Source organism: Pecten maximus, chromosome 16 (assembly GCF_902652985.1).
Source record: "Pecten maximus chromosome 16, xPecMax1.1, whole genome shotgun sequence".
In the NCBI taxonomy this organism is placed as follows: Eukaryota; Metazoa; Mollusca; class Bivalvia; order Pectinida; family Pectinidae; genus Pecten; species Pecten maximus.
Genome location: NC_047030.1, coordinates 22,850,397 through 22,984,136, shown reverse-complemented (window position 1 = coordinate 22,984,136; position 133,740 = coordinate 22,850,397). Strand labels below are relative to the sequence as shown.

General features: G+C 34.2%; 3 protein-coding genes across 13 annotated transcripts; 1 reads left to right on the top strand and 2 right to left on the bottom strand.

The window, feature by feature from the left end:
- Nucleotides 1-10,661: 10,661 nt before the first annotated feature.
- On the bottom strand, nt 10,662-12,643 carry LOC117344575 (interleukin-17D-like). Its single transcript, XM_033907366.1, has 2 exons — nt 12,583-12,643; nt 10,662-11,376 (listed from the first exon to the last, which is right to left on the bottom strand). Exons 1-2 carry the CDS (start codon nt 12,583-12,585, stop codon nt 10,831-10,833), a joined length of 549 nt encoding a protein of 182 aa, XP_033763257.1. The 5' UTR covers nt 12,586-12,643; the 3' UTR covers nt 10,662-10,830.
- A 9,466-nt stretch (nt 12,644-22,109) lies between these two features.
- Nucleotides 22,110-25,363, top strand: LOC117345355. The gene is made up of 2 exons (XM_033908427.1): nt 22,110-22,358; nt 23,918-25,363. The coding sequence occupies exons 1-2, from the start codon at nt 22,350-22,352 to the stop codon at nt 24,470-24,472; spliced, it is 564 nt and encodes a 187-aa protein (XP_033764318.1). The 5' UTR covers nt 22,110-22,349; the 3' UTR covers nt 24,473-25,363.
- A 24,653-nt stretch (nt 25,364-50,016) lies between these two features.
- On the bottom strand, nt 50,017-118,510 carry LOC117344559 (myosin-2 heavy chain-like). 11 transcript variants are annotated; one of them, XM_033907342.1, is made up of 33 exons: nt 118,307-118,510; nt 104,976-105,104; nt 104,128-104,320; nt 103,243-103,625; nt 97,605-97,671; nt 95,689-95,703; nt 92,160-92,332; nt 91,815-91,934; nt 91,079-91,192; nt 87,005-87,397; nt 86,096-86,104; nt 83,864-83,977; nt 82,469-82,506; nt 81,466-81,937; nt 80,526-80,618; nt 80,088-80,210; nt 79,054-79,371; nt 78,617-78,686; nt 78,243-78,388; nt 77,434-77,586; nt 75,476-75,613; nt 72,636-72,653; nt 68,984-69,067; nt 68,659-68,766; nt 68,403-68,438; nt 65,289-65,446; nt 64,897-65,062; nt 63,834-63,872; nt 62,326-62,501; nt 61,082-61,120; nt 59,504-59,668; nt 55,430-55,610; nt 50,017-55,030 (listed from the first exon to the last, which is right to left on the bottom strand). In XM_033907342.1, exons 1-33 carry the CDS (start codon nt 118,334-118,336, stop codon nt 54,779-54,781), a joined length of 4,713 nt encoding a protein of 1,570 aa, XP_033763233.1. In that variant the 5' UTR covers nt 118,337-118,510; the 3' UTR covers nt 50,017-54,778. The 11 variants fall into 11 exon arrangements, with proteins under 11 accessions (XP_033763233.1, XP_033763235.1, XP_033763240.1 ...); XM_033907344.1 differs by lacking the exon at nt 68,403-68,438 and adding an exon at nt 66,612-66,635; XM_033907351.1 differs by having other exon boundaries at nt 54,919-55,030; nt 55,430-55,629.
- Between the last annotated feature and the right edge of the window lie 15,230 nt (nt 118,511-133,740).

The following is a 133,740-nucleotide window of genomic DNA, read 5'->3' as shown; positions in this document are numbered from 1 at the left end:
GACTTGTGATTTCCGCTCTTATACTATACTCCACGATAGAGAAAATTAGACTTGTGATTTCTGCTCCTCTATGAAATATGCTGAAATACAGCGTATCGTTGAATATGGTCGTGTATCGAAGAGAAGCGGAGATTACAAGTGAATTTTACCTTTCACCTAGGCGGCCGGGGTTCGATTCCCCGATCGGACTTTAAATGGTAAACCACTCCAAGAACCCCCGCGCGCTTCCATCCGGAACAAGCGTGATTAATATAAGTTGATATAACTTGTTTCGCAATTGTTGTAAAATAGATTAAGTTAACATTTAAATTACAAGCTGTCTCAGGCATTTTCACAAACATTATTGATTTCAAAATGAGAATGTTTCAATCTGCATCTAATGCCAGGACTTTGATGAAAAATACGGGACTTTAGATTAAGATATTTGCTGGAAGTCAGACAAAAATAAGATATTTGAACCAAAGTGTAAAAATATTTATCTTAAACTATATATCAATATTTACTTTGTGAAGGAATTCCCCTTACGTGGAAAATAATTCCCCTTCCTACTGTAAGCCGTTCCCCTGTAGTACTGTGTTATTAAACACAGAGGTAAAACGATTTAAAAAATAAAACAAAAACAAAAACATAAAACAAAAACGAAAAACAAAAAGAGGATAAACCCCCCCCCCCCCCAAAAAAAAAGGAAAAAGAAAACAAGCAAAAAAAAAAAAAACCCAAAACAAAACAAAACAAAGTAAAAACAAAACAACAAACAAACGACACCCTTGTCAATTCTATTGCTAATCGGTTACATGTCAGAAATCACAGCACATTAAACAAATATTATACAAATAAAAAGAAATCTTAAAATATACAGGCACATATATACACTCGTGTTGCACAAACAAACTGTAGATAAATTGATAAACATTACCCTCCAAGAGTTATATATGAGTTTTTATCGTTTTTTTACCCGTTTTGTCAATGCTTATAATGACTGAGAATTGTCGACTACTTCACCACATTTCACAATAAACTTGATATGTGTTAACAAAGAATGAGTGTCCCTCTTGCTCTTGTTTGTCTTTTTCAACCACACATGTTATACACATCCCCGATTGACTATCTAGTTTTGTTAACGTAGTTTATTTTTTCCTGTTCTCGTTACCTAGATTATCTAATTCTGATGTTTCATTATACTTTAAGAGCTATTGTTTGTAAGCAGTAACACCACATTTACCACAAAGCACTTTACACTTGACATTATTTTGCGATTGGGAGATAGTTTATACACCTACGATTTGTGTCACAACAGGATTAGAAACTGAGTCGGTAGACGATTTCCACTGTTAGGTACATTGACACATAGCTGACTGCATTGCCCACATTTTTTCATTGTCAAAGCAATTTATAGTTTCACTGACCAATGTCTTCACAATGAGAAGATTTTTTGCTGATTTCTCCGGTATTCCGACATTTGAGAGATATTACGAGATTTTTTTTTCGTAAACAACAATCACGTCACCACGGGGTTTTATTACTTGTATAAGGTGATGTAATCTCCGAAAAAATAAAGTCCGAAAGTTACTAAAATAAGGGTTCTTCAATATAAATACCTACCCAAGTTCTATAGTTGTGATTTTGATTCATTCCCGCACCTATAAATACCTTCAAGTGAACGACATCGCTCCCCTCCCCACACAGGAGGTTATCGATAACATGCGCCAAGTGAATTTAGATTAAAAGTCCAATATTAAATGCACTTTCTCAAGATGAGAACCGAGTAGCTTTATTAAAAGGTGTCTGAAAGACATGATACGATCGTATCGGAATTTCCCGATTTTTCTTTTAACCAACATGCACATTTCGAATTCTTGTTTGTACGGAGTTGGCCGTCCTCGCACCAGCCGGGTTGATATGGTGACGGATGTCAAAGAGACACCAACAGCCAGGGTAATTGGAAACTGGTGTCCAGGGGAGACCAACAGCCAAGGTCAAATGGGACGGGCGAAAGGAGACACCAACAGCCAGGGTCAATGGGAACGGGTGTCAAGGAGACACCAACAGCCAGGGTAATATGCGGACGGGTGCCAAGGAGGCGCCAACAGCCAGGGTCATATGCGGACGGATGTAAATAGACACCAACAATCAGGGTTATATTTGGACGGGTGTCCAGGAGGCACCAACAGCCAGGGTAATATGCGGACGGGTGCCAAGGAGGCGCCAACAGCCAGGGTCATATGCGGACGGATGTAAATAGACACCAACAATCAGGGTTATATTTGGACAGGTGTCAAGGAGGCAAAAACAACCAGGGTCATATCGAGATGGGTGTCAACAGTGAGCAGACAGAGGAAGAAACAGACAAGAAAAAAAGGAATAAATACTATAGATAAACTGTAATGGCCAGAAGAACAATGTCTGTTTCCTCAAAGACCCTTAAGCAGAAAACATGAAAAGGAAATCCTCGATTCTGTCAGCATCACACTTAAATCGCCTGCTAATCAGTAAGTGCAGGGGTAGAACAAGCTATTTCCTGTGGCGTTACAAAACTGAATGACGGCAGAAAGTCGACATCAACATGATGGTTTATGACCACCTTTTATCAAACCAGCTAACACCATCAGATTCTGACGATATTTTTATCATCCAGATTTTGTCGAAAACGGTGACTAGGTTTAGCAATTCATTTATTTCATTTAATCTATTCCTCACAGTTAAACAATTAAACAGTGTTATTACTTATTTTGAAAACAAAGAATTAGAGGGGGGGGGGGGGGGGGGGGGGGGGGGAATCGACTGTATTTGGCCGAAGGATACTACAGCATCCGTTTTTTTCACATAATTGTTTTTTCTGTGTATGGGTTATTGTGTAACTGTGTATTTGTTTTGTGCCCTGATAAGAAAATACATTTTGTTCTCTATTTGAAACAATTGTATATTGTAACGCGCGGATAGCCTCTGCGGTGTTCATTATAGTGCTATCATAATGATATTCTTTGTATGCATAACTGCCTTTTTTGTTTGAACTAGTATAATGTATTACCTCCCTTGCGATTATAGGGTAGCGCATAGCAATTATCTCTTCCCTACAACAATAGGGCGTGATACAATAGACATTTGTTTTAGAGTGATTTGAATTTTTTTTTTATTTAGATACAAGTATGACTACTGTGGGGGAAATCCAGATATGTTAAATGAATACATCAACTTTAAGGAATGTTTGGGCGTACTTTTACAATATAATTTTTGTTCATCATTCCTGAAGATAACAAACTCTTGTAAGTTCAATCATATTTAAATCAAATAAATGTCTTAGAATTAAAAATGGCTCGAACTGAGCACAGATTTCTGATTATTTAAAATCCATAGGGACATTTCGGACCATGGGGCTATTCTATACTTATATATGTCTAATATTGTTTCCCTAATAAGTACGTTACAATTACGCCTAACGACGACAGATAAGGATTAGAAAAAGATTGCATTAAAATCTTAAACGATTTTTTTCTGTTGAAAATTTAGATAAATTCAAAAAAGCAAAGAAATCATGTTCATAATATAAAACGTAGGACAAAGGAACATTTTTATGCTAATATTAATTGATTAATAGATATTATTCAATAGATAGTCAAACGAACTTTTGGGAACTAATTCGTGTATTAATGCAAAGTGCAGATTTTACTAACATGATACCTCCACTATTGGACCCAATATGTAATACGATTGCAGTAGATAAAGAACGTAAGTTTAACATTTTAAAATTTTATTTGTAACTATTTCTGCTATCGCCGACTCTTATCTTAACCACATCTTGATATGAGAACCCCCCCCCCCCCCCCCCCCCCCCCCTGTTTCTCATATAAGAAAATTATCTTGATCAAGGAATCTTTCAACATTCCTGGAAAGAGTAGTAAGTCTTACAAATTTTTAAGAAAGTTGATAAACATTGTCGAAGTAAGAGTTTTGAAAAAAATGTCACAAATATTCTTCTATTATCTATGTACAATGTACATAATCATCATTGACAAGTCTTTATTCATGATGTCAATTCTCATACTAAAACTACTAATGCTGGTGTGCCACTGGGCTCTATCTTAGGCCCCCGTCTCTTTCCCTTGTACAGAAATGATATACCTGATAACCTCAACAGTTGTACCCACCTTTGCTGATAATACTTCCTTATCCGTCTCCTCTCCTTCCGCAGTTGAAGCTCTTACTAACAGAGTAAGTATAGATACCGGTCTGCCATCTTATACAAGAAGGGCGTCTCTTTATTTTGGCTGTGAAGTCCTGTCTCAAAGGCGCACCCGTCGCAAATTCATCGTTTCTATTAATTTCATTTAAGGATTGATTGATTGATTCACTTCCCTTCATCAGTCCATGCAAGCAACAAAATTGACAATCAATCCTTATATTTACGTTAACCAAATTAAAAACTATTAAAGATTGCAAAATTCGGTCACAACGGTGTAACGTAAGTATGTCATTTTGTAACATTGTTATACTTATCGTACATGTGTGCACAGTAGTGGAACAGCAGATAGTCAGCTATTCTCGTCGCCAAGGCAACACAAAATATAGTCCCATACACGTTTTGGTTATTACAATATTGATACACATAAATACGATATTTTCAAGGTAAAATATTTATATATTTATGATATTGTATAATAAAAACTTAGCAATACCCATATAAATACGAATTTAAAGTGCAGTGTTGACAGTATAGTATGTGTGTGATTTGGGCACTCGAGACAAAGGGACTCGGTTAAAAAAAATTAACACAAGGTTAACGTGACGACAGCTGTTCAGTGAAATATCACAACATTAAGAAACAGAGTTTATATACTCTCTAAAGCCTTGGAAAAAATGGATTTTGTAAGGTTTTATAATTTGAATGAATGTTGGATTTTGAGTCTTTTGATTATTTATAGATGTCATATGTTACTCAAAATGTAACGCCGAACCCCTGCGACCGTATGTGATGCAGTCTAATAGCCGGGATATTCAGAGCTCCAGAAACAGTGTAATAATGTGGATTTTAGTCGCAGGTTAGCTTATGATGTACATTGTGCTCTTGAAATATTGGATTTCATTGTCGTACTTGCGTTTTGGGATGTAAGTTCTGAAAATAGTAAGTAAAGAAACATTAATTTGAAATTTGACGGCCGGAAACTTGTGTCCTCCATATGCTTAGATTGAGTCAAATTACGACAATAATGTGTCCCTGTTCTCGATATAGCATACTGCTGCTACAGTCTGTTTTGTGTTGTTAAATAGTGTTAAAATTGAGGTTGATTTTCTGTGACCACTAAAATGGTATCAAGCATGGCATTCGAGATACAGCTAACGTTAAACCTACTGCGCTACGTAGGTCATGAGCTCGGTGCTATCGGGAGTGTCAGTGTTCTGTCAGTTTTCTTAACTGTCTGCATTATACTGGCATTTTTATAAGCACATAAAGCGGCTATTCCACTTGTGTTAATATACGTTTATAACAATGTTACACAATTCACAAAATGAAAGTACATTCAAGTCTGAGGCGGTACAGAACTCGATCGCCATTGTAAACTCAGTAAATGTATTCACACGCCGGCAAGAAAGTGATTCGTCTCTCAGAACAGATGCACGCGACCCAAAATCTTCAACGGGAAATGAAGTGATCTGAGTTTACTATGTTCATTGAGGCGGAGCGAAGTGAAAATGTAAATATAATGACATGGCTGCCTCTTACTGCACAGATTGTCCTCCCTTACTGGTACCTTCTATATAACTCCTTATAACTTAAGGAACTCGGAGAACTAAACCATTCCTAGTTTTCGATGATAATCTACACTTCACTCTTTTATAGCTTCTATTTTAAGATTATGGGATGAAATCTTTTCAGAACTTTAAAGACTGGCTTAAATAATAAACTGAATCTCTAAAGGTAACAAAATTCTATTTAGTCGGTGATCGTAAGCTGAACATTCTAAACCAAACACCGTCAACAAAGTAGTTCTTTAAACGATGATCTCGTTAAAGCTAATCTAATTAACTCCCTTGTTTGTGCTTGTGGATATCCACGTGAAAATGCCCACCATTTCTTCCTTTCACGTAATAAATATACTGGCCAACGTTTTCGATTGTTCAGAAACCTACGTAGCTATTTTGCTCTAACCCTAGATAAAATACTTTAAGTTCATACAATGAAAACAAAGATTTATTTGTAAACATCCAGCACTACAACTCGAGTACTCACATGTTTTAATGTGGTTAAGCTCATATGTTTCTTTATCATTCGTCATGATCTTTCCTTTTTTACTATTTGGTGTTGCTTTTCTTAAACGCCTGCTATATATATACATCTATCAGTACATTTCAAGTACTCACGGGGTTAAATAAGGTGAACCTCTTATGGTATTTTATCAGTCTTAATGCACTCTTTTCTTTTCATTAATTGGTTGCTAATCTGAAAACGCTTCAAAACAATTATGCTCAGCAACAATGACTTGCCAATGTGAGTGTGTAAGTGTGGACGCAGTGTATAGTGATAACAGTTGAATGTGAGTGTGTATTTAGGTGTATTCGATCTTTGTACGTAGTTCCGCTGTTAGCAAAATTTAAAGTAATCATTTAGAGATCTTGCAGTAAAGGTCGGGGCGGTGGAAACGGGTATTCAAGAAAGAAAGGGAGGAACCGAAAGCAGACAGCCACTTAGCACTAGATGTAATTGAACATTTGAACAACAGACATTTTGGAAAAGCGATAAGATACCATTGGTCTGCCTGTACTGTATGGCTCCATTTACGTGACGTTCTATATTTTACTATTATATATATTATTTAGATATATATCTCGAACGAACCTGTATGAATATTCAGGATTATGTTATAGATGGCTTCCCCCATTTTTGTGCTCAATTTTGTTCCCAGTAGATTTTTTTGTGTGTGTTTTTCCTTGATTGTCTAAGTTACGGGCTTTTTGATAGTACTAAATTTGTAAAGATGTCACACGAATAACATCCACGTAAGTTGGACTTAAGGGTTTTGACGTCCTTTCAACAACCAGGGTCATGGAAGGACGGGAATGAAGTATAGACACAGTGTTACTACGTGTGTTCTATACACTAACAAGTACTTCATGCAATTCAGAGAGCATGCAGTTTTAATTTAGAGATGAGCTATTGAAATTGACATCTGTGTAGGTACAAGCAATGTACTATCGAAGATTTTATAATATTTGTATTTCAAATGTTCTAATTGCTCAAGTACGTAGTGTACTACTATAGTTGAGGCCAGAGCCATAGCATGTGTGTACCTGCAGACATACACACGTACGAAATATTTGCGAACCCATATGCACATCTTGCACGTACCCTATGTTACAACCCTACATAGTACAAAAGGAAATACAATTTTCAGTTGTACAATTTCCTGATATTTTGGACAGTTTATCAGTAAGTCTCAGACGGAAACGTCATTTTACTGAATCATGCATTATGATACCCTTTGGAGGCATATTGATAAAAACAACTTAATCATTTTTAACAAAGGGACCTATAAAATATAATGTTATTTTGAAACTTACCCAAAATTGAGTCAGAAACAATCAGAGTCAAAACAATCTTGTTACACAAGAGTGTATTTTGACTACAGACGAGTACATGTTTACTTGTCGGATTTGATCCCATATTTACATTGCTATATCATTGATTCTTTTATTGCATTTTTGTAGAATTTATCAAACTAATAAAACTTATATTTTCACTGCAGTGAAAATATAAGTTTTGCAGTGTTTCGTTTATGACCAGTCAGAGTGAACCTTTGTATTCATCTCATTGAAACTTGCCGATTTTTCCAACCGAAGTGAAGATATATAAATTAGTTACTTTCCTGTATTTCTGAAATATGCAGATTAGCGTTTGGTTTTAACGGGAAACCATTCAATATCCTCTATATATTCTGGATAAACAGAAATATTCTTTCTGGATATATGACAAACTGTCACACGTAACATAGTAATGAATCACTCACTTACTGTATATACATACATATATAGTAATAATAATAAAAAACACAAACCAGAAATTCACACTAGCGCTTTCAACAATGTATATATATAGGCTTTGGTCTGCACATAAAAACACAGAGGCAGAGACTTATAGAAATCACATGCGTCTGATACTCATTAGATCCCAGCATCAACATGTACTTATATACATGTACACATCATGTATATATTATAAATAGATATGAAGGAGCCGACAGCGCCATCGCTGTTTAATCACCTAACAATGAAACAACGTAAACATTATGATATAATACGTCATACCACTTGAGGTTTAAGCGGGACCTTTGAGTCGTGACTACAAACCTCCACGCACTCTTAAAGACAAATTTAGTCCCTACTGTTTATGTACAAACTATCGATAACCCAGTGATCATCTTTCCCAAGACCTAGAACCAAAAATAATAGTTATACGTACGGTGAATGATTATGTTGCATTATTGCATGGTGACCTCATGTTCCACTCTTCTCTACGATACTTAAGGATACACTTCAGTCTAAGACTTGACGTCAACAGACGTTGGCTTTTGATTGAGAAATAAGCAGCATAGGGTATCGAGATATGAAGGCTGAAGAATACGATGGCCGATGTGAGCCATGTACTTACAACAACAGCAATAGGGGGAATTCTGACGGTTTTCTTCGATGTCTCTGTAAATTGGTGTTAAAAGTGGGATTAGCCATGATATCCATTCTTTTCTTTTTACATGAACTTAACTATTTAGTCTATCGGCATGTTACAACACCATGTGACTTACAAACTAACTACTGATTTACCAGTGTTTGCGACCTTCACACCGAAAAGTGCGTGATGCCATTAATGAGATATATACCGGTTCTTGGATAACAGAAAAAAAGTAAAAAAGTAGAAAACAAGAAATATATTATAGGACGAAGGACATTGATAATATTGTACTGGAGTTTTTTCTAAATGTAATTGTTCCAACTAGACAAGAATTTCATGATTGCGTAATCATATCCCAAAATGGCGACAGTAGCAGACATGTTGGTATATGGGTCAGTTTTAAAAGTAACCACACTTGATTGATCAGGACCAACTCAGGATACTGACAAGTTTCAACTTAATCCTACGAGTAGAACTGGGAAAGACGCTTAACATGTGCTTTTTAAGATAGCTGTCATGGCTGTCATCTCGGATTTCTCGGACTTATCATTCAAGGCAAGTTTAAGCTATGTAGTTGAAGAAGTCTATGGTGTGAAAAATACGTACGACGCACGACAGCGGATGGAATACGATGATATCAGATCGAAATAATTAAATAACATGTTGATATCGCAAAACTAAATTGCATCAGCGTCTTATGTATAGGGAATCATACGGAATGCATTTCAGAGCTACATCTTTTCTTCGCTTGGACAAACAGGACATAATGTGACTTTGCAAGACATCATCCATAAAGAATATATATGAGTTATACGTTTAATAATTTCAACCGTTTTACTGCTGTATTTGTTCGATACTGTAAACGTTTTAATTTTGGCTTACTCAAATTTTCGCGCATTTCCAAATAATAGGGAAATAGCGCAATGGAGAATTAGCGCATTATCATAATTTCTGCAGTAAAAAATCGCATATATGATGTAGTTCATACTAAAGCGCAATGCTTCAAGAGCAAAATGCGATAAAAATGATTACCGCTTGAATACGTTCGTTTACAGTATTCAGAAAAATACTTGTTTTGCCCTAATCGTGCAAAAGCCAGATAGCGATATCCGACATCGAGCAATCTACACGTACATTTGTCGATGTTGAAGATCAGCGATATGCCAAAGCAGATTTCTCCGTAGAAAGCAACAATTGCAAATAGTGCAATCAAAATTTAGCTGAATGCTTTCAATATCGCTTAAGAAATATGATCGATACAATATGTACGTTAAGACATTTTTTACGTTGTTTCGTTATCGAAGCCATTGGCGTTTCATCCTATTAATCTATGATTTGGCAGCTATACCGTACTAGATATACTGAGTATTGTCATTTTACTATCTCTTTACTGTGGTAAATACAATGTAGATACTCGTCAACAACAATAGGTTATATTTACCTATTCGAAATATATATAAACATTTTTCGAATGATTTATAATGGTATCGTCTTGTGTCGTTTGCTTGTTTCGATACGGCAGAAAACACTTGCACTTCTTAAACGCATGGTCTGATCATCTCTTCTTTTTCATTGCAGTTGCAAATCCATATTTTTGTTTCTATTTTGGTCTTGTGTTGTCGATTTTTAGTTAGAAACACGGTTTAGGTTTTATGTTAGTATTCTCTGTTACTTTTGTTCAAACACGTGCATTGTGTGCGATAGCATATTTTTGATAAAGCATATTCAACACAGATATGTTTCACAACTCTATTAACATTAAGGTAATAATAACATACATAATAGCATTTATTTTATAACTATAGGTTTGTAATACAGATGTGGGTTATCCTGTTTCAAAGACAACAAGGCCACGCAGTAAGATTCAAAGTTTATTTCCATGATATGGACAAAATGCAAATATTAAAAGGGTAATATAAATATATAAATACACTGTCAAGTAACCATACACTCACAACTTACACGCGAAAGGAAACTACGTCTTACAGCTACAACAAAGCGATACAATGCATTACACTTTGATCTTATACTTGAAATATATATCTTTAAGTGATGTGATCAAGGATTTTACTTACACAATATTGTCTAACGTTATCAGGTAGTTTGTCTTTTCATATACTTCGGTCCGACTGCAATTCGCGGAATCATATAAATTTCGAATCTGAACACGTCTATACTGTCACTATTTTTTTCACACATGTCGATCCGACGGCAATACGCTGAACCTTTTCTATAAAGCGTAGGGTATCGTTCTGGTTGTCCCTCACTAGAACTGTTACGTTATTGTAGACGTACTCACATGTAAAATCGTCTACGATCTCATCAGGTAGTCCAAGGCACTGACTTCTACATTTACTGACGGCCTGCGGAAGTGACGCAGGAAATCTGTCAGGGTCATAGTGGAGCTCGTAATACCAAGGACAATTTGATCTAGCATAAACTGGTCCATTCACTGGAAGGTCCTCTTTACTTCCTGGACACTCTGTTCCGTATAATTTAATGCTTTCAATTATTAATTCCATCTGGTCAATCGGTACGATTTCGCTCAGTCTTCTTATCATTGTCATTGACTTTGGTAATTCGGCCCTGACGAGACGCTCAAAACCGCTTCTACGGCGACGTAGGATGTCTGAACGACTTGTTGATATGGATCTTCCAAAGGAAGCTGCCAATACACTTGTTGCAATAGAAAACCACAAAAGAACATCCATTGGGTCCTAGAATTATAAAAAAGAAATTGATGACAAGAATGCTCAACTCATTATAAAACTAACGCGCATTACCATTATATTGAATCTGTCGGTTGAATAGCATTGGGTAATCAACTAACGTAACTACATGTTTGATTAGTGGATGAACGACGCCCATGGGTGAGTAGCAATTCTAATAACATTAACTAAACAGTTATTCTCTCAAAAATATTTTGTTCAGAGGTTATTATTACAATAAGTTTATTATTTGATGTACATAATATACATGTATAAATGTACAAAACGACCAAAAACAACGAAAGCACTGCAAATTAATTGAAACAACGTAAATATTGCAGTGTGAATAAAAAAAATGTAAAAAAATGAATCGTTGATACCTAGATATTCATCAATCACGTGCAAATCCCTATTTAGTTTAATTTTGTAGAAGCTAATATAATAAACCAGATTGTTTTGGAATGAGAAAACATCGCTTTGATATATTATACTTTTAGAATTGCAGTACTACACATATTTATCATACCTTAAACGATTTTTATACTTTTTAATTCAAACAATTTATACAATTTATGAAGTTTTTATTTCTAAATAACGATAAAAAGTATTAAACAATGTCATGTACAGCTATCATTGATCATTTGGTCTCATACTTTAAAAAAAAAAAAGGCTTATCTAGCCATTTTATATTTAAATCTTCGGACGAACAAGTTCTAAAGCAACGTAAATGATATAGAAGCAGGTGTTTGTTTTTAAAGGTAAATTGTTAATAACATCTGTACTTTACTGTGATATGAGCGTTTTTTTCAGAAGATTGAAAAATGAACATTCCATCAAACATTGCAAATATGGTCATATGTTGTGCTTGTATAAACAAAGGAATAATTAAGTAAAAGAACAATTTGATAACAGAATTGATTTTAAAAGGGGATTATCATAATTACGGGGTTATGAAAATCTGTGTATGTATTTTTCTAAAAATCGGCAGGTAGGAAAAGGCTGATGAACTTTCCTAAAATTTTGTTATGTTAGCTTTACCAGAAATAATTTTTCAGGATTTTAAGATTGTTTTGATATGTGATAAGCTTAATCACCTTTTGGACACCTGGCCCAGATAATTCAGGGTCACGTTTCAGCGTAAAAAGAAAATAGATACAAATATAGACGAATGAAATATATATCAACATCCACACAGTGAAATATTGTTTAACTTACCATTCTTCTCCACGTGTCCTTCGATGGATCGGTAGAGTCACTGACCTACAGTAGATCTTTTCCTCTATTTATATCCTAGCATTACCCTTGGATAACACGAATTTCTAGAAAATTTTATTTTTACTGATCAGAAGAAGAGCAATTTAAATAAGTGCATCCTGATGTATCAAGTGGCGTTACCACGGACCGCCCAAACATATTTAGGTGTACACCTACTATAGGAAGTAAAACGACTACAGTCACTGAATTAGTGTCATTTTCACGGTTATCAAGCACATAGTGTGTAGGTACTGATCAGTGACGGATCTTTAGTACAAGTTAAGACGCGTCAGAAGTATCCGGAATAATTTCCAAGATATAAAATTGTGAACAGGAATCCCGTGTTTCCCACGTTATGTATCCGTTTCTGTCGTATAACAGGTTTCATATATGTGGTTTAATGTCAATATATGTATATTCACGGCACACTGAAATCGTCATATTTCTATTGTTATTTTTGTTAGTATATTAAACATTATCTATCGAGTATTGGACAGTTTATCGTATTGTTCTGTTCGCATATGTAATTAGTGACCATTAACATGCGAGATATTGATAATCAGCCCTTAACTATCCATCTCGAATATCACCACTATGATATTATTTACACAAGACAGAGAGTTAGTATTTCTACGTTACCGAAATGTTTCCAATGGATAACGCAGACGCAGAAGGACATTTTCCTTTAGTTTAGTATTTCCTGTTGTTGTAAATGACCTTAAACAGAAACGATAACACAGCAGTTTAAATATGATAGAGCCAAAACTTCTGCTAGTATATGTCTATTGATGAAATCATTCAGAACTTTATTTTCTATATTTGCTAAAATGGTACAATATGTACGTCACACCGAAATGTTGAATAAATAATAATGAAAAGAGCATATGAGATTAGATAAACATTGAACAATTCGAAATAACAAACAATCAAAACAAAACTATATATCAACAAATTGTTTCAACTTTATTCCTTAATTGAAGAACGGATTTACTGAAACAAAACCTACAGAGAAAGTCACCATTAAAACGAAGTCGCATTTGCTACCATTGAAAACGTAGATGACTAGACCAATGTAAGTACGGGTAGAAGGGAGTCTATCAAAAATGAATAACTTCAAGTGATTTTGTTTTTGTTTTGATTTTGTTTTGCTGTGTTAGTCTGTCCTGGTTATCAATCTTAATTCCAATGTATATTATATAATATTTGCCTAGAGGTATACGAAAGCCTATACATTGACATTTTAAGGGTGATGCCTTCTAGAGTGACGAATCGCTTTAAAGTGAGGTACTATCGCAGACCCATTCGCATTACATTGTTCATGGTCCATTCTGTTTTATTCTTTTTATTTTCTGGAACTGCGAGTTTAACTTTAACAACTTTTCTATAACAGGATCTGGGGAGAGAACCGATAGCTTGATTCACAATGGCGGACAAGTCCAGTATTAAAGGTGAGGCAGAGTCAATGGAAACATACGGAGTAAACATATTAAGAGATAATACCAAATTAGCTGCCCCTTCGATTGGAGACAACTCATTGGAATCATAAGTATGTTGCCAGTTTAGTTTCAATATCGTTTTGTGTTTGTGTGCTTGTAAAGATGTATTCATAATACATATTTTTTTTTTATCTTTAGAGGTTAAACGATATTGTTGTAAATGTATGTTATTGTCAGGAAAGCCGAGTAAATGTATCAATATTAATATACATTACATGCAATTGTATCAAATTATTTTATCTAATTATCTGTTTAATGCATTACATATTTGTTAGATATATTCTATATGTGTTTAAAACATTATTTATCAGTTTAATACTATATTTATCTGTTTAATACATTAAAGATCTGTTTAATACATCATATATTTGTTTAATACATTATATATCTGTTTGATACATCATAACTATATCTGTTTAATACATCATATATCTATTTGATGCATTTTATATCTGTTTGATACGTTATAGATATGTTTAATACATTATATATCTGTTTGATACATTATAGATCTGTTTAATGCATTATAGATATGTTTAATATATTATACATCTGTTTGATAAATTTCATGTCTGTTTAATACATTATATATCTGTTTAAAACATAATATGTTTGTTAAATACATTATGTATCTATTTAGTAACAGATGTAGAGTATATAGAGTATCTTTCTGTGAGACCTATTTGACTACTTACCTGTTCTGATATTGCTACATATTTGGTTAGTTTATGCTATTGTATTCTTACTTTGTAGGTTGCATACTGTAAAAGTGGAAATATTCGCGGTGTGGAAATTTTCGCTAATTTCGCTATCAGTAAATCTCCGTGAAAATTTCCACCGGCGAATATATTAACACATAAAAATACTAAATATAAAAGATACAAGTTAGCGCAAAAATATCTTGACGGCGCGAAAATATCCACACCGCGAACACTTTGGAAGCTGGCTAAGCGAACATTTCCACACGCGAAAATATCCACTTTTTTACAGTACTTGAATTGTTTAACTTCAATAGTATATATCTAGGAATTGCTATTGAATCATATACATTTGATTGGATATCAATTCTGATATCAATTCCAAATGTTCAATATAATATCATTGGACTACCACACGAATGTTTAGTATGGCTGTGGTCAAATCAAGTTCACCACTGGTCTCTCATAATGATAATGCATTGTTGATAAGAATACAAACTTAGATTGTTTTAGAAGAACATGCAAGCTGACGTGGAACTTGTGTATGGTTGGATGACACCGATCGGATGTGAAAGAGCTATAGCTATAAATCCACGTGGATAAAACTTGTTTAGCTATTGTGATATAATGGTAGAGCCAGAAAGACTTTTCAGCTAAAGATAGATTTATTTCTAACAATGGCAAAATGGACGAGTTCAATCACTTGATATGCCACGAGCCTTTAGGCGAGTTACATATCAATATATTGAAAGACATTAATATATTTCATATGACATAGCCACGAGTGCAATATTCTATTTATCACATTACTACTATTTATGAGAATATAAGACAAAAAATTCAATTTTCGTTTCTTTATAAGACAGGCGAAATCCGGCTTGGATGGGGCGTTTCCATCTACCCAGACAATCATGCGGCGTCATACGTATATTTACTATGACGTCACAATAGTGTTATTACACATATGTATTACGATATTAATTGACACTTGATTCCCGATAAAACGTCATATTGACCGACCGTAAAAAAAGCTGGTAAACAATACTGGTTAACTGGATGTTTCTAAAAAAATTGATTACGTCTCCTTGGTATTGTTCAACCGTGTAGAATATCTTGCACGCTTTTGAAACATGACATGCAAAAACATTGACTGTAAGAATATTAACTTATCGTGTTGAATAAATTTTAATGTATTAGTTAATCTTTGATTGTGTAGTGTTCAAAGATATAATTCAATATGTACAAATGCTTCAAAATTCACTTTCTATCATTAAATGTACAATTGTTACTTTCATTCATTGAGTGACTATTAAAAATGAGAGCCATGATTTTAAAACTATTATAGTCTTTTGGTTTCGGTTAACACATGGTTTTATTAACCAGTAAAAATACCAACCTCGAACTTAGTCCTCGGTCGATATCTTTTCAGATTAATAAAACCACGTGTTGACCTTATCTAAAGGCTATGATTGTGTTTTAACAAACAAGCAGAATCATAATCATTTTAGTTTAGATTTAATTTATCAAAGGATAGCTTGATCGCGATCTTAATTTCATTAAGTGAGTTTAAGCAATCATATAGGCTATTTTGATGTGATAGCGTCGTGTGTCCCCATTTTCTGCTGATGTTAGCACAAAACATGCTGATGTTTGTTAATTTTGTACATCATACCACCGGTCTGTGTCACTTTGGTCAAGGTTAATGACGTAAGTACAATGACCTTTAAAACTCGTTTCTATTCTTTCCCACTAATTGACGTCATTACAAAACGCCATCCGGTCTACATATGCAAATGAGAATTAGCAATCTATGTATATTCTATCAACGAAATGCCGTATTACATCTTGGACTAATTTGAATTTATCAATATGTTTCGTGCCCAATTGTCAACAAAAGTACATGTAATACACGTGCATCCTGGTGCTATAAGTGGCAGCACGCTATACGCATGTTGGTTAATGTCCCATTTCGTTGCTCATTAGTGTATCCATGTAACATATACATTGTTGTACATTGTTGCAACTTGTACATTCCGATGACGTCACATTGTTTACAGATCCCGCGTTGTGTCTGCACTGCCTGACACGAAAGCTTCATTGTGTGTTTTTTTAGTGTTTTTGTTAGTTTTCTTTTATTTCATTTGATCAGGTATGGTAAAACAACCTCAATCAATATGAGTTGTGATTGTAGTTTTAAGAAAAAACGGCATGTTGCGCAAAAGACTTCAACTTTCACTTTGTCAGTGCATTCGTGATCGCGGCTTAGATCGGCTGTCATGGCAACGACGAGGACGGTGGTTTTACCACAGTGTCGAATCTACAAACTTGTGTGTACAACCGAAAACTTCTAACTATACAGTATGTCTTTGGAAATCATCTGTAAATAATTAATTGAATTAATTACGATCCATTGCATTCGTTTATATGCCGATTTCGATACTTAAAACAGTGAAGAGTTCCAATATTGAAGCGTGAACATTAACACTTGCTCTATAAATCGTCCTAGAGCACCCTATAACGCCGTTATGTAACCGTACGTGAATAAATAGAAGAATGTACAGCACTTTTCCTCGGTTTCTTAATACGATGAACGAGTGTATCAGGTTTGTTTGTACGGCAAACTACGTTAGTTGGGTGCTCTGGCCATATTTACCGACCAAGTGTTAATGTAGTCCTTCGTGCCGGTCACGTGACCACGCGACAATACGAGTATCGACGAAAACATCCCGATAAGGACGTTGGACACCTAACATTAAAATCCGGTCAAGGAAACAAACAGAACTGACGGGGAAATTGTTAAATAATGCATTGATTTAAAAACATCACGATTTTAGTTCTTTTTAATTATATATGCAACATTAACCCACATGCGTAACGATTATAATCTTCCGACAGTAATTTCATGACGGAGAAGGGATGGCGGAACTAGCCTTGAATAGGAAGTTTGTCGTGAGTGGCTTTACCAGGTAAATTTGGTCCCGTTCTTCAATCCTTAAGATATTATAATGTTTGTGAAATTTTATATCAATGATTGTTAGGATTATACAGATGGGGATTCTCAATATATGATTGATATTAAAGCTGAATTAAGTAGGTCACTCAATACATCCGGTATACGCCTTTCAATCAATCACAACACTGGCATATTTGTAAATATAAATGTGTTATTCACCAAAAGAACCTAATACATTTTTTGGAATAATTAACAACGACGAAATTGTAACACCGTTATTAGCATTTTCCCAAATATCACATTCTAATAAAGTAACTTTGACAAGGCTGTGTGTCATTTGAAATTAAATACGCAAACCTGCCGTTTTCTGCAAACATAAAAATGAACCATACAGTTGGTTGTTCCATCAATGACTCGTAAGTGTGAGTAGGGACACCATACAGCTGCTTGGTCGTTCTAGAACCCGGCAATGAGGGTAGGGACACCATACAACTGCTTGGTCGTTCTGGGACCCGGCAATGAGGGTAGGGACATCATACAGCTGCTTGAACGTTCTAGGACACGGTAATAAGGGTAGGGACACCATATAGCTGGTCGATCCTTATATGACATGTGACGGTAGGAGCACCATATAGCTGGTCGATCCTTCTATGACATGTGACGGTCACCATATACAGCTGGTCGATCCTTCTAGGACATGTGAGGGTAGGGACAGCATACAGCTGCTTGGTCGTTCTAGGACTTTTGAAGGTAGGGACACCATACAGCTGGTTGGTCGTTCTGGGACCCATTGGTGAGGGTAGAGGCACCATACAGCTGGCTGGTCCTTCAAGAACCCGTTAATGTGGGTAGGGACTTCATACAGTTGGTTGGTCGTTCTAGGACTCGTTAGTGAGGTACGGATATCTTACATCTGGTTGGCCATTCTAGGACTCGTTAGTGATGATAGGGACACCTTACAGCTTGCCGACCCTTCTAGGACTCGGTATTAAGGGTAGAGACAACGTACATTGTACTGCTTGTTGGTCCTTTTATGACCCGTAAATGAGGGCAGGGACATCTTACAGCTGGTTGGTCATTCTAGGTCCCGTTCGTGATGAACTTTTAGGGCTCGGTAGTGAGGGTATGGACATTTTATAGCTGGTTGGTCCTTTTAGGACCTTTTAGCGAGGAAAGGGACATCTTTTAGCTGGTTGGTCTCTCTAGGACTTGTAACTGGGGGTAGAGGCGCCGTATCGCTGGTTGGTCCTTTTAGGACTCGCTAGTGAGAGTAGAGACATTTTACAGCTGGGTCCTTCTGGGACCCTTTACTGAAGCTAAGGACATTTTGCAGCCGGCTGGTCTTTCTAGGACCAGTTTGTGAGGGAAGGGAAAACTCACAGCTGTTCGGTCCTTCTAAGGCCGCTTTGTGAGGATACGGAAACCATACGGCTGTTCGGTCCTTTTAGTACTCGTTAGTTAGGTTAGGGGTTTGACATCTTACATCTGGTTTGTCCTGTTAGGACTCCTGGATGTGTCTGTTTTTTCTCTTGCTTTTGTTTGTTTTCTCAACTCTTTCGCTTTTTTGTTGTTTTCTTTTGTATTGATTGTTTTTTTTTTTTTCGTTGTTTGTTTTTGTTTGTTTTTATGTATTGTTTGAAATGCAAGATATCCGCAATCCGTATGGTCCATCAGCAGACCATCCCAACGAGTATTCTCAAGTTGTAAATGACAATACATGATGCCAGCAAATCTGCAGAATACACCTGTTTCATCCTGTCTTGCCTAGAAGAGGAGGAAAAACAGAAGGGAACCAGGGGGAATCAGAAAGGGCCTAAATCAATGTTAGCTATTCAACGTAAAGCACGCCAGGTGAATTTACCTATTATTATTTCTGAGTGTTGACCAAACTTTTCAAAATAACAAGAAATAGGTGTGTGTATTTTAAACCGGTGCCATCATTTCTAAGAATAAAAACGTGATATGCAGCATAACGACAGCTACGCAAAACGGAAGAATATGTGGATATTTTATGAACAATACTCCATTTCTTTGTTTGATAAGATTGAAGAGATGTCAGGTGTTCAATGATATGCCTGATGGTACTATTGCCACTGTTTGTCATTTTAAGAACGTGCAATTATCCGGTTTAGAGTATGGATGTACAGAGTGGATGCCAGAGATGAAACAAAAATCGCTTAATATTTTTGAACACCTGGATCAATTACTCTTCTAGTTGTTTTCTATTATTCTTTAATTATTTAATTGTTATATTAACTGTTATATTTTGTTTGTGTTTTCTCTCGCTTTGTCGATTTTCATGATATTGATGGTTTCGATAGCATATCGGTATTTCTTATTTTTTTCTCATATTAATCCTTGCTTTATCGATTTTGCATTAGACTTCTGCTTCCTTGACACGTAGGTATCATCTTGATGCTTTTCCTAGTGCATAAGTCCACTTAAATTTTGTTCAGAATACATCATTATGATTTTGAATCAGCTCTTAAAACGAGAAATACACTCGAAACTCGTTATCTCAAAGTCAAACGGGCCATGAAATAATTTTTTGGCGTCGAAAGTAGAGATTTTCTTCGAGCTAAGAAGGGCATTAGAACTATCAAAGATTTGAATAACTGGGATTGATCATAACATGATTGTACTAATAATGAAACCCATCGGTCATACGACACAAATATAATTTAGTATCATGCTATTTTAAGCTTCAAACGTGATTGTTAGATAACTCTCGTTGAGCAATCTGGTGATATTCATTTCCTATGTCTGCCGAGGTCCACTTGTGTTTATAACTAGTGTATCATTGTTCATTCAAGCCTTTGTTTTGCTACCTTTGTCGTCATAAATACTACGGAATGCACAGTTATGTAAGTAGCTACGAGGCGTGGGAGTAAAAGTGCGTGAACCTCCTTACACAACACTCGGTGAAGTTGTTTTCCGACAGACGGAATGAAATGATGAAATGATATATTGTTTCCGGAAAAGATTACAAGGCCGAACTATGTAAAAGACCACTGATTAGCAAAATGTTTATGCATAGCTGTATCAGTAGTGGACATATCATTCAATACCCAATGGTACAGTTAACAAGTGTCATATGTACAGCATTCAATGAAGGATTACATTTTTTTCATGATAACATTGGCTTCTGAACATATTCCATGATTAGCGAACGGTAAATATGTCCAGAAAGCCAATTTTGTTATGACTTATGAATGTTAAACAAATTAATTTCATTTTCTATACTTGCACTATGATTATTTTTTATTTTATCTGATAAGGCACAAAATAAGAAAACTTTTTTTTCACGTTCTACCTGGGAGTAACGTCGGATAGAGAACAGCCGTTTACGACAGTGTCAGACAGTTCTTGGCACGGTCTTAGCAACTGTCATAACAACAACAAAAATAAATTGTAGTTCCATCTACAACACTTATTCCATGAAAGTTTTGGAGTGATTTTTATATTCTGAACATATAAGAGACGGTAACAATATAGGTTTTATGTAATTATTACATTGTTCGCAATTATTTGAAAGAATACGAAAGGAAGAAATGTGGTCGTGATGAGGCTAACATTGTTATGAACACGAACAAAAAAACATAGTCAATGATTTCAGGTATACTTATTTTTTCAGCATTCATGAGGTCATTACAACATTGGTACTTGGACATATTCCATGAATCGCGTGTGATGAGGCTGATGTTGTTATGAAAAATGAATATAATTTTCGCCAATGCTTTTAAGCATACTGAATGTAAATATGACTAAATGGTACCATTAAAACATATCATATGCACAGCATTCCACACCCAATGAAACAGTTAACAAATGCCATATACATATAGCATTCAATACCCAATAAAACAGTTAACAAATGCCATATACATATAGCATTTAATACCCAATAAAACAGTTAACAAATGTCACATGTACAACATTCCATACTAAATGGAATAATCAACAAATGTCATATGTATAGCATTCCAAACCCAATGAAACAGTTGACTAATACGTTGTATCAGATTGACAGCATTCAATACCTAATGGAGTAGTTAACAAATATCATCTGTACAGCATTCAATATCGAACGTTTTATATCTATTACACATACAAGTTCCATGCACGTTTAAAGCTATGCTTTAAAACTGAATATGTTTATCACTAAAAATCATATGCAATAATAAATAAAGTGAATATACTTTGTTTTCTTTAATGATGATAGACTGTCTTCTACACTTTTATTAATGTGACGCCCTATATGTTAAGCATTGGGTAAGATACGGATGCGTCTCACTTCCTGTAACAGTTTCCCCACATGTTTGTGTAAATTGATGACGTTAATACTCCTCTGTAATCAAAATGTCGGCACGATTGATAATGAGCAGAGAAAAGAAAATATTTTCTTAGAAACTTGACACCTTCCGGGTGAAACAAGGACATTAGAGCCGCACAATAATCTATAAATACTTTATAGGTCAGTAACTCTGGATATTTATACAGCATTCCAACAGATCTGTGGCACAACATCAGTAAGACGACGAGACGACCTACAAAACTTCACAGTCACAGAGAAACACCTTGATGATCATGGTAAGCTACAGCTATACCACATTGTTCGCAAGATTTTGCGTGAAATATACTGATCACAATTTCTTTTCAGATTTGTTTTCCTCTTCTATGTATCAATTAATCAGGCCATAAGCATCACTGTCGAGTCCTAGAAGGACGAAACAGCGGTATGATGTCCCTAGCATCACTGACGCGTCATAGAAGGACGAAACAGCGGTATGGTGTTCCTAACATCATTGAGGAGTCCAAGAAGGACTAAACACCTGTATGATGTCCCAAACATCACTGACGGGTCCCAGAAGGACAAAACAGCTGTATGATACAGATTAATTTATGTCAGCTTTACTGATGTAACCCTGAATTTGTTTTGAAATGTGCTAAAATCTTGTATGTCTTTACATAATCACTTTATTTATTTAGTTATGCTTTTTAATGTCACATGCGGAATCAACGTATTCACTGATAAAACATTTTACCATTTATATAATAAATGGTATGGGCTTCTTATTGTTAAACTCCGTTTGAAATATGGCATTTATATTAGTTCTGTAACATTTATGGTGTATCAAAATTCTATATAAAAACAGCAGGAAAATACCCCAACTTTTTTTAAAGAGCAGTATTTAGAATGTACGTTCTGCAAGAGTAGCTCGCATTCTGTTCCGTTGATTACGATTTCTTTGGAATTATTGTGGCATTTAACTGCCTTCTTTGAAAATATAATTTCTTATAATTATCTCAACATTGCAGCCAAATTGAACAACGTGCGTTAGTAATGCCTTGTCCTATTATTTTCTATTTAGTTTGGTAAGATTGTATAGTGACAGCACAGAGCAAATAGAAATATACTAAAATAGATCATTTTTATGCTTAACCAAACTAAAAAAAAACAACTAAATTTGACATCGTTGTCACCAAAAATGATTTAAATTCTTATAAAATAATCTATAAATATTAGACTTAATCAAGCATCTCAATAATATTTTCATATTTCATGTTTTTTTTTTTTGATAATCTAACTTTCGCCATTTTACGACCATTGAGTAAATTGTACCTCGGATTATAAGTTCCGACATTGCATGGGATTTTAACCATATTTGAATTTGAAACAATTTGGATGCAATGCTGTTCTTGTCATTTGATACGTTCGAGCAAAGTTTATATACTATAGTTAAGGTAGGACCTCCCAGGAATGTTGTTTATATCGTATAAAAGATGCATTTTGTCATTTACTAAATGGTGAGTTTTTGTACAGAGTAGCTTTGTCTCTCTTTAATTCAAAGTAATTTGTAAAAATCATAACTTTAATTGTTTCTAGATATAATTAAATAAGAAAATGAAAATAAATAGATAAATAAATAATACAGATATGATAATCTTGTAAGCTTCAATTTAGCATCAAAGATAATAGTCCTGTTATAGTAAATTCATAAAACAATAACCTTAACCTAAATCCCTATACGGCAACGAACTATTTGGGATTTATTTGTACACCTTCAAATATACTTCGTTATGTTTGGTACTATCATGGAGTCGATTTTCTTTGAAATGTTCTAAAGTTTTATATATTTCTTTGTCAGGACAAGATGGCATTTCTTTGGTTTTGGAGTTCCCTTTCAACATCTGCTTTCGTATTTTCCGACGGAAGAACAATACCTTTTGGATCATCGGTATTTTTAGACAAATTTCGTTCCCGACGCAGCTTACTAGGCAGTGTAGAACCAGTATTGTTACCACTATCAATGATTGATAATGGTTTAGTGATATACCAAACTGATGAAATTGAAAAGCTTGTCAGCAACAGTAGATCATATGGAACAGAATGCCCAGGAAGTTATGAACAACTTCCAGAGAACGCACCGCTTTATGCTAGGTCAAATTGTCCTTGGTTTTATGTGCGCAGCAAACATGATCCTAACAGATTCCCTGCGTCACTTCCGGAGGCCGTCAGTAAATGTAGAAGTCAATGTCTGGGACTACCTAACGATATCGTAGACGATTTTGCTTGTGACTACGTCTTCAGTAACGTGACAGTGTTAGTCAGAGAATACCACAACAATATCCCACGCTATATCGAAACTATTCAACATATTCCCGTTGGATCAACATGCGTGAGAAGAACAGAGACGACATGAGAACATGTTCAGAAATTCAGGAAATTGATATGACAAATAAATTTGCATGTTTTCATTAACTTAAGTAACGATATTCATATTATTGACTTAGTTTCGGTGAATACAAGAAATTGTTAGCCTTCGAAAGGTGAAATATTTAAAGTTATGAGAAATTTACCCATAATCACATAACAGCAATGAAAAAATGTATCAGGAAGGCAAGTAGTATGTCTCCAGCGTGGCATTTTTCGTAATATAATCCCAGAATACCTATTAATATTGGTGTGTTTCGATGTATGTTTACTATAAAAGTTTGCAAATCGGTATTCGATATAATGTCAAAATATTTGTTATCAAGCCCAACAGTAGTTTTGTCTGCCATTTCGTTTACAATGCATGTTACAGCGTTTGTCCGATGATCGACGATCCTCTCTCTTAAGACTGGTCAAACATACTAAAGATAGAAAACGTCAAAAATCAGTCATATAACAAAATTTGTCATTGACCAATCAGAGCAGTATTCAACTTATCCACAGAATGAAGCGAAAGTAGAATTTATTTGGTACATGTCGGCTGTCTTACATTCATGTCATTAAGTTAATTTGGCTTTTAACTATATATGCAAACACATGTCACATTTGACAACATATCTATCCCGGGGTATGACACATATAAAGTAATGTTAAGGTATATCCAGTGACCTATGACCCTTAGGATAATGCAATTTATTCCATTTGTTACTACTGCATCTTACTCCGATTTTCTTTTTAAAGGTATTTCCTTAAAGGGGCATTCCTTCGTTCGGAAATCAGAAACGTCCACAATTTCTATTGATGAAATCTATGTCCGAACGATGATCATATGAGTGTTTGTGCCTACAAGTAATGAAATAAATACCAAAATGTTCAAGAAAAAAAACATGTCGTATACAAATACCGTATGTCTTAGCGGTAATTAGTGATACTTTGGGTCGAATTAAGAATTCTCATAACTTAATACTTTGGTAGAATTTTGGTTTATCTTGAGAGTAAAACTGCCGTATTAATGAAAAGATTACAACATTTACTACTTGGAAAAACTACATCTTTTCCAGAAAGTTTTAATTTTGACGACTTAACTTTATTCAAACAAAGGAATGTCCCTTTAAAGCAACCAACTGGAAACGCCACAACGAAACAAGCTTAAAAGAGGTCTTCCACTCTCCAACACTGCGACAACGTCTAAATAGTCTGTCCATATGTGTGTGCATTAAGTGCAGTTCCTATCAACTGTCCGCACTACTAACAAATCAGACATGTTATATTACTTACTTTTAGTCAGCAATTTATGGAATTTGAGATCAAATGCATACTGCATTTGAATGACAACTCTGTATATAAAAATAGTTTAGCTGCGGATTTAAATCATATGTATCGCAGGCACCTATGCTCTAAAGTCATATCATTATTTTAACGTGTAACAATTATTTCTAGCGTCTCATAAGCCAAATTTGGATTGGTGTCAGTAACTGAATGTTTAAATTTGAGATAGTACTTTTTTACTTTTTTTTTGTAAAATTTGTTATTTGAAGATGATATTGATATATAACAAATAAAATGATATTTACTGTACAAATAAAACAGGTCTTAGATCAGACATGTCTATACAGGCAACTACCGCCTGTTTAGACTGACTACACATATATCCGGGATACTAGCCCACTTGACAGTACTACATTTGATAACTTCAGACAAACAAGTCTAAGTGTCTGAATGAATGAATTTTTTTTTATTACATCCTACTTTACCCGTTCTACTTTTAAATTGGTTTGTCCCGGGATCACATGAGGTTAACCATTTCCTCCCAAGCTGTTCATTCAGAAATTAGAGACATACACACATGTGTCTGTAGATCGTGTTGACAAAATACCCAAACGATTTTCAAAACTGACGGCATTCTCTGAACTATTTGTTTTATTATATCTAGTGAGTTGCAATTTATAGAAATATCTAGTGAGTCGTAATGTTAGGGATATCTAGCGGATCATATATTCATAAGTATATCTAAAGAGTCGTAATTTATAGAAATATCTTGTGAGTCATAATTTATAGGGATATTTGGCGGATCAGATGTTCATTAGAATATCTTTCTAGTGAGTCGTAATTTATAGCGATAGCTAGTGGATCATATATTCATAAGGATATCTAGTGAGTTGTAATTTATAGCGATATCTAGTGGATCATATATCCATACGGATATCTAGTGAGTCGTAATTTATAGCGATATCTAGTGGATCATATAATCATAAGGACAGCTAGTGAGTTGTAATTTATAGGGATATCTAGTGGATCATATAATCATAAGGACATCTAGTGAGTTATAATTTATAGCGATATCTAGTGGATCATATAATCATAAGGACATCTAGTGAGTTGTAATTTATAGGGATATCTAGTGAATCATAAGGACATCTAGTGAGTTATAATTTATAGGGATATCTAGTGGATCATATAATCATAAGGACATCTAGTGAGTTGTAATTTATAGGGATATCTAGTGGATCATATAATCATAAGGACATCTAGTGAGTTATAATTTATAGGGATATCTAGTGGATCATATAATCATAAGGACATCTAGTGAGTTGTAATTTATAGGGATATCTAGTGGATCATATAACCATAAGGACATCTAGTGAGTTGTAATTTATAGGGATATCTAGTGGATCATATAATCATAAGGACATCTAGTGAGTTGTAATTTACAGGGATATCTAGTGGATCATATAATCATAAGAACATCTAGTGAGTTGTAATTTATAGGGATATCTAGTGGATCATATAATCATAAGAACATCTAGTGAGTTGTAATTTATAGGGATATCTAGTGGATCATATAATCATAAGGACATCTAGTGAGTTGTAATTTATAGGGATATCTAGTGAATCATAAGGACATCTAGTGAGTTATAATTTATAGGGATATCTAGTGGATCATATAACCATAAGGACATCTAGTGAGTTGTAATTTATAAGGATATCTAGTGGATCATATAATCATAAGGACATCTAGTGAGTTATAATTTATAGGGATATCTAGTGGATCATATAATCATAAGGACATCTAGTGAGTTGTAATTTATAGGGATATCTAGTGAATCATATAACCATAAGGACATCTAGTGAGTTGTAATTTATAGGGATATCTAGTGGATCATATAATCATAAGGACATCTAGTGAGTTATAATTTATAGGGATATCTAGTGGATCATATAATCATAAGGACATCTAGTGAGTTGTAATTTATAGGGATATCTAGTGGATCATATAATCATAAAGACATCTAGTGAGTTGTAATTTATAGGATATCTAGTGGATCATATAATCATAAGGACATCTAGTGAGTTGTAATGTATAGGGATATCTAGTGGATCATATAATCATAAGGACATCTAGTGAGTTGTAATTTATAGGGATATCTAGTGGATCATATGATCATAAGGACATCTAGTGAGTTGTAATTTATAGGGATATCTAGTGGATCATATAATCATAAGGACATCTAGTGAGAGGTAACTTTATGGATATCTGGTGGATCATAATGTTTATAAGGATGTATATTGAGTCGTTCTTTCTAGGGATATCTGTGGAACATATATTCATAAGGATATCTAATAAGTCGTAATCAAAGGGATATCTGGTGGATCGTATGCCTTAAGGGAGATACTTGATGTATTAGTTATTTCCTATGGCCTCTAAACGTTTATGACGTTAATTGTTTACCCTCTGGACTAGCTATTTATATATCGTTATGTATATCCTGTTTTCCCCAGAAACACTATGTCGTGTCCCAATATCAATTTATCGAGGCCACGTGTGTATTCGCGTGTCTTGGTTCCCAACAATTGTCCGCCAACCCAAAAATCACGAATTCTGATTAATTCGAAACTGTTTTTGTTCAACTTATTAGACATTACAACGGACACAGAATTGAATAGTGTCGTAAATAACTATAATGTACTATAGTAGATCAATGTACATCCAATGTTAAATATAAAACTGTATCATACAGCTGATCCATCCTTCCTGAAATTGTCAGTGATGCTGCTGGCTAAAATGTTAATTATGTAATCAGCATTCACCAGAATTACTATTTTTGTTTTACAATGGCGCATGTCAATTTAGTCAGCACTTTTCATGGTGATTCGTAATTCCTTAATACAATCGCTAAAAAAGAAGGAGAAAAATACGTGGGGTTTTGAAAGAGTAAGCCCTATTTTAGATATTTTCTATAAGCGCTTTTAGGTAAAGCATCGTGATGAAAAAACGGTCCTTTTAGGTAACGTGTTAACACTAACTCAAACATAAATTATTACAAATCATAACAATTTTATTGTAACTAACGATTTTATAGTCCTCAAAGCATTATCTTGATAGAAATCTATATGAAAAATAATTGTCAGAAAAACAAGTGCGAACTACTTTCTGTGTGCTATCATTTCGGCCACGGCGTGAAACGGCCATCCCATAACAGCTAATCAACACGCCATGAATCATGTGATTAAAACGTAGCCCGATCAAAGTTTACAGTGACAGCCAATCAAAATGCATTTACAGTTTACTCAACGTGTGGTATAAACTAAACGTTAATCAACAGTTGTAATGATTAATTATGTCTTGGTATCCCCGACGTTGAATAACATCCACCAAATTGTGGTTGACAACTTTTTAAATCACTAAACAATAGCGAAACTGTTGATAATGGGACTACATTCTTCTCTCTCTCTCCTCCTGTTAATATAGCATCTTTACTTATGTGAGGTTACTGAAATTGCTCAACTTAAGATTTTGAAGACAAATTCCTACAATGTCAAACTAGAAATCTGCAACATTCTTAAAACAGCAGTGTTAGTAAAATTAAATTGACTTGCTTAGGGTTTGTCTTGAGTATGTTTTTCTCCTAACATAAAATCTGCAACAATAAATTTTATCATAAAAAAGTCTAAGTGAGGACTGCAATTTAAAAGAATAATAATAAACATTTATCGGGAGCATTTTATACAGTGAACACACATCATAACACGAAATATCTTCAGAAAAGATAAACGGCATAGTTTTAATGCTAGGGGTTATAATGTAAAACTGCTGGTGAAATAAATTAACGATATAATGCGTTTCAGCACGGATAACAGAATTATATCAGTTTGAATCATTTTTTAATCAGGAATTTAATTCTATCAACGTATTATTTGAAAAGATTCATCCACTTATTCAGCTTGCATTCAATCTTGCTTTGTTTCGTTTTTAACTGCATATCTGCAATTTGCATTTACCGCTACATTGACCAATCACATACTTCATCTTGACCAGTAACGCCACCTGTCGCGTCATATCCGGGGCAAAAAGAAAATTATACGGCTATGCCGAAAAACATAGATATATATTTGGCTGAAAAAGGCAAATGTATATGCGGCCAGCAAAAGGCTAATGTTTTCTAATGCGCACAGATGTTTAACTGTTAATTGGTATTATATAAGTCAATCTAATTAGGAAGTTCTTTACATCAAATGTATCACTAAAAATAGTAAAATTAGTTTAAAGAGTATTTCTATTTAACGATATATATATATAGCATATAATGTATACAAATAGGAATCAGAAAAAAGTGTCAAGACACTTATATAAATCAGACATCTATATATACACATTGACATTGCATACTAACATAGACGTGATAACACAAGACATACATGTATCATACTATCTATATTGTATTTTATTGTATTTCCAGTACTTCTTATGTATATTATGTGATTGTATTTGTAATTTTTTGTGTTTTGATAAAGGGGCGGATTGCCTCGAAAATTTAACAAACCTTATTGTTTACACTGTTTGAATTACTTATCCGAAGGCGGATACTAGCGTGACTGCATCATGTTCAAACACTAGAACGCTATGCGACCAACGGCAGAGATATTTTGAATTCCCCCGCACGTGAAAGTATTCCGAAGAGTTCAAAGACGATTCGTCCCTAAACACTGCTAGTGGACGACATTGCATTTATATAAAAAATGTTGCATTATCGTCTCTACAGTGATTGATTAAATATCGTGTACAAAGTCTGAAAAACTTTAGAAAAATATGTGTTAGATCATAAGAATTATAGAGCACACGTGTGAAAAAACTGCTACAAATATTTATCAAGACTGAAAATATAAGAAATACGAATGCCGAAGTGTCCCTACAGGACGCTACGGGAAACAGACGATTCGGACCAACTCGGACCAAGATGCTGCTGCATGATGGCGGGAGGCGACTAAATGTGAGTCTCAAAGAGCAATGTTCAATGAATAGATGCCCCAAAAAGTACAGCAATTATGAAAAATTTAACAAATTGAATAATTAACTACATGAATTGTCAGATATAATGGTCAGTTGGAGAGTATATCCAGAAGACGTCTTTAACGTTCGTTCATACCCCGAGGGTAGCAGGTTTGGAGATTGGTGATCCAGTATCTTTCTCTGGAACGACGTTTAGTTTCATTCCAGGTAGGACAGTGATCAATGGCGACCACCTGCATATCCTTCCAACTGTGACTAGGTAAATTGAAATGCCTTGCCACAGGAAAGTCTGGTCTGTTTTGCTTGATGGAGCAACGGTGATTGTTGATTCTGATGTTGAGCTTTGTGCTGGTTTCTCCAACATACTGCATTTTGCATTTTTTTGCAGGAGAGGAGATATACAACATTGGCTGATGTGCATGTCAGTGTTTGTAAAATGTGATAAACACGGTTGTTTATTTCACATTTAAACGTGTCTGTGGACTCAGTGTATGGGCACAATTTGCACGTTATATATATATGGGGCAAAGAAGTAATTCAAACAGTGTGGACAATGAGGCTTGTTAAATTTTCGAGGCAATCCGCCCCTTTATCAAAACACAAAAAAATACTAATACAATCACATATTATTTATTTATACATTTATGTGAGGGTCCAGTGTTATCTGGATTATACTGTTTATATTACTTCTTTGACCCATATATATAATACACTTTGTATATGGGGCAAAGAAGTAATTCAAACAGTGTAAATAATAAGGTTTGTTAAATTTTCGAGGCAATCCGCCCCTTTATCAAAACACAAAAAATCACAAATACAATCACATAATATCACAGATACAATCACATAATATATATAAGAAGTACTGGAAATACAATAAAATACAATAAGAATAATGTTTTAGTAACTGGAGAAACCACAATGAACCCTTCGGCAAACGTGGGCCGAAGGCGGATACTAGCGTGACTGCATCATGTTCAAACACTGTGGTTGGTCGCATAGCGTTCTTGTGTTTGAACATGATGCAGTCACGCTAGTATCCGCCTTCGGCCCACGTTTGCCCTTGTTTAAAAAAGGGGCGGATTGCCTCGAAAATTTAACAAACCTTATTGTTTACACTGTTTGAATTACTTCTTTGCCCCATATAATAATTACAAGTAATTCGTATCCTCCATACATTTATGTGAGGATCCAGTGTTATCTGGATTATACTGTTCATATTACTTCTTTGACCCTTATATATATATATACAGTTGGGAGCAAACTAAACTTGGTAGTCTAGTGCACTTCAGTGCACTACAAAAGTTAACTCCAGTTAACATCGTAGTGCACCTGAGTTAACATCGTAGTGCACTGGAGTTAACATCGTAGTGCACTAGAGTTAACACTGTTGTGCACTGGAGTGAACATCGTAGTGCACTCGAGTTCACATCGTAGTGCACTAGAGTCAATACATACAAAGTATTTGATATACATTATATACAATGCATAATCTCTTGAACATATAAATGTTTCATTAAAACAAAATTTCAAAAATATATATACAGGGACTAGTCCGTGTATATTGTGTGTGTTCATGATGGTGTGTACATTTTACTTTTATTTCAGATATGTTTATTACATGTATATACATTCATGTCACGTATTGGTAAATAGAATATACCCAAAAACTGACAAAATACAGGTATCATATTACATTAATTCCACCCATTACATCCATCCATTACATCCATGCATTTACACTAAATTAAGATTAGTTATAATTATAAGGAAGCATGGAAAATACCAGTTTTGAAATTAAAATTAAATCGATCAGCATCAAGCAATATTGATTCTGCCTTCATTGAAACAGATATTGTACATGCAACATAAATGTTATAGTTTGTATACCGTCAGGTATATAGTCTTTCCAGACCAGGTAAATCACTCAAAATGGGATTATGATTGTAATTTTGTTGAAAGGTGTGAAAACACAGCCGAGGAATCTGGCACAAGGAGTCCAGCTGTTCTGGGCATGGCCAAAGGGCATTAAGCTTAATTAAGGGTTTACCTGTACAGGTACTGTACTAGTCATGCATGGTTACCCCTTCCCTAAACTCTCATGTAATTATATATAATCAGTCCTCTATCTAATTTTTATGGTATGTACCTAATAAGTGTATAAATTAGTTTCCCCGTTAAAATTATTGATTTTTATTGGGAAATAAAAAGTACTGATTTGCAAGCTTTCGAGATGATATTATAACGGTTTTTAAAATCCAAACAAAAACTTGTGAGTTTACCTGTCGTTTTGATAAGTGTCACCAAGCTGTGTGTATTAGAGTATGGGTCAAATCCAAGTGTCAAAAATTATAGTTACAGTCATGCTAGATCAAATGTCTGCATCGACTACTTATCTTAAAGATAATAGGTAAAACAAATATGTTTATAATTTGATTACTTTTTTCATTACTTATTACATTATTATATTTATAAGATTATAAACGAATGATTTTTTTTCAAATGTCTATAGGGAGGTTAATTACTTATCATTATTATTTTGCTGAAATGATTGATTACAAAATGATGCATTTGACTGACCACTTTTACATGGAATTTACCTGGTGGTCACTCAGGTATGACCATACAAGACCAAGGTGTGAAAATTGATCTGTTGGTTAGACCTTACCTGTAATTATCCCCTATTGTTCTACTCTCACACCTGTAGTCTCACCTGACCAAGCAAATACTTTACCTGTATCATAGTTCAGAATGTCTTACCTGGTAAACGCTGGGTGTCGTATATTGATCAATAAGAATGCAAATTTATTAATGCTTACATTTAAAGTTGGATTATTCACTTTGACTCTCTTTTTTGGTGGGGGAGATCGATGGGCACAAGATACAACCGAGAAGCCACAGGGAAATTAACTTGTTCCTCAGTTTGAACTGTTTTCATAATTATATAACGCGACTCAATCTAATACAGTTCTGTGAACAGTATACAACAGTAAACAGTGCTTGCATGGTCAATTGTTTAATATTTTGTATCTGCAGTAAACAAAATTGTTTTTGTTTTCACTGAATTTTCAGTTTCAATATTTAAATGACAATCAAAATGCAGTATTGCTAATTAGTATATGGATGAAATCTAAAATGATTAAAAAATTAATTTGTTTGTTTATCTAATATCAAACAAGTAATTAATGGCTTTCAATGGAGATTACTTAATATGTATACATAATTATAGGTATACTCCCTAATCAATTAATCATTTATATATCATGAATAATAATTATAACATTGTATGTGAAGCTTTCAGGAAAATAAATAAATTTGTTTGCTTATTCAATATAAAACAAATAATTAAGTTGAGGGGAAGCTACATACTTTTACACACAATGAATTTTATAGTGCCACTAAATCCTAATAAAATCTTAACTGCAAGAAACTGATACCAGTCGAGTGCCCTTGGGGCCCCTAGACCACTGCCATTCATGCCTGTTACATATTAATTACCCTGTGTGGTGTGGGTCATACCTGATCAGGCTGGTTTCCCCAATTAACTCCAAGGGGGTCCATTTATAGCAGGCATTATACTGATACCTTATCTAACTATAGGTATCCTCTCATAATATGTAGTTTAATAATTGACAAGATGAATGTACCTGTAGTCAGGTTTCCTTAATACATCATTTACAAACATGAAATAAATATAAAACCAAACCACTAGAATGTCTGAAGATGGAATTTAATATTTCATATTGTTTTAGCATAGTATTAAAAATACACATTTCCTGCATCTAGCATGGATCGAATTCATCTGGCCTTTATACGTTAAGACTGACATTTTGACAGAATATACATGTATTATATTTAAGTCTAAATAAGAAATCTCTGTCAGCAAGTCTAAATTAGTACTGAGTCAGGTTTAATTGTGCTACATACACGAACATGGGTAGCTATACCTTCAAAACTTGACTTGCACACATAATATACAACACATCAAATCATATAGCTCATAACAACATTTACCCAAGAACTGAAGTGCACATCATAGTGCACATGGGTTAACATTGTAGTGCACTGGAGTTAACATTGTAGTGCACTGGAGTTAACATCGTAGTGAACTCAAGTGCACTACGATGTTTAGTCTAGTGCACTACGTTGTTCACTACATGTGCACTACGAAGTGCACTTGGTACCAAGTTAAGTTTGCTCCCAACTGTATATATATATATATATAGAATAAAGTTGAAATGTCCATGTGACGGTAAATAATAATAAAATAAAAAGTCAAACACAGATCTGCTGTCTCCCTAGTACTTCGCGGCTACATTGTGCCGCTCTGCAGGGGATTATATAGATATATTTTAAGATGGTATTAAGCAAAAGTGATAGAAGTACAAAACATATACATGCTACGCTAGCATGGTAAATCTGTTAGATAGGAAAGGAGGGGTACCAATTTGGGCCTTCTGTTGGCTATCACCGATACATTATATTTTTAATATAGAGTTAGATGGTCATGATATGACATTGAATTAAGGTCAGGTCAGAGGCCATTTCGATTTATGAGGGGGTAAAGTACTAGTTAATGTTAAATTTTACGATTGGCCCCATTTTGACGAAACTTAATAATTTAAAAATCTTTATTCATAATTCTGTTACAAAGATATGTTAAAACAAATTGAAAAAAATTAACCCACAGCAAACAATATCCTCGTGTTATCGTCGATGAAAAAATAAGCATCTCCAGACTAGTCTTTCCTCACGCTTCATATCATACGTTTCTTTGTTACAGTATCCATACTTCTACATATACGAAATATAAATAAAATTAAAATGTTAGATAGGCCTAATAATACAGATTTCAGTGTCAAGATATGGTCACCTTTCGAACACATTGGGCACCGATTCTAACCTTTCGGATGAATTCACAGCTTCGTTGTTCGCATGTCTCATTGACCATTCGGATATCCCGACGGATGTATACACATGTGTAGTCACGTGGGTTCAACCTATAACATGGACTTTCACTTTTAGCACAGCGTTGCTTGGCCCTGACTACATGGGAAGGAAAAAAACCTGGCTGGTGTAAAAGTTCGTAATACCAGGGACACAGCGATGCCGCGTATATCGGTAGGTGGGCTCTACGATTACTTGCTACACTGTGAAAATAAAACAGGAAAATATTATAAGATAAGCGCCTGATATTACAGAGAAACTGTCTATAAATAGATGCACTCTCGATATCAATGTAATGTCAACTTTTACTAAAACAACGGAAAATATGGACATATTAAAGAAACCGCAATTCTAACACAAATTTCATGAAAAAACTGGAGCAAAAGTTGAGTATAAAAGTACATTTACATGGGTACCGTTGGAAAGGTAGACGAGGAATAGGACCATGCGTTCTGTAAGGGTAAGCATTTTCTTAGACGGTATCCAATGGCGTTATAATAATGTTTGGTTTATTTATTTAAATATAAAATGTTAGATGCAAATATATGACTAAGCTTCTAATAATAAAAAGAACTGTTAACAAAATAGCTTGGATTCATCGGCATATCAATGGAACGCTCACTGTATGTACATCTCTACGTGGTATTTGGTGTAATTTCAGAAAATGTTATATTATAGTTTCAGCCAAGTTTGAACTAAATACAATTTATAGAAATAAACAAGTCTTTTTTTTTTTTTGAGATATTTTAAGAACGAATGCAATTCCATTCTGAAGTATTTCTCTAAAGAACTTGTTCACAACTTAGTAGATATTAATTTGTTTGAGAAAACGATTTTTTTACCTGTCACAGTCGGTGCCGTACAATTGTGTCTCATTCACCAAAGCCTCTGCCTCCTCCGTTGTGAATACAATACTTTCTGAGTGTAACATATTTAGTAAACGTTGCTGATGGAATGGGTACGCCTGAATGGTTATTACGGTCAATGTGACCATTAATGTCAACACACTGTACATGCTGAAACAGAAAGGTTCAATCGACATCAGGGCACAAAATATTTACTTTGACAGTTTGCAGTATATAACAATACTTATTGGTTGGTGAATACTTCGCATATACAATAAATAACAATAATTTTGGTTGGTGAATATTTCACATGTACAATATATAACAATAGTTTTGGTTGGTTGAGTAGATGCTCTACTGTGAGATGGCAGGCCGTTTAAAAACCGCTGAATAATCTGTGTCTAACATGAGTTCTACGGACCACATCGCCACCATGGTAATCGTCATCAAGCAGTCCCTTGAGTGGCAGACCCCCTTGTACACTGTCTTTGTAAACTTCCGAAAAAGGGTTGAGAGCGTGGACAGGGAGGTCATCTTGAAACTGCCAATTCATACATAAGAAAAAACTGACAAATCCCTTCCAGACCTGCGAACGTCAGCGATGCCTACTGTCGCCGGCAATTTTTCTGAAAGTGGTAGACTGGATTATGAGGCAGTCCACACCAGACCGTAGACTAGTATCTAGTGGACATTACAAAACAGCTAGAATACTTCGACTTTGCGGGCGACAGCTGTCTCCTCTCTGACAGACGACAACATGCACAAGAAAAGCTAGAGCGAGTCTCAGAGGAAGCCAAGAAGACCGGCCTCAGAATCAACACTGGAAAGACAGAGATCCTTCGCATTAACAACCAGCATTGAGACCCAGTCTGACTTCAGCAGGAGGATATTAAAGAAGTAGAGAAATTCGCCTACCTGGGCAACATAGTGAGCAAGGACGGCTGAGCAGATGAGGCCATTAAAAGCCGTATCAGCAAAGCGAGACACGCCTCCAAAACCCTACAGCCCATCTTGTGATCTTCGGCCCTCTCACTTCACAACGAGATTAGAATTTTCAACACCAATGTCAAATAAGTCCTTCTTTGCGACTCCGGAACATAGTGTACAACCAAAACCAACAGGAGCAAACTACAAACATTCGTAAGTAGATGTCTGCGAAATATCTTAAACATAAGGGGGGCAGGGGCCATCTCTAATGAGGACTTTTTGAATAGAACTAAACAAACTCCGGTCGGAGAAGACAACAAGAAGAGAAAACGGGGGTAGCTTGGCCGCACTATGCGCACATTACCAAAAACATCACCAGAAGGCATTGGACTGGAACCCCCAAGGAAAATGAAAAGTTGGCATACCCAGGCAGACTTGGCGAAAAAGCACCAACGCTAAAATAAAGGCAGTCGGTATGACACGACCCGAGCTAAAGAGGGTCTATCAAAACCGTGTCCTTTGGAGGAGTGTTGTTGAGGTCCTTTGTTCCCGAGCTGAACCAGAAGCATAATTCGAAGTAAGTCATTAGTTGATAGAGTAAATTCTTTGTTCATTATACTGACGATTTGACCAAACTGATCCCAAATTAACTAAGTTGCGGAAGCCTATATACCATATTCGCAAATTATACTTTTCCTTAAAACAAAGTAGATTTTTGTTTACGTTTGCAGAAGAAAAAGCTTGATCGCAATTTTGGTTAGTTTTTAAACTAGATGATCTAAACAGTGGATGATAAGAGTGGATTTGTTTACATCAATGTTAAATTAGTCTAGTTTTGACATACTTTAATGACACGTAAAGACAAAAAGATAAGTCAGTTTTACTAAATTATTAATGACTTCCCCCGTAATAATGCCAAAATGATGTATGAATGTATACATATACCATAATGTTAAAGATGCTACAGCTCGACTTAGCGGGACAATAATCGATTATAAAGATATTTTTTGTACATTTTTATATAATACCAGAAGGTATATACTTAACGCAATTACAAGCCATCAAAAACTGAGGTTGTTTTTCTATTTATAAATATTAAAATGGGTCCTGAAGAAATCCTATAGTGTTCCGTCTATATATTTTGTAAATATAACTTTTGGTCTTACAAACGTTCATTTTTAGGATGCAGCAATTATCTATTACATCTGTTGATTTTTACCAGTGAAATATCAAAAATTATTCATTCTATAAAAGTGATATTTTTCACTAGTGAAAAATATCACTTTTGCTGATTTGACCAATCAAATGAATGATTAGAAAATACCAAAATAATTGACCAATCAGAAAGCCCGACATATATCAGGTATGTCAGCACCTGGACAGGGGAAACTACTTTTTTTGTTTACAAATTATCGCTGTAGGCCTAGTTAGCATACGGGGTAGGTTTTTCGTTGATAAAAAATGTAATAAACAGAATATATCTCTATATACTGTTAGTGACATTTTATGCATTTTTATAAGAACCTGTCCTTATACTGTTGGTGACATTTTATGCATTTTTATGAGAACCTGTGTATACTCTGTGGGCGATTTAGCATTTTCGTATATATGATCACAAGCGTCTGCTTCTGGTTAATATTAATGGAAAAAATAAATCACCGGGAGTAAGGGATGATACTTTTTTTTCTATAAATACTAACCAGGAGCAGAACGAATGTGATTTGATATCTGTAGTCCTGCATGGGTATCTAATTATTTTGGGCATATTTTTGACAAGGTAACGTCAGTATCGCATGCTGATAATGGTAGAATTTTAATAAAGAATTATTAATTCAATTAATCAATTAATCGAAATCATGTGATAAATTGACCAAAGATCAGCGAATATTCGAACAATATGTTTCAATATAAAACGTTTTGAGCTGGTATACAGTTTTTTGTAATAGTATAATAGAGTTACTGACAACCCACCTGCCCGTCTCATACATCTTCGGTCCTCAATTTATAACATTTCTATTAAAGAGGCTGGCATATGTTTAATTGTACAAGTATTAAAGTTTTCTTCTAGCTAATGCCAAATGGTTCCTTTCTCACACACCATATGGTTTCTGGTTGACAACTTAGCACCGGGGTAAGTTTGAGTAACTAGTTCGTCTTTTCTATAGCAGACTGAACAGATATATTTTTTATCCCTGGAATATAATTGTCAGTACTATATTAATATATTGTTGTTTTTTTCGTTGTTTGTTTCCTTTTTTATTTATCGAATTCACAACCTATTCCTTGTGTGTGTGTGTGTGTGTGTGTGTGGGTGTGGGTGTGTGGGTGTGTGTGTGTAAGTGTTCATATGTGTATTGGCGCGTGTTGTTTGACCTGTGTTTATAACACGACGCATTTTTCATTGTACTTTTTGCATGCGTACATCGAATATTTTACTTGGTCCTGTCGACTTTGCCTTATCTGCGTTTTACGTACTAGATTTGACCGGGTACCATTAATTTGAACTGGAACTTGATAACTGATTTAACGATTAGAGTGGTATTATCCTGACATTTCATTGTGTATAACGCGTGTTTAAAAATATGAATCACAAGAAAAAAAAAGTTATAAGATATAGAGGATATCTGACAGTGTCTTCAGTAATACCAAATATATTTCACGAGTAGGGCTAATATTTTGATATTTTTCACGAGTGCGCAGCACGAGTGAAAAATATCAAAATATTAGCCCTACTCGTGAAATATATTTGGTATTACATTTTTTATCAACGAAAACCCTACCCCGTTTGCTAACTAGGCCTACAGCGATAATTTGTAAACAAAAAAAGTAGTTTCCCCTGTCCAGGTGCTGACATATATGTCGGGCTTTCTGATTGGTCAATTATTTTGATATTTTCTAATCATTAATTTGATTGGTCAAATCAGCAAAAGTGATATTTTTCAGTGAAAAATATCACTTTTATAGAATGAATAATTTTGATATTTCACTGGTAAAAATGTAATAAAACACGATATGTTCATTCGATTCATCATAACTTTGTCATGAAAAAATATAGCACATACCGATCAGGCATTGTTGTGTATTGTTTACTATATGTGTTCATCCGCGTCGTCAGTTATTCTCGTGTATTCACCAGTACGCTTAATTTTGTAATTCTATCCCTGCATGTAAAACGCTTGAATGACATAATATGAGAGTATAAATTTGCATCTGCAGGCTAGTCACTAACGTTGATTTTATAAAAATGGTGACGGACCCATTGCAAATGTCAAAAGTTTATCAATGCATTGTATACTCGATTTCCCGTATAATTGCTAGCTTGGCCCATACATTTTACCCCAAAATCACACTATTCTACTTATTAGGTAATTTATTGTAAAACTATTTGTTACAACAGGGGACCAACAAGTTCTTGATACTTATATACTGTAGCAGACACCATACGACCAGCTGCTAGGAACATTCATTGATTAGCTCCAAGGAATTTCATAAATGTTGATTCCGGGAAATAATCTCATCCATCATGTCAGCATTTAGATTGTATAACTCAAACGTTGTTGTTTAGTATAAATATTCATGTCGTTTGCGATAGACACAAAACCGAAAGCGAAAGTAGAAGCATACCTAAAACGTATCGAATAATATGGAAGCGCATTACCTACCTTATTACCTCTGATATCGGGGAATTGTCTCTGCAAAATGTAAAAGTATGCAGGTTCAGCATTCGTCTGATGAAATGTGATGCAAACTTTGCGAATCTTTCTTATTTATAAACTCTCTTAACCAGGAACTTCCTGACTTAAAAGATCATCCCATCAATTCACAAATAACTAATAGTTGACGGTACTATATGTATTTATAGATACGTAAACAAAGGAGAATTTCTCATTTGGATATTAAGACAGGTGTGAGTAGGAACTGATAAATCGATTGCACATAATATGTTAGGGATTAAACAACAATGAGTGGGTGACGCGTTCTACGTAATCTAGCCACAAATTTACGGACTACGCCTATATAGTACACCTTATCAAAACAAAACGTGAAGCTGTATTCTTGCGGAAATATCACGCTTCCTTCGCAATTTAGTATCAAAGAAACGTTTTATACAGTAATACAGCGTATCAAATATTTAAACAAAATGACATTAACGCGGTTGTCAAAATGACACAATAACCCGGTCTTTGAAATGACACTCTAACACGGTCGCTCAAATGACAATATAACGCGGTCGTTAAAATAACACTCTAACGCGGTCATTAAAATGACAATATCACGCGGATGTTAAATGACACTCTAACGCGGTCGCTAAAATGACAATCTAACACGGACGTTAAAATGACAATATTCTTTATTCTAAACTATACAAAAAGTAGACAGTAAAATTGTTATTTTAACATTATAAGACGGTTGTTAAAATGACACAATAACCCGGTCGTTTAATGGCATTATTATATACCTTTTCTTATTTCAAACTATATAAAAAGTAGACAATAGAAATGCTATTTGAACCACATTCTCCAAAAATGTTATAAACTAGGTCATTAGTCAAAGTGCTTTTACCCGGAACGAGCGCATTCATTTTTTTGCGGATTTTTGCTTCGTTCATTCCGATTGGACAATGCATCTGTCATATCCTGTCGGATCGTTTCTACCGCTATCCCTTGTATTACAATAAAGTCCGAAAGCGCTTTCAAGAGCATAAGCGTTTTCGAGACCAAAACGAAGCAGGCACAGTTTGTTAACTGAAATCGTTCAGGTGAATGCAAGAGGATAATGGCTTCATCTACAAGTTTCTGGATAAAGAAGTGCTGGAGAGGATTTTTTTTCTTGAAAAGACAGCGCTAGCGCAGTAAGCATGTTGTTCGAGTGAATGTTCGAGAGAAAAATGGAATGATTTAAATGCTGGTATAATAAAACAAAGCATTTGACATTAAATATTTCCATGTCTCGGGAACACTGAAAGTGCTATTTACCTCATACAAATACAATTATTGTATACTATTGTGCAGTTGTTGAAATGACATTATTATGCGGTTGCTGAAATGATACTTTAACGCGGTCGTTAAAATGACATTGTAGCGCGGTCGTTCAAATGACACTCTAACGCGGTCGTTCAAATGACACTCTAACGCGGACGTTAAAATGACACTCTAACGCGGACGTTAAAATGACACTATAAAGCGGTCGTTAAAATGACACTCTAACGCGGTCGTTAAAATGACACTCTAACGCAGTCGTTAAAATGACACTCTAACGCGGTCGTTAAAATGACACTCTAACGCGGTCGTTAAAATGACACTCTAACGCGGTCGTTAAAATGACACTCTAACGCGGACGTTAAAATGACACTCTAACGCGGACGTTAAAATGACACTATAAAGCGGTCGTTAAAATGACACTCTAACGCGGTCGTTAAAATGACACTCTAACGCGGTCGTTCAAATGACACTCTAACGCGGACGTTAAAATGACACTCTAACGCAGTCGTTAAAATGACACTCTAACGCGGTCGTTAAAATGACACTCTAACGCGGTCGTTAAATGACACTATAACGCGGTCGTTAAAATGACACTCTAACGCGGACGTTAAAATGACACTATAACGCGGTCGTTAAAATGACACTCTAACGCGGTCGTTAAAATGACACTCTAACGCGGTCGTTAAAATGACACTCTAACGCAGTCGTTAAATTGACACTCTAACACAGTCGTTCAAAAGACACTATAAAGCGGTCGTTCAAATGACACTCTAACGTCGTCGTTAAAATGACATTGTAGCGCAGTCGTTAAAATGATATTATTATGCAGTCGTTAAAATGACACTCCAACGCGGACGTTAAAATGACACTCTAACGCCGTCGTTAAAATGGCACTATAACGCGGTCGTTAAAATGACACTCTAACGCGGTCGTTCAAAAGACACTATAAAGCGGTCGTTCAAATGACACTCTAACGTCGTCGTTCAAAAGACAATATAACGCGGACATTAAAATGACACTCTTACGCGGTCGTTAAAATGACACTCTAACGCGGACATTAAAATGACACTCTAACGCGGTCGTTAAAATGATACTATAACACAGACGTTAAAAAGACACTCTAACGCGGTTGTTAAAATGACACTATAACGCGGACATTAAAATGACACTCTAACGCGGTCGTTAAAATGACATTATTGCGCGGTCGTTAAAATGACACTCTAACGCAGTCGTTAAAATGACACTCTAACGCCGTCGTTCAAAAGACACTATAAAGCGGTCGTTAAAATGATACTCTAAGCGGTCGTTCTAAAGACACTATAAAGCGGTCGTTCAAATGACACTCTAACGCGGAAATTAAAATGACACTCTAACGCGGTCGTTCAAATGACACTCTAACACAGACGTTAAAATGACACTATAACGCGGTCGCTAAAATGACACTAACGCGGTCGTTAAAATGACAACATAATGTGGATGTTAAAATGACATTATTGCGCGGTCATTAAAATGACACTTTAAAGCGATCGTTCAAATGACACTCTAACGCGGTCGTTAAAATTACACTCTAACGCGGTCGTTAAAATGACACTCTAACACAGACGTTAAAATGACACTATAACGCGGTCGTTCAAAAGACACTTTACCGCAGTCGTTAAAATGACACTCTAACGCGGTCGTTCAAAAGACACTATAACGTGGTCGTTAAAATGACACTCTAACGCGGTCGTTAAAATGACACTATAACGCGGTCGTTAAAATGACACTCTAACGCGGTTGTTAAAATGACACTATAACGCGGTCGTTAAATGACACTCTAACACAGACGTTAAAATGACACTATAACGCGGTCGTTAAAATGACACTTACGCGGTTGTTAAAATGACAATATAACGCGGACATTAAAATGACACTCTAACGTGGTCGTTAAAATGACACTCTAACGCGGTCGTTAAAATGACACTCTAACGCGGTCGCTAAAATTACACTCTAACGCGGTCGTTCAAAAGACACTATAAAGCGGTCGTTCAAATGACACTCTAACGCAGTCGTTAAAATGACACCCTAACGCAGTCGTTAAAATGACACTCTAACGCGGTCGCTAAAATTACACTCTAACGCGGTCGTTCAAAAGACACTATAAAGCGGTCGTTAAAATGACACTCTGACGCGGTCGTTAAAATGACACTATAACGCGGTCGTTAAAATGACACTCTAACGCGGCTGTTCAAAAGACACTATAAAGCGGTCGTTAAAATGACACTCTAATGCGGCTGTTCAAAAGACAGTATAAAGCAGTCGTTAAAATGACACTCTAACGCGGTCGTTAAAATGACACTCTAACGCGGTCGTTCAAATGACACTCTAACGCGGTCGTTCAAAAAACACTATAAAGCGGACATTAAAATGACATTCTAACGCGGTCGTTCAAATGAGACTAACACAAACGTTAAAATGACACTATAGCGCGGTTGTTAAAATGACAATATACCGCGGTTGTTAAAATGATAATCTAACGCGGTCGTTAAAATTACACTATAACGCGGTCGCTAAAATTACACTCTAACACAGACGTTAAAATGACACTATAATGCGGTTGTTAAAATGACAATATAACGCGGACATTAAAATGACACTCTAACGCGGTCGCTAAAATGACACTAACGCGGTCGTTAAAATGACACTCTAACGCAGTCTTTAAAATGACACTCTAACGCGGTCGTTCAAAAGACACTATAAAACGGTCGTTCAAATGACACTCTAACGCGGTCGTTCAAAAGACACTATAAAGCGGTCGTTAAAACGACACTCTAACGCGGTCGCTAAAATGACACTAACGCGGTCGTTAAAATGACACTCTAACGCGGTCGTTAAAATGACACTAACGCGGTCGTTAAAATGACAATATAATGTGGACGTGAAAATGACATTATTGCGCGGTCGTTAAAATGACACTATAACGCGGTCGTTAAAATGACACTCTAACGCGGTCGTTAAATTGACACTATAAAGCGGTCGTTCAAATGACACTCTAACGTCGTCGTTAAAATGACATTATAACACGGTCATTACATTATATTATACGTGGTTGTTAAAAGGGCATCAGTCATGCAGACACCATCCTAAAATGAGTAAATAGGGCGCTAAAATAAGTATCCAACCAACCATGCCTTTTATGACACTTGAGCCGAAAAATCGTAACCCGAACTTGAAAAGCGCAATGGTAATTTTGTTTTAAGGACATATGGAGCAATGTTTACTCAATGCAATTTTTAACGGTATCTATAGAAATATAGAATTACCATTGTAATGTGATATTGAGAAAAAAAAATCCTTTTAAAATTAAGGGAGCATTCCTTCGTTCGCACATCAGAAACATGCAATTTCTATTGATGGAATCTACATGTATATCACAACGGTGATTATACAAATGTACGTGTATTTGTGCCTACAAGTAATGAAATCAACGTCAAAATGTACAGGAGAAAAGCGAATCGTATAAAAAAAAACGTATGTTTTTGCATTAATTAGCGATACTTCGGGTCGAATTAAGAATGTTCAGGACATACATGTGTAATACTCGAAGAACTGCGGTTTATCTTGAGAGTACAACTGCCCTATAAATGTTTATATCATAACTTTCACTATTTGGAAAAAAAAATACATATTTTTCGGTAAGTTTAATTTTGACGATTTAAACTTTATTCAAATGAAGGAATGCCCTTTTTATAGGCTATTGGACCTCCAAATCCAGATTTTGGCATTTCCTTTACCTATTTTATGCTTTCTCCGTTGCTTCACAGATATCAACGCTTTAATATGCCATTAAAATCACTAACGAATCCTGGAAGGACGAACAAACTGCATGATGCAGTTTCATTCAATTCGTATTTTATACAATGTATGCACACGTTTTGTTGTATTCGTATTTTCTACATTTGATTTTGACTCATCGGTGAAACAAATATTATTCCACCGCCGTAAAGACCATCGTCAATGTCGCCGAGCCAAATCGAGGCTCTTAAAGCGATGACGCCACCTTAAATCGGGACCTGTGTAAGGCCTCCTCGCAAACATTTAGTGACGTCACAGCCTGTAACGGAAGGCGTGGCTACTTGTCGGCCAATCGAGTTCTTTGTTGGTACGGTTACAGGGAGAAAGCGATCCCGAAGATGCCGTAGCCGCATTAGACGGTCTTCACGAGGGGTGGTGACTCGTGGTCGGCCGCTCCTTGGACGGGCGGATCAATTGATAGCATATAAACGTTGCTATAAATGACAAATCGTCTTTTGGCTACCCCCAAACTGTCTTGCAACCTCGCGTTGTCTTACTACGACTTGGAGTATGCCAATAGCATTTTCCCTCTCGCCAGACGCGGCATTGTGATAATCTATACAAGCTAAAACCAAATGATGACTTTTCCAGTGATAAAGGTTCTGAGATTGTGCGTAAAGCGTTTAACAAAATTTCAACATGAAAAAACTTCAGTAAAGTGCAAAAACTAGATTTTTTCGATGGAACAATCTTCGAATTCCACGCATGACTGATTTCAATAACTAGAGGCCCATAGGCCTACACGGTCATCTGACAACACATACAGCAGGGACACACCCCTCAATCCAGCATCATTACCATGAATTGTCTGTTCGCAGATCAAATGTTTTCATCCATTTTGGCTTCAAAAGAATAACATCTTAAAGCGATGGGACTAAGCCCCTTTGTCCCCATGGGTTGGATCAGCCTTATTTATATAAATTAGGACTGCCCTTCCCCAATGATGTTTCACACCAAATATGGTTATTATCAAATAAGGCATTAAGGAGGAGTAGCGTTTTAAAGCAATATTTAACCTAAGTTCTCCATTTGGGGGCCCCGCCATTCTTTCCCTACGGGTCGGACCTGACTAGTTTGTATAAATTATGATTGCCGTCCCTAATGATATTTCAAACCAAATTTGGTTGTAATCCATTAAGGCATCAAGTTTAAGGCATTGAAATTTAGCTACATTCATATATCTGTACGTTCCCCTTTTGGGGCCTCACTGTCCCCTGAGGTCACACCAGCCTCATTTATATAAATCATGATTGATATCCCCTTATGATGTTTCACACAAAATTGTAATCCACAGAACGTTTTAGGGGGAATAGGGTTTTAAAGCAAAATCACAGCAAAAGTCCCCCTTTTGGGGCCCCACACTAGCCTCATTTATATGAAATATGATTCCCTTCCTCAAATGATGTTTCACATCAAATTTGGTTGTACTCCACCCAGGGGTTAATTAAGGAGGAGTTGGGTTTTAAAGAAAAAAAATCACCAAAGTTCCCCTTTTAGGGCCCGCCCGTCGGGCCCAGGGGTCAAACTAGCCTCATTTATGTAAAATAGGACCCCCCATTCCCCAATGATGTTTCACAACAATTTTTTTTGTATTCCACCCAATGGTTAAGATGGAGTAGTGTTTTAAAGCAGAAAATCGCCAAAGTTCCCCTTTTGGACCCCGCACCTCGGGGTCCCACAGATGGCACCAGCCTCATTTATATAAAATATGATGGCGCTCCCCCAGTACGTTTCACAGCAAATTCGGATGGAATCCAACAAAGGTTTAAGGAGGAGTAGGCTTTTAAAGCAAGCTTTCAGTTAAGGTCCCCTTTTAGGGCCCGACCCTCTGTCCCCAGGAGTCACACCAGCCACATTTAGATAAAATATGATTGCCTTCCTCCAATAATTTTCCACACCAAGTTTGGATGTAATCCAACCAAGCGTTAAGGAGGAGAAGGGGTTTTAAAGCAAACCTTCAGCAAAGTTCCCATTTTTTGGCCCCGCTCCTCTATCCCTAGGGGGTCGCACTAGCCTCGTTTATACAAACTATGATCGCCTTTTCCGAGTGATATTTCACACCAAATTTGGATGTAATCCATCAAAGGGTTAAGGAGGAGTAGGGTTTTAAAGCAAAAATTCACCAAAGTTCCTCATTTGGGGCCCCACCACTCAGGACCCATCGGTCAGATCAGCCCCATTTATATAAGATATGATTGCCCTCCCCCAATGATGTTTCACACCGAATTTGGATGTAATCAACCCAAGGATAAAGATGGAGTATGGTTTTTAAGCAAAATTTTACCAAAGTTCCCCTTTTACGATCCCACCCCTCTGTCCCTAGGGGTCGGACCAGCTTTGTTTATTTAAAATGTGATCGTCGCCCTGCCCTAATGATGTTTCAAAACACATTTGGTAGTAATCCGCCTTGTGATTAAGAAGGAGTAAAAAAAGTCTTATGGACGGTGCACGACGCACGGCATACTACGACGGACCTTTGGGTCAGACGATCTAAAAATGTTGGTAACTAATCCAAATATTAGTACATAAACATCATTAAATGAAAAAAAAAAATTTGTATAACAAACCAACAAGCTTAACTCTCATGTTATTTTTAAAAAATCTACAGATCAAACGACCGCATCACTACATTGAGCCTATGACAAGAAACTAACCCAAGTAAGCTTAATTATATTGTATATTTGTGCAATGCCTTACACTTTTCAATTCTGTCTCCCTGAATTAATGGAGTTTGTCCATAGTTTTAATACAACATGCAAAATCGCTTTGATTAATCAGTCAAGTTATTCCACAACGATATGTACTCGATGCACCGAAACGTCAATTAGCAGGTTTACATATACCTACATGTAAACACAAATAGGATCACCTTCTTTGAATAGTCTATGGAAACGTCAACGCGACAGGTCAATCTGGTCAGATTATACTCAATAATATTTCAGTCACAGCGACCGTGACCTTAGGTCGTAACCCTTGTTGTACATGTGCTTTCAGAATGTATCAATCAAGATTTAAATTTCAGAACGTTTGACCTTTTGTAACGGGCTGATGTGATGTACTTTTGAAAGTATGTACTCAATTCCATTTTATGTAAAAGTGAGAAGTTTCCGTAGTTTGGCCTTCTGAATTTAGAGATAATTTCCGGACACGAAAGCGACGATAGAATGACGGACGAATACCGTGATTACATTTATAAAATTTGCCACTTTTTTAAAGATCGCGATACCTAAACAGTGTATAGCAGATGGTTTCACAATCAACCTTCTATCAACCAGGATGTATTGATTATCGTTCACGACGCAAACATGTCAAACTACATAACTAAAATACTCCACTGATAACATCGACGGGTCCGGTTTTGGAATTTGCCTCATTCACCTTGTTGAAGTCTTAGCCATCCAGACCACTCACATTTGGATGTTTCAGCCATCCGGGTCATTTACCTTCCTTTGTCGCAATGTAATATCAATTAAGAGGTATAAACAACTATGTGACATTTCAGTTTCAGGCTTGAAACAATTTCTGGAATTAAACGTGTGGGAAACCGGATCGACGAGTATAACTGCTGGTGACAATGGCGGAAATGCAGAATGAACATCATGCTAAACTTATCGAGAAACGCCCTAGATTTACGTGGTAATGTTGATGCCCTGGAAGACAGCATCACATCGTAAGTTTGACTACACAACAAAAGAATACAAACAAAAGGTACGTATTCTATTTCGCAAGGATTTTTTTATTGTTTGATTTGTATTAAAACATCATTTACTTTCATATCAGCATGCGACTTGTATAAATATGCAATGATATAATGTATAAAGAAAAAATACCAAAATGATTAATATGGAATGCATCAAAAAATATATTAATAAATCTTATTTTGGTATTTATTGTACATCCATTACACAAGCATACTTTACACACATATAAATATCGTTTATTCTTCAGTCATATTCAATGGCAATGAATCAGCGCTGAACATTAATAATATTAATTTGATATGAATAAAGGATGACATTGGCCTGGTTACTAAATGTATTTGAAATCTAAAACAAATGTATTAATTATATTATTACATATGACGAAAAATAGGCATATTCAATTAATTACTAAAATTGAACAAAATTATTACCTGCAGCAGTGTTGTTGTATTATCAAACTTGGCATTTTAAAACCCGCTGAAAAACAATTATATGCCTCAAAGATAAATCATTTATGACCGGTGAAACAATTCGTACGATTTGAAACAAGCACTTTAGGGAGTTTTCACAGATTGGGAGGGCCTTAATATAACCGTACTTTTACTATAACCGTACTATCCGTACATTAAGAAAATATTCATTGCTTTGTTAGACAATACTTAACAAATATGTTATCCAGTGGTCTAATGATATGTGAAAAACTACGCAACAATTTACAATATATATATATACTATTTAAAAAAAATCAAGTTAACTAATAGGGAATACCTATCACAAATGATAACAATAGACACAAGCAATACCCATTTCATTTCACGTAGATGTCAATAATGAGTAAAATTTAATTAAAACGTATAAGTCAATTAAATATAAATTACATGTAAAGAACGAGACAGATAATGATTTAATGGATGGATGTCAATATAAAAACAATACAGAATGTTAAAAGAATATATCACAGTCTATCTTTAAAGGTCCAATACAAAAAAGAGAATCTTTTATTACTTTTACATAATTATATGCGACATGACATTGTACTTTATAAAACACTAAAAAACACCTAGTATGACATTTAAAAAAGGCATATGTTTAAAAGTATGTTAATTTGAACAGACGGTACATATCAGGTGTATCATAGCCAAGTGTTTTAAATTTGACTGGTGGCCTCTTACTAAGCGGTTACTCGACAGAACAGAAATAAATTCAAATAGTCTCCCGTGATGCTGTCTTTTTGTTGGCTTATTGTACTTAATGTTAGTTTTGTACGGAACAGGACATTGGTAAGATTTATGTTTCGCAATGACACATAATTTTTTTTAAATGTTTTAAGTTAATTCCTTAGCGTTACCAATACCTTATTACAGCTATGGCAGTTTTTCAAACTATCGTGAGCAAATATAAACAAATAAATGATGCTCAGTTAGAGAATTGCATAGATTTGATACAGATTGGATAATCTCGCATACAATATCCTACACATCCATGGAAGTGTGATGCCAAAGGGTCTGTTCATGCAACGTCTCGTGTAAAAACCATTGTAATGATTTCTTTCTGGACTTCTAATAGTTTGCGAAATTTTCTTGGCAGTGCAATTTTACCGGAATGACACTGAAAATTAACACAGCAGTGAACACCACAACAATGCGAACTTTGTAACAAAAAATGATTTTACATAGAATATGAAAATAATGCTGAACAGCCGGATACATGTTTCAAAAAAGTAATTGCATTTTTTCCAGAGCGTTTCTTTCTTCATTACGTAATTTGTAAGTCCCCTTAACAGTTTTGTTTGATCAAGTTTGCTCCCTCCTAGCAGAAAACATAACATGATTCCGTCCGTTAGTGTTACACGGGTAAAATGACCTATTTTAACACCAGGAACAAAGTCTGAAGATTTTATTCACATGGTCGCTGACAAAAATAAAAATAGTGAGGGTTTTTTCTACACATGTGAAAATGAATATATCGATAACATACTTAGATGTATAAAAATCCTATCATAAAATGTAAACGATCATATTTCAGCGGTAATATCATGTTAGCGTTGTTCGTTCTGCTAGATATTGTGATAGCGCTAATGGTAGTTATATTCATTGTTGATCTAACCAGCATTATCGGTCCGCTAATTTATCATTCCGTTAATTCGTTTTGATTGGCTTTTGCGCTAAAATTTGAACTCGCCAAAATAGGATCGTTTACAATAATCATCAAATTTTAGTATAACTAGTAACTATTAAATCTAGAGTGGAAACAAAGATACTAAGCTAGAGATCACTAGTTTTCAAAAAAAAGTTTTTTTTTATAATTAACTTCCTGCATCTCTATACAACCGTATTACCTTTCCAGAGCTGTCTACAAGAAGAGGCCCGATAGGCCTATCTACAAAAATATTGGAACGATATAGATACCGTAAAGAGATGAGAGGGGATATAAAATTACGACTAAACTACAATTTTTAAAGAATTTGTTGTACTTCCAGATAATTAACCTACCAGAGAGAACACATTCTTACTGAATGTACTTCGATCAGTAACAAACATATACTTCTTATATCAGCTGCAGTGGACATTGACGTTTTACATTTCTGCAACATGGGTATTTTAACATAAGGTTGTTCATGGGAATTGCATGAAACCCGTCTTCCAGAAGGATTAATATTTGTGAGCTTTAATTCATGAACCAAATCAGTTCCAGTGATCCCTTTTGTTACGAAACTAACCCGGGTTATGCAACACCACATGTACAAATACTCTGTCTACTGTTGAAATATTTCGATTATTATCTTATCATCTTCTTCGTCTTTTCATATTCTCATGAAGAGAAACTGTACAGGTTCAATGACAATTTGTATAAAACAGGTGTTATGTGATGCAATTTTTTGAAAATATATTAGAAGAACTGGGCATTATTACTGTTATCGAAGCCGTGTTAATAGGACGAAAAAACTCGAAACAACTGTACTTTCTAGTACGTATACCATTATTCTGTACAGGTGTACAAGAATGGAAGGGGTATATCAGCGAAATATGGTAGGTTAATATTGGAAATACGTAATTTAGTTAAATACAAACTTATATTGATATGGTAGGACTTTAATGCATCTGTATGTGTACATGTGTATGATTGGAAGAAAGCAAATACTTTTTGAAGCATTAATCCAGCTGTTTTTAACTCTTAACAAATAATTCTATTGAAAATGTCAACAACAACAAAATCTTTATCATTCAACATGCTGATTGATAGATAAACATTCCATTAGATATAATTCTGATTTCCATAATTCGTATCAAACTAATAACTTTAAATACAAAACCGGTTCTTATCCTATATGTTATCGCCAAACTCGACATACATCATTCGTTATTCCTGTGCCGAATCAATTCTAATTAGAAGCGAATAAAAAAAATAGGTGTTTTAACAAATTGAACGGGTCAGCGACATGTAAAATTACTTGGCACAGGTTTTATCCCGATTGGTGTCAGATGTCATATGAAGTTCATACGGTAAAAACATATCATTTCTCCCATAAACAATTTTGAACTGAAATATACATATATACAGTAACTGTAATTGATGTAATTGGATGGAATTATCTTCTATAATTGACTAGTACATACTGCTAAAGGATGGATTGACTATAAAGCCAGGTAAATTCACTAAATACATCCCCACTTACTCCATTGATGTGCTCTTTGACACATATTCACTTTAATTATATTAAAGGTTTATTATTTATCACGTGAAAAAAAGATATATAATTAAAAAAAAAGTTCAGGCAAAAATGTCGCTGAAAAAGTGTTCCAAAATTCAACGGAAAGCAGAATACAATGGAGACGTTTTGGTTTAGAAGCAAAATAATGTATTTTACCAGTCTTTGGAGAAAGTGGGAAATATTTTGGCTCACATGGGGCAAACAGTCAATCATTTATGTCTTGGACGGCGACTTAGTATATTGATTATAATGTAAATGATTAAAACACTTATGTTTTGGACGGGGATCCAGTATATTGATTATGATATTAATAATAAAATCACTAATTATAAAAACAATTATCTGCCCTACAGCTCAAATGTTGGCAGGCATGTCATCTGGAATGGAATTTTTTATCATGAGATCTCCTCGGTGCGTTCAATAATAACTACATCAACTGTTTATGGATGGAATCGTACGTGTCGGTCACACAGAACAACACAAATCATGATAAATATTTAAATATTAAAACTGTATGAGTATCTTATTTATGGAATAAAATTATACGATATCAAAACAATAAATCATTGCCAATATCGGCGAATCGATCACAGCCAGATCGGCTAGATTTGTAAATAATAATAAAAACAAACAACCAACATACACCTTCAATATTGTCTAGTTAAAGGACAGTCTAAGTGGTGGTCAGATTTACTCATATCAGTTCTCATATTCTTTGACCTTTCTCTCATATATACCCATGATAAACACTCGTATATCTATGATGAATGATCCTATGATAATGTTTATATGATATTAGTAGTACTATTAACGTCTTATATTTTACGTTGATTGATGACGAGAGACAACGACTGACACAACTATACCGGACTCAAACAATGGAAATGGTATTCCTTCATTTCGAAAATTCAAACTCTCGTGAATAAGTCGTTGGAAAAATTGCACAAACAAATAATCGTTGTCTTGCAGCATGAAATGAATACCTCTTGCATGCACATGGATTTCTATTAATGAACTTTCCTAGCTTAAATTAAAAAAAAAACTAATGAATCTTTGAACTACGCATCAAACTCGTGGCTGTATGAATCCTCGCTCCCTGTCTCGGCTCGGTACAAATCCACGGTGCCGCTTGGATAATTTCGGTTGAGGTAAGAGTCGACATTTGAGGTTTGCGTCCGGAAGGGTAGTACATTATGATCACGGAAATCGTTGGCCCAGCTTGAGTCCACACTGTTACCAAGGCCACTCGTTCCACCGGTCAAGCTGTGAGGATGCTGACTGTCCGGGGAAATGACCAGAGACCGTGTTAACTGACAAATAAATGAGATGTGAACTAAATTATAAAAATCATTTATTGCGATGTGTGCTATCAAAAGATGGATCTCCATTGCATTTAAGACGTATTGAAATAAGAATATAAAGAAATTGTAATATTTGTTTAATTCAAAACTCAATTTTTACAGTTTGAAGCAATCTTAAGTCTTCAGTCTCAAGCTTACATCATTGAATTTTATTGCTTATTCTTAATTGAAAAAGACTGTGTGTTATACAAACATATATATTATATTGATTTCATTACTAGAATTGTATATGAGCAACAAAACAACACAAGCAAATCTCCAAGCTACATATGCAGCTTTTGTTATTACGCCTTATATCAAATGCTATGATTATATTTCATAAGTCGAGTATCTTTTTCTGAAAATTACCTCCCTGTCTTGTCCAAGTTTGAAGTCTTTGAGCACTTTATCGATGCCAAGCTTTTGCTGACTGATAAGCTCGATGCGATCCAGTAACCGTGAATTCTCGTCCTCCAGGTACTTGGCGCGGACTTGTAATGTGGATACTGAACGGCCCTTCTCTCTCAACGTCTCGTCCTGGTCGGCTAGCCTGTAAGAAAGGGGAGCCGCTGCAAAAAGGTGATCGAGATAAGGCAGAGATTAGTACTAGGGGTCAGGGTGACATCTACAGGGACCAGAGCTCAGTGATATTAGGCCTTGCACTAAATGATTATTGTTGCCATATTTCAGGAAAAATATTTTATATATATCAATATATTATATGGTCAATATGCTTATAATGTCCATCAATCAATTTATGATGTGAATAAAAACATAACAGATAATTTACAAATATATACTAGCTACTTGGTATCATAAGAAACAAATCACATACAATAATTGGAAATTAAGAAAAGCGAGTATATATATAAACTCAGACAAAATATGGCAACAAACTGTTTTGGGATCTAGAGGAAGGAGAAGTATTTTCAATGCGCCTTTACTTACAATTGTTCATGTCTAAAACAAGCTAAAATATTACTGCTTGTATGTGTATTGTTTGTAATAATAGTCTCAAACCCAAACTATTGTTATTAGCACATTTAGGCCGATTCATCATTCAGTCTAACCGTAGTCTATCTCACTTATCGCTTATGCTTATATTTTGAGATTTTATTCGAAATATATTTTTCCTCAATTTTTCCACGTAAATGATCAACTTTGCAGCAAATAAAAATAAGTCAAAAAAAAAAAAATTACATACGGAAGGAAGTTGTCAATTCTTTCTCAAACACACAAACACATTCGAATAAAATAAGATTTCGTCAAAGTGTTCCAAAAACCACCTGAAGTAATGAGATTTAGAGAATCGCAATGGAAACCTTTGAATATTTCGTTCGCATCTCAAATCTCAAAAAAGTGGAAGCTATTAAAGTAAGATAGAAAGTGGTTACAATCACCCAGGTGAGTATTTTCTGACACATGTTAATATATATCCTCCATTGAATTAGACATGCTCAAAACAAGCCTGACTCTACCATTGCTCAATGTTAGACTATTACCAAGTGTGTATTCCCAAAAGTTTTTAAAAGTTGTGGATAGGTTCAACAGCATACCACATATAAAGTTTATACTAAGACAGAATTCTGTGTTACCACGTCCCTCATCCTCAAATTCAACAGTTATACACGAGTATATGATCCTAAGTCAAACCAAAAATGGAATATGGTCCACATGTTATATTTTGATATAGGTTACATCATTATAGACACAGCATGTCTCGCAGACAAGACATACCAAGCGTTCATACCAAACTAAGAATATATATACATATATATATACACACATTTAGCAAGCACTGTTGATCAAGTATCTCCATGCCTCATGCTCCCTGTCATCTAATTGTTTATTTATGTAAGTTTGTATGCGGAACTTATTTTGAAAGATTTTCCATTTACTATTCATACAATGTGTTGGTCATGATTTGTTTCCTTGCTGTTGTTCTGTCGTGTGCAACGGTTATATATTCCATACAAAACTATGCTTGTACGAGTTAAAACTGAAACATCCGTAAGTGTATGATTTTGCATGCTATTAAAATACCCTCATGACAAATACATTTCCCGCTTCAGTTAAAAGCCACGTGCATATCATAAAACTTCATCAGGAAAGTCTTGATTATTCATGCCTTCAGTGATAGTCAGAAAACATGCACATCCGTATATATCAATTTATATTATAATACTTTGCAATTTTTTTCAGATTAAAATTGTATATATCAAAAAGGGACACCGAGAAAACTCTAACAAAAAGAAACTTATTTAATTCAGAACAAAACAAAAAAGCTTGTCTAGACTCTAGTATGTTCAGCTTAGTAATAGTGGTGGTGTTGTGGTATAGCAATCAATATGTCTAGCATAGGGATTTCTTAAGGCACCGATATATACAAAACACAGATAGGGGTGGATTTTGGATGTTAGGTGTGGAAATATAATTACAGGTAGCTACCTAGCAATAACGGCAGGTGAGGAGGTTTGATGCAGGTTATGGATACAGAATGTTTGATATATCTCTGACATCAGGCAAGCAGTTTTGTTCTTAACATTGACAACATTTTTGGATGACAACAATAACTGCATAAACATATAAATATTTTGAGTATAACTAAAAATGTAAGGTAACTGATCCCATACTTCGAAATAAAGATATGATATGCACATTTTTATTTAAAGATTTATCGAAAAAACAAGCGTACATTCCAACAATATTTATGCAAGGCATCATAGAAAGGTCAACAGAAAATAACCACAATGGAATAAAAACAAATGGTGGCACATGGAAACTAATCATGTATATGTAGCTGTAGTTAGCGGCCTGATCCGAAAAAAACTTTATAAATATAACAATGTAGTTTGATTATAATATTTTCGCTGCTTAAAAGTTTGATTTGGTTGATTAATGTTCGGACGTTTGGAATGTCATGTAAAGATAAAATCCCCTGACTTATACATTACTGAAAAGTGCCATGATTCCTACACTTACAATAAATCTAGCAACACTCACAGTAGTCCTAAAACGTAAAACAAATCTGGGCTGAGATGTGCGCTTTAACATTACTTAATCAGTTTTATATGTTTATTAATATATATAAATATGTTTATTTTTATTTTTTTATTTTTGATGATTTCAAAATAATATGAATTAAGTGTGTACATCAGGTCATGGGCGGACTTTCAACAGAAATATATATATATATCAATAATGATTATCACAATTTTTAGGATATATCTGATTACCTAGCATTTGATTTCTATGAATGAAAAAAATAACGTTCATTTTGCCTTATTCGTGAAAATGACATTTTATTAATGGCGAAACAAGTATTTGCTACTATATATAACGCGTTAGTTTTACAGCAAAATAACATTGTTAAAAATTGCGTTATATTTCACACATTGCTATGGCAAGAATTATTGACTTTATAGTCCTAAGGTTTGTCAAAACACAAATTTGTTATTTCATTAAAATCACAAACCACAATAAAATGTTCAAGCTATTGATGCAAGTCAGTACACTTCACAAAATATCAACTTCTTATGACCTTGTGACACACATGTTAGAGCGAAGCAATCATATAACACGGTAAGTATAAACTTATATAATGCCATGTGAATATACAAATTTATTCAGCGAAAAAAAAAATCAAATCTTAATCAACCTTCAAACGATGTGAAATGTTTAGCAATAGAAATTCTTCCGATCCTTGTTATCTATACAAGAAAGCTTGAGCGTGTGACTAATTAAGATATGTGCGAAAAAGGGAAACGTCTCATGGAGACATACTAAATGAATATATGTGAACACCTTAAGAGAGCAAACCTGAAACAAATCTAAAATGTGTCGGGGTTAAATGCATGAAAACCAGGTAATGCAATACAACATGTCAATCGACAAACCATCTTAATACAGCAACCTGTGTAAACTAAACCCTGTTTTAACCGATTAGAATTATCAGAACTTAAGTCGGAATACATTTACAAATGCAAATTGAACAATTTGAACTACATGTTTGGTTTAGATATATTTCACTGATACAAAATTTAGTTCACTGATTAAAACATTTATTCCAGTGATATATATAAGAAATTTCACTGATATATAAGAATAAGTTTAACTATAAAAACATATATATTTATTGATAAAAAATATTCAAATTATGAAAAACTATTTTGAATTTCAGTTAATTTTAGCCTTTATACCTGTTTTCTTCACATACCAGCTAGGAAAATGAATGTTAATCAATGCATTTCTTATAATACAAATAAAATCAAACAATGATACATTTCTGAAATATGTTGCATCCTTAAATTATGCACTTACCGTGATGAAAGATCGCATTTTTTTCATGAAGAAATTGTTGACAAATGCATTTCCTATAATACCAACAAAATCAAACAATGACACATTTCTGAAATATGTAGCAGACTTAAATTATGCACTTACCGTGATAAAAGATCGCGTTTTTCATGAAGTAATTGTTGATAATTTTTATCTATCTTTTCTTTCCAGTCAAGCTCCTTTCTTAACGTTGACCTTGTTAGGGACAAATCTTCATCCATTCGAGTCATCTGTTCTGTCATTCTGTTTCTTTCTTTCGCATAAAATTCTCTGCAAATATATGTTTATTTTCCGACTGTTAATGATATTGCTATAAAAGTATAGATTGTTTAATGCTTTAAGATATTTATCCTCTAAGAAATTACGGTTTATGTACTTAGCTTAAAATATAACAAATATAGTCTTGTTGAAAATAAATAAATTATCTGTAAATCACTTCCTGTTTGAGGTAAAATGTTTCTTCAGGTATCTTTTATGCCGTCGGAGATTCAATTACAAAAAAAAAGAGAACAAATTAAAGCTCTAAGAAATCCTGACAATAACAAGAAATTATAATATTACATTTTTAGTTGTAAAATCACTTCCCAAACTATAAAATTTGTATATGACTACTCAAGTCCATTGTAAAATTCCAATGCATGAGAAACCATCTAGGAGCTGCCAACTAAATGTGTCATCACGTTTATCATTTTTGTGTTTGCAACATAAAATCTCCTAAAAAGTACCGAAAAGGATTAAGAACTAAATTGAGTGATCAAATTTATTCACTTACCCTAAAACAGATAATGAAAAAATAATAACAATTAAATTAATATTTCTTCGGTAGAGATTCAAATCTCAAAACAACCATACCAAAATCACAACGTGATGCTTTGATTAACAATATTGAGTTTAATCATGTCTAATTGTGAATTAGACATTCTTAAGGAAAAGTGTTATTCAAGCACAATGGATAGTGACCATTCGCCGCTATCATGCTACCCAGCTCTACAACTGGAGCGAAGCAAATGTTTGTCTCAGTGCTATCAACATTGGGACACGGGAAGCATTGGTGACGACACATTTTAAAGCAAGGGAAACTTGAAGCTGAATTTCAAGTATCACGCATGGCCAAAATCACATTTTTGTTAAAAATAGTTTCTTTTGTTAAAGGCAGACATAGTAACAATGAATCATAATGAAGTTCTGCAAGAAAAATATCAAGATCATAAATATATCTCGGAGAAATTAAAACCTAAAGAACGTTTAAATGTTGATGTGACATATATTTCCTACAGCCTAAAAAGTCCACAAATTGTATATTAGAATACATAAAACCATCAAAATAAAGAAGGTAATGTGATTTTGTTTTCCATTGAGTGTTGGTGCTTATTAGATCTTAACCTGTATACAGGAAAATGTGAGAATAGGAGTGTTTTGTGATGTTAACTGGGAAAATAAATCCAGAAGATAAATATTCATTTCACCAAATAGTAAAAAATATACAAGATAAAAATGACTTATTTAATTTAGACATCAAACGAATACAAGTTTTGTGATGCAGTGACTTGATTTTAATACTTTCATGAAGAAACACAATGAAAAAAAAATGAATATGAATCTAAACACACCAATAAGTAGCTAGCAATACTAATAAACAAACATGTCAAACAACTAGGGGTGATGGTAAGCTGTTACACCTACTTCATACAAACACGAATGAGATCACCCGGGGAAACCGAGCTGAAAGAGGCAGAATACATAGTAAAAGGTTTAGCGAGTTAAAAGTTAGAGTAGAAAATTACATCGTCATCACGTCGTTCACTGTAACACATTACAAGGTATTAACTATAAAAATTGTATTGACGAAACTTTCAACACAAATAGCATTACGGAGATTATATGATAACATATTCATATTCAGCATGCGTTCTATGAAATCCCAAAAATGTCCAGTCTGTTTACATGCTTCCTCAAGTCGAACTTCTTTTTTCAATCTTTAATAATTCCTTCGTATCCGTTCGGTATATATATCATCGAATATTGCGGAAGTAAAAAAAGGATTAATACTGCAAAAAAATACTTTTCACAGAGATGAAAATCCAATTTTAGTGATGCATTCTATTTATTTTCTTTAGCATATTCAAGTTTCAGCAATTCGGTAAACGGTCGTTTAATTTGCCGTGTAGCTATATATCTAAATCGATAATATATACTGTTCTTAATATCCTTATCCTTCATAAAGTTTTCAGATAAAAGTGATATTTTAACATTTTATTGCCATTCCACCGGCCCATTCACTATATATTTGATATAAAATGCTCTCTTGACCGGCATATCCGTCCCGTTTTATTGTTTCTACATCAAAAATTTAGAAACATAAACAAATTTAGACATTGTAATAGGATGTTAAACATTAGAAAACAACAAATGACAACAACAGTAAGGTCACATTGATTTTAGATATCTGAAACCCAAAGAACGATGAGGTACATGTGAATGTCATTCCTGCCCAGCCTCCATGAAGGAAATTACTTGGGGTTTCGACAGTCAACAAAAAGACTCATATCCAGTCATTGCTAGAATACAAATACAGACGTCATAGTTCGTGTGTGACTAGAAGATGTAAGAGTTCCGTCCATACATTAGGAGCATATTCGTAAATTAATGAAGGACTATTTATACCAAAAACGAGGGAGTATATCTGGATTCACTTGTATCAATGTTCAATAGCTCCATTATTGAGTAAAATGTTCACACTCCATTTAAAATAAAAGTAAAAGTTTGTTCATATATTATCTTATTACTTTGAATACCAGGGTGTGAATGAATCTCGAAGTAAATTTCCTCATTGCTTCATAAGCTATAAAACCTTGATACAACTGGACCCACATTTAAGTCTTATTGTTCACGTATTTATACACTAATTTCATTATCTATATTATTACCTTGCTCTCATAAGTTTGTGCTTCGTTTTCATTTTTCGGTCCTCATACTTCCTCTCCTGAATTTCTCGCCGCTCATTAACAGTAAGAAGTTCGTACTGAAGGTCTTTCACCTCTTTTTGTAGTCGTGTGATCTGATCCATCAGCGAGCGCTTACCAACGTCGGACAAATGTTGCTGCTGTGAAAAGAACCGGTTAACAAAATACTTAAGTTTTCCAACGGTACAGCTACAGAAAATGTAAGTATAATTACAAATATACTCTTTAACTACATCTGTGGTGTATTCTTTTGAATGTATATGTATTAACAATTACTCTATAATCCAAACTTGTCAATAGGATATCTTGTTACATGAATAATATCTAAACACAATATTCACACAAAAATATTTTATAAAACGGTATTTATAAACATTAACTCGACAAGGAGAATCTTCAGTGTCATCAGATTGGCTAATTTTGGTTTGGTAACGAAATCGGATTGCAGCTTTCAAAATTAAAAACAAAAACATATCAACTGTATAAATGTGCTAACGACAGCAAAACTGGAGCAGAAAATTTGAGAGAATATGTATGTCAAAACAGAAACATCTAGAAGAATAAGATTTAGAGAAATATAAGCATGCATTCTTTATATTGTATGAGAAAGTTCTAAACATCTGTTAATAAGATTGTAATTGAAATCATGTTAATTGAAAATCAATGTTATACTAAATAAATGTTCTTTTACTACAAATAAATATTGTTTGGCAATATATATCATCATAATAAAAAAAACTGTTCTAAATGGAAGTTGGCTTATAAGAAATAACACATCAAACTAGAAACTTTGATTATTTAACAAAAGAAATTAAAACGTAATTTGAACAGCAAAATATGTAAGCAAGGCCACTTCATACAGACAACATCGATGCTCCCACAACAGTGTTCTGCAATTAGCGAAGCAATCCTGAGATTGAAATTATCTACTTTCATCAGAATATATCAGTCGACCCCTTTCAAGCGGAAGCATTTTGTGGCGTGTATGTATACGTTAAGTTTTATTTTTTGATGTTTTCCAAAGTTTTTTCCGATACATTTTTATTCTTATCCATGATTTTTTTTATGACATTTCAGTGATATTTTCAATATACTACTATTGATATTATCATAATGTCTATATATATAAATATTATGTATTTATCATCAAAGAAATTCCATGATAGCAATGCCTTTAGCAATGCTCCATCTACCCTGAATTATGTTGATGTTTAGCATATGAAAACTCATCTTACATTTAAACCCTGACATAACGTTTGATGGCAACAGAAATATGAAGATAATGAATATCTTCCAAAGTACAGGCAAAAGCGGATAATTCAATCTCGTATGTGACAGACACTCTGTAAAGCACTAGCAGATAACAGATGAAAGCAAATGATAGACACTGAAGCAGAGACATAATACACAACTGTACTACTAACATAGACACGAGTCTAAAAGCTAGCAAATCAAACCCCTGGTTATAATACCTTGGATTCCCAGGAGTTGCCTAAATAAGCATTTGAATCCTGGCCAAAGCATAAAAGAAACAATACATAAATGCATGAACGACTCAAATGATTTCAGTTAAGGCCATATATGCTACCTTATTTTGGTATATACCTCCCTCCAAAAGAGTTATCAACTTAGGACGCATACAAAAATTAATCAGATTATCTCTAAAATACTAAATGTGAATAGTAGCATACAGCCTTTTACGCTTAACAAACTTGATGTTATGTTTAAGAATAAAATAAAATTGATCACGATTTTAATTTGGTTTTATATCTAATTCACTTCCATATAAAAATATTATTTAATTGAGAAAAATTTAAATGCAATTAAACTGATAAGAAAATGGACAAAGACTAAAGATGAAATATAGAACTTTACTAACTTACTTAGTTAAAAATAGTCTGATGATTTATGGACCATGAAATGCAATATAAACAGATCGCAATACCGTACAACGACCATATATTAATTAAACGTTTCATCACATAAATGATAGCTTTTAATATGTTTCACACTTCTAGCAATACGTGAAAGCTGCACACATGTCGGTATATATGCATAACAAACATATAAATCTACTTAAGACTGTATACTGCTCAACCAAACACATATACTGTTACATATAATGTCATTAAAGGATATCAATACAATTAATTACATATTCATAGCAAATTTGATTTTGTTGTTAAATTGTTTCTTTACCAAAAACAAAATGTCACTTTTATTATCAATTAAGATAGAAAAAAAAGGTTTCAAAATACATCTTTCAAAAAAAAAGAAAATTTATGAACAAATATTTTATTACTATCAATTTGAAAATCTGAAATGTACTGTCGCATAAATATGATCACTTAAATCTACTCAAAATGTTATCAAACCACATCAGGAAAATTAACAGTGAAATAATTACAGGCATTTAGCTGTGAAACGAAATCGTTGTAAAGAATTGTTACTTGATGATTAAAATACGAATTGAATTGCAGATTTGAAAGAATGATAAAATTCGTAATATTTTCATAGAAAATCCTAAAATCTTACCATTTCCAGTGAAGTCTGGTTTCGATCGGCCATGTCCTCCATTTTTGATTCGAGATCAAGAATCGTGTGTTGGAGCTCCCGATTTTGCTCTGATACCTTAGATTCCCTTTGTTTTAGGAGTTGTACTTGGTGTTTCAATTCAGAAACAGTTTGATCTAGTAGAGTTCTGAAGAAAGTATGAGACGTTTTTAGTAACTATTATTTAGATTGAAAAAATAATTTGCCAATCAACAAGTAAATACATTTGGTCCCTCCGTATTGACCACAGAGAAGTATACCTCAACAACTTGCTATTGTCATTACCTAAGCAGGATATAACACCTCATTATATGATATGATATATTACATTTGTATCTTATTAATAGGCCAAATCTGATGTATTACAATAATACCTTTGTAATTTTTCCGCTTCAAGCTGATTTCGAAGCTGTGAAATTTGCTCTTTTTTGTCCATGAGTGTGTGTTTTAGATCATCAGCCTGAGATAGCTGGTGTTCTACAGAGCGAAGTTTAAAAGACACATCGTTGAATTCTTGCTGCAGTTTCTCCGCCTAAAAATAAAAACAAAAACCTAATTTAACTGGTCTTCAAATCCTTCAGACATGATTGCTTTAAAAATAATTCAATTAAACTCTTATGAAATTACGTTAAATTGAAATAGTAAATTGCATTTTTGAATCATTTAATTTTACAAGAAAACACTTTAATACATTTGTTATCAGTTAAGTTAAAAAGAATAATCGCAGTCAGATATGACATAGCGCAAATAGGAGAGAAGAAAAAGATGTAGAATATAGCACACAGATAAGCACACAGGTACAGACAGACAACAATACAATAGTATGTATAAAGTATACGTAATACATTTATACAGCAGGACAGTGCAAATAAACTTTTTTTCGGTCTCAGATTTATTTTTTATTTTTTTCAAAATGAACAAAACAATACATTGATCTCATATCCTAATTTTAAGTGTAATTAATTCTAACAATTGCAAATCAAATATGAATTAGTTTTTAATGATAATAATTTACTAATACATTATCAGTTATTACAGCAGACTGATAGTGTCGAAAACAAATCTTTCACTTGATATCTTTTATACTCCATAATTTTGCTACGTTTGTGGACTTAAATTTAAAAAAAAAACTGTATCATATAACTTCTTTCGTTGGCTCTCAAATCTCGCAAGTGACATTAGTCAAAATAGTGCGGCAATCCAGAAGGGATTGATTGAACTTATAGCAGGGGAGGTGCATCAATATTTCTGGATACTGGATAATTTTCAAAGTTTTCAAATACATTTACACTATTCTTTCTTCTTGTATGTTGCAGTTTAATACATTTCAGCTGTAGTATCTAACTCTTTAACAGAAAACATTTTTTGTTTTATAAAACCTTGCATCCAATGCAAGTGGGTATTATGCCACACTGAGAAGAATAAAAGAGATTATGTCTTAATTCACACATACCATGAAACGGAATTCATATACATATTAACAGAAAAAAAATCCAGAAAAAATATTGACATAAACATGAAATTCAATAGTTTGTTTTTATAAGTGTCAGGAAGATGTAGATATATGCACAATATGATAAGTATTTAAATGGGAAAAGTTGTTTATTTCTGACACTCATTCTCCTGCAAGGTGGGGATATAAAGCACAAACATCTTTCATTTTTGTGATTGTTGAAAATCACTGTGCATTCACTTACATCCTCTTCTTCCCCATCTCCTCTCTAGCATGTTTAATTGAAAAAGAGGCTGATTTAATCTTTGATAATGGAAAAAATCAATTCCTGGTAATTTACATCTTTAATTTTACAATGCTATATGATACTGATCCAGTTTCCTTTTTTCTTAATGTTTAATCTTACTAAAATGTCAACTATTCATAAATAATATCATTTATGTAATGCATTTACTTTAAAAACAATACGTCTAATAGAAGATATGAAAAGAAATAATGTTTAAAAAGTATGAATAATATACTGATAGGAAGTTTAACTGGGAAATTTTGAAAACATTTCAAAGGTCATTGTATATCATTTTTCTCAATTTTGAAATTTGAAAATGAAACCAAACTGTCGAAATATTAAGTGTTAGTTTTATTGCACTTATTATGTTTATTTCTTCATTTCGCTAATTTGTTATAATTTGGAAATGCGCAAATAATCAATGTTTAAAGTATAATGTAAAGAGAGAAAAAACAGCGTATTAAAATCAACCTATTATGTATGGCAGGTAATGATATGTATATATATCAACAATGGTACTGTTTAGCCGATGCTGCAGCTGAAAGCTATTGCGAGATCTGGTGAAAAAAATAATTTGAAGACCACATTAACAACATGCAAACTGATAAACTAGAATGGAGCAGAAATAAATGAAGTTCAGAATTAAGACAGGTATGTTACTATGTGGAACACGCATTTATCATTTAATATGATATAGAAATGGATTTACAAGAGAGAAATTCTACATAACTCTGAAATAAACTAAGAGGTCATTAAATAGAAAGTTAAGAAAGTTAAGAGTACATTGATTAAAAAGTACAGAAAATTTACTACAGAGTGAAGTAGACAATGACATTTTAAAGATGTTTGAGCTCTTACAAGGCTCCTATTCACAAACCAAACTACGCATGTCCCTGAACACCACATCCATTTAACCATAGGTAATGATTACTATATTTTCTGGCTCTTATTTTCGCTCTAATATTGGGAATTACTGTTACAGTCAAAGATTTTCTTTTTCTTTTTTTTAAACATATGGATAATTTACTAATATTGGGAAATACTGTTACAGTCTAAGATTTTTTTTTTTTTTTTTTTTTTTAAACATATGGATAATTTAGAATTTTACCAACATTTACAGTGTACTTAATATTGTTTTCATGTATAATGTTTCGATCTTTCTTTCATGAACTTGGAAACATTTCAATCTTCACAATGGTCTTGCATCCAGAAGTTTTTGAAAAAAGTTAGTCATTCTGGAACTGTTACCAATATAAACAAAAAAAATTAAAGAATATATGATAGATCTCTTCTCTGTTAAGTATAGACGTAAAAACTGGTAAATTTGAGGAATTAATTTAAAACGTTGATAACCTATTTTGCCATGATTATCAATTAAATATTCAGATAAATCCCCCTACAATAACAAATATATCAAATATTACCTTCATTGCTTGAACGTGTAAAAAATAAATCTCCAGAAAAAAATCAACTTACTCACTAGGCTCAATCTGTATCCCAATTATTTTTTGACAAATTTTCAAATACAGCATACCAATTTCTACTTCTAAATAATTTTTATATTTTCTTTATTTTCTTTAGTTTTTTTCTGCAATAAATTATTAACTCTTCTTGCAATAATTTCAAATTTCTGTGGCGCACAGGGACGAATCAGTTAAACAAGAGAACAATCTCATTGTCAAAAAAAGTGTTTTGTCTAGACAGCATATTGAAAGATATCTACATATTCAACATTTTCTACCTACTTACTTTATCAACGAATATGTGAGCTTTTGGGACAAACACCTTTAATATACAGATAGATTAGAAGTGTCAGATACGTGTTAGAGGCCCTGATTTCTCAGTAAGAATTATTGTTCAGACATATCAGTTTGATTTAAAATCATCTTTACATAAAAGCATTAACTTCATATTAGAAACAATTAAGACGATTTCATATTTCTAAAATAATTTCTTGGTCTCCATATTTCCTGTATTTTTTTTTAATTCGATTACGGTAACCTACCCGTTTCTCTGCAAGGTCTGCACGTGAGTTAAGCGATTTCATGGCAACTTCCTGGGAGGCTGCAGAGTGAGCAAAAGAAGTCTCCGACTGACGAGTTGTTGATCTTTTCTATAATATACATTTAAGAAAAAAAATTATATAATATAACTGAACGCTTGAGGATTCCTATGGTATATAACATTACTATTCGATATGAAGATTTCAATTTTTTTTTTTTAAATCAAATTAAACATCATTTGAAAGTCAAGACAAGACCAACATTACTTTTGAAAGTGAAAACCTCACATATCAACTATCCAAAGCTACCAGAGGTTCAATATCTTACCCGCTCCAGTTCATCCTCCAGGCTTCGTTTGCTGGCTTCCAGCGACGCATTCTTTTCCATAAGTGTCCTCACCTGTGTCCACACCTTTAATAAAGTTAATAAACGTATGTTTCTAAGTCAGCACATATTTAGAGTAGTGATCCGATCAACAGCAGATAGAACAAATCCAGTAACCATTGCATAAGTATAATAACTTCATAAACTGTGTAAACCATATGCTTCTTATCATATGGTTCTATTAGACAGTAACTGTAAATTTTCATTTTGTGAATGATTTTATTTGTCTTACCCAAAGTGATAAAAGTTCCCAGTTGCTGTTTTGTATAACTGTTCACATGTTTATATATGAAGAATTTATTTTTGTTTCTACGATAAACGGACTTAAACAGCTGAAGAAACAAACCTGATAATTATGGATAAATAGTTTATCAATGTCATTTTATTTAAGTATCAATATATAATACAGAAGAGCTTTATTATGTTATCTGAAGTGTTATTCTTACACATTTGTTGTTTTTTTGTTGTTGTTTTTTTTTTTGTTTAACATCATTCCTATTTTTTTCGTTCAATTACCGATTGATTTTTTCATTATCGTTTTTGGATTTTTATTTTATTTTTTTATGTATCAATTGCTGATTTTTTTTACTTTGCATAATTAACACATGCTTTTTTTCAGTTATCTTTTGCTGAGGATTTTTGTTCTCCGTAATTAATGTTTACTGATATATATTCTCAGTATCATTTTTTTTCAAAATCATTTGCTGCTTATTTTTCTCTGTATAATTTACAAATTTATTTTCTCAGTATCATTTGTTGATTTTTATCTCTCAATATTATTTGCTGCTTATTTTTCTCTGTATAACTTATTAATTTATTTTCTCATTATCATTTGCTAATTGTTTTCTCTGTATAATTTATTACCATGGGTAATTTATTCTCTGGATTTTTGCCGATATCTTTTTCAATATAATTTACTGAATTTTATCTCAATATCATTGCTGATTTTTTCCAAATGTAACAATTCCTGATATTTTTTCCAATATCATCTGGTGATTATTTTTCAATATAATTGCTGATTTTTTTCTCCATATATCTTATTGATTTATTTTCTCAGAAACATTAACTGATATTTCTATATCATTTTTTCACATTATCTTTTGTCAATTTTTCTATCTTTTTCAGTAACATTTGCTGCTGTTACTGCTTTTTTATTTATCTAATATCATTTTTTCTTATTTTTTCAATGTCATTACTCTTTTTCTCAATATTTTTTGTTGTTTTGTTTGGGTATATTTTGGTTAAATTTTTCAGTATATTTTGTAAAAAAAAAAATTCAATATCATTTGTTGATTTTCCCAGACATTGTGCTAATAAATTGTTTTCTCATTGTCATTTTTAGTTTTTTGGGGGGAAATATAACATTATTAGGAGCATTTAGATCTACATTTACCAAAACATTTCTAATATTAAACAAATAATCTCCGATACCTTCTTGGAACAGAAAATTAAGAATTAATACCAGGCATCAAACCTAATAATTATGCTTTATTAAAGCATTAAAATGCTGAATATAGACACCAACAGGAGTAAAAGGAAAGCTTTGTTTAGATATAAATAAGCACGGCATGATAGTTCTTCAGCAGCAAAATCAAAACACAAACCAGGTAAACATTAGTAGTAGTTAAGATTAATATACAGACACATTTTAATTGACTACTGGAAAGAATTAATGATTTTAAATTTAAGCATTTTCCCTAGCCTAACTGTATATTAAAAAAAAAATATTATTAATTTTGAAACAAATTATTTTCAAGGTGTAATAATTTCTGATATAGATTTTTTCTTTGATATATGTACTGAAGGTTTTAAAACCATTTTTGATGAAATATTCTAATACAATGTGTACCTTTTTATTTTGCATTTTAATCTTTTCATCCTGAAATGGTTCAAGTTTTCCCTAGTTTATCTTTTTATATGTCAAGGTAACCCCACAGATCGATACACGATGGACATGTTTTGAATATCCTGATTATGCAAGCTTTCTTAAATGTTAATTTTATTTTTAGTTCACAGTTATCAACTTAAACACCCTCTACATGTTTATTTGAGACTGTACACGATAGAATATATATTTTTAAGCTTTGGTATACAAGTGTATATATGTATTATCCCATGATCAATATAGATACAGCTAGAAAAAAGGATATATTACGAAACTGAAAACAGTCAATATATAAACGTAACCTCAAAATTAGCAGTATGGAGACATTTTAATGAATGATTGATGAAGAATGTTTTGGAAAAGTAAAATGACATGAAATGAATGAATGAAAAAAATAATATGAAATTAAGAAAATGAATGAACAGATTAATGAAATGATATGAAATTAAATGAATATGATACAAGGATGAATTATTATAAAACATATATCACCGGAGTCCCCAAACACTACTAGAAGGTACCTGGTTAAATTATTTTTCAATAATTTCATTTTGAAACTGATGCCAATAACAGTACCTGGTACAAGACTAATGATAGCAACGGTCTTTGAATCCAGTGCCAGGGTACAAGATCTCTAAATCAAGCGTCAGGGTGGAAAGACGTAAAGGCAGTATGCATGTTTTTGAAGCTAGGCAAGCACATGCAGTTGTGCAAGGTATTCCAAACAAATGGATGCTTTGTAAATATTTCAAAATTTAATATGCGATGATTAGTACTTTGTTCCAAAATAATATTACTTGAACTTTAAACCTACTGAATTCATCTTATTAAAAATCTCAAATTCCTACTTCCAAGATATTTGCTTGATTTTTCTCATTTACTATCTTTTATTCAAATTTTATTTGTTCGATTGTGATAAATAAAAGTATGCTGTTTCAGCGATTTATAATTTAAATAGTAGTACAATAAAAACATGCAGAAACGTAGTTACGGCACTAACATTGAGAATAGAATAGTTGATCATTACGACAGTCATTACTCTAACCATCTATATCGTCATGCTATTTTATTACTATAGTGTGTGAGAGTACGACAACGTCCAGTATATGACAATGAGGCAGAGAATTACACAACAAGTAAAGGTGACAGATCACAGATGGAGAATACAGAGATAACTAGAATACATTAAATATTTTGAAAGGAGATCATTTTTCTTCTGCATCTTTAGCAATCAGCTAGGTTTTTTTTGGTTTTTTTTTTTGTTGTTGTTTTTTTTTCGTTTTTTTTATGATAATCCTTGATAAATGAACAATTATAACAAATCACAGGAATTGCTAAATATAGTAAGAACAATTTCTCCGATGCAATATCATTTTGGCTGCAGTTTTACAAACATTCTTTGTTGAAATCCTTGTCATAAAATTTTCCATAGAAAGTATGTTGGCTCCGGTTTAGAGACATTTTTTTTCCTAAACTGTAAAAATGTTTTACAATGGAAAATTTTAAATCGAAGGGATCTCATTAAGTAATCAGGAATGTTAAGGAATGTTGATGAAACTGAGGCCAAATTTATTTTAAAACTATTGTAATTAATTAATATTCCTTAATTAATGAGGAAAAATAGAAAAGTAGAAGTGGCTACAATATTCCATATCCAGACACGGACAGTTACAGACAAAAATAAACTAAAAATTGTTGTATGGTACATACATTCCTAGATCTCAGGATCTGGAAACGAAAGGGTCCAACATGTAACATACAAAATATGAAAATACACAGCAAAATGTATGATAAATAATGACGTATTATCATCTAACAGGTGCATGGTTAGTCAATATGATGATATCGGACTTCAATTTCTCAAACAAAATTGCTTATGGAATTTTTCCTGAATATTGGCAGTTTTGATTTAAACAAATTTGAATTTAATTGACTTTAAATTTCAAAGAAAAATTGACGCTCAAAATGCTTTGCTTAATACTTTGTTCACTTGTGTAACTGTATATTTTTGTATTTCTGATCAGAATTTTGAAGCTGAGTGAAAATTCAATTACATATAGTGATGACAATACTCTGCTTTTAGATTCCATTATTACATCATTTATGGAAGAAATGCATGTCACTGATGACATTAAAGGGTCTTAACAAAACTAAATAATGAAATAAAACGAATAAATAAAATAACACTAATTTTTAGATAAATTTTCAACTTATTGCCACTCAAGAAATTGAAGCCTGTATTAATTTTGATGCATTTCAATACATAATACTTCAAATTTATATACAGCTATGAAGCGTTGCAGATTCTAAAACAGCTTCAAACGATCTTAGCTAATTAAGGATGCATCGTTCCATTTCTGAATATTTTCCCGTTTCTTCCCCATCGAACATTATAACTTCCAAACATGTTTAAATAGGCTTATTTGCAAAGACAGGGTTGACATACTAATTGTGACTGAGCATACATGTATGCATCAAGAATTCTTTAAATACACTGCTCATGGAAATGTTTTTAAATGATAGGGATTAATACCTAGGATTCAATTTTTTACTATACAAGGACCAAAATGCATAACCTGTAGCTCATAGTGTCTTCCAGTACTCAAAAGGTTTGTTATAAATAAAAGTCAAAGCTGTCATATGTGACCTTCCACGGGAGGTAATAAAAAAGGTCACATATGACAGGTGGTCTCTTGATCCAGGCTCAGGTACGAGTAACAAGTATAGTAAAATAACATTAGGAGGTAAAAAAAAAAATGGTCACATATGAGAATAAGAAGTAGTTGTTGAATTCAGGTGGTTGCTAATTAGGAAGGTTTAACTGTAAGAAAACCCTCTTGAAGCAATAATAAATAAATGGTTTAAATAACAATAAACAAAACAATTATGCCTAAACAAAACTTTAGAAACAGGTTAAAGATTTTTTTTTAAATAAAAAGGAATTGTAGGGCTAACATATAGGTTGCTAGTCTAAGAATAAAACATATCATTTTATCCTGCATTCACCATGGAAACTATTTCAGCCAAGAAGTTTTTTGAGTGATTCAGCAAAGTATGGTAAACCATGATTTTTTTAAAAGAATTTGACAAAACAGTTTCCATGAATAATGCAAAAGAGAATAATGAATTACATCAAGTCTATATAAGAATAAGATTCCTATATATACATATACAACAAATGTAAAAATATCTTCTCTTTGGAAAAATTAAAAAGAAAAATATTAGAATTTGAAGTTCTAGCGAGATTTCTAGCCGAACTAATTCTAAGTCATGGAGAATATAGTGATTAATTGATCTTACTAATACAGTATGAAAGCCATCTACTTGTACTATCCAGGTGGTTAAAGTAACTAATGTATCTGATGTGACGACAGAATTATGTGTTAAAAGTTATGAGGCATGAAAAACTACACTGAGTTTAAATTATTTAATTACATATGCTACGTTTATATAATAATTAACAAAGTAACAATTTGATAGGATCATTTGAAACTTTAATAAAAAAAAAGATAAAATTCTATTAAAGCTGTATGCTAGTTTATTTACTACACCTGTGAGTTGTCCCCCTTAGTCGTATAATGGATATATCTATTAATTCATCATAAACCTAATGCTATCACCATGTATCATTTGTCGGTTTCTATTCCAATAAATATCAATATTTTTATTGAAAAAGCATTAAATTCCATGATTTTTCATAGAAAAACAGAGTAAGGAAATGGTAAAATTAATCAAATTAATCAAAGTTAAACCGATGTTCCTATTCCCAAACCTTAAATATCAGAATGCATGATACTAAGAAGTCACTTAGATTAGAATGAGCAGGAAGATGTTACATGATGCTGGGAACGATGATGATTATATGATGCAGTTAATGATTGGGGGAAATGTCGGGTTTTATTTTAGAGTGTAATGGATAAAACAGTTTGTGCTGACAGAGTGTCATCGAGAGAGTTATCAGAACATATTACCACCCTGGTACTATAGAGAGGTCTAATATCTCCATAACTATTGAATACCCAGACAGTTCCATGTCGTTTTTTCCCCATTAGTTAAATATATTTCTCCTTACAGAATATTGTTAATTCACAGTAAACTCTATATAATTCCGCCAGCATGGTTTTCAGTAAATAAAAAATCTTGTATAATAGGGAAACTCTGTCACCTACATCACTATCTATTTTCCTTGAAATACCTACCCCTCAACCACCCCCCCTCCTACCCCTACAAAGACAGTAGGGGAAAAGACAACCCTATCTATTAATTGATACAAGGATATTTTATTATTAATTTTTGTGTTAATTGAATATTACCAAGAGTATAATCCCTTAAAAGACACATCTTATTTCAAAACACCACCATATTATTTTGAAACATTAAAAACAAAATCACACTTTCATAGGAATGAAAAGCCCTCAAAATGAACCCCAAGTCAAAAATGTAGTTACATACAATCATTGCCTGAGTGACATGCTGTACCAAGCCCATAACATCCGATCGATGTGAATGGTTTGATGACCTTGACCCAAGTCAAATGACCTTGACCTTACCTTGCTAACCTCCTGGTCGAGAGCTGTGTTGCGGTTTTCCATATCTGTGCGTATTTTGATCTCTGTCTGAAGTTGAGCCTCGAGGCGATCTGTTGCACCCTTCGAACGGCTCACTTCCTGTAAGTGGTTACTGGTCTCCTATGCAAGAAATCAACACATACATGTATTTACAGAACGCAGATTATTTTCTACCAGTTTGGCAGTTCAGAAGAGCAGAGCTAATATCGCTCAAATTCTTCCTCAAATCCATCAATATACAATTATATAAATAAATTAATACATGTAATTATTGGAAAATGATTTTCTAATTCATATACAGTGGAACTTCGTTAACTCGAAGTCGACTGGACCACGGAAAAACTTCGAGTTATCCGAGTGTTCGAATTAAGCGAGTTATCGTTTTTGGTGAAAAGTTTGGTCAATATTTGTCAACATTAGATAATCATTATAACTTCGCTCTGTCGCTCATCAGTTTAGTGTGAAGACTGGTCAATACATGTAAATATATATGTAATGTTTCGTTATGTCACTTGTAATTTGGTGTAGTTTTGCCGATATACAGTCACGATAAAGTTTCTTTCACTTAGTCACTTCAATAACGATCTGATGTGCAAGTCATGTTTGCAAAAGGTAAACGATAAAACGGAATTCGACAAAATAACAAGTTATTAATGTCAAAACAAATAACCGTTTAAGTTTAACACAGATTGCATACAAAACGTAACAGATCCATTACCTTTTATTGGACATATATAAAATACTGTTTGATCGGCCTACTTACTTTTAATTGATAACCACGCCATTTCCATGTGTATTAGCACCGGAAGTTGGGCTGCGCATGTGCGTATAAAATGTTACTGTAACTGAGTTGGCGTTTTATCCGATTTAATAGACAGCATTGACCGTTACAGTTGTACTCTGAACACCTCGGCAGTAATTACGCTATTGTTTCAGCAGTTTAAAGATTTAATAGGCGCCGGTGACTGTGTCATTTCTACACCTGTAAAAACATCAGCCGGGTAGATCTACCGGTGTGTCAGAGATTAGTTCCGCTTGAGCGAACGGGTAGATGAGTTGTTGACTATCGTGTGTACTGATATCGGGGACCGCCTTGGGAAATTACCTGATGTAAGTAAAGCAGTACTTTTTATCACCAAGACTTGTTGTTATAAGATTCAACCGACAATTTCTTTTATGAATTCATGAAACACTTATAATAGCATGTAGGTTAGTAGTGCTGATTTGTTCAGTATTACAAACGGAATTTAGCTCTTAAAAAATGTTGGCGTCTGCCACCGATCGACGAAAATTATACTTCGAGTTATTCGAACATTTCAAGTAGGATTTTTATTGTTGGGACCAAATTTTTACTTCGTATTATCCGAGTTTTTTGAGTTATCCGAATTCGAATTTTCCGAGTTTTTTTTACTGAGATAAAGAGAGAATTCGGCCGGGACCGGCGAGGTACTTCGATTTAAGCGGGGTATTCGAGTTATCCGAGTTCGAGTTAACGAAGTTCCACTGTAGATCCGTATTTCCACTAAGGATTGTAACCAGTCACCATGCCAATGGTCGTTACAATCAATATTTTTTTGGTTTACTTTGTTTAATGTCCTATTAACAGCCAGGGTCATTTAAGGACGTGTCAGGTTTTGGAGGTGGAGGAAAGCCAGAGTACCCAGAGAAAAACCCACCGGCCTACAATCAGTACCAGGCAACTGACCCACGTGGGTTTCGAACTCGCAACCCAGAGGTGGAGGGCTAGTGATAAAGTGTCGGGACACCTTAACCACTATAGCCACCATGGCCCCCTACCATCAATAAATTAAAATATATCTAAGAAGAAGAAAGGACATGGATTTAAATACGGAAGGGAACATACAACAATGGGAAATAATTACCTGGTTTATAAACCATTGACATTAGTTCAGATTATTTAATTGTTATGGTAAGTGTACCTGTTCTTTGTCCCTGAGCTGTTCCCTGAGGTGACCCAGCTCCCTGTTGGCTGCGTCCAGTCTGTCTTGTGTACTTTCTACTTCCTTCTTGTGATACGCCTTCATGTCTCCGAGTTCTGTCTCCAGCCTCGCTATCGTACTCTCATACTTTGCCTGGACATAGGTAAAGAATTACACTTATCTTGATAAGGGACATGATTCTTTTACACCTAGATCATTTTAAAATTTTCAATATGTTTTAAAAAATGTTTATAACTATTGAAATCATATATTAAAACTGTTTCACAGCCCAGGGCCCAGTTGCTCAAAAGATAATTGGGCTAATCACAGTTTAATAACAATTTTAAAATCCTGATAAAATAATTTCTGGTTATACTAACTTGACAAAATTTTATAGAAATTTAACACTCATCAGTTTCTTTCTACCTGCCTATTATAAGGAATACATACACTCAGGTTTTGAAGTAAAGGGAAAATGATATTTTCACTAATAAAGAGATTATTAATCTAATCAACTTTTGAACAACTGGGCCCAGATTAGTGAGTCCTTCATTACTTCAAAATCTGTTTGTGTAATGTTCCAAGTTGGAAGAGACTGAAGAGTGCTCGAGTTTTGTAAAAATTTGTCAAGCTATATATATTCACAAGAACAGATTTTACCAGGATTTTATAATTGCTATTAAAAGGTGATTAACCCCATCAGGTCTCAACACAAAAGTGTGGGTATATACTATCAAAATAAAGATACTTAATAAATAATACATTGAAAATAATTAGTATTTGTCATCAAAAAAAAAGACTTGTCTTACAGCATTGCCTATGGCGTCTGCCTCAAGCCTCATCACGTAAGTCTGTTTCTTCTGGAGGTCGTCGCGGAGTTGTCTATTTTGTTTGGTGCTATCCTCCAAGTCTTTCTCTACCTGTGTTACATGGAGGCTACTCTGATACTGTTTGTCTGTAAAAACACCAACAAGTTAGAATAACACAACTACTACAATTTAACATGTCTTATCAGTAATTCCGAACCCAGCTTGGGATACACATCCAGTCAACCCAAATTCAAGGGCATTTCGGCGCCTTAAAGGGCCCTCCATTATTTTTCTGATGAAATTTTCATACAGAGCAAAAGACAGCTACATTAATTATTTTATGCTAGATACTTTCCATGGATCTGAGAGTTTACCTGAATTGCGTTGTTTGTCTCTCTTAAGCTGATCCTCTAGGTTCCTCACTTTTGCGGTTGAATCTGACAACTTAAAAGACAACAGAGTGACCATCAGTACCAAATACAACTATTGTGATAAAAACGTGCTTTGAATATTTTCATAAAACGTCTGGTCTAAAGATTGTTCAATTTTCTAATAGAATTTAGTTAATAAGTTTATATGGACTATTCTTTTTTATGCATTTTAATCGTAGCTAACAATATTGGAATTCACATTGGAAATTGTCTACTCAACATCATGAAGGCTATCTTTTAATTAGACATTCTAGAATTAAGTGTCCAACCAATAGCAGCCATAGTGCATTTCAAATTATATTTGTGACAAAAGAGATTGAAGCCTAACTGGTCCCAGAGACCTTAAGGACCTTTCCGATTATCTAATTATAGATACTTACTTTACTAGCTATCTCCCTATTGTCCAGTTCCAACTGTTTAGAGAAATCCTCCACGGAGTGGATTTTGTCCATGTGTCGCTGTCTCTCGTCTTCACTATACTTTGTGGACAGACGTAAGTGCTCAAGTTCTCTCTGGGCAGTGGTCAGTTCCTTCTTAAGGGTATTCACAGTTCGGCCGTCGATCTCGTTCTGTTTAACAGACTCGTTTAGCACCTTGATCTCGTGATCTTTCGCACTTTTCTCACGTGTCACTGACTCCAGTTCTTTGTTTGATTCCGCAAGACGGATCTTCAACGTTTCTATCTGTCGCTCAAGATTCTAGAAAAAAAAATTATTTTTGAATCAAATTTTTTTTAAATTACAGTCAATAATTTTTTTATAAAACATATTCCGACTGTAGAATTATGCTTTATTCTAGTATGTTTTTGTCAGCAAGATGAAGTTTAATTTACACTGCCACAGAAAGCCTTTCTATAAGGCACTGAAATAGTCCCAGAATTCTGTGTTGATTTCTCCAACAAAAATTATTTTCTGTTTCATTAAAATATATCTTTCCACGTACCCGTTACAACATGACATATCTTTAAATGAAGTTTCTTTTTCACATTACTTTACTTTGAGAAACAAAACACATAATCCAAAACACTATAAAAGTATGATAATGTTACTTGAATTCATCTCAATATGTTTGCAACCTATATTTGTCTTGGAATATGCTTAAAGGCAACAGCATGACTTTTAATTTACATAAAAATGATGGTGCTTTTGATATCAACTTTCGAAATAATAATTTTCAATTTTATGTTAATTCTATTCTTACTTTGCAATAATAATCATTTGACCTTAACTTTTAAAATAGTATGTTTTAATTTCAAGTTAATTTCATTTTGATTTTTTACAATAATCAATGTTGTAAATGGCTCACCGTTAAGTAATAGTGACCTTAGCCAGCACAGTGTTCTGGTAGGGATCATTACTTTTCAGGACCATGTCATTAACATTTACGGGTATTAACAGGTTATAAGAAGACCAACCTCTATTTTTTGAGCATCAATCCTTTGATTAGCACTGTTGACCTCAGCCTGAAGACTTTGACCTCTCTCCGCCTGCATTCTCTCCTGAAGGTCAACGGTCGTGGCCTTCACCTTCAGTAGCTCCTGGTGAAATACAATAATTTTGTTCATACATCGCATTCCTACATCAAAACGGCATGTCTTATATATGCCTCACATAATTCTGAGGTTACTATCATCGATATTTGACAAAATTTCCAGCAACCATAGGTCCGATTTCCAAGGGAGATAATTAAAAATATTACATATGACAAGTGGTCTTTTAATCTAGGTTCAGGTAACTAGTACAGAAAATAGCATTGACAGGGAAAAAAACATAGTCACATACATGTACATATTAGAGGGGTTAGTGAATGTTTAGTGTCAATATCATACAATATGGTGTTAGAGGTAACCCACCTTTTCATGAACATCCTGCATCGTTTGAATCTCATCTTGGGCAGAAAATAAATCATCTTGTAATGCCTTCACACGGTTTTCATAAGTTTTTAACTGAAAACGCCATAAATTTTAAAACTGTTAGAAAACAAGTGATTAATATAATGATGGCAAGCAATTACACAATCATAAAAATTTAGGTTTAAGATTTCAACCAGAAAAACTAATGGTGGTTGTGAAGTTTGATGATTTAGGTCTGCATCAATTAAAAATAGATTAAAGAATAAAATAAATCACATCAAGTCACATACATTATCACACATGTACAAACTGAATCAACTATCAAAAAGTATTAATTGACACTATTTAAGATAACGATTTGTTTGATTTAATTTTGGCCTGAATGACTTATATAACTGTCTCTGTGCTGTATAACAACAAAAAACAAAACAATTTCATTTTTTTCACATTTTACTGAGGAAAGAAATGTAAGCTTATATACGGTTTGCTAAGGTTGAGAGGATAATTTGCATATATGTCTTAATTAAATCAATATCTCTATACTAATTCATACAACTGCTTGATGGCCCAAAACTCATTTTTATCTTCATTGTTGTTAATTAATTAATGTTTTCCCTCGGCCATTCTTAATATTTTATAATCATTGGTTTGGCCAAAAATAAAATTCAGAAATTACATGAACAGTTATTTTTCTTATTACAAAAACCTCAGAACTGGCATATGTATCAAATCTTGATATAAATTAACTGTTTAATGAGATGAAATGTTCAGACACGAAATGCTTTTATTATGATAAAAAATTTAATAAGTATTAGTTCAGCAGGTTTGAATCTTATTAATTCATTTTTTTTCAGAAGTAATACAACAAAACACTTATAACTGATAATTAACCATTTTAAATGGAACTGTATCCCATCCCTCTGTCATTCTAATATCTTACCTTAGCATTCAGACTTTGCTGTAAATTATCATGATCCATTTTCTGGTCATCAATAATCTGTTCTAACTCATGTATGGTAGACTCCATTTTTAAACGAATACTGTGTTCTTTCTCTAGCTGATCTCGTGTATCCTCCAGTTCACATTTCAACCCATCCAACTCATCCAATTCTTTTTCTAATAATGATATTTCGTCTTTCTTTTCTTCAAACATTTGTTCAAATGTGCCTTTCTCTAACAGTTGGTGCTCCAGCTCACTGATTTGCTGGCTGAGATGGTTGGCCTCGTTTGCTTTAGTCTCTATGACATTTTTCGTCTGACATGTTTCATTAAGAGTGCGCTCCAGTTCCTGCAGCTGGTCCTGTAGTTCACTATTCTGTTCATACTGTTCCTCCAAAAGAGTTTTTGATTTACCTAGCTCAGTGAAAGTTAGCTGGAGCTTTGACTTCAAATCTTCTACCTCTCTGTTATACCTGTAAGTGGAAAATAATTTTACATTAAAGGACTAGTAAGCTATCGTGGAACTTTAATATTCCTGAATATAGTTAAATCACAGTAAATGTGAAACATCTTCATAACAAAGACACAGTAAATGTGAAACATCCTCATTATAATGACAGTCACAAGCTAGTAAATGTGAAACACCTTCATAACAAAGACAGTCACAGTAAATGTGAAACACCTTCATAACAAAGACAGTCGCAGAAAATGTGAAACATCTTCATTATAAAGACAGTCACAGTAAATGTGAAACATCCTCATTACAAAGACTATGTAGATTAAGGATGTGACACAATCTATCAAATACAAATAAACTCCCAGATCATTACCAGAGAATAAAAATTAGGGAAAAAGATTTTTTTTTTTTTTTTGAAAGATATAATATTGCTTCATTAAAAGCAGTGGTTGATGTTAAAGAAATCCTGATATAATGTGGACAGATAATTGTCTTATTTAGAGTTTAAGTGTATATTGTATATGCAAATTGTATCTATAGCACTCACCTGTCATTGGCCTCATCATGTTGGTGCTGTAAATCATCCTGTAATTTAGATAATACATTCAATCAATATTACAATGGGACTTTTATAACTTTGGTTTTCAAAGAATTTAAAACTTAATCACCCTTCCCCCACTTTCACTGCCCTGTAATTCCCTTCCCCCACTTTCACTACCCTGTAATAACACTCTCTTCCTCTTTCACTGCCTTGTAACAATGAAACAAGCCCTTTGTCCCCCCCCCCCCCCCCCCCCCCCCCCTTCACTTCACTGTAATACATTTTTTCACAAACCTATAACAAGCCTCCTGCCCCACTTTTACTGCCCTGTAATAAACCCCCCTCTCCCAGTTTAACTGCTCTGTAACAAGCCCCCTCTCATACTTTCACTACCATGTAATAAGCCTCCCTCTCTCACTTTCACTGCCCTGTAATAGCCCCCCCCCCCCCCCCCCCCCTACTTTCCCTACCCTGTAATATGCCTCCCTCTCCCACTGTCACTACCCTGTAACAAGCCCCCTCTCCCACTTTCACTGCCCTGTAATAAGCCACCTCTTCAAATTGCACTGCCCTGTGATAAGCCCTCCCCCCCCCCTCCCCCTTCCCCCACTTTCTCGGCCCTATACACCCCCATTCCCCCACCCATCAGATGATCAACAGTTAGGAATACTTTGATTTTTCACTTTGCAACATTTTTGGGTTAATTTAGTTTTGATTGATGTACTATATAAAGCTTAATATCTTGCTAGGTCAGTATGTTAAGTTAGTACACACAACATGCAATACAGGATGATATCAGGTTAGATCAAGCAAATTATGACCTGTTCAATGCAGTTATTAGCATGCCATCAATTAGTGATATAGTGCATATATTCAATCGCTACTTAGGTCAGTTTGTGGTTTAAGAAAACTGATCTGTCCTCGGCTGTACTGGTTGTGTCATTGGGCAAGACACTTTACCTCGATGGCATATGATAGACCTCCAATAATAACATGTTGTTCGGTGAGGTAGTCACCAACTACTACAAAAAGGCCTGTCCTCTTAATGACCCTGAACATATCTATAGAGCATGTAGCTTGTACAATAATAAAATGTTTTGAAAAATTCTATTAATTTATCAGAGCATTATACCAGAATATAAGAAATGTACACATTGACAGAGCAAGGCGTACGTACTTCTGTTGAATGTCCAGTGTAAAATTGTCCCTGGTCTATAAAGGTCTACAACATTATGTATGGAAATACTAGAGAATGTGCACAGACTAGGTGAGTTTCTGATGTATGGAGGTTGAATGGGCTAAACAGTTTAAAAACTTAAACTGTGCTAAGGTGTTTATGAAAATAAGGTGCAAGAAATACTACTGGTGAATGAAATATAAACAAATTGACAGCGGTCTTACCAGCTTTTGATTCAAATCGCCTTCCACTTTCTTGCTGTGCTCTAAATCAGTACTTAGCATGTTAACTTCTTTAGACAGTTTTTGGTTCTGATCCTTGACATGGGCCAATATAATCTGATGAAAAGTAATTAATCCTGGATTGAATTCAGAAGTCCAGCCATTTTTCTCAGTAAATCATTTCCACATTGCAATTACATATATACATGCATTAAAACAAGAACTGTTCAGAGCCTGGTTAGCGTCCAAAATTCTCACATAAAGACTATATATTGGATTAAACTAATAATATACCATTAAACTAATAATATACCAAATACAATATTTCATTGATAACAATCCATGATAGATGTCCCAAAACCTGTGATATATTGACATTACACTATAAGTTATGGAAATAATTTCAAAGAAATTGCATTTTACATTTTATTCAGACCTAAACAAATTCTTTTCTTTTTTTTAATTTTTGGTAAACCTATTGTGTGAATTCTCTTCTTAACCAGGAATTGAACAATTCAAATATTTTTTTTTTCAATTTAACATTAAAAGTAAGCAAATATTATAAGTTAATTGATGTAATTAATAAATTATAAATGTATAAATACACATATTTATATAGGTTATACATGGGTGAAAAATCAAAATTTCTGTAAAACAAATTTTAGGAAATAATTGGAAATCTAATGTGAGATCTATGAATAAAATTAAACAATTAATTTGTGTAATCAATATTTTGTTTTATGTCATCTGACAGAATAAATATATAAAATACATTTCAGACTTAAAATGAAGTTCATGAGCATTTAGAAATTAGTAAGGCTGTATTTATTTAAGGGGAGATAATCCTGGATGATCAACAGTAAATTTCAAATAGGGTTGCATTGATTAACAGGCAAAATATGTATTTAAGGGGGGACAATTATGGATCATCATCAGACAAAATATGGCCAAAAGCACGGTAAATCAAAGGATCAAATCAAGCCTTTCATTCACAAATGATTTAGTTTGGTTGTCATGGGTCAAACACATATCGACAAATATTAGATTAAAATACATATGTATGAGACATATGGAGAGAAAGTGGAAAATATTAATGCGAAAATATCCAGAAGGTAATTAATTTATTCATAATATGTATATTTTTATCAAATCCATGCAATTTAAAGATTGAAATATCCTGATGTATAGAAATATTTGAGACATTGATTTTTAAGCATACTACACAATTTTAAATCACAAAAAAAAAAAAGTCCTAAGAAATCATACTTCTTTTCTCAAAACATTACATTATCTGAATCAAGATATGAAAAATACATGTTTAGAATTTGCATGTACAATTGTATACGAAGCAACCACTTATTTTTAATCTGCAATATAACATATATTTAGGCTTACATATGTCGGTAAATATATTTGTATTAGAATTAATATATCTAACAGAAATTCCTACATTTTTAAATCTTGTGTATAATTCTGGTAAAGAAAGCTACATGGAAAAGATAGATAAGTTTGTTACTTGATGTATATACTGTACATACTATAGATATGTTTTAAGTTGAAAAATATAATATTGGACTTTTTTGTTCTAATTTAAGGATATTTATCAAAGCATTGTCATATACTTCTGCAGCATAATATCAAATATCTGTTACAAATCAAGCATTAAAATATTACATACAGCTGTATACCTCTTTAACAGAATTCAAAGTGTATTATAGCTAGCTCAGGAAAGGTTTTAATATGGACAATTACTTAAACCCTTCCAATATTCCTCAAAATGTCTTCATAGCTTCTCATTTAAATTCCAATAATATAGAAATCACATTTCAAAAACTTTTTTTTTTTTAAATCATCAATACACTAATGTATATCATTTTCTTTAATTTCTTCAAGTTTAAAAATTCAACCAATTTCAAAATGACTAATTTTTTGTCATTATAGGTGATTAAACATATAAATATGCAGATCAAATGATTTTGTACAATATTGTACTGGATCAAATTTAATTGCCATACATTGATGAGACACCAGTACTTGATTTAATTAATATTGATTGCCTTTTTTGCAGTGGTAAAATAAAAATGTCCTCCAAAACAGTTTGATGATACATCAGTAATGAAAAACAAATTCTCATATAATATTTCAATTTAATATCAGTCCGTATGAAGCACTGCATTTATGTAGAATATTGAAAGGGTTGTTGGTTATAGGTTTTTTAAGACTAGCAAAACTTACAACATTTGGCTGAAAATACAAAATCAATAAAGCACAAATACACACCTGAACTATAAGTTAAAGAAATTATGATTTTCCCAAATAAAACAATTTTAATGTTAGGCCACAAAATCTCTCACTCACACTACAAACAACTAAGAGTTATCTCCCTTCCGACTAATTCTTCAAATTAAAGTCATATGTGTGCAATTTGTTAGGTTTTTTTTTTTTTTTTTTATAAATTTTTATATTTTGAAAACAGGAAAACAATTCCACCAAAAAGCAATATTTAAATTGTGTCATTAAGAATCTATTGAACTGCACAATGCATTCTTTAAAATTTGAATGCTATTTAATTTGGATGCAAGAAAATATAACTATAGCTCGTTCTATGTGAATGAGATTTATCATCAGTGTGACCAATTTATACCAGAATGATTTACACTGATACAGCTAACTCACATACAAAATGACATCAAACCTATAGACATATTTGACTACAGAAATGTATAGCTAATCATCTTCCTATCTATCTAAAAATAGCCATTATTCGTCCAAGTGGTTTCATGAATGTTCCTTTGCTGAAGGGAATTCCTGAACTTACAATTTTCTAAAGAAAAGCGTTTTTGGATGTGAGGGAAAAACTTTGATAAGGAAATTAATCATTAAATCTTCTAAATGCTTTCATCCTTACAGAAAATACATTTTTGAAGGTTAAGGATTTTCTTTAAAAAAATTAAAGAATATTGATCAGGACAATCGACGTTGCACTCCATAGCAGCAGCAGAAGGCATGGAAACATAAGCCATAATTTGTTTGTTTAAAGAAAGCATGTTGACATTGTATCTCCATAGCAACAACACTAGATTATGACCTACAAATTTATAGGTATATATCACATGAACAGCACCCAGATATATACAAACTTACGTCTTGTTTAGCCACTTCCTGTCCTTCGCGTTTTAGAGTCTCGAGTTCCTCATTTGCCACCTCAAGCCGATTAAGCAGCTCCTTGTTTTCCTTTGTTAGAATATCAGTGTTACTTTTTAAACTTTCCAGTTCTGTGGCTGCGCTATCTAATAATCCTAATGTCCGTGAAAGTTCGTCAGACTGTTTTTGAAATTCACTTTGATCAGCAGTATTTCCAAGTTCAAACTTCAAAGTATGTAGCTGATTAGTAAGCTCAATTTCACTCTTACTCATCATTAACTTTTCCTCGGCTAATTCTTCCTTCTCAATACAGACTTCGTCAAATTCCTTTTTTAACGTTCCAAGTTCTTCTGTTAACTGGCCCTTTTCTGAAGACAGAATATCTACAATTTCCTGAAATGATATGTAAAAAATGTCGGACCCTTTGATTGAATTAAACTTATTTCATGTGAATATTAAATGATTTTTCAGCATATGAATCAGATTCAGAAACAAGTTTTCCAACTTATAAAAATCTGTCTCCGCCTCGAAGGTACATAAACTGTTTAGGTATGGTGTCGAGCAGAAAAGAAATTAATAGGCGTAAATATGTGAATAATTTGAAAATGAGGGACGTAGAAAAATTTAAAGGAAGTAGAGAGGTAACGAAAGGGAGAAAATATAGAAAATGGGTAAATTTCATATGCTATAGTGAGAAGTCTATGTGAAACGCGCAGATACTTTGAAGCTACATATTCAGCCAATGGACAATCTCGATCTGCAAATAATGTTCTGGACACATGAAAAAATCAAATAATTTTCCTCATTTGACCCTTTTATTATTAGGATATATTCTTTTTCACATGATTATATTGCCGTGATCCCTTTATTGCTGTTCCACAGCCATGAACCGGTGACCAATGTCAAATACTGATCATACAAGAGTTAAAATTTAGAAGTAAATACAATATTGTCTGCATGGACAAATTAAAAATATTACAAAGCTGATATTATCACTTGCAGAGAAGGATAGATTAAATTTTCAAATTTTATTTGATTAATTTATTATGTAGCAGGCCGGGTTTTAATTGTATATACTGTACATAGTTGTATGGTCGCCTTCTAGCTTCCGGCTAGGGGGAATTTCCCTTTAGCTCAGTCGGTAGAGCGGCGGACCAGTAAGCCGAGGTTCGCGGGTTCGATCATGGCTGGCTGCACACTAATACTCCTTGAACTTTTACATTGGTGCCGCAGACCACTCCAAGTGAAAGCAAGAGGCTTCCTTGGAGATAGAACCTGGGTTGGTGTGTTCGGGGGCGAACACGTTTGAAGGAGGGAGTAGTGTAGCAGGCCGGGTTTTAATTGTAAATACTGTACATAGTTGTATGGTCGCCTTCTAGCTTCCGGCTAGGGGGAATTTCCCTTTAGCTCAGTCAGTAGAGCGGCGGACCAGTAAGCCGAGGGTCATGGGTTCGATCCCGGCTGGCTGCACACTACTACTCCTTGAACTTTTACAATTAATTAACTAACTTTTTTTTTTAATTTGAGTTTGACCAGCCCACGGAAACAAGTCATTGTGTAGATTTACATATAATAACATTCATAGTACCAGTCACCATTGACCATATGAAAAGGTCCATGTGTCTGTAATTATTTTTGAAATCTGAAATTTGATTTTGATTGTACAAAAGATAATAAATTGGTTTCCTAATCCCAGGTGACATAAACTTCCAATTCTGACCTTCAGAAAGGAAATTAAGTAATTTAACCCAAACGAGCACTGCCAGGGTATACGAATTAAGAAGCTTGACTTTGCAGTATAAACAATGTTTATTTATAATTAGCGGCGTTGCATTAATTGGTTCTCATTCAATATTACAAGTATATTATAAACAGACACCAAGAAAATGCACTTTGAGAGGTGACAAAATGAAAATATTTTTGTGTATTATTATTTTGACAAAATCAACCTCATTTACATAAATCACTTTCCATATTGCATTAAAATTTAAATAAAATTCAAATTTGAACTCAAGTCTAAATTTGTTCTCGGTCTACATGTCTGGGCCTTTAAAGGAATACATGACCTGCTATAACAAGGCCCAGAAAGCTAATTTCATTTTACAAAAGTGCGATCAACAACAATACTAAAATTTATCCCAGGCTCACAACTTATGTAGTAGTTCTATATATGTATATACTATGCCGAGTGTAGTAATCTACACTACAAAGTCGCACAGAGAAATTAAAGGTCATATTTTAATACTTTAATCTGTGGTTAACCCAACGCTTTGAATCTCTTTTCAGACTTTCACAAAACAACACTACCTTTGCAACTTAGAGGAAAGCCATTGTCAACCGCTGGGCAGACCAAAATCTGGCCAGTATCAGTTTTTCTTCAACTGAATATATAGAGCTCCTTTATAACTGAGAATTTGACACTCAAATGAAATACAAGTATAGAAGGCAGTAATGTAGTGATATTATGATAAGTAAACAGAAAGTAATCTATTGTAATATCTATAAAAAAAAACTTAAAATGTTGATATGTATAAACATGTGAAATACTATAGTCAAACCCGTCCCTTCAAAACACAAATAAATAAAATTGATTAATAATACTACATATCAATTTAATGAGAAATAGTTTGATTTTAAACAACTTAAGTCTGACTGATAATAAAGGTTACACAAACAGCAGTTCTGGCCCAGTACAGATTAAATATTGTTCAATAGTCTTAAATCATATATTTTTTTTAGATATCGTCATTTGGCAATGATTCCTAAACACTGAATACTACATAATTATCTGGGAACTGTATAAATCACAAGTTTAGAAAGCCAAAGGAATTTGAGTGGAACGATAAATCATCATATCATTATATCATTACAATTTAAAATTACATGCCTGATATATTAATTTTTTGTATCAGTGCCAGAGAAGATTAAGTGGTTAAGATATACATAATTATACATATGTACTATAAAAAACCTCCATGGGAAAACATGGTACATCTATATGATCATGGCATATAGTCTGAAATCAGTCTTATACATGTATATACGGCGGTTTTTGTGATTCCCATGACTATATATCTACATAAGGTAAAATTTTAAGGTTAATTTATCAAGAATTTTACTATTACATTTCCTGTATTTTATAGAGAAATTTAATTGAGTATCCATTTTGTATGGGATATGCAAAGGAAGTCAAAGATTTTTTTTTCCATTTTACCGAGCCTGATGGCCAGGTAAAACAGAGCTGTCACCAATATGGCTGAATAATACCCCTTCTCACAGCAATGCAGACTAGCTCGGATATCATATCAGGTGGCGCAACTACATAAGGTCACAGTATACACAGGAGAGCTTTTAAAATATCATCTACATTGAACGCATAGCCAGACAAATTCTTGTCAAGGATTCAGATAAAAGGGTCAAAATATAATGGAAATTTATTCATTAAGGAGGCACAATTTCATGATGCTACAGAGTTTGAAAAAATATTCAGAAAAATAACCAAATGCATTGAATTTGAAGCCTTTACAAAACTCTAGCTGTCTACCGTTAGATGAATGGTGCGATGAGTTAAATCCAATTTTTTCACAGATAACAAGGTCGTTTTATTTAACAATTTAACTCTTGCATTGTCAGATTGTATTTATTGTCCATATAATCTGGGTGACATATAAACAAAATGGCGCCCATTATTTTCAGCCATTTTCCTGTATGCTCATTGAAAGAATAACATCTTTAAATCAAATTCATTGCTATGATTGATTCGCAAGTAATCTGACACACAGCAAAAAGCCTTGCTGTGACCAAGATCAACGTACCTAAAAATGATTTCAAAGTAACACAATTGTTCTCAATTAGAATCCTCGCTATGTTTGATTCATTTGTAGTGCATTGGGAAGCATTTTCATGACATTGATCAAAATGAGGTAACAATCACATCATGCGATCTGGACTGCATCTATGTAGCCCAGATTAATGTTGGGGTTTTGGAGACTATATGACAAATATAAGGTAGGAACATACATGTAAATAGGTCATGAGAATGCCAAACATCGTGTAATACAGATGCTGTGTTACCTTTAAGCTGCTGGAGGCCTGGAGTTCAGCTCTAAGTGTTTTCATTTCATTTTCTGTAGAATTCAGACTTTCTTTCATTTTTTCCCTATCTACTGATAGCTCATCAATGTTACTCTGAAAAAAAATAATGATTTAGTTAAAGTTTATCCATGAGGTTGTCTACATTAAGCCATATCTGAAATTATAATACCTAGACCTGATTTTTTGTAAAAAAGAAATGTTTAAAAATCCTTTATAAAGTGATAAAATTATAGCCCAGATATATGTCTTCCTATTGTCAAAACACAAGAAATTTTCTCATGAATAGATCTTGACTGATATATTTTCAGTATATATTATGTAAAAAGCCAAAAGAACCATTTAGATGATCGAGTCAGTCTCTCCTTTAGCGATATCTGTATGTGATGATTTTAGATAAATCAATGCTAGGAGTGATATATGGCTACTTCAGTCCTACTCTCCCCATGGCGTCATCTGAAATACTCCAACCTTTACAATACAAATGCTGAAGGCCCTAGATTTAAAAGTAAAAAAAAAAAATTTCTCCCTGATGCCAGGAAACTCCATTAAACAGAAAATTAAACATAAATTATCATGCACTCCAGACTTTATGGCCTGGCAGAGCTTTTATATCTTCTAAGCATCCTCATCATATTCTTAGCTGTAAATATGTTTAATATTGATCATCCTGGTCATAAAAAAAAACTAATCAATCAAAAGAATCAATGTTGAATACCTCGGCTTCGTCCAGCTGTTGTTCTGCCTCCTCTATTTCTGATTTAAGACTTCTGTTTTTCATCTGTAGTTGTTGATACAGACTCTGTGTCTTTCCCAACTCCTCCTCAACACCCTTCAACTATTTACAATACAAAATTATTATTTATTGAAGTTTGAATTTATTGAAGTCTTTTTCAATTTTTTTTTTTTTTTTCGTTCTTTTATGTAAAACTTTGATTTTTATTGTTATCTTTTTATTTTGATTGCATTCTCTCTTCTATCTATTTAAGTACAAGAAGTAGATGTTAAGCATTTTTTTTATTATTATTATTTGGTTTTTAACATGACACCTTTAAAAACCGACCTTTTGAGATATTTCCTCGTTAGCCGTTTCCAATGTCCGGATTTGAGATTTGAGTGTCAGGAGTTCTCCCTCAAGCTTAGTCTTTTCCTGGATGATGTTTCGGAGGGCCACATCATTAGGCATGCGACCGGGACTCGGTGGACGTCCAACTCGAGGAGTTGATGCTCGTGAATCTAAAATTGAAATCCAACAGAACCTAATTTACTGAAAGTACTATCAAGCCTCAGTACTGTTTCTTGTCTCTTATTTAGGTTTATACATGAACTCAATCATCTTTCACTGAAACCAATTTTAAAACCTGAAAACATTTATTCACAGAAAATGTTTTATGGTATAGGCTCATTTATCGTTATTTCTTAAACCTATTTCAATATTTAGAAATCACTGTTCAAGGAGTATGACAGTTAGTCCCTTTAATGGTTCAATGGAACTTACCACTTGTTAGAAATTGAAATACATGTTTAAAGTATTTAATTTAATTTTTAATTTCTTCATGCAGTAAATGATCAAATATTAATTTATAGAGATCATGACTGTATGTTAGAAATATGATATGGCCTTTAATATCACCAGACATTAACTAATGTACTTTTGGATTTTAAAAAGCCAAGAGCTAAATGAAAAATCAATATGTTAATTGTCAATTGATATATAATTTTTCCTAGGAACAGAGAGCAAAACAGATATTTCAACAGTTTAGTGAGGACTGCATCAGCAGTTCGAGAGGTTTAAGTTACCCGGTAGTTACTTTGCATTAAGACAGGACGGACATTGGTAATGCTATATGCCCACATCCTCTCCCGCTCCGACACCCCCCTCCCATTTGAATGCAGGGCATAATAAAATTTTAAAATACAATGCCAGTTTCTTCCTTATTCAAATGATTCTCACAGTGATGATTTAAGTATGATTGAATTTTTACAGTTTATTTCAAGACTGTCGATGATACTGAAAAAACTTTATCAGATATAATTATGCTATATACACAATTGAAATTTAAAATATCACTGTGTCAGCTACATTTCTAGCTATACCTTAAAGTATGGCGCAGTGTCACTCTAAACCAAACATTTTACAATTATAATCTACAAATTAAATTTGATAAATAAGACTGAGTATACATATCTAGAATGATTATTTAATCAGCACTAATCAATATGTTCAATACCACAAATCCCCGTAACGCTAAGTATATGTAACCGAATACAGAACTTATCCAAACTATGAAATATCAATATTTGCATTTCCCAACCTGCCGCACCAGGAGGTCAAATCCATTTGACAATATGTACATTCATGAACACTTCAATAGCGTATACCTGGAAGTCTCAAATATTTGCTGAACCACCTGAAAAGTCGCTACAGCGTTGACACTTATTTGATACTGAATGAAGTACTTGGCGTAAGGATACGAAATATGTCGGTCACTCTTGTCCGAAATGAATGCATGCATGCAAAACGGTCTGGGATGCTACATGTATATATATATTTACTGGTACAGTATGTAATTACAAAAGACACCCCAAAAGCTTTAATTTTTTGCTGTTGAGAATTTGTTTCTGAGGGGGTACACAGGGTGACAAGCTCACAAATACTCCTAGCTCATGAGAGATAGGAAATTGTGAGGAGGAATAGCTTGGAGCTTACTTGGGTCAGTAAGTTTTAAAGTGATATATAATGTTTTTCTATATATGAGGGTTTTGTAACCTCATATCTGACATATCAGATTTATCAATACTAAGCCAAGGATATGTTTTTGATGACTGTGTTATTAAATATTTGAGTTTATTATATTGTAGTAATACAACCAATTAATGAACTCTGTGAATATCAGGAAGTCAATATTAGGACTATCAAATGTTTTAGAGTTAGACCCTGGGGTATTTCAATGCTGAGAACAATAAAATTCAAAGAGCTAAATGTAACAATATGTCATTTAATGAATGACCTTGACCTTTGACAGGGAATCCTCGAAATTAAGTTCATTTTGATAAGTTTTTCTAGTAATTTTGTATCATGCATTAAGTTTGAACAAAATATGATTGAAAACAGTATGAGATATTTTCATTTGATCTCATTTCATAGGAATTAAACAAATTAGTATTAAATCTTCAACTTGAATTTTCAGGGGGTACATGCTTTAGAGGTCTACAATTATGCTTTAATTTATTTATTACAATATTTGAGATAATAAACTATTACAATTCAAATCTCAGATTATCCACAATAATTAATTTACATGAAAGTTTCCACCAATAAAGGTGTAAAAAGCATAGAATTTAGGGTATCAGTACGGCCTGTTTGGAATACTACACATAACTCAGTTTAACCATTGCCAAACATTCAGGTTCAGGTATAAAACCAATTCAAAAAGCTTTACAATGGACAATCTTGAAACCTTTTATGCACATTTCAATCAATATTTCAAAGTCTGAAGGACTGCTTACGTCTTCACATTGATCTCGTCAGCACAGGTAAAATGCACACACATACCTGTCCAACACCTTCATTGTACAGGTATGGCACGTAACACTTGGTCCATTGTACAGGTTATTTTCAATTTTGTTTACCTTACATTTTCAAGTAACCCAATGAAAAACAAAACAAACAGACAAAATAAACAAAAACAATAATACTTGAAGATTTCCAATTTGAGGTCAAACATCAGCACAATAGTGGGGGGGGGGGGGGGGGGGGGGGGGGGGGGGGGTAGTGGGGGGGGGGGAGGGAAGTATTAAAATGAATCAACATTGGATCAGAGGAGAATTTAGATCATTTATTAAAATTGTTAAATTGCCAATTTGAATGTGATCGAAAATATTCAGTAATCGAAGATTCTGAAAATGATTTAGAATTTAAATAAATGTAAATAAAATCTTTTGAAAAGTCTTGAAAATTTAGGGTTAAACTTTTAAAAAATGTTGGTGCTATTAATAGAAAGCAGAGGGAAAATTATATTGATTTTATATATATAAAAAAGGTCGATTTGAATGCTATTAAAATATTTCTGTCATGTACCTGAAGCTGAAAATATAAAAATATATATCTGGTAACTAGAACAAATCTTATATATAGACATGTATATTATCATATATTATTCAAAAGACAGCAAAATAAAACAGTTATAATACAGGACTATGGAATCTTATAACTATTTAAGTTTGAATTGCATTTCTTTTGTGGTGGAAGTGAAGTTTTTTCAAAACTCCACTTTTAACTAAGTTGATAAAATGAAGTTTGGGGTCAGTCATAATAATCATGCGGGGAAAAAAACTGAAAGCAATGTTATTTGACTGGAAATTTCTATGATATCAATGGATTTCACAGGTAGAATTCCAGTTAGGGATGAAAATAATTCCTGAAAAACACACAGTGCATGTAAATAGTGAATTGTCACAGCATTACAGTGAAATCATTAGGATCATGGGACAGCTTAAATTTCTACAAGGCACATGGTCAAAGTGTTAAACATGCAGGTGGAAATGACTGGGATAAAAATCATTTTTAACTTCTATATTCAAATGATCACCTGAAAAGTATTCCACTAAAAAAGACATTGTTTCATCATTGATATTTTTAATTCCCCATCATTATACAGAACTTATGTATGTCTGTAAAATCATATGATGTTACTGTTTTTTGCCTAAAAAAGAAATGGTATTGACACCTCATTAAGGAGAGGGGAAAAAATGGTATTAAAGCCTCGTTGAGGAGAGAAATTAATTAAGTCCATGATTTGCGCATATTTCCTAAAGATTAAAAAAAAAAAAAAAAACTAATGCTCATCCTAAAAAATAAATATGGCACAACATAAATTGTATTTAGATATTAAAATAAGCAAGATAGATATATACTAAATATCATCAATAACCTTCAACCACCTGTTAAACCTCATGAGTATGAAAGATCAAAGGGCCATAACTCTGTACACCTATAAGAATATTATTGAATAATGATATTATATGGTCAGAGTTTAGCATTTCAAATTGACTGTCATCCAAAGAGTAAAACATAGTAATACAAGCAGTGGATTGGACAATTTACTTTTGCACAAATTACTTCCACATAATGAATGTCAACTCTATATAAAATATTACTAAAGAGTTGGGTACACTTTAAAAACCTGATTTAAGTAAGTCATTTTAAATAGACAAAGTGCAATTCGACTGAATCCTGCACTGGTGATCTTTTTTTTTGTTATATTACAGCCTAAATCCTATTTTATGGCAATATCAATTTGGAAAATTAAAATTCAGGTTCAGAATTTTAAGAAGCTTATTTAAATAAGGATTTTAAACAATTAAACAAAAATAATCATAACTGTTTAATCATGCAGGGAACAAATTATTAAATTAGAAAAAAAAAATGGGTGAATGACTAATAATTCAACATGACATTTACTGAGATGAAATTTTCTAGAGTCTATAGCTATGGTCATTTCAGTTCTGGACATGACATGACCTGTCCCGAGAGATTTGTGATTTGTGTCGAAGATTTAATGGTATAAGTAAGATCTCGCCCGCTGGCCGGCACACTTCACACTAAAGTGTTACTAGTGTCTAATTACAATGGGGTTCCATTGTAGTAGTTGTGGTGTTATTGTGACCGAGATTACTCGTCATCGGGACAATAGATATCAATTGTTTGAAAACACCAGAACATATGTAAAGATATATATATATATATTGTCTAACATCAATAGGAAATGTTTACCGGGGTGTAAACTCTGGATTCAGAATGGTACCTCAAAACACGGTGTACATCAAATCAGTACAGTATTAAAGGGAACAGAATTACCGGGGTATTTGTTGAAGCAAGCTAGCTGTAGTACATATTAACGGTACTACACACATCATAAAGGTCCAATCTCAAACATTTAAGGTATCATGGCCTCAACACTGTCCACTTCTACCTGTAGTTTTCAAACAAAGCAGACCTTAATTAACTTAATCATGCTTCAATATTGATTAATACCTGGTGTCGTTTTGAAACAAAGCAAATTGATGGGGAGCTGGCACAAGGGGTGTAGTCGACTTCCAAACTAACAGTGGATGTACGTTACTTAATGTTTTATTTCTAATATCTCATTATTTAATTTATTTAACCATTTAATTAAGATTATTTAATACAGCTATTAACGTTTACCTTGTAGCCATGAATGTATGATCTTCATTCCACATCTACTGTACAAATGTATATCAGATCTTCTGTCCCAGTTTCTTTATTAAATGTATAAATATACCCTGTGGTAAAATTGGGTAAAACTTTCATATCACTATGAGTGTCTGTCCTTCAGACGTGAGGTTTTTCTTTGACCTTTCGGTCAAATATCTGAACACATTATATAAGCCCTCAAAAAGGCTGATAGCTTTTTGAAGCTCACAAAGTAAAAAAAGTGCCTTATCATGATTTTTACTATAGTGATAAAACTTCTTCTTTAAATACCTGAATCTGACTTCATCTGGTGTAGTTCGTCTTTCAGCACTGTATTTTCTTTCTCGCTGTCAACCAACTGAAATGGAAAAAAAAAGACATTTTGTCAAAACTGCAGTTTCGTCTCCATTAGCAATGTTTTATAATCAATTTTCTTTTTTTTTTAAGTCTGGCATGGAAATTTTACTAATTAACCCAATTAAAAGGCTGTAAGCAATGTCTCACAGTGGTCAGATCCTCTGAAATGATAAATACAGCTGTATCGAGAGCTCAGGTCACAGTAGCAACACCTTCCAATTCCTTCTGCAAAATGTCATTTAAGTTTCAGCAAATATATCTACACATACACGTTTGAAGTTACATTGTATTCTGGATTTTACATAACTACATTGTCTATGAGTCCTTATTGTTGAAAATAAGTTTCCTGATGCAATTGGAGGGGGCTATCGTAGCTCAGTCGGTTTGAGTGCTGACTATGTAACCTCAGGTGAAGATCGGAGGTGAGACTGGTTCGTACTCCATATCCGTATTGGTTTGTGTTTCTCAGGGAGCTGAGAAACAGGCCAGTCTGTGCCGTCATGGTTTGAAAAGACACTTTACCCTTAAATTGCTCTGAATGGCATGTAACAAGCCTGAAGTATGTTGTTCAATGAGGTAGTCACCAACTACTACAAGGAGACCCGGTCTCAAAATGACCTAAGTGGCTGTTCTCAGGGCAATAAACCCAGCAAATTAACAAAAACAAACAAGCAATTTGAGGTTATAAGCTTGATGAAAATTGACTTAATTGTCTTCGATATATAAATCACAATTAAATATGTGATAATTTGTATAATACAGAAAATTCCTTTTGAACTGAACTAATGGTTATATACAGATGGAACATCATAAAGATGGAATATTTTAATAAATGATATCCTCGCCCTCTCATACTGTAGTACAGGTACAAATAAATCTAGATGATAACAAATTGTCAGGACCCCTGTTGACACAACCAGCTGGCCGATACTCCACCAATATAGATCAGAATAGATAGGTACACATTGACATTCAAAGGATTTTAAGCTGATAATGCAACTTATAATATTTACAGTTTTCATTTCTAGCTTGTTAAGGATTGGACAACCTGTAAATGAAAACTGCTGCAAATTAGATATGCTGTCATCTTTAACCTGCAACGAAATTGCAGACTACAACACTCAGCATTGCTGCAACTGGTGATTGCTAGAGTCCCCTATCACAGTAGGGTATTTCCTGACGCAGGTTTATTCCTGCGTTTTGGACGCAGAAAAAAAGTAAAGGACTCCCAAACTAAATGCCTGTGCATCCTTGGGATGCACTGTAATTCCAAAATCTGCCATATAATGAAGAACTTAGTTAATTTCAATTGATAATAGTATTTTATCGGGTTTGTATTTTATAACTTGAGGCAACATTTTTTTATACCCGATGACCAACTTGGATGCTTGAATTGCTTAACCATGATTTTGTCAATTTTGAAATGTCATGGGACTGGTGGATTTCCAAATGGGACTCCCAATTTCCACATCTGAGAGTCCCTGGGATCCCTGTATAACAAAATTACAGGGAAAAACCCTATCACAGTAAACACGTACCTAATATAGCGGACTAAGAAATTGCTGATTTTGAGAGAAACAAGAAATCGTTGATAATTTACACGAGTCGATCATTTTAAGACTTCACTTGACTAGTTATATTGTACAATATATTGCATTATTATCTTGTTAAACAGCATTACTTTTAAGTTTATACTTCTGTTGCATAACAAACTTGTCATAGCATATGATCTATATTGCAAACGGTATGACACCATTAACGAAACGATTACACCAACCTTGTTCCGTTTAGAATTCATGATCCGTGTCAACTAGATAAATTACTCCTGTCACCTACAATTTCACATACACTTATAACTTGTTAGTGAAATTGACCCTCGCTTCACAATGAACTTAAAAATCAATAACAGCTACTGTGAAAGCTGTTGTGTACAAATATCCAGGCTATTTAACCAGTATTGAACTCCACCAGTATCCAATAAGTTATATTTGTTTGTCAACGATTACAACTTCACAAGGCTATTCTCCCAATCACCGAGAAACAACCAATTAAATCCATTGATTTTCAGTCCGGAATTGCTGATCATAATGGCTCTGCAAACACCCTTCCTCTCCATTATCCTTTAAAAAATCCAATAGGCTTATAATAGCTTCTCGAGCTCCGCCTGAAAATACGGATATCTACAATTTCAAGTATGTAGTATGCTGTAAGATCTAGAGTCATAGCTCTTTTCACAAATCCATGCTAAACTTGCATATATGGAAAGAAAATTCCGCCTGATCAGCAATCCCAATTAGATGATTAGAGACCATATGATGGTACTGTACATGTTACGTAACTGTACAGAATGCCAAAATTTTGTAAAAATTTTATATTATGAAGCTATAATGAAGACATTCCTGTCAAATCTGTTACAAGTTATATTTTTTTATAATGATAATTTAATTAGCATTTTTTTTTTTTATAAAATCAAAATCAAGATTAAATGAACTGCAAGTAATACCTTAAATTTCTATCATTAACTGAAATATGATGCGTAAAATAGCCAGCGCTTTCCGAAAAACAAAGTTAATTCCATTCGTATTGCAACTTAATCAGAAATGACTTTGAATTCACCACAATATGTAATACCACAACACGTATTCACTCAACACCTGTTTCTCTATAATTGAACTGTCCCATACTGTGCTTTTAAAGTCTAATAAATTATTTAGGAAAAGTAATACAAATTTTTATCACGAACATTCTCATTATCTTTGTATGTGGCAGTACTGGATCCTACTACACCTGACAAACGACCGCGGTGGAAGATTTAGACGGAATATTCCACCGTAACTTTGATCTGTATGATAAACACCCCCGATTATGTGAGAGTCTTTTATCAATATTTCATCAAATTTCAAACATATTTAGCCTCCAGGGTAGTAATTGAGTACAATTAAATAGTTAAGTAGCTGTCGTGTACAACAATTAAAGTAATGTGTTTCAAATTACTCTTTGTTCAAACAGACATATATCTTATTGATGGCTTTAAAATACTTCAAAAATGCTTCATGAAATATTTGTATTGCTGCCTATACAGGCAGACATGGAGAGGTATAATTTACTTTTAAAGACTCTTGTATAGGTTTTTTAGCCAAATTTAATCTTACTTATATTCCAACATGAATGTTGTCAGATTTTTGAAACGATAATCACAATATTATTGATAAATTAAATTTATGACATTATTGTGTTAAATGTCAACCGAACAGTTCGTCGACACCTTTAGGCAAAAACTGGATACATATTTATGTAAAAATTACAATACACACTTCATTATATTCAAACTTACTCAATATCATTTCTGTAACTCCATGTTATTTAAAATTTTCATATCTATTTCAAATTTTGTTCACATGTTTCTCAGGGCATCTAGTTGACCCTTGATTTATTAGCAATTTCAGAAGTCAAATAATTATTTCTCAGAAATTTGAAGGGTCAATACATACATGTTGAATAAACATGTTCCTTCAATCTCCAATAATTATATATAAGAGTCAAATTTCATTTTAGGTAGTCAAAGCATGCTCTCAAAAGCCTGTATGCATAATGCCCTGATATATCTGTCTATAGATAATGGTCATTTATATCAGAGCTGTACATTGGAAAACTGCCCAGTTGATTTACCTGGATGATTTGAACTATTAAGTTTATTTATTTGGTTTAATGTCCTATCAACAGCCAGGGTCATTTTAGGATGTGCCAGGTTTTGGAGGTGGAGGAAAGCTGGAGTAGCCAGAGAAAACCCACCAGCCTACGGTCAGTACCAGGCAATTCACAATGCCCCACGTAAGTTTCCACCTCGCAACCCAGAGGTGAAGGGCTAGTGTTAAAGTATCGGGACACCTTAACCACTCGGCCACCGCGGCCCCAAACTATTAAGAATACCAAAATACAAGAATAACATGTAATCAGTCTTACCTGTCCCACCTTTGTTTTTTTTATAAATATTTGAGGTTACGTTGACATGAAATTAAGGTTAGATTAATGTTGGAGACCATTTTGAGTTATGAGGAGTAAAGTGGGAGGGGGGGTCAATTTCCCAATTGGCTTAATTATAATGAAACTTAATGATATTTTTGGAATCTTTCTTCATAATTATAATGCAATTGATATGTTGAAAATCAAATCAAATAAAAAAAATAGCCCATAGTCATAAAGTAGGTCACAGTGGCCCAATTTTATAAATGCCAAATAAATACAATTGAAAAAAAATGTATAAATAATTAACAGACAGTATAGTATAGCTCATTGACCCTACATATATATTAATATTGGTGAAAGTGTCAAGATTCCTCAAATACTTAAATACATGTCAGATTTTTCTAAAATTTTACTAACACTAACTTATAAAAGGAAAAATATTTCCAATAAACATGAATTCAGTATCAATGCTGGAAACTGAATTCACCCATGGCCAGGTATTAAATTCATTGATAAGTAAAACAATACAATACAGTATAGACAATATATTTGATATCAACTGATGGTCAAATGATAAAGGTATATAAGTATACATTATATACATAAATAAATATATACCAACATACAATCGAACATACAATAAAAACTTATTGAATTGTTCATTCAAAAATCTGAATTAAAATACAGTCTTTTACGAGTTACTATTTTGAATCAGTCCATTGTCTTAAGAACCCGATACACATATATCATTCTCAAAGTGTCATCAGGGTATTAACGACTATTATTGTAGATAAGGCTACAAAAAACTGAACACTAACGTACACATACACATGTACAGAGAGATATAGCATTTTTATATTCTTGTTTTATTTAGGTCATAACCTATTTATGTACATATAAGTAGGTAAACATAGGACAGGACTATTACTGCAGCAGCTTTAGCCTAAATAATGAAATATTCATGTTTTCTTTATCCATCCACCAAAAATTAGCTGACTTCATTTCATACCAAAACTGTGTCAAAGCCAAAAGTACCTGTAGGCATATATATTCTAAAACATGACCTATTTATTTGGCAAATCCTATCTGTCTAAATTACTAGCCTTGATAAAAGCATATTAATTTTTTTTTTCCATCCACTTAAATTTAGCCAACGTAAATTTCAAACCAAAACTGTGTCAAAGCTTACAGGACAAACATGTATTCTAAAAATTTACCTAACTGTCTATATTAAAAACAATTTTCCATTAACCACCCACTCAATAAAAGTTTTAAGTTAAGGTGTTATGTGGCCTATCACTTAATATACAGGCTATAAGTAAGAGTTCTGTAGTATAGGAACGGCTGCTCATTCTGATTATCCTTCTAGTCTACGTCAAAAGTCATAGTATCAATGGATTAATACTCCAAACCCCAATCAAAGTTTTTTAGAACTAAACTATTTCTCAGGGAAGCAGCAAACATCATTAAGAAAGTTCCCCAAGCATATCCTTATATAAAATTTTGATCTGCGAAAAAAAAAACAAAAAAAACCCCAAAAAACCCACACACTTCAAAGAAAAAATATATGATATACATTATACACAAATATATATATATAATTTACCTTTTCTTTTGTCTGCACAAGTTCATCCTCTAATTTATTGTTTTCATCCATAAGCCCATTAATTTCTTCCTCATAGTTCGTCTTCAGTGAGCGAATACTTTCTCTTGCTTGAATCAATTCCTCCTCATGTTCGTTTCGTTCCGTTTCAAGAGTTCGTTTCAAAACATCCTCAGAAGCATTGTCATCTGTCACAGCACTGCCGTCTGTAATAGCTAAAGCTTCCATGGGAGATAATGTTCTACTTTGTTCAGCTTCCAACTCATCAAGAAGTCGCGCTCGCTCAACGAGGAGAAACGCAATCTGTTCACTGGTCGAGACCATCGCAATATCGTCCAGGCCTTGCTGAATCAACATTTCCGCTGTTTCATTTTGCACTGCTTCCACTGTGAAGATAAACCAAAGAGATTTAGATATACATATATAATCAAACCATATATGCAATAGATGTACAAGCATGGGTACAGGCCTGGTGGAGTACTGGCTGACAGTCCAACATAATTTCGATATTAAAAAAAAATTATTTGTCAATATGTTAAAGAAAGACCATAAAGAAAATGATTTAAAAGAACTGAACTATAAAATGAAATAAAAAAAGTATTTAGAAAATGAAATAAAAGAAAAAAGAGTAAAAAATTTAATAAACCAAAAATAGCATTAAAATTATCAGAGTATACATGTACATATATAAGTTTTTGCATATTTTTCCTTTTTACGAGAAATAATACTATCTATAACATACAATGTATATATTTGTCATTTGGGCTGATAGCTTGTTTTTAATCTATGAAAATGAATAACAAAGTGCAATAATTTATAAAAGTTTCAACAATTAGATCAAACAACAATTTAAATTTCTTTTAGTTTGTCCAGTGACCTTTGACCTACCATTCTGGTCATGCCTCAACTGTGTTATGTCTCCTTTCAGTTGATCATTCTCGGTTTCTAGTTCTTGAATAAGAGCCTCTCTTTCATCTGATAGGTGGCGTATGTGTTCAACATAGTTTTCAACTTCTTGCATTTCTGCCGTCTGAGCAAGTTTCAACTTTTCTTCATTTTCAATTGCTGTTTGCAGAGTAGCCTGAAGGAAATGAAAGATTGCAGTTTTTACATAATTTTGTATGTATAAAATGGTACGCGTAAGAAGATGGCAATGTATTCACTAATATGTCTACACTACCTGGAACTATAGTGATGAGAATCAGTTTCACTTTCAGGATCGAAAATCAAAAATTGAAATTGATCAATCATTGATTAACATAGTTTTTTCTAATTTTAGCATAGAATTGCCCTTTTGTAAAACAAAATGTACATTTAAAGTACATATATTATACATCTTAGCTTTTATTATCAATATTTTTATACTAAACACAAACAAAGTATTTAATGGTTGTTAATACATTTAAATCTCCTTAATCGCTTGTAATTAAACGACCAATGAATATATCACTGAATATAAGATCAACTACTTCATGGATTGATAACATTACAAAAATATGCGAAACCAAAGATTTACGAAAACATCCAAAAATTTCCGATTAATTACCTTTTCAAAATCATCATCGATGATCAGTTTTATTTTCTTTTTGACTAATTTTCTTTTAATTTTGATCATCGGCCTACTACTACCAGGAATAATAAATTGTTACCATATTTCAGAATAGACTTTGTCATGATAACAGAGATCTTAACCCAGGATTTAGGAAGTTGAGTCAAGTCAAGTTGAAGGTATATACCTCAGTGTTCTGGTAAAGTTTCCACACCAATAGGAGTTTATCCTCATCAGTACAGTCAATTTGTGACACGCCATCCTCCTCCAGTTTCTGATCAATCTCCTTCCGGATATCTTCTGGACTCTCCAGCTCCTGTCATATACAAGTGAATCCTTGAAATTATTGATTTATTCTAGTATTGTGGGGTGGTACAATATACACCATAGAATGCAATGTATGCTTCACATTATGAGTGGTTAGATGGCATGCCTGAACTCTCATGTTAAAAAAATAGTCAAAAAAATTAACATCAAAATTAACACAGGGCAATATCACTTTTGCAAAAATAGTTAAATCAAAATGGAAACACAACTTTTATATCATGGTTATAAAGCTTACAAAGAGATCAGTCTATACATGCTGGAGAAGATCTCCAAAAAAACAAAAAAAAATTCCAATTTTACTTCATGCAATTGCATATTTGTAATACTCTAATTCCAGTTGGTAAAGATTTAAATATCTATTTTTAAAAACATTGTTTTAATAAAATTAAGATTTCATAGATACTCTGCAAAACATTAATATTATCATCTTAATACAATTATGCTAACTTTACCTAGAATACAAATTACAATGGGATTAATTAAGTGTTTAGCATGCATATACAGTTAAAATGACCTACTTGTGTATTTAGCACATGTACAAATACTTTTAAGATAGAAAAAGGAAGTAAAATACATGTATAAATAGGCATTAGTCTGGATGCCAACTATAATATTAGTCATACATTAACATAATCAGCACCATATTAACTCTGCAGGTGCCCCCCACATTAGTAGCCTCATGTGATATTGTCCTGTGTTGTAGGTATATATATATATACCAGTCTATATCCTCTCCTGTAATCAGTCTATGACTAATGAAATGACCTTTAATTCTGATAAAAAGTTGCAATTGATAATTATCTTAATGTATCAAGATACTAGCTGCTAGGCACTATGAATAATTAAAGTTGCCCTATTCTGTCCCAACTGATCTATCAAGCTAACGAGTAAGATATTTGCCAATGACTATGTTCGCATTACTTCCTTTTAATCTCAATACTCGAAACATTGGCAGAGACTTAGTATTTATAGCACTCTATGACAATACCATTGTAGTTAGTGGACAATTATAACAGGCTCAAAGTTATATCATACCTAATTATCAACCAGGGAACCATAAATATTGTGAAAAATGTTGGGATACATGTATGTTAACTTAATCTTATAATTAGCTTTATATTTTTTTTACACAGGTATGACGTTCGGTCATGCAAAACTACAATTTATGCTCGACTTGTTTTCCCTGCTGTTTTCTCTCCATTTGTTTTTCCCTGCTGTTAAATTTAGTCCTTGTTTCTTTCTTTATCTTTTTTTCCAGGTTTATCATCCCATCAACATCACTTTTAGGTGACCGTGAGGTCTCCTTGATGTAGAAAATGGTGACTAATTTATTATTACTCAAATTCCATCCAGTCTAACAACTGGGATTATCGTATGTGTTTTGCTCCTTGACAAAAACATACATGACAGTGAACTAAGGGATATGGCCTGGCTATGACCTCAGGTTCTTGAGAAAAGTAAACGCCCTGTGTATTGAGATCATTAGGTCACACCTCAGATCAATTGACTTCATCATCATGACCGAGCTATATAGCTGTTCCTACTGTATGTACGAGGGCTGATTGATTAAGTTGGGAGCCTGGCATATTGATGGATTTGAATTTTTTCCGGACATATTGTATTATTTTTAACATAATCCCCTTCAGTATCTATACACTTTTGCCGGTCAGGTGTTTAAGGGCCTCAATGCCACTTTTATAGATCTCCTTTTCTTGGCTGTTCAGAAAGTCATCCACTGCATGTTAGGGTTAGGGTGCTTGAAATAGCTGTTCTCAGTTTTGAAAATAGATGAAAGTCTGATGGAGTGGGATCAGGTGAATAAGGCAGATACTCAATCAATTTAAAGCCACAATTGTGAATGGCAGCGATGGCAATGACACACTCTTTCACCCTAACCCTAACAGATTTTGTCCATTTTGCAAAAGCCGCTTGTCTTGGTTACTTTAGAGTGCTACCTCGTCGATATAAACTAATTACCAAATGAGACCAGTCCTTGGGTACTGTTATTACGGTGACTGCCCTAGTCAGAGAATAGTAGGACATTTAATGGAACATAATTATATAAGGATGCTAATAAACTTTGAACAGTATTCTAATCCACAATCTATAAATTACAAGATACCAAAAGAATGCTTGTTTGCTGGGTTTATTGCCCTGTAGTAGTTGGTGACTACCTCACTGAATAATATACGGGAGGCCCGTTGCATGCCATCCAGAGCAACTAGGGTAAGTGTATTGCCAAAGGACACAACCTCAACGGCACCGACCAGCCCGTTCCTCAGCTCCCATAGAGAAACACAACGACACATGGGTAGGGAGCATTACCAATGCACATCAGATCTTCACCTGAGGTTACTTGGTCAGTGTTGTAACCAAATGAGCTCATAATCGCGGCCCCATACATACAGATACTGAATTTTAAATTAGAATAGAAAATACTGAACCACAACCTCAGATACCAACAGAAATACAGAATGGTGGCATGGTTACAATAAATATTAAATTCTGAACGACAACCTCAGATATACCAACAGAAATACGGAATGGTGGGAAAAGTAAATTCGAAACCACATTCTCAGATATCAACAGAAATACAGAAGGGTAAGACCTTGACAGTTGGAACGATTAGGGGCACTTATTAGGTTAAAAAGGTAAATATACACTGACACCAATTCCCTCTACTACATGTACTCCCTACAAGGGCTTATCTCTCACAGATCAGTAAACAAGCTACCAATCATTCCATTATGTCAGGTAAATGTCTGACTCCACCATGTAATGAGTAGAGTACACAAATGTACGTCTACATAAGGTCCTCAAGCTTGGTCAGCGATTTCTTTATTATCGCCCATTAAATTCTCCATGAAGCAGTGACAAATGTCCTAAATAAAGCATTATATCCTTATTTGTTTCCAAACAAAAGCCAGATATTCTCAACAAACATAAAAGTTTCCTTTATAATGTACAGTTTTCATATCCTGCTAATTGCATGATAAATTATTGGAAAGATAGAAGAATTTAACTAGATAAGTGCCAAAATAATTTACCCTTTGACAAACATTTAAAAGTTCTAAATGTGCCAAGTTTAATTGCACAACTTTGAGCTGACGGTTGATATTTAGCAATTTTAGAAATATCATTTAATCACCCATCTGAAAAGTCAAAATATATGTCAAGCATATATACAAATGTAGTATCTTTGTTAACAGAGTCAAAACTGATTTAATATATTGAGTTTAACTTGCCCTATGATTGAGGCCAAAACAATTTAAACAAACACGTATAGGATTTTTCAATACTTTGGAAATGATTTTCTTATTTTAGTTAGATTTCTCCTAAGGTCAAATAAAAGTATGCTTATTTATTTTACAACAATTGTGATACAAGTTATATATCAACTTATATATTAATCATGCTTTTTAGTCCAGATTGCAGTGCACGATGGGGCCTTTGGAGGAAACCAGGGTACCCGAGGAAAACCCACATTGGCCGAGCAGGTGACCCCATACCTTTTTGATGTCTGATCGCAAAATCGATCCCCGGCCACCTAGGTGACTGTGCCAGCCAAACACCCTGTATAATATCTATTAGGTGTTTCCTGAAATTTTCAGTACCGTTTAAATTCAGCTTCATGTGGATGGCGAAACTTGTTACTGGATAGTATTAAAAGGCAAGACTTCTAACAGGGCTCCCTGATATTGTCTGAAAAATAAGTGTTTGATAAAGCTAAGTGGCACGGGAATAGAAAATTACTACATATTCTATTTTATACCTGGACTCATTGAGATGATTGCATGGCTCCTTATCCAGTTTTTACCTGGTAATATACTTTTTTTTATTTTTTGAAGCCATATTAAAATCAAAGTACTGAAAGTACTGTAGGAGGCGTTAGTCAGATGTAAAAGGAGATATTTGAAATAAAGCAAGAATACAAATTAAACTGATATCAACATGACTAAACATTTCCACTTAAGTGTGTCAAACCAACTGGACATAATGGTTTTCACAGTCCTGATGAATGTAATGGTTTAGACTGTTCCGATGTACATAATGGTTTTAACCATCTTAAAGTTTCAAAGCTACTTCTAAAAGTAGTTAAACATTTCTTATTTCAATCAAACCTTTACTTAAGAAGTCAAACATTTTAAATTTTTTCAAATCAAGTTCTACTTAGGTACATGTCATTAACATTCATACTTTAAACCATCTTTTATACTTAAGCAGTTCAAAATTTGCATTTATGTGTTTAAAACAAACTTATATTTTATAGGCCTGGGTATTAGAAATGTCGAAACAATATGATATGCATTTCGATAAGTTATAACAATACACGATATGTATTGAAAATACAGGGAGTGTCTGCTACTTTTTTTGTTGAAAGTGTGCAATGTCTTTCAATATCTTGTAAACAAAATTGTTTATTCCTTTCTATTATGATCTTAGAATAATATCAAAATTAGATTGACGGCTTTTAAAAGTTATTACACTTTTTTTTCCAACAAAGACCTCATTTTTAAGGACAATTATTTCAAAATTAGATATCAATTCAATCTATTTTAATAGATCCAATGTCAATATTAACAATAAACCGTGATTTGTGATTTAATTGTTGCTTTTTAATTTACCACCAAGATGTAGATAATAGCCTAGTAGCTATAGGTACTGTTTATAAATATACAGCGTTTTACATGCAAAATATTTAAGAAAATTTCATATTTGATATCAATTCAATATGATTGTATAAGTCCCTTGGGGTGGGGAAAGAACCCTGGGCCTATTTTTACATCAGGATTGTGTTCATCTCTTGGTGTCCAGCAAGATTATGGAGTTGGGATCTGAATGGTTTCACAGATAAAACAAGAGGCCCAGAGGGCCTGTATCGCTCACCTGGTTTGATGAGATATGAAACAATGATGCTCAAGTTTATTTGTCGCTGGTATTTCTATGTCAATATATACATAATACATGTACATTGGTTTATTGTTATTCTAAAAATGTCAATTTAGCGAAATTGACCTATTTTGGTCCCATCCTTCAGCCCCCGGGAGGTTAACCCTAACATTCGTACAATTTTGAATACCCACCCCATAACCATGCTACCATACAAATGTAGGTTTTATACCAAATTGTGCATTAATCCATGAAATGAAATTGACTTTGGGTACAACCCCATAGGGATTGCTACCACACCAATGTGAGTTATATCCATAACTTAGTTTCAGAGAAACCAATTGACCCCTTTTGACCCTGCCCCCCGGGGGTCAACCCCACCATTTTTACAATTTTGAATCCCTACCCAAAAGGATGCTAACAGTCAAGTATGAGCTATATCGATTGCTTAGTTTCAGAGAAGAAGTTATTTATGTCAATTAAGCCAAATTGACCCCTTTTGAGCCAACAATTGAATTGCAATTGATGGATAATTTTTAATTTTGGCAAGAAAACATTCTTTAAAGGGCATGTCTGCATCATTTTTAATAATTTGCCCTTGAAACTTCGCACATACCTTCATAAGAGCCGGTTCTTTAAAATGAGAATGAAGGTCAAGGTCAGAGAGATAAACTCAATATTTGTAGCCAGTCACACATGTTACATGTATCTGTTTGCCAAATATCCAGCCTTCATGTGTATGTGCAGTTTTGGGTCATTTTTTCATTTTGGTAGGAATTTCTTTTTAAAAGTGCCATATCTGCGTCATTTTGATTATTTGACCTTGATACATTGCACACACCTTTAAAAGGGCTGATTCTTTAAAATGTGACCCAAATTAATAATTTTGATAGAACTTTGAATTTTTTTCATCATTTGACCCCCATGACCTTGAATGAAGGTCAAGGTCAAATATAAGTATAAGATTTGTAGCCAGCCATACGTTATCGATGCGCCAAACATCAAGCCTTCATGTGTATATAGATAAAAGAGCAGAAACCTTTATTCTGAAATTTTGGATTATTTTTTAATTTTGGCTGGAGAAAATAGCTTTATGATTCTTTTCCAAGTGCCATATCTTTCTGCCATATTTTTATCTGATGACAATAAAATATGCACATTCTGTTTCAGTGGACAATGTTCTTTCATATGAAATGAAAAAAATATTTCAGATTTTTATTTTTGACATTCGAACCCATAACAAGTCGTTGGCCTTGACATTCTCCGACAATATGTCATTGAGAAAAGTTTGCCCTAACCACATGCTAACCAATTTCCAATGAAAATGAAATAAATTATGCTAAAATATGTGTGATGAGTTTCCTATATAAACTATAGTAAAATGTATCCTCTCCCCAGGGAGAATGCGACACATAGGGGGCCATGAAATTAACAATTTTGATAAAACAGCTTAAGAACCTTTTGCACTACACCATTCTACCATTCTGCGATATCTTGGTCTTAAGAAGAAGACCAACGCATGACGACAGATCAAATTATAATGGTGTATATTATGAGCTGAATGTCAAAGGATTGTAAACTCTGTACAAATTGTATTATATTATCAGGCAGTCAGCCTAAATGTATGTTTCATATCTACCATATTAGAAGTTTGATGTTTTGTACGATATATATATATATACTTAATTTTTACACATACATTAAAGGAATTAGCTACTTTCATAAATTAAGATGTTTTTTCCAGAGTTTACTAGGCCGGATGAAATATGATCATGAGCAATCAGTATGGTCAATATGAGATTTGATAAAATGCCTCTCGTAGGTCAACCACTCATGATCACTCAACTTCTTTTTGTAGGAGTCAATATTATATGTATGAGAATTAAACTCTCGCGATGTCTGTTGCACATAAGTACAAAGAAATACATTATGAATTTATCACTTAAGCCGAAAAAATTCACACTTAAGTAGCAATAACACATAATAGTCAAAAACCCAATATATGTGATCAGTGATAAGAAACAGTACTTATAAGCATTTTTGGCAATTCATCCTGAAACAGCTATATAGCCTTCCGTATTTGTTGCTTGTATATATTATATATATAGTTGTAAAGGTCAACATTGGAAAAAACCTAAATGGTTATAAATGAATTCATAATAAATAGAATTATTGACAAAAAAGTTTCATTTATTTTCACACTTTCTGGAGACCAATAAGGAGATTGATGATTATTTTAAGGGATTTGTTCGTGACATGAAAATCAAACATTTTTAATTAAATTTCAAAAGCAAATATGGATTTATTTTGAAAGTTATGAGGAATATTGATATTTGAGAAAGTCTTATATTATATGGATTTGATATCGATTACCAATAGATATACATGTATTTATCCTTTTACATGAAAACAACAAAAAGTTTTATTACATGAAAACAACAAAAAGTTGAACTAATATGTTAAAATGCAATTGGTATACATTTTGTTAATCTACAATTACTTTGTATTGTTTAAATATTCTATGTAATACAAACATTTCACAGCTTGGTGCTTACAAATGTATATATATATATTACATAAAAACATTTGAAAAGGTTGAATCGTGAGCTGAATAATGTATAAATAAGACAAGCTGGTTCAATAATAATTTAGCATTTTCATATATATTACGAGTGCGAGTAGCTATTGCAGTAAACCTTATAACAAAAATCCAGATTCTGTATATTGTCTCTGTCGGGGAAGGTACAGCAAAAATGACCACCACGACAGATATGTGCCAGTTTTCTTAGTTTTAAGAAATAAACGATCGAATTCCATCACTCCATCACGTACACGTAGATCTATTGATTCATGGATTTGAAACACAGGGACTTCGATCAGTTATCGCAGTAATCCGAAGGGTTCTGGTGTTGATATCGCCTTAAAGCTTATTAAAGTCTGCATATAGTATATAGCAAGATCGTCAGAAAATTCGGACTATAATCGCAGTAGATATTATGATTTTGTGGTCTGGCCAGGCTTGAACAACTTATCGTAAACAGTTTCGTCCTAAATAAACTAACACTTATTTCAATGGGTCAACAAACATATTTAAACTTTGTAAGCAACTTGCCTTTAATTCATGTTGATAGATATTAATTTCTAGCGACAAACATCACACTTTGATGCTTCGTGTGAAGCCCGTGTCCACGTGCCTCGATCCGATCCATTTTGACTCGCTCACGTAAACAGACGGAACACGTGATCGCTAAATATCGGACCAAATCTCATAAAATCCCGTGAACAAACTACCAAGTTGTAAACAAAAGAAATGTTGTTAGCCAAAAGCTGGAGGGTATTATGAAAATCGGGAATTTGTTTGCGCTTGGTTGTTATGCCATCTTTATTTCTAGTAGTTAAACAAGTGTCCTCTGTAAGGTAACGTCAGAATCTCGCAGTTATCTCCCTTCAAACAGTATTTTCAATATAGATTTGCAAAAATCGATGCAGGTGTAGATATTTACAAGACATTATTCTTATTGTTTATTCAAAATAGTTCCTGAAATGTTCACAACATTATCAGCATAGTTAATACATTTCTGTGCACATCTACTTTGAATGACGGACTACAATGACGTGCCTCATACTTGGAACTAATCATTACCCCTAGTTACAGAAATTACCACCAGAGGTCTCAAATTCCGGGCTTCCGCCGAAGAGAAATTTATACTGAATATACCTTTTTTCATGTAATAGCACTTTATTTGTAGTCTTGATAGTTTTCATAAATGTATATATAGTTCAACTACATCATATATGAACCGAAAGAAACTACAAAATGAACTGTGAAAGGAAATATAACGAAAATGAAAGTGAGAGATTGTGACGTCACAACTCGTAGGTGATTGCAATATGGCAGGCGTAAACGCCTCCATAAAAATTCAACCAAATAGCATTCTAGAGATCTGTGTCTTGATTAATTGCATCTTTCTATTTAGGGCCAATAATTTAGTTGACAGTTAATACCTAGGTAAGAGATATTAGATTTACACTCGTTTTAACTCAAGGAATTTTGTAAAATGTTCATCTACTTTGAAGCTAACAAGTCACGAATTTTTCATATGGCTAACAACTTTCAAGATTGACTCTGGGTTGGACTAGTAGCTGGCTAAGACTACGAGACAGGCAGGCTATATTGACATTCCTGCTGGCCTGCCACCATTATACATTGACTTGGATTAGCTATAGGGATGAGAGGGGCCACTTAATCATACTACAGAGTTTAACGCCGGGTGGAATCAATTCTGCACACCTACCATAATAAAAGAAGAATCGTGATTTACCCGAAAGGTGTATTTAATGCTAACAACAACATTTTTACCTCCTTTAAGTGAGAATTTCAACAACTATTAGTAATTCACTCATGATAAGCCTAATAGTACAGAACTTAAATGCCAGAGATAAGCCCACGCTCACTTAGCCCCCAACCCACTTATATAATAATTTTATTTTGCTTGTAGAATGCTTGAATGGAAGTAAGAAAGGAGCCATATTTTAGAAAAATCTGTCTGAGAATACATGGAATGTTAAAAATCTTTGGTAGGGTTGACAAGTAAAAATCCTTTGGTAGGGTTGACAAGTAAAAATCCTTTGGTGGGGTTGACAATTGAACTATTGTAACCTGTAGTTACAAAAGATTTATAATCATCAATTTAGCATTTCATTATGAATAAATGTATCTTTTTGAATTAAAACACAAAAATTGATGCAAAACATTTTTATTAGTAATACTATTATTAGAGTCAACCCCCCGCCCCTTTTCTTTAAAATTCTTCTGCTGAGCTTTTCCGCGGCCAATGAATTAAGTCCCATTAAAAGGTCCCCCTGAAATCAAAATTATTTCCAAGATATCTAATTCAAAAAAAAATCTTCCTAATTCACCAATCTTTTCCCCAAAATGACACAGAAAGGCTCTATCCCAATTGCAAACCAATGAAAAAATCCCTGCATACAGGAATTTCTTTACTTTTTAAAGACAAAAACTTCTTCATAATTTATGGGAGATAACTCGATTATATCAAACTGTGCACACATTACATAGATCTATAACCTTAACATATCATGGAGTGTACATTTGGCACAGACTATTAAATATATTTTACAGTAACAATTACACCATTGATAAAATGTTCCTTGAGATATATGTTTGTATTGAAAGTTTTCGTGTACTGTAATCTAAACATTCATGCTTGTAAGTTCTATTCTTCACATTCTGTTGAGTTTTTTGTGTCTCTCTGTGTTAAAGGAAACCTAAAACACATCTACCATCAATCGATATAAATTCATAACAGCCGTGAAATTAAAAGGCACGTACATTGTAGACATTGGAAAACATTTGAAAAAAAAAGCTAGAGCTCGCTCTCAGTTTACTGTTCTATTCATCTGCGTACACTGTTATATGATCAAATAAATTTCTGAAAACAAATTCAAAATCACACAGAGAATTATTGGATAAAAATTTGACAATTTCTACCAGCAGCTAACAAAATGACAATTACCACCATTCAGTCTGTATATGTATTGAATTATCAGTTTGGCCATTTCCTTTTTAAAACTTCTGCTTTTAAAATTATACTGTTCATCGATGTTAATGTAATACATGTACCTACACAACAAACAAAAATCAATAACCAAGAATAAATGAAATGCTGGATATTTGATTATACATATTATCTCCTGAAATCACTAACCCCTTTAGCTGGCTGATATCATAAATATAAAAAAAAAAATGGAAAGAAGATTAAACATTGAGAATTCTATGCAGTGATTGTGGGTTAATTTGATTAGACAAATCATTTAAATATTTTGAAACAAAACTTAATTAGGAATAATAGTAAAACAATTTCATGCCTTTTTTTTTTAAATATTGTCACAGAAGTTATGAATTATGTATGTGGTGGTAATGATTTGGCAATGTCCATTTTTTAGCTCAAAATGTAATGACCTTGATGAGTAATGAACAAATCATATTTTCAAGTACTAAATTAGGACCCAATTTTATCCCCATCTTACTTAGGACCACATTTTAGTTCTGACTAACTTAGGACCACATTTTGTCCTCAACTAACTAAGGACCACATTGTATCCCCAACTAACTTATTATTAGCTAGGACAACATTTTATCCCAAACAAACCCAGGACCACATGTACATTTCCTCCCAAACTAACTTAAAATTAGGACCACATTTAATCGTCAACTGACTTAGGACCATATTTTATCCATGACTAACTTAGAACCACATTTTATCCCCAACTTAAAACTTAGAACCACATTTTATCCCCTATCTGTGAAGAGTTCCAGGTATCCGAGGCCTTTTGATAACCCCCCCATATTTATTAGGTCTAGTACCAACAGGTGTACTTTCTTTGACCAGTAATAAGTCTTACCTATGACTTTGAGTAAGACTTTGTGACATGTCGGCCTCCTGGACATATTGTAGGATAGATAAGGTAAATAGCATTTTATCAAACATGTCATAAAATGTAAATTCCAACTGAAGTTAAAAGTTTAACCAAGCCAGCTGATGGTTTCACTTTTAAACAGCAGTCTTTTCTTAATTCAATTTTAGTATTATATGGTTGCAAGTCAAAATCCTAGTGTAGATTTAGAAGTTGTTGTTTTTTTTCTGAGAATGCAATCTGGAATAATTTCCATGTTTCCCTACAGACTACATAATCTCTTTTAATTTCAATAAGAATATTGGAGGTTCAGAATCACTATTGACTGTATGACTCATTCAAATTTAACTGGAAGTGATTAATCAAACAATTATATTCGGTGCCCATTTAAAAATTAATTCAGATTAATGTTAGACTTCAGACTTTATAACCAGTATAAAGGGTATGATTTGTTAAGTGTATCACTGATATTTATATGTACAGACATGCTTACTTACATAAAATATCTTTATAGTTTTCTTTTTTATTGTTTTATGAGAATTCTTATTCTAGATGCCCACAAATTACAGTATACTCAACGCTCAGAAGACAAACATTGTAAAGGGTGAGTGTTCTGTAAAGAATTTGTGTTGAAAGTGTAATACAAACTTTCTCTCAATCTATCTCTAATAAATCATCACAGGCCTGACACCCATGCATGTTTAAAATCTGTCGATGAACAAATCATATATGATTACCCAGTACACAGCAAGAACACAAGAAGCCTACACATGAAAAGATGTCTCTGATATACAACTACATTACCTGTCTGTAGATACAATATTTGGATGAAAAATCTATTATATGGTATATAAAGATGTTATCATTTAAACTACCCTATATTTGAACTCCACTTACAATATCAAGTGAGGTATGCCATAATAAAATCAAAGTCAGCTTTAATATATTTTTTTTATTTTAGAAATACAAGGGTTCAGTAAAGTTGTATAGATAAGTCATGGAGATGAGCAACATTTCAACACTTATAAGTGGTTCCATTCTCTTTCTATCAAAAGTGGAAGGGAGTGATCTAGCGGTTAATGTGAGCTTATTGGGTAAACTATGGTATAATTATACATAGGAATGTTAATTTGCTGCAAAACACTGTGACGAAATTGTAAATCATATTTCATTAGATAGATATCTATTAATGTAACACCAAGATGAAATTGTAAATTGTATTTCGTTTTAGATAGATAGCTATTGATATGGTCAGAAAATAATTAAACAGATAAAATATGAATGTATTTTTAATCAGATTAAAGTAAACCAATCATATTAGTACGTATCATGAAAGGACAAAATTACACTTTGTACGAACTCTTCACTGTACTAAAAGCTGATGTATTGATAGTGTAATGGATGTCATTGCCGGTTCGTCTTCATTGATAAAAGCATGTGTGTTCATGCTTTGGATCAGCCTGGACACTTTCAGGTCTCAGATTAGTCTGACAGCTAGTGTTTACTGTACCTACTTAATCGATTAGGGCTCAGAGATTACCGATTTATTTCCAACCTAGTTAGCCCAAGTTCCGTGTGTGGAGCATATCAATACATGTTTGGACAGCGGAACGAGACAGCCAATTTAACAATTTCATACAAGAGCAAATAAGCGGTAGCAAAATTGTGAGCCGACATGAACTTATATAATACAGCTACGTGTTACCATATACTGGGAACACGACGAACTATTAAATCAATATTAGTTTATGATTTATTTACACAGTCGCTCATTGCCTAATCAATCATGCATGACATATAAGCATTGTTTGACAGTAGGTGTGAAAACATCTTCGACATGTATTTTGTGTGACGTCAACTTACCATCGCTTCGGGTGTTTCTGACGATGCCATTCTTCCACTTTACACGAAAATCCAAAGAAACTCAATAGACACGAAACACCATAATGTCAGGAGTTATGGTACCACCATATTGCGCTGTATGCGCATCTTTCAACGCAAAATAAAATCCACGAGCTCAGGTGCGCCGCCGGAGGTCGCCATTTTCAAACAATCTAGTATCCAATAGAATTCATACGCACTTCCGTCCGAAGGATAATTGACAGAATATAGTTCTTAGCTATTTTGTAACGCTTCTTAAATTGACTTATCTTTGCAGACAATATATGGGTGCATAATCTTAAGACACGTTTGTTTTTTAAAATCAATTAAATCACTCTCGTAATTCCTGATTTGGCAATATTTACATTTTTTAGTCAATTAGGTTTTGCAAGGTGCCCGGAATTACCTCCCATTATAGAACATGCAGAGACCAGATATAACTATTATATGTCTCTGATGTAATATACTATATGATATAAACCATTTCAGTAACGAAGAAAATGTATTCAAACAAAGTAAATTCATGAATCATAAAAATTGATATGCAACAAAATGGAAATAGTAATAATTTGTAACCGTACACAAATCCGTTTTTTTGGTGGTTTTTTTTTGCTTTCCTTAACAAACAATATAATCATATTTCAAAAATAATGAAAGTTTCTTTATTCAAAACAAAGTGTAATTTATACATTGATATGAAACTTTCAAGCAAATTTCTATAACTGTCAATTTTTTTTAATGATAATGATAATAAAATGATGATATTTTGGCACAATCATCACCACCACCACCACCACCACCATCATCATCATCATCATCATCTGGCAAGCAGTTTGGATTAAATGTTACCTATTTAATTCAAATATCTGTAATTAAATAGAGATATCTCTATTTAAATACAGACACTTCTATTTTTAATTGAGACATCTTTACTTTTTATTTCTTCACAATAAGATATATCTGTTATTTAGATACATATATCTCCAATTCAAATACAGATATCTTTCATTAAAATACATATATCTATTTTCAATAAGTAGAGATAAATACTATCTCTAATTCAAATAAAGATATCTGAATTAAATAGGTAAAACCCAAACTATTATAGCTTGTCATGATGCATCATCATCATCATCATCATCACCAACACCACAACCACTACCACCACTACCACCACCACCAACAACAACAACAACAACATATATATATTTAGAAATGCCATTATAAACTATTGTGATCTTTCAGAGTTACTTCCCTTCGCCTAACTGCATCAGTAAACTATTGCCGATGGATATTGTGAATAGCTTTCCTAGATATAAGTACAAATGTAATTTGTTCCTTTTTAGTGTATACAATAACACATGTAAAACTAACACATTGTTCTTTTGTAAGGATTTACATAAAACGCAAACTTGTTGAAAACTGAATATATATATATTATTTAAGTGTATGCTAGTTTTCATCACATAACTTAGAAAACTTAATTTAAGAGATTTAAAAGTCAAAACGTAGAGGAAAATTAAAACGGAGGCAGCCATGTTGTTGCGCCATTTTTAAATCATGACGTAATACCATTGTCAATATCATGACGTCTAAATCGATTTCTGACCGGCGCAGCCAAAATATTACTCTAGTAACATATTTTACAATTATGGGCACCAGGAGTGTCTATCCCTGATTTACGAACCTGGTATATCTAGATAAAATTCAATGTGTACACAAAAAGGTGTATTTCATTTGAAATAGCTGTATTGTAGTATGGACATCTCAACTTACACTATAAATTACGCGAAATTTATTTTATTTATTTATTTATTTTATTTTATTTTATTTTATTTTATTTTATTTTTGTTTGGGTTAAAATCCTTAGATTTCCACAAAAAATTATAGAGACTTTATTACTTCTACCAGAGACATATATATATGTCTCTGCTTCTACAGTTTCCTTACATATACTCAAATAAATGTATTTCCCTCTCACTTTTCAGAAAGAGTGATTTTTGGTGTAAAAAGTGTATTTAGGTTATTTTGAGAAGTAGTGTTTATATGCAAATTTTTTTTTTTTTCTATAAACTTTGCTTTAAACTTACTTTACTGACCAAGCGGAACAGGCCATGCATATGATAACGTTTATTCTTGTCTTGTTCAAGGGCGTCTAAACGTTGCTGACTAGAACAACAGTTCTATATTATCTTATGTTTTCGAATTTTGTACTATTTCACTGTCATTATGTTTTGTTTCTATTTTTCCCTGAGAAGTGATGTGCACGCAGCTGCGTTTTTCCATGAATGGTACGTAGTTACGGCACTGTGGCCTGAACAATAGATTCACCGCGACCGAAGTCTGAGGTGAATATTTTTCAGACATTTTTGTAAATCAGATAAAGATCGAACATCATGTCCCAGTCCCAACGTCCAAGGTAGTTGTAGTCGTCCTGGAGGTTATTACGTGTGTCTCACTAACCATATCTTTCTGTTCGATAGACTGTGGTGTTACTGCGTCCGCCAAGTCAATCCAAATCCTGTCCTCTGAGCACTACTTACAGAACTAAATCAGGAATGTTCTCCACCAATGACAACGTTTACAAAGGACCAAGGACTACTTGCCTTATATAAGTACATGCCATAAAATCAATAATTAACAATAGCTACTTTCATTAGCCTTTTTATATTATATGCAGATCCAGATATAGCTTTTAATCAAAGGGAGACAAGTCTCAAAATAATACTCAGGTAGCTTGCATTTCTGCTGTTTCTTAAAATCATTATATATATTCTATACTATACAATCATGCAACACCTCTAGTTTATGCAAGTGATGGTCAACTTACTATTCATATATATGTCATAACTCTTCAATACTATATATGTACACCTATTGACCTCTTAATATTGTAAGCTATATATAATTTAACAATGGTACTTCTTTATCTTAATTGTTCAATACATACTTTATTTCTATTAGCCATTAAACATTGTTTCAATATATATACATGTACGCATTTTCTAAAATGTTACTATTATGTATACCAAATCATTGTCACCCTTGATGCTCTTCTCAAAAATGTTATTGTGTTGCTGTAAAACTGTATCTATAATTGATGTTTTTTCTATGTATTTCATGTACTTATAATATGCAAAAGGATGAATAAAAAGATTTTAAAACTGACAGCTGAGCCACTGGAGTATGGCACAATAATTTTCACATTTTTTTTATTTATTTATACAACAACTTTCAATGGGGCATATTATCAAAAGCTTTTGAGAAATCTAGCACTAACAATGCCAGTAGAGGTACCGTTATCATGGTTTCGCAACAGGCCAACCAATAAAATTTTAATTATTAATATTTTTATGACGGGGATCTGTGTTTTCAAAATATTCTGTTTACATTTAATATGTATTGAAGTTTTCACAGTACACAGACCCGTGCCTTAAACAAGTAACGGTAACATTTATATGCAAGCGCCTATGGTGGTAATTGGTCCAGAAGCCATGGTTTGACGTGGCGAGAATGGACTTCTTTGAAAGTGGTCCAATATATATGTTTTAGAAATAATTTCATGTGTTCAATGTTTTTCACGACAATATTTACTTTTTGAAGATAGGCGAGACATTTGCGCTGGTCCAATCTTTGGGTAGTGAATATCGACAAGGCCAGTTTCTTACTCATTCGTATTATTGAAGCATTGAGCTGTGACCAGATGCTGTTATACAGTCGATATGGATATAATGTTGGTGACAGACACATAGACGAGAGATACCAGTATACATATATACATATGTCACCCAAATGTATTCATATAGACTATATATAGTATATATTATACAATACATATTTAATGCAAACAGAATATTTCGAGAACAAATTTCAAGGCACTATTTCGATAATGTCGTCTGGAAACGAAATGAACATGTACTAATGTGTTTTGTATGTCTACCCAAAAGGAAATAAATTAGTTTTATGGAAATGTGGGTTTTCTCACTTACGTAAAGCTGATGTATATACCAGCATTATTTACACATGTAATGCGGTATATCTAAACATTATATTGTGTATTCTCTGTGATCTATTGTAGAATATTTAAACGTTAATGAATGATTTTTTAATTACCATCAATGCATGAATATATATATATAAATGCATAAAAGTCAAACAATAGGTGCCCTTTTCACTTATCTGTATAAATTTGCTATGTATTATTTGAATATTTTGCCGGCTTTTCTTATTGGCCAGGAAAACAGCACGTGATAACTGACCACTGCTTAAGCATCTGAAACCAGACCCCAGGGAAAATAAAATTGATCAAGCTACACACTTTCCTTAATTCGTTCAAATAAAATCAGTTTTATGCGTAATTCAACAATTAGAAGTAATGTTTAATTCCCTAAACCTCACTTGCAATCCTGGCTGTTTAACCCTCCCAACCTCACATATACAATCCTGTCTGTTTAACCCTCTCAACCTCACATATACAATCCTGTCTGTTTAACCTCACAACCTCACATATACAATCCTGTCTGTTTAACCCTCCCAACCTTACATATACAATCCTGTCTGTTAACCCTCCCAACCTTACATATACAATCCTGGCTGTTTAACCCTCCCAACCTCACATATACAATCCTGACTGTTACACCTCCCAACCTCACATATACAATCCTGTCTGTTTAACTCTCCCAACCTCACATATACAATCCTGTCTGTTTAACCCTCCCAACCTCACATATACAACCCTGTTTGTTTAACCCTCCCAACCTCACATATACAACCCTGTCTGTTTAACACTCCCAACCTTACACATACAATCCTGGCTGTTTAACCCTCCCAACCTCACATATACAATCCTGGCTGTTTAACCCTCCCAACCTCACATATACAATCCTGTCTGTTTAACCCTCCCAACTTTACATATACAATCCTGACTGTTTAACCCTCCCAACCTCACATATACAATCCTGGCTGTTTAACACTCCAAACCTCACATATACAATCCTGGCTGTTTAACCCTCCCAACCTCACATATACAATCCTGTCTGTTTAACCTCACAACCTCACATATACAATCCTGTCTGTTTAACCCTCCCAACCTCACATATACAACCCTGTTTGTTTAACCCTCCCAACCTCACATATACAACCCTGTCTGTTTAACCCTCCCAACCTTACACATACAATCCTGGCTGTTTAACCCTCCCAACCTCACATATACAACCCTGTCTGTTTAACCCTCCCAACCTTACACATACAATCCTGGCTGTTTAACCCTCCCAACCTCACATATACAATCCTGTCTGTTTAACCCTCCCAACTTTACATATACAATCCTGACTGTTTAACCCTCCCAACCTCACATATACAATCCTGGCTGTTTAACACTCCAAACCTCACATATACAATCCTGGCTGTTTAACCCTCCCAACCTCACATATACAATCCTGTCTGTTTAACCTCACAACCTCACATATACAATCCTGTCTGTTTAACCCTCCCAACCTCACATATACAATCCTGTCTATTTAACCTCACAACCTTACATATACAATCCTGTCTGTTTAACCCTCCCAACCTCACATATACAATCCTGGCTGTTTAACCCTCACAACCTCACATATACAATCCTGTCTATTTAACCTCACAACCTTACATATACAATCCTGGCTGTTTAACCCTCCCAACCTCACATATACAATCCTGGCTGTTTAACTCTTGCAACCTCACATATACAATGTACAATCCTGTCTGTTTAACCCTCCCAACCTTACATATACAATCCTGGCTGTTTAACCCTCCCAACCTCACATATACAATCCTGGCTGTTTAACCCTCCCAACCTCACATATACAATCCTGTCTGTTTAACCCTCCCTACCTTACATATACAATCCTGGCTGTTTAACTCTCCCAACCTCACATATACAATCCTGTCTGTTTAACCTCACAACCTCACATATACAATCCTGTCTGTTTAACCCTCCCTACCTTACATATACAATCCTGGCTGTTTAACTCTCCCAACCTCACATATACAATCCTGTCTGTTTAACCTCACAACCTCACATATACAATCCTGTCTGTTTAACCCTCCCTACCTTACATATACAATCCTGTCTGTTTAACCCTCCCTACCTTACATATACAATCCTGGCTGTTTAACCCTCCAAACCTCACATATACAATCCTGGATGTTTAACCCTCCAAACCTCACATATACAATCCTGGCTGTTTAACCTCCCAACCTCACCTGTACAACCCTGGCTGTTTAACCCTCCCAACCTCACATATACAATCCTGTCTGTTTAACCCTCCCAACCTCACATATACAATCCTGGCTGTTTAACCCTCCAAACCTCACATATATAATCCTGGCTGTTTAACACTCCCAACCTCACCTACAATCCTGTCTGTTTAACCCTCCCAACCTCACATACACAATCCTGGCTGTTTAACCCTCACAACCTCACATATACAATCCTGTCTGTTTAACCCTCTCAACCTCACATATACAATCCTGGCTGTTTAACCTCCCAACCTCACATATACAATCCTGTCTGTTTAACTCTCACAACCTCACATATACAATCCTGGCTGTTTAACCCTCCCAACCTCACATATACAACCCTGTCTGTTTAACCCTCCCAACCTCACATATACAATCCTGTCTGTTTAACCTCACAACCTCACATATACAATCCTGGCTGTTTAACCCTCCCAACCTCACATATACAATCCTGTCTGTTTAACCCTCCCAACCTCACATATACAATCCTGTCTGTTTAACCTCACAACCTCACATATACAATCCTGTCTGTTTAACCCTCCCAACCTCACATATACAATTCTGTCTGTTTAACCTCACAACCTTACATATACAATCCTGGCTGTTTAACCCTCCCAACCTCACATATACAATCCTGGCTGTTTAACTCTTGCAACCTCACATATACAATGTACAATCCTGTCTGTTTAACCCTCCCAACCTTACATATACAATCCTGGCTGTTTAACCCTCCCAACCTCACATATACAATCCTGGCTGTTTAACCCTCACAACCTCACATATACAATCCTGGCTGTTTAACCCTCCCAACCTCACATATACAATCCTGTCTGTTTAACCCTCCCAACCTCACATATACAATCCTGTCTGTTTAACCCTCCCAACCTTACATATACAATCCTGTCTGTTTAACTCTCCCAACCTCACATATACAATCCTGGCTGTTTAACCCTCCCAACCTTACATATACAATCCTGGCTGTTTAACCCTCCCAACCTCACATATATAATCCTGGCTGTTTAACCCTCCCAACCTCACATATACAATCCTGGCTGTTTAACCCTCCCAACCTCACATATACAATCCTGTCTGTTTAACCCTCCCAACCTCACATATACAATCCTGTCTGTTTAACCCTCCCAACCTTACATATACAATCCTGTCTGTTTAACTCTCCCAACCTCACATATACAATCCTGGCTGTTTAACCCTCCCAACCTCACATATATAATCCTGGCTGTTTAACCCTCCCAACCTCACATATACAATCCTGTCTGTTTAACCTCACAACCCCACATATACAATCCTGTCTGTTTAACCCTCCCAACCTCACATATACAATCCTGTCTGTTTAACCCTCCCAACCTCACATATACAATCCTGGCTGTTTAACCCTCCCAACCTCACATATATAATCCTGGCTGTTTAACCCTCCAAACCTCACATATACAATCCTGGCTGTTTAACTCTCCCAACCTCACATATACAATCCTGGCTGTTTAACCCTCCAAACCTCACATATACAATCCTGGCTGTTTAACCTCCCAACCTCACCTGTGCAACCCTGGCTGTTTAACCCTCCCAACCTCACATATACAATCCTGTCTGTTTAACCCTCCCAACCTCACATATACAATCCTGGCTGTTTAACCCTCCAAACCTCACATATATAATCCTGGCTGTTTAACACTCCCAACCTCACCTACAATCCTGTCTGTTTAACCCTCCCAACCTCACATATACAATCCTGGCTGTTTAACCCTCACAACCTCACATATACAATCCTGTCTGTTTAACCCTCTCAACCTCACATATACAATCCTGGCTGTTTTACCTCCCAACCTCACATATACAATCCTGTCTGTTTAACTCTCCAAACCTCACATATACAATCCTGGCTGTTTAACCCTCCCAACCTCACATATACAACCCTGTCTGTTTAACCCTCCCAACCTCACATATACAATCCTGTCTGTTTAACCTCACAACCTCACATATACAATCCTGGCTGTTTAACCCTCCCAACCTCACATATACAATCCTGTCTGTTTAACCCTCCCAACCTCACATATACAATCCTGTCTGTTTAACCTCACAACCTCACATATACAATCCTGGCTGTTTAACCTCCCAACCTCACATATACAATCCTGTCTGTTTAACTCTCCCAACCTCACATATACAACCCTGTCTGTTTAACCCTCCCAACCTCACATATACAATCCTGTCTGTTTAACCCTCCCAACCTCACATATACAATCCTGTCTGTTTAACCCTCCCAACCTCACATATACAATCCTGTCTGTTTAACCCTCCCAACCTCACATATACAATCCTGTCTGTTTAATCCTCCCAACCTCACATATACAATCCTGTCTGTTTAACCTCACAACCTCACATATACAATCCTGTCTGTTTAACCCTCCCAACCTCACATATACAATCCTGTCTATTTAACCTCACAACCTTACATATACAATCCTGGCTGTTTAACCCTCCCAACCTCACATATACAATCCTGTCTGTTTAACTCTCCCAACCTCACATATACAATCCTGTCTGTTTAACCCTCCCAACCTCACATATACAATCCTGTCTATTTAACCCTCCCAACCTCACATATACAATCCTGGCTGTTTAACCCTCCCAACCTCACATATACAATCCTGTCTGTTTAACTCTCCCAACCTCACATATACAATCCTGTCTGTTTAACCCTCCCAACCTCACATATACAATCCTGGCTGTTTAACTCTTGCAACCTCACATATACAATGTACAATCCTGTCTGTTTAACCCTCCCAACCTTACATATACAATCCTGGCTGTTTAACCCTCCCAACCTCACATATACAATCCTGGCTGTTTAACCCTCACAACCTCACATATACAATCCTGGCTGTTTAACCCTCCCAACCTCACATATACAACCCTGTCTGTTTAACCCTCCCAACCTCACATATACAATCCTGTCTGTTTAACCCTCCCAACCTTACATATACAATCCTGGCTGTTTAACTCTCCCAACCTCACATATACAATCCTGTCTGTTTAACCTCACAACCTCACATATACAATCCTGGCTGTTTAACCCTCCAAACCTCACATATACAATCCTGGCTGTTTAACCCTCCAAACCTCACATATACAATCCTGGCTGTTTAACCTCCCAACCTCACCTGTACAACCCTGGCTGTTTAACCCTCCCAACCTCACATATACAATCCTGTCTGTTTAACCCTCCCAACCTCACATATACAATCCTGGCTGTTTAACCCTCCAAACCTCACATATATAATCCTGGCTGTTTAACACTCCCAACCTCACCTACACTCCTGTCTGTTTAACCCTCCCAACCTCACATATACAATCCTGGCTGTTTAACCCTCCCAACCTCACATATATAATCCTGGCTGTTTAACCCTCCAAACCTCACATATACAATCCTGGCTGTTTAACTCTCCCAACCTCACATATACAATCCTGGCTGTTTAACCCTCCAAACCTCACATATACAATCCTGGCTGTTTAACCTCCCAACCTCACCTGTACAACCCTGGCTGTTTAACCCTCCCAACCTCACATATACAATCCTGTCTGTTTAACCCTCCCAACCTCACATATACAATCCTGGCTGTTTAACCCTCCAAACCTCACATATACAATCCTGGCTGTTTAACCCTCCCAACCTCACATATACAATCCTGTCTGTTTAACCCTCTCAACCTCACATATACAATCCTGGCTGTTTTACCTCCCAACCTCACATATACAATCCTGTCTGTTTAACTCTCCCAACCTCACATATACAATCCTGGCTGTTTAACCCTCCCAACCTCACATATACAACCCTGTCTGTTTAACCCTCCCAACCTCACATATACAATCCTGTCTGTTTAACCTCACAACCTCACATATACAATCCTGGCTGTTTAACCCTCCCAACCTCACATATACAATCCTGTCTGTTTAACCCTCCCAACCTCACATATACAATCCTGTCTGTTTAACCTCACAACCTCACATATACAATCCTGGCTGTTTAACCTCCCAACCTCACATATACAATCCTGTCTGTTTAACTCTCCCAACCTCACATATACAACCCTGTCTGTTTAACCCTCCCAACCTCACATATACAATCCTGTCTGTTTAACCCTCCCAACCTCACATATACAATCCTGTCTGTTTAACCCTCCCAACCTCACATATACAATCCTGTCTGTTTAACCCTCCCAACCTCACATATACAATCCTGTCTGTTTAATCCTCCCAACCTCACATATACAATCCTGTCTGTTTAACCTCACAACCTCACATATACAATCCTGTCTGTTTAACCCTCCCAACCTCACATATACAATCCTGTCTATTTAACCTCACAACCTTACATATACAATCCTGGCTGTTTAACCCTCCCAACCTCACATATACAATCCTGGCTGTTTAACTCTTGCAACTTCACATATACAATGTACAATCCTGTCTGTTTAACCCTCCCAACCTTACATATACAATCCTGGCTGTTTAACCCTCCCAACCTCACATATACAATCCTGGCTGTTTAACCCTCACAACCTCACATATACAATCCTGGCTGTTTAACCCTCCCAACCTCACATATACAACCCTGTCTGTTTAACCCTCCCAACCTCACATATACAATCCTGTCTGTTTAACCCTCCCAACCTTACATATACAATCCTGGCTGTTTAACTCTCCCAACCTCACATATACAATCCTGTCTGTTTAACCTCACAACCTCACATATACAATCCTGGCTGTTTAACCCTCCAAACCTCACATATACAATCCTGGCTGTTTAACCCTCCAAACCTCACATATACAATCCTGTCTGTTTAACCCTCCCAACCTCACATATACAATCCTGGCTGTTTAACACTCCCAACCTCGTCTGTACAACCCTGGCTGTTTAACCCTCCCAACCTCACATATACAATCCTGTCTGTTTAACCCTCCCAACCTCACATATACAATCCTGGCTGTTTAACCCTCCAAACCTCACATATACAATCCTGTCTGTTTAACCCTCCCAACCTCACATATACAATCCTGTCTGTTTAACCCTCCCAACCTCACATATATAATCCTGGCTGTTTAACACTCCCAACCTCACCTACAATCCTGTCTGTTTAACCCTCCCAACCTCACATATACAATCCTGGCTGTTTAACCCTCCCAACCTCACATATATAATCCTGGCTGTTTAACACTCCCAACCTCACCTACAATCCTGTCTGTTTAACCCTCCCAACCTCACATATACAATCCTGGCTGTTTAACCCTCACAACCTCACATATACAATCCTGTCTGTTTTACCCTCTCAACCTCACATATACAATCCTGGCTGTTTAACCTCCCAACCTCACATATACAATCCTGTCTGTTTAACTCTCACAACCTCACATATACAATCCTGTCTGTTTAACCCTCCCAACCTCACATATACAATCCTGTCTGTTTAACCTCACAACCTCACATATACAATCCTGGCTGTTTAACCCTCCCAACCTCACATATACAATCCTGTCTGTTTAACCCTCCCAACCTCACATATACAATCCTGTCTGTTTAACCTCACAACCTCACATATACAATCCTGTCTGTTTAACCCTCCCAACCTCACATATACAATTCTGTCTGTTTAACCTCACAACCTTACATATACAATCCTGGCTGTTTAACCCTCCCAACCTCACATATACAATCCTGTCTGTTTAACTCTCCCAACCTCACATATACAATTCTGTCTGTTTAACCTCACAACCTTACATATACAATCCTGGCTGTTTAACCCTCCCAACCTCACATATACAATCCTGGCTGTTTAACTCTTGCAACCTCACATATACAATGTACAATCCTGTCTGTTTAACCCTCCCAACCTTACATATACAATCCTGGCTGTTTAACCCTCCCAACCTCACATATACAATCCTGGCTGTTTAACCCTCACAACCTCACATATACAATCCTGGCTGTTTAACCCTCCCAACCTCACATATACAATCCTGTCTGTTTAACCCTCCCAACCTCACATATACAATCCTGTCTGTTTAACCCTCCCAACCTTACATATACAATCCTGTCTGTTTAACTCTCCCAACCTCACATATACAATCCTGGCTGTTTAACCCTCCCAACCTTACATATACAATCCTGGCTGTTTAACCCTCCCAACCTCACATATATAATCCTGGCTGTTTAACCCTCCCAACCTCACATATACAATCCTGGCTGTTTAACCCTCCAAACCTCACATATACAATCCTGGCTGTTTAACTCTCCCAACCTCACATATACAATCCTGGCTGTTTAACCCTCCAAACCTCACATATACAATCCTGGCTGTTTAACCTCCCAACCTCACCTGTACAACCCTGGCTGTTTAACCCTCCCAACCTCACATATACAATCCTGGCTGTTTAACCCTCCAAACCTCACATATACAATCCTGGCTGTTTAACTCTCCCAACCTCACATATACAATCCTGGCTGTTTAACCCTCCAAACCTCACATATACAATCCTGGCTGTTTAACCTCCCAACCTCACCTGTACAACCCTGGCTGTTTAACCCTCCCAACCTCACATATACAATCCTGTCTGTTTAACCCTCCCAACCTCACATATACAATCCTGGCTGTTTAACCCTCCAAACCTCACATATATAATCCTGGCTGTTTAACACTCCCAACCTCACCTACAATCCTGTCTGTTTAACCCACCCAACCTTACATATACAATCCTGGCTGTTTAACCCTCACAACCTCACATATACAATCCTGTCTGTTTAACCCTCTCAACCTCACATATACAATCCTGGCTGTTTTACCTCCCAACCTCACATATACAATCCTGTCTGTTTAACTCTCCCAACCTCACATATACAATCCTGGCTGTTTAACCCTCCCAACCTCACATATACAACCCTGTCTGTTTAACCCTCCCAACCTCACATATACAATCCTGTCTGTTTAACCTCACAACCTCACATATACAATCCTGGCTGTTTAACCCTCCCAACCTCACATATACAATCCTGTCTGTTTAACCCTCCCAACCTCACATATACAATCCTGTCTGTTTAACCTCACAACCTCACATATACAATCCTGGCTGTTTAACCTCCCAACCTCACATATACAATCCTGTCTGTTTAACTCTCCCAACCTCACATATACAACCCTGTCTGTTTAACCCTCCCAACCTCACATATACAATCCTGTCTGTTTAACTCTCCCAACCTCACATATACATGTACAACCCTGTCTGTTTAACCCTCCCAACCTCACATATACAACCCTGTCTGTTTAACCCTCCCAACCTCACATATACAATCCTGTCTGTTTAACCCTCCCAACCTTACGTATACAATCCTGTCTGTTTAACCCTCCCAACCTCACATATACAATCCTGGCTGTTTAACCCTCCCAACCTCACATATACAATCCTGGCTGTTTAACTCTCCCAACCTCACATATACAACCCTGGCTGTTTAACCCTCCCAACCTCACCTGTAATGCTTTCATTACTGACACCACGATTCTTTAGATGGAATAGCCGGTTCGGAAATGGACTATAAATATGTCGCCAAAACGAGCATGTGTAACTTGCAGTCCTCCAATCACGCTTCTTTCTAGTAAGTTAATATACATGTATAAATTAATGTTTGATCTGGCCTCATCGTCAGACGATATTGTTTATATGTTAATGTATTGCGCGAGATTAGTAAGATGATTCTGCAGGTGTTGACTCATGTTTTCAATTTGAATTAACTTATTGCAATAAGCAAACGATAATAAGTCATCAGGCAAAATCTGTGTAAGGACATTCTAGATAAAGTTACGACATGAGAACACACACACATATATATATATAATTCACTTCATAATTTACAGAAGTAGAGGCCTGAATGTTTGGCTCACCTTTCCGATTAATGTTTCAGTAAAACACTGTTAAAGTTAGAAATATCTGACATAATGCAATATACAAAAATAGCTTTCAATTTATTAGACATTTATTCCAACTCATGTTAAAAGACTATCATAGAGTTCACCACGTTTCAATAACCCAAAGATCAGTGTAATGACACCGATAAATTGCGTTATGAATACGTGCAATATTTATAGCAATATAGATGTTGTGCTTGATTGTAGATTCCAATTACGTCAATCGTGATGTCATAAATTCATGGTGTCACCATGAAATTAACTTAACGTGTCATTTTTCTTACTTTACTTTATTACTCGTTTCATAAATCTAAAAAAAAAAGGAAAACAATGCACATACCTTGATATTCCTAGCAATTTAAAGTTGACCATAAGAATTAATCAAAAAAAAAATCATCTATTAATAAATAAACAAAAATACAACTGATTACCGTGTGGAAAAATGACAACAGAAACGGAGTTCACAGGAAGGAAATAACAGAAACAAATAACGAAACGTTCTAGTTCCTGTAGCAAAACCTGAGGCGAGAGCAATTGCTGCAGTGGAAAGGCGCTCCTGTACTTAGAACAATCCGTGGAAGTATGATAACTCCCTATGATATCTGGATATCGGTTAATGATGACGTGAAATTCCTTCAGTGTAGATTTATTCTACTCTGATAGAAAACCCTGGCTACGTACTTAATGTGTTGATACTCTCAACAGTTTATTGTCTTCTTTGATATCAAACTCACTGTAGGTAAACGCCAAATGAAATGAAACTCCTGCTAAAGCCAGTACTTGAAGACAAATTTATTGTAAACAGATTTATGCACCAAGAAATAAACAATCCAGAAGACTGTGTAGAAGGCTGACAACAATAATACATACTTGACAACAATTCTGTTTACTTGAATACAATATTGTTTGCATGTCGATAACACTGTTAATAATGTTTAATTGGTCATGATATTGTTTATTTCACTACAATATTTCGTCAGCAATGTCATCGTCTAGCCTTGCACGTGACGCCTCTTCTTCCACTGTACTGATTGATGACACACGGTTAAAGTTTGACACGCTGAGTTTTCGCTGACCTTCCTTTTCTGACCTTGACTCGTCCGTATCCTCATCATCATACTGCCTCCTGGTGTGGACGGTGATGAGAACAGTGACGATGACTAT

Coding starts and splice junctions, on each gene's coding strand:
- LOC117344559 (XM_033907342.1), bottom strand. CDS start 118,336: ATGGCATCGTCAGAAACACCCGAAGCGATG. Junction 80,619..81,465: donor AGCAAAGTCTGAATGCTAAG/GTAAGATATTAG, acceptor TGGCGTTTTCAG/TTAAAAACTTATGAAAACCG. Junction 55,031..55,429: donor AACTTGGACAAGACAGGGAG/GTAATTTTCAGA, acceptor TTTATTTGTCAG/TTAACACGGTCTCTGGTCAT.